General features: G+C 47.4%; 1 protein-coding gene and 2 long non-coding RNA genes across 7 annotated transcripts; 1 reads left to right on the forward strand and 2 right to left on the reverse strand.

Moving 5' to 3' along the window:
• Nucleotides 1-3,937: 3,937 nt before the first annotated feature.
• LOC149360709 (uncharacterized) lies at nt 3,938-11,283 on the forward strand. The gene is made up of 3 exons (XR_016288344.1): nt 3,938-4,195; nt 4,513-5,152; nt 11,176-11,283. It is a non-coding gene; the product is annotated as an uncharacterized LOC149360709 (long non-coding RNA).
• Nucleotides 11,284-19,850: 8,567 nt separating this feature from the next.
• Nucleotides 19,851-21,441, reverse strand: LOC149360710 (uncharacterized). 2 transcript variants are annotated; one of them, XR_016288346.1, is made up of 5 exons: nt 21,137-21,441; nt 20,488-20,549; nt 20,349-20,423; nt 20,231-20,287; nt 19,851-20,118 (listed from the first exon to the last, which is right to left on the reverse strand). It is a non-coding gene; the product is annotated as an uncharacterized LOC149360710 (long non-coding RNA). The 2 variants fall into 2 exon arrangements; XR_016288345.1 differs by lacking the exon at nt 21,137-21,441 and adding an exon at nt 20,692-21,130.
• Nucleotides 21,442-27,462: 6,021 nt separating this feature from the next.
• LOC149360711 (DCC-interacting protein 13-alpha-like) lies at nt 27,463-104,819 on the reverse strand. 4 transcript variants are annotated; one of them, XM_089572461.1, is made up of 21 exons: nt 104,424-104,819; nt 97,057-97,155; nt 90,555-90,614; nt 88,792-88,866; nt 86,805-86,892; nt 81,827-81,868; nt 80,546-80,658; nt 78,475-78,653; nt 72,589-72,747; nt 71,978-72,062; nt 68,491-68,588; nt 67,569-67,610; nt 64,632-64,761; nt 62,902-62,981; nt 61,434-61,571; nt 58,053-58,289; nt 56,051-56,137; nt 48,218-48,305; nt 46,412-46,462; nt 42,607-42,651; nt 27,463-38,432 (listed from the first exon to the last, which is right to left on the reverse strand). In XM_089572461.1, exons 1-21 carry the CDS (start codon nt 104,475-104,477, stop codon nt 38,292-38,294), a joined length of 2,091 nt encoding a protein of 696 aa, XP_089428587.1. In that variant the 5' UTR covers nt 104,478-104,819; the 3' UTR covers nt 27,463-38,291. The 4 variants fall into 4 exon arrangements, with proteins under 4 accessions (XP_089428587.1, XP_089428586.1, XP_089428588.1 ...); XM_089572460.1 differs by having other exon boundaries at nt 27,463-38,435; XM_089572462.1 differs by lacking the exon at nt 67,569-67,610 and having other exon boundaries at nt 27,463-38,435.
• Between the last annotated feature and the right edge of the window lie 39,360 nt (nt 104,820-144,179).

Below are 144,179 nucleotides of genomic sequence, written 5' to 3' on the forward strand. Positions count from 1 at the left end.
GGAAGACAACCGCCCTGGCGACGGAAATTCCTCTGTCCAGTAGCAACAGCTGCTTGCTTTCGACGACACCCTCAAGTTCCCGTATGTGCTTCGAGCCGACGGTTACCATCACACTGGAGCGTGGAGGCACGGTCACGTGTTCGTCCAGAATGTGCAGCGCCGCTGGGAGAACACTATCCACGGATATGGCCTTCTCGGTCGAAAACTTGACGGACTGCGATTGCAGATCAATAACTGCACCATTTTCGGTCAGAAAGTCCATACCGAGTATGACGTCTCGGGAGCACTCGGCTAACACTACGAACGTCGCCAAGAATGTTTGGCCTTCCACGGTTACCCTCGACGTGCACGTTCCCGTAGGCGTAATTAAATGTCCTCCCGCAGTACGCATCTGTGGGCCATCCCAAGCGGTTGTGACCTTTTTTAGTGCCGCGGCGAAATGTCCACTAAGTACTGAATAATCGGCACCTGTATCCACCAGCGCGGTTACATCGGCGCCGTCAACCAAAATCTCCAAGTCGGCAGTTGGTGGTGTCTTACTTTGGGGATGTCGAGGCGTTCGGTTTCGGCTGCGGTGCGTCGAAGGAGTTCGGCATCGAGGAAGGGCGTCGTGGCCATGGAGGGGTGCGTCAGGACATCGGCTAGTTTTGGGGTACGTGGGCTCAAGAATCGTCGGTACGGCTACGGAATTCGGCGTTGGTTGAGAACTGTCTTGTGGCGATGGAGGATCTTGTATACTTTGTCGTTGAGCAGCCGCACCTCCAGAGGCTGCTGCATCTAGTTTCCCCTGCGGGGACTCTGAGACTGGCCTCGCCCTGGGGAACTGTAGCGACGCGGCGATGGAGATCGAGAGAAACGGCGCTGTACGGAGTCCGCTTGCGAGATGTAGTCCGCGATCTCCTGAGGTCGTTCTCCATACATCGGACGATGACAACCGACGGGGAATCCTCGAAGGCCCATCTCCCTGTATGGGCAGCGACGATAAACATGTCCAGCCTCACCGCAGTGGTAGCACAGCGGCTGATTGTTTGGCGCTCTCCAGACATCTGTTCTGCGGCGTCCTAGCCGCTGTGGAGAATTCGGCTGGGGAGGTGGAGTTCGTGCAGCGGCGGAGGCAGGTGTGTCGTAACGTCGGTTCGGCTGCGATGGAATAAAACGGCGTGTGACGGCGACGTAGCTTAGATTCGGGGGCTGGGGCTGCACAGGGCCGGCAACAGGTAGTGCTGTACAAGTGCCTAGAGCTTGCTGCACCTCCTCACGGACAACGTCAGCAAAAGTGCTAGGCGGAGGTTTTTCCTTGTCCGGAAAGAGCTTTGCCAGTTCCTCCCTCACAATACATCGTATCATCTCACGTAAGGAGTCCGCCGACTTCACCGTGGCGTCCTCCACAGTGGCCGTGAGCATCGACGCTGTTGTACGATCGTACTGCCGGGCCCTCATGTCCAAAGACTTTTCGATGGTGCTCGCCTCCTTTACGAAGTCAGCTACCGTGACTGGAGGACTTCGAACCAGGCCGGCGAACAGCTGCTCCTTAACACCTTTCATAAGGAAGCTCACCTTCTTCTCCTCCGACATGTTTGGGTCGGCACGCCGGAACAGCCTCTTCATTTCCTCGGTATACACCGTCACACTCTCGCTGGGGAGTTGATGTCTGGCTTTTAAAAGCAGGTCGGCCTTCTCCCTGCGCGACGTGCTGTCCTTGAAGGTTTGGAGGAACTCTGTCTTGAACGTATCCCACGTTCCAAGGCCAGATTCATTGTTCAGAAACCAGGTCCTCGCGTAGTCTTCAAGGGCGAAATAAACATGCCGCATATTGCAGTCAGCGCCCCAACCATTGTAGATGGCCACCCGGTCATACTGGTCCAGCCAGTCTTCGGCGTCCTCGTGTGGTTGACCGCGAAAATGGGGTGGCTCTCGCTGGTGGTGGCGCAGGACCGGCGACACTGTAGCTGGAGGACTCATCGTTGTAGGACCTGCCCTCCGTGAACAATGCGAAACAGGGAGCAGTCCAAATTCGGGAGGTAAGCCCTGTAATCGGCGACTGCCCTGGTGGACTGGCGTGTCTACCTTCGTATCTGTACGGGGCTCGAATTGCGGCTTGAAGGGGCGTACGGTGCATTAACGACGTACCCAGCACCTGCACCAGATGTCACGTTGGTAATCAGCGGCTGAGGGTCCACAGCGATGCGAGCAACGTTGGTTTGGGTGCTGTCCTTGTTCAAGTTCAGCGGGACCAAGAACGTGTCATCGCCTATGCCAGCCGTGCCCTCTCCAAGACAGAGGCCAACTATTCTGCCTCTGAAAAGGAGTGCCTCGCCATCGTGTGGGCAGTTTCCAAGTTCAGACCATACCTTTATGGCCGATCCTTCAAAGTAGTGACCGATCATCACGCACTATGCTGGCTGACCAATCTCAAGGATCCTTCCGGCCGCCTAGCTAGATGGAGCCTCCGACTTCAAGAATTCGATATCACCGTCATCTACAAATCCGGTCACGCACATGCAGACGCAGACTGTTTATCTCGTGCTCCCGTGGAACCAGCTCCGGATGATGCTGCTGACGACGAAGAAATATTCCTGAGTGCCGTCCATACCAACGATTTCGCCGAGCATCAACGTGCCGACCCCGATCTTCGCGACGTCATTCGTTATCTTGAAGGAGCCAGCAGCCCAGTTCCTAAAGCCTTCAGGCGCTCTTTGTCGTCTCTCTGCATACGTAACGGTGTTCTCTTTAAGAAGAACTTCGCTGCCAACACTAGGCCGTACTTGCTGGTCGTCCCCGTGTCCCTACACAATGAAATTCTTCACGCCTGCCATGACGAACCAGCTTCCGGCCACCTTGGGATTACTAGAACACAAGCCAGAATTCAAGAGAAGTACTACTGGCCGCGCCTGGGTCATGACGTTGCACACTACGTCCGCACTTGCCGGGATTGCCAGCGCCGTAAGGTCCCGCCCGTGAAGCCAGCCGGATTCCTCAAGCCCGTTGAGCCGCCTTCGCAAGCATTTCAACAAGTCGGCATGGACTTGCTGGGACCTTTCCCTACATCAGGCTCCGGGAAAAGGTGGATAATAGTAGCCACTGATTATCTCACGCGTTATGCAGAGACAGCATCCCTTCCGAGTAGCACCGCCCTCGAAGTAGCCCAGTTCTTTGTGCATCAAATCGTCTTACGTCATGGAGCCCCACAAGTTTTGATTACGGACAGAGGGGCTGCCTTCTCCTCTGAGCTCTTGCACCATATTCTAGTTTTTAGTCACACCAGTCACCGTAGGACGACTTCTTATCATCCCCAAACTAACGGACTGACGGAACGTCTAAGCAAGACGCTTACGGACATGCTTTCCATCCCAGTCAACCACGGACATCCCTGGTAGGTCCGAGTAAGGTCCGAATCTCCAGTGCCAGGCTGGGATGTCCGTAGGGCATGCCTACGTATGTCCATATTCGGATATACGCATCGGAGATTCTGTGTATGTCTGAGGGACGTTCGTTATCGGATGGCTGGCGGACATCCGCCGGCGGATGTCCGAGGACTATCCGTAAACATCCCTCTTGGGATGTGAGCTTACATGGCATATATATTTTGTTTTCCCTCAAACATTTTAAAACAAATTCTATTTTGCAAATGACAAAATTCACACAATTACATTTCTACCACCAACTAGTTTAATATTCAGATTGATTAAGATCACTAAACTATGGTGTTGATGTCAAAGAACGACAATTAAACTAATTGCTTGGCTTTCTGGCACCAGTGCTCTAATTAACGCCCTTTTATCCTTCAGTACTCCTTCGAGGTAACCCAAACATGTAGCCATGCATGCTGCCTTCCATGAAAATAAACACGAATAAACTCCTACCAGGGGCCGTGGCAGAGCGGTAAGCCTAAAAGTCAATCCAATCCAATCTATCAGCCAATATTTGCGGCGCGATGGTCTCGCTGGTTTTTGTCGCGTGGTGCTCCTGTCGACCTTTACTTTTGCTGCAATGTGCGGTTTGTTCGCTCTGTGGTTGCTTGGCTGTGCTACGAATGTTATGTGTCACCTACGCGCTCGCAAAAACCTTCGTTTGCTTCTGAAGCTCTTGTGAAAAAGCTCCGGCGTCGTATTGCACCTGGCCCCTTGCCAAGACGGCCGAGACATGCTTTGTTGCTTTGGATGAAAGAAGCGGCCATGGTGTTACCACTTGCGAGGTAAGTAACTGTGCTTGAAAATTACTTTAAGGATGTTGCTGTGGGATGAGTAAAGCGCATTAACGCAGTTGTACTCTGTTGTGCAACTTGTTTGCCACAGAGTGGAAGTTACATGCACTATGCTGCCGCAAACGTTCCTCGTGTTTGTGAAAAAAAGTTGAGACGGTGTGCAGTTGCATGGTGTGAATCTTAAGGCAATTGAGCGTAGGCTCATAATTGCGATAAAGCAGAATGCAGGAAAAGCATAGTGCCAGGACGGTGTTAGTTTTTCAGTGCTTCGCGACTGAGTTTTTCTTACTTTTCTGTTGCCTTGGCAGTGTGGATGTGGCCCGGCTACCGAGTGTATTGGTGCCTACATTAATTATGCCAAGACATGGAAAGCACAGGTAGGTTGAAAATGTCTTATAAAAGTTGTTCATACTTCCACAGCTTATCAATTTGTTCATTAGGCTGGCCAAATTGAAGTCTCCAACCATCCACTACAAAGTACTTTGCACTGTCCAGTAGCATTGTTTAGGACAGCTTAACTGTTGTGTTAAGTTCGAGAGCTTCAGTCACACATTTTTCACTTCCCAATCACTGAGTGCAATGAGCTCTTGCAGTGCTTTGGTATAACTTTGCCAAATATGTTATGCCCACAGGGCTCAATGCTGAGCCAGATAGCAGGACCATATATGGCACTCCTAGAGCCACATGTTCCTGGATTGTGACCAGACCTCTGTTCCTTACTCCTGTGCAGCTGTGGATCATCAAATATGCTGTCACTGCCCTGGTGCGTGATTCATCAGTGAACCCCGTGGGCATTGTAGTTTCAACAGATTGTGTTTTGCTGCATCGTTGACAATGTGCTGTATAAGTTGCTCTCTCATACTTTATTTTCTTGTCTATACAGTGTGGATGTCACTGACCTAAGCTAGCAGCTATATAGTACGTGCAGCATACAGCAGCAACCTTCAGGTAAGTTTGAACTACAGTGCAAGTTTGACCCTGTCACATAATGGATACTTTCCTTCTGTTTGCTCTGTGCAGCGGAGGGTATCTAGCTATACTGCAGTGTTCTTGTATAGTAATGGATAAAAATTTGTGGGATGAGAGTTCTTTGTAACATATTTTCTCTGTGCTGTTAGCCAGAGCAATTTAATCAAAAGCCTAGAATCATAAAGGGACATAGATAATCGATCTTATTGAACAAATTTCAGCTGACTGCCTGGCGAGGCAATGCAAAAATAAATATTTTCGGAAAATCGACATCCAGCAAACTTTCTCTGTGAGTGTACCTTGTGCCCAACCTAAGTCATTAGCTAGCTTGCAACGGTGTGGTAAGGATCCCTACTCTTACACTTGAAATTTTTTGACCATCACTATGGAAGTGACTGCCTGTGGGAGCAGCTGTGGTGTCTTGCAATGTATGTTGTGAAGGAGTAGATTGCACAGCCACGGGACGAACCACGAAGAAAAGACAGACACACACAAGCGCACTAACAACTGCTTACTTCTTCTTGGGAACGCATACTTATACACCTGGTCATGCATGCTCAACTGCAACCTTTAACAACAGTCATGCCAAGGGCTGTTAACGCAGACGCGAGCGCAAAAAATTGATTTCGGCTACGTACAGAGCCACGGACGTGTCACTGATACAGTCTACAGCGTTTTCCTTTATGTGTGAAGCTTCCAAAGCCAGCCGCGCGTGTTCATTTTTGCTTTTTCCTTGTATCGCAGTCTCGTCAAGTCACGGTGCGCAATTGCGGCAAGATCTAAGATGGGACACAAGGTGTGACCCTTTGTCTGTGCTGTTCTTAACTTTATTCGCATGCTCCCTGAGTCGCTCGTTTATGCACTGCCCTGTCTGCCCGATGTAGGTCTTACCACATGAAAGAGGGAAGGAATATACCACCCCGGTGGCGCAAGGGATGTAGGAAGTCCCGTGCGTGATTAGGCGTCCACTCCTTCAATCACCGCACGTGCGGGCGCACAGCTTCGCCAGGTTATTCGGCGCAGAACACGCCAAAGGGACACCATGCCTGCCTGCAACTCTCTTGAGGTGATGAGACACCTTATGCAGATATGGCACCACCACAGGCCTGAACGCTTCGCGTTCACTCGTCCCCCTCATACTTGGCGTACCGGTCTTCATCTTTTGTATCAGGGCCTCGGCAACCGCCGTCAAGAGCGACATGGGGAAACCTGCTGCCGAAAGCCGGTGGACCTGGCTGTCAAAACTTGCCTGCAATTGATGCACACATGACTTTTTGAGAGCCGATTCCATGCAGAGGGAAGCAATGCCTCTTTTCACTCTCAAAAAGTCGTGTGTGCATCAATTGCAGGCAAGTTTTGACAACCAGGTCTGCCGGCTTTCGGCAGCAGGTTTCCCTATGTCGCTCTTGACGGCGGTTGCCGAGGCCCTGATACGAAAGATGACCGGTACGTCAAGTATGAGGGGGACGAGTGAATGCGAAGCGTTCAGGCCTGTGGTGTTGCCATATCTGCATAAGGTGTCTCATCACCTCAAGAGAGTTGCAGGCAGGCATGGTGTCCCTCTGGCATTTTCTGCGCCGAATAAACTGGCGAAGCTGTGCGCCCGCACGTGCGGTGATAGGAGTGGATGCCTAATCAGGCACGGGACTTCCTACATCCCTTGCGCCACCGGGGTGGTATATTCCTTCCCTCTTTCATGTGGTAAGACCTACATCGGGCAGATGGGGCGGTGCATAAACGAGCGACTCAGGGAGCATGCGAATAAAGTTAAGAACAGCACAGACAAAGGGGCACACTTTGTGTCCCGTCTTAGATCTTGCCGCAATTGCGCACCGCGGCTTGACGAGACTGTGATACTAGGAAAAAGCAAAAATAAACACGCGCGGCTGGCTTTGGAAGCTTTCCACATAAAGGAAAACGCTGTAGACTGTATCAGTGCAATGTCCGTGGCTCTGTACGTAGCCGAAATCAATTTTTTGCATTCGCGTCTGCGTTAAGAGCCCTTGGCATGACTTTGTTGTTAAAGGTTGCATGTGAGCATGCGTGGCCAGGTGTATAAGTATGTGTTGTGTCCCCTTATTGCTTTTGTGTGTGTGCGCCCCCTCCTAACGACCACTCGCATTCCCCTCCTAACGACAGTGGCGAGGATAAGTGTTGTGTCCCCCCCTTATTGCTTTTGTGTGTGTGCGCCCCCTCCTAACGACCACTCGCATTCCCCTCCTAACGACAGTTCGCATCCTCCTCCTAACGACCACTCAATCCTCCTCCTAACGACACTTGCCCCTCGTCGCACGCTGTCACCAGATGCCCCCCCACGGTGCGCCCCCGCACCCTCCTCCTGTTCTGGGAAGCCACTCCCTCCCGTGGACGCTTCTCAGCTCCCTCCTTTCTTCGGGCGGCCAGTTCGGCTCCTGCCTCGGTCGACGCTGGTCGCACCCTCATCAGCTTTAAATAAACAAGTCTTAAAAGTACCGTGTGCGTCTTTCGCTGCATTCAACACAGCGACCGGACACGACAGTGGCGACGAGAAAGTGGATTCGACCCGCGCTACGCAACGCTATTGACAAGCCATGGCTACGCGAGGGTTTCCCAATCAGATACCAGAATTCAACGGCTCATCGTGGTCATCGTGGGTTGGACGCCTTCAGTTCTACTTTGAAGCTAACAACATCACAGACCCAGCCTTGAAGAGGGCCAACCTGCTGACGCTGTGCGGGGAGCAGACCTACGATACTGTCTGCGCCCTTATTCAGCCAAGCACACCAGCGGCAGTGTCTTACGACGACATCGTAAAAGCGCTGCAAAAGCACTACGACCCAAGGCCATCCGAGGTCTACAGCCGGGCTCGCTTCCAACGACGAGATCAACTGGGAGGAGAAACTGTGAGCGCCTACGTAGCCGCGCTCAAGAAGCTCGCTGCCGACTGCAATTTTGGAACGCTGTCGACAACAGCTACCAGGCAGGAGGGAGACGCAGCTTCTTCTGCTAACACCACCATGCTTCCCTTGGACGTGATGTTACGCGACAGATTTGTGTGCGGACTGAGTGACGAGTCACTGCAGCAGCGCCTGTTCGCTGAGAAGGACCTCACATTCAGCAAAGCTTACGACATCGCCGTTCGAGCGGAGAGCGCCGGTCACCAGCAGAGAGGGATTCGCCGGAACACCGAGCCGGTACACCAGACAAGCAACCAGGTGCGCAAGCCTTCTGTTGTTGTAAAATCGGTCAAAAAGGCACAACGCTGCTGGCGGTGTGACGACCAACACAACCCCCAGGGATGTCGCTTCCAGTCAGCCACGTGTAATTTTTGCCACAAGCGAGGGCATATCGAAAGAGCATGCATTACGAAACGGAGACTTGCCAAGATAAAGTCACCTTCCCAGCCTAATCACAGCGTCAACGCCTCAGAGAATACGCCGCTATCTGATCTCCATGGAGCAACATCAGCAACACCATCTGTGTTGTACGACCTGAACACCATGAATCTCGGCACGCGACCGAAGATTTTTACAGAAGTAAGCGTACATCACCAGCTGATTAAGTTCGAGGTGGACTCCGGCGCAGCCTGTACTCTGATCAGTGAGGACACGTTCCGAACTTCATGGCCATCTGACGCACCCGCCCTGCAACAAGACGACACGCACCTGCGAACGTGGTCAGGACAGAATCTGCCACTATTGGGCTCTGCCAACGTGCAGGTTAACTACAACGGCCAGACCCATACGCTACCTCTGCTTGTTGTGAAGGGCACAGGATCAAGCCTTCTAGGGAGAAACTGGTTTTCTCCACTAGGCGTGATGATATGCAGTAAACATCAAAACGCCGATGCGCTAAGCCGTCTGCCACTAGACGCAACTGTTGACGAACCATTTCCACCAGGAGACGTTCTGATGTTCGAAGCACTGCCAGAACCTCCGCTTACAGCAGGCACAGTTGCAGCATCTACGCAGAAGTGCGCAGCTCTCCGGCTAGTTTACACAGCTGTTCAACAAGGCAACGTGCATAAACTCAAAGGGGACAACTTCGACGCTTACCGCAGGCGAGCTACAGAGTTGAGCACCCATCGCGGCTGCATCATATTTGGGTCCCGAGTTGTGATGCCGAGAGAACTACGCGCACAAGCTATGTCTCTCATCCACGCCGGACATCGGGGCATCGTTGCAATGAAAAAGTGTGCCAGAAGCTACATGTGGTGGCCTGGCATTGACAACGACATCGAAACAGTGGTGAGAGAATGCAAGCCTTGCCAGAGCAGCCGGAGCGCCCCGCCGAAAGCTCCTGTCCCAGAATGGGAAAAGCCAGACACACCATGGCACACACTGCACATTGATTTTGCAGGACCAATTGAGGGCTGCACTTTCCTTGTGGTCGTAGATGCCTACACAAAGTGGCTTGAGATAAGGCAAATGGGACAGACGACTTCGGCAGCAGTCATTGACAACCTCCGATCACTATTTGCAACGTTCGGCCTGCCGCGCAAGGTAGTGTCGGACAACGGAACACCGTTTGTGTCTGCGGAGATCCTCAAGTTTTATCGCGACAACGGGATCTCATCAGTTACATCGGCCCCCTACCACCCAGCGACAAACGGACAAGCCGAGCGCTACGTAGCCGAGCTAAAACGCGCCCTTGAAAGAGATCAGACAGGCTCGCTGCAGCGCCGCCTTGCGCGCTTTCTCTTCAAGCAGCACACGACGGTTCAGAGCACAACAGGCGAGACCCCCTCGAAAATGATGTTCGAGCGTGAAATGCGAACCCAGCTCACAGCCATCCTCCCCGAGCCAAAGGCAGAGACGTTCCGGGAAGAAAAAGCAATTCCGCGCTGCGGCACGCTTAATGAGGGGCAGCGCGTCCTCGCCCGACAGTTTCTGAAAAAGCCACGCTGGGAGGAAGCTACAATTCTCAGACGCATAGGCCTGCGCTCTTGGCTCGTCAACATACATGGCACAGTAGCACGCCGACATCTCAACCAGCTGCGTAGATTTACGACGCCGTCTGAGAGCTGTCCGCCAGCGGAGAGAACACGTGCACCATTTTCCCACATAGCCTGGCACCTCTTCCCGGAAGAAGAGACTTCGCCCAGGACAGACCTAGGAGACACAGCGAACAACAGCCAGCCTACAAGTGTTTCTCCCCCGAGCGCACAAAGCCAGCGCGCCTCCACGCGTGAGCGCCGACCCCCTGCACGATACCAGGCAACTTTCTAAGGGGGAAGGAAGTGTTGTGTCCCCCCCTTATTGCTTTTGTGTGTGTGCGCCCCCTCCTAACGACCACTCGCATTCCCCTCCTAACGACAGTTCGCATCCTCCTCCTAACGACCACTCAATCCTCCTCCTAACGACACTTGCCCCTCGTCGCACGCTGTCACCAGATGCCCCCCCACGGTGCGCCCCCGCACCCTCCTCCTGTTCTGGGAAGCCACTCCCTCCCGTGGACGCTTCTCAGCTCCCTCCTTTCTTCGGGCGGCCAGTTCGGCTCCTGCCTCGGTCGACGCTGGTCGCACCCTCATCAGCTTTAAATAAACAAGTCTTAAAAGTACCGTGTGCGTCTTTCGCTGCATTCAACACAGCGACCGGACACGACAGTATGCGTTCCCAAGAAGTAAACAGTTGTTAGTACGCTTGTGTGTCTGTGTCTTTTCTTCATGGTTCGTCCCGTGGTTGCGCAACCTACTCCTTCACAACATCATGTACCAACTAGGCCCAACCCAAGTTTTACTTGCAATGTAAACACATTTTTCATGAACTGGTACAAAGCTCTGCAGTGGGGCATTTGTTTTTGCAGTTTTTTTTTGGAAAAGCAAAATATTTTGTATTGCAAGAAATATTCTCACCTCTGTTGCTTACAACTTACTAGTTCTTCAAGATGTAAACATGCTGTCGGAGCTACAGATGACTAATTTACTTAGCACGGTGGAGTTACTGCATAGAACTGAATGGTGTCTGTCAAATTCGCTTGCTTTAATGTCATATTCTGAACTTAGTGTTTCCTGTTTTCTGCAGAAGACGTCCCTGGCTTGGCTACAAATTCGTCATTGTCTGTACAGTATCCTTCCTGCTGCGTTAACTATATGGATGGCCAGCTTGATGAATTCCTCGTGAAGACTGAAGACGGCATTTATGTCATAATAAAATCATCCAGACTTTGATATGCTTTGTCATTTTGGTCGATTGCTTTACAGATTCATGCATATTACATACAGCAAGGTGTATGTCCGATTTCAGACACTCTGTGGGCTTTTAATAAGCCCAGTGGCCCTGCAAGGTGCACTGATTGGTGGTTGTAGTTCTGGCTTGCCTCATAATGGTGAAGAATGCATTACCTGCAAATATCCTCAAAAGATCCGCGGGCGGATATCCGAGATGGATATCTGTCGGCAGTCTAAATAATTATATTTGTACCTCCGTCGGAGGTCCGTGCGAGAGCCGTTGGACGTCGGCGGATCTCCCACGGATATCCGTACATCCAGTAAAGGACATACTTCGGACGTCCGATGAATGTACACTGGTTGATTGGGATGTACGTGGACGTGGAACATAAAACCTGGGACAACGTCCTGCCCTATGTCACGTTCGCGTATAATACAGCCGTACAAGAAACCACCAACATGACACCCTTTAGCCTCGTTTATGGCCGTCAGGTGACGACAACACTCGATGCCATGCTGCCCCATGACGAAGACCACCCAAATGACGACGTTGCATCCTTCTTACAACGCGCCGAAGCTGCCCGCCAACTCGCACGGCTTCGCATTCAAGATCAACAGGGCCAGGACGCGCAACGCTACAACCTACGGAGACGGCTTGTTGAATACCTCCCGGGTGACCTCGTCTGGGTTTGGTCCCCAATCCGACGACGTGGCCTAAGTGAAAAGCTCTTGCGCCGCTATTTCGGTCCTTACCGAATTGTGCGACGCCTTGGAGCCCTGAATTATGAAGTCGTCCCTCACGAGCCCCAACAATCTCGCCGCCACCCCCACCCCTGGTGGTCCACGTCGTTCGCCTGAAGCCCTACTACGAAAGGGCGCACTAACTCTTCTCGAGACCACCCCTGCGTTCGTGGCGGCATCGGGTCGATGCCTTCGCAGGAGGGGGGCTAATGACGCCAGCGCTCGTGCAGACGGAAGCGCCTCTCAAGAAGAAGAGGAAGTATGTGTGTGTGTGAAAGTAAAAGTGTTCTCGAAGCGCACGTCTGTTGACCCGCTGTGGACCCTCAGCCGCCGATTACCAACGTGACAATATATCTATATATATTGCGGGGTGGGCTGCGGGGTGGGCTGCGCACGAGGCCCGCGAACAGCTCCTGCTTAACCCCACGCATGAGATGGCGCAGCTTCTTCTCCTCTGTCATGTTGGGGTCGGCGCGCTTGAAAAGACGGGCCATGTCTTCGGTGTACATGCGCACGCTTTCGTTCGTGCGCTGATTTCGGGAGTGCAGCGCAGCTTCAGCCTTCTCCCGGCGGTCAGCGTTGGGGAACGTAGCCAGGAGACTCCGGCAAAACGTCTCCCAGGTGGGAAGTGTAGCCTCGTGGTTTTCAAACCACGTCCGAGCAGACTCTTCCAGGGCAAAGTAGACGTTATTCAGCTTGCGCTCGTCGCACCAGCCGTTGTAGCGTGCGACCCGCTCGAACGTCTCCAGCCAGTCCTCAGCGTCTTCGAACATGTCACCGTGAAAAGATGGCGGTGTTCGCGGTGGGTGGCAAAGGATCGGCGCCAGGGGCCTGGTGTCAGCGGCCATGGCAGTTGGACTCGACGGTAGAGGCTGGATCGGCGGCTGGGTCCTGGTGTCAGTGGCCATGTCAGTTGGACTCGGCGGTCGAGGCTGCGTCGTCCTTGTTGGCGGGGGAAGGGGCCCAAATTCAGGCGACTCTCCGCGGAGACGGCGGCTGGGTCGCTGGTGAACCGGTGTGAGGTCCGTAGTGACGCTGTACGGAGTTTGCAGGTCGGGAAGCGTACCCCGCACCTCCACCAAACTGTAGCGTGCAACGCCAAAAAGAACACCCGCGCAGAGACGAAAAAACCTGCGGCGGTCACCCAGTGGTTCGAGCGCGCGCGAGAGAGCCAACTAACTTCTTCCTCTTCTAGCGCATGCACTACTTCTGTCTCTTCTTCGAATGCATGTATCAATATATATATATATATTATACACCCTTAAATATGGGTGTTTTACCGGGTGTTTTAGGAAGCCCGCCACAAATTAAAAAAATGGCCTGGCTTAGCTTATGGTTAAGCCTAGGATGCGAAGCATAGTTTTGCGGTCTGGCGAGCCGCCCTCTCCCTGGCCGACATCTCGCTGCTCAACTTACTCAACAAGTGCGTCGCCTTTTGCGTGACGTCAGTATCTCCTAGCGGTAGGAGCGGGAGTTAGGCCGCCAGCGGAGGCTGCGCGTTCGCAAGCGAGCGCTCGAGGCCCCAGCTTTCACAGCTGTTGTGACGTCATACCACGTGGTGCGGGGACGAAGGTCAAGTGGTAGCTACGCGGCCGTGCGCGGCGCAGCAAGGAAGAGCTCGGTTGTGCGAGTAATATGCTTCGCATAAAAAAAAACTGGACTTTTCAAGCAGAAAAAAAAAGCTTTAGTGGACGTCAGAAAACAGGTGTCATGTTAACTAAGCCGGTTAACTAAATAAAAATAGTTCACATTTAGCTTATACATATAGGTTCGATTAGATTTGTAGCGGACCACTCGTCGTCATCAGCCTGACTATGCGCCTCTGCAGGGCAAGGGCCTCTCCCATGTCTCTCCAATCAACCCTGTCCTGTGCCAACTGTGGCCACCCTATTCCAGCAAACTTCTTAATCTCATCCGCCCACCATTCTATCTGCCGCCTCCCGGTTCGCATGTCTATGTCTTATCTTGGAATCCAGTCCTTTACCATTTAACGACCATGGGTTATCTTGGCTTCACATTGCATGCCCTGCCCAAGCTCATTTCTTCCTAGATTTCGACTAGGATGTCATTAACCCGTCAAGTACACACTGTTAATCTAAAAAAAAATGTGCGATGCAGGATTTATAGTGAACATGTTTCACAACTAGTATAAGTAAGCTAGTATAAGTAAGCTAGCTATAAGCAGCTAGTAAGCTGGTACTTAAGGGTAACGGAGTGGATTCCAGGAGGAGGCAAGCGTAGCAGGGGGCGGCAGAAAATTATTAGGTGGGCGGATGAGATTAAGAAGTTTGCTGGATTACGGTGGCTGCAGCTGGCAAAGGGCACAGTTAATTGGTGATACATTAGGAGAGGCCTTTGCCCTGCAATGGTCGTAGTCAGGCTGATGATGATGACTTGACGGGGACAAAAGGGAAGACACAAGGACGGGCGCTGTCCTTCAACTAAAATTTTATTGCTTGGAAAAAAAAACATGACACAAAATGGCATACCAACTTGCCCAAGCATCTCTTCTAACGTGCATCTTCTCCTTTGGACGAGCTACACCACGTGGGGCTTTTTAAAGAGGTGTTGGTTAAGAACCTCATGGTCTAAGTTCATTCGCAGTCCTACAATAGAGCCTTTGTCATAACTCGCAGAATCGCCTTGATGCATGCAAGCCCATTACTGAATCAATACACCCTCCAGCATGTGCTTCCTCATATCGACTAAGCAGTGCTATAAAATACAAGCCTGAATGCTATACATAGCTTGCACCGACGTCACATCCGGTGGCCGTCGGTAGCGAGTCGGCCATGCTGCCGAACCACTGCCAGACCGCCTCTAGCTTTCCGCTGCCTATGTTAGCTCGCAACGTGTAGGTTCTCGTCCATCCGTAGATTCGGTATGGCTTTGTGTGCCACCCTTGGCTGCTACGACCGTAGCGGCAGCTCCAGGCGAAAGAAGAAGCCGTTTAACACGAACTTCATCTGCATTCGTATGATAATCGTAGGCATGCAAGTGCGAGCGCTCCATGACACAGTACGAATCTGTGTGAGCTGTGGCTGGCTCGCATTAAGCGCGATGATTTGGACCCCGACAACCCAAATTTAATTGTGTGCGGAGTGCACTTTGTGACAGGTAAGAGGCTTGTGTCGTCAACTTAATGTTTACGATGTAGCGAACCACGACGGCCGCGCCTGATGCCGCCTAGGCCGATCGCTGCCGGAGCGCCGACGACGACGAAGCGTCGCTGAAAGACGAAGTGCCGCCGCTCTGCACGAAATCGCTTGGGTTGGACTGGCCGTCTTCTGCGCTGCCCGCCGTTCTGCTCGCCGTTTTGTGTCGCCCGCTGTCAACACCACGCCTTGTACCATTTGTGCAGAAACCCCCTTTCAACGAAAACGTGGGAAGCAATGGCTACACTCTTGAATGTTGCTGTTTTGATTAACGCCATTCAATTTGTCTGAAAACACTAAACCCAGACTGGGTCCCGTGTCGCTGCATCCTAGCTACAGCACCAGGCAAGCCTTTTCGGATCGCCACGACCGCAGCGAGCAATGACTGCAGAGAAAGCGGCGTGCCGAGGCCGAGCTTTTCGTCTCGTTGCTTGCGCATCGCAGACAGGCTTCACACCCACCTGCTGTAGAAATCATTATGTGGCCCCATTGATTCGAAGGCTTTCATTTCTTCCAACTTCACAAAGCTGGAAGGAGTACACGATATCCCCCGTGGCCCACTTCGAGGAACACATCAACGCCCATCGTCGCGTCGACTGCCGGTCGCAGCGTGTACGAATCTGTATCGTCGCAAATTTTCACTTTGTCTGCGTAGCGTACACGCGCCGATCGAATAAATTCAGACCAGTAGCCTGCACTGAATGATTCATTCGTCTCTGGAGTAGGCATCGCACTCTAAAGATAAGAAAATAATGTCCGAGGAGTGGTCCGGCATCGCAGGGGCAGACGGGCGGGGACGGCCGAATGGTTCGGCAGCATGGCCGCAAGAGTTTGATGGAGGCGGAAGTGACGACACGTGCAACCTATGTATTCCAATGTTATGTTGTTAGTCTAGTGTTTTCTCATTGTCACTTTGAGCGAATGACAGTTCCCATTTAAAGGTGCACTGAAGAAGAATCTGAACTCATCTTTGTGCCGCGGGAACTCAATCTACATGTTCCCAGCATTCTTAGAAACTTCGATTTATTGCCCTGTGCGCCCGATTTCCCTAATTAAATCGGATTAACGTCTGGCTCCCGCCTTTTTTTTTAATTCCCCGCATACGGTGGGAGGAGTCAACCACTGCATGGAGCGCCTTTCAGGCAGTTGCGTGGCGACTTTACTTTCGCTTTTATTTTGTTTCTTTTAGGCTTCCGTGAACAAATAGGTCTAGTCAGAGACTACACATCTCCAAATTAGGCTCACGGAAATAAAAATACGCATGGACTCTTTGCTTTCGCCAATCACTGCGTATCACTCCGCCAATGGCAGAGCGGCAAGCCGTCACGGGACTGGCTGAAAGGTTGGTGAACTCCTCCCATCGTTTGTGGGGAATTGAAAACAAAGGCGGAGCCCTACGTTCATCCGATTTAAATTAGGGAAATCGGCTGCACAGGGCAATAATTCGAAGTTTCCAAGAACGCTCGGAACGTGCAGATCAAGTTCCAGCGGTAAAAATACGAGTTCATATTCCTCTTCAGTGCACCTTTAAGCCACGTACGACCAAACTGTAAAAAGAATAGCACCGAACTACCACTCACAAATTCAAAAAAAATATTCCAAACAAGGAAGGTGCAAGGTAGGCGCCATTCAATCGCCTCTTTCCATTTTAACCGGCGCCGTAATAACGACTGAAAAAGCCGCTCTACGAGCTGCGCGGCGACAGCATCGTGGTCGTTAGCCTGGACGGCGTTCGCTGTTTCACTAGAAGCTCGTTAACGTGTTCTTTTTTCCCAAAATAAACGAGAGGTCTCCCCTATCAGTTGGTCGCGTTTCCGCCCGGTCGCGGCCTGCGGGAAGAAAGCATCCTCCGTGGCCGAGTGCGGATCGCCCACAGGTCTATTGTGGGGAGAGGGAAGGGCAGCATGCGCGCGGAGGGCGCGCCTGCGGTTATCGAAGACATCCCTTCTCTGACAGGGCCGTGCCACATGGCGTGGCGCGGTACGGACAATGCCCGGTGGCTGCGCGCCCATTTGCTAGCCTCATCTGGGTACGGTTAGCGGCATCTTACCTGCCCCGAGGGGGGTGTCGCGGTCCCTGTGGCGGGAGGGCGTTCGTCGCCGCGTTTGCAAGCTGTGTATGGCGCCGAGGCCAGGACTTTTAGGGAGAGAGCAAAAACACATGTAGTGACGAGGCTCCTCCTGCTCGCGGCTTAAGAATAATTCAACTTCTTGCTTTTTTTCTTTTCGCGTGGGGAGAGAGGGCGCGGGGGCGCGCTATGCTCTGCCGCCATCGCGACACAGAGATTTTGGTCTCGACCGGAGCCAAGCACGCAGACCGTGTTCTCGAGTAGCCGTGGAGTGGGTCCACGGGGCGGCTGGTCAGACATCATGCTGCCATGTACATACTCCTTGTAAATAGTCGTCTGTGTACATAAAACCTATATCAGTGCTCGACAAGAGTCCCCCCAACAAGCACAAGACCTCCCCATGTGCGCCCAGAAAGGATCCCAACAAGCACAAGACCTCCCCATGTGCGCCTAGAAAGGATGGAATGTCCCAGTCCCAGTACGACGTTTCTCAAACGTTTAGAGGCAAGACATAGAAACACAAGCAAAAAGGCAGTGCTCCCACTAAAGGTCTAGAAACGTTTTTTCTGCAGTTTTAAGCAGCAACAAAAGCGAGTTAATGGATTTTGGTCCCAGAAAGGTAACTGGGCATAACGTTTTGGGACCAATGATTTTCAACAAGAAACAAAAATCGACTGCTCGCGTTCTTTTCTCTCTCCCTCGCGCCACAAGCTGCGGCGAGAGGAGGTTTTGCTCTTGCACGCGTCGTTTTGAGAGATGAAACGGCAGTTTCATTCGAACAGCCGAAGGAAGCAGTTAGCCCCGCATCTCTCTCGGCGCATGCGTTTCTTGCACGTGGGCCGTCGGCTCCATGCAGCAGGCAGGTGGCGGCGGTCTCCATTTTCATCGCGCCGCCGTAAGCGGCGGTCGCCAACTTTCCCGTCTTCTAGCGTTTCCCCTGCTGCCGTCCAACTGCAACATTGTGTGGTGGCCCCTCCAGGCATCTCCGGCTATCGGCGCCTGCGCCGCTGTCTAGCAGAAGCGCAGTAATGGCCTCCCGTCGCTCGCCCGGCTTCCTCGCTGGACGGAAGCCATTTTGCGCGCTGTTATTCGCGCTGCCTCAGCCGTTCGAGCACAAGCCCCAGCGCGCGGCAGTTCTTGCTCTTATCACTACGGCAACTGGGCTGTCGTGGACTTCGTAGCTTAGATTCACGGCAGTTTTCCCGCGCATCTCGGCGTGCCCATACCATTCCTTTCGGAACGGATGCAGCGGCGGCGCATCGCAAGTCCTTTGCGCAGCTTCACGGCCCTACTGATGCCGCTGTTCGAGGCGGCGGAGTTCGTGGCAATAGGCGACTCCTCATACGCACCTGCATTCCTCAGCGCCTCCGACGACTGCAGCGCGTTGGTGGTGGAAGCGTGGCTCTCAACTACGGTCATAGGCGGGAAGGACCTTCGGAGACCCACCACTCTCTTTCTGCGAGTGCCCATGGATTAGCCTGCTCTACCTACTTCGCCACCGCCCAGCCATCCTGTCGCAGCGGTGTAGTTTGTGCAGTGTTCGCGTGGCTATACTGACTCTCCCGCACCGGATTAATCGTGCCTTGATCTCGACTCTCACGCCGGACTGTGCCGCATGCGCGGTCTGCCGCACCATGGATGCAGCGCGCCACTGCACCAGCCTCGAGACGTCCCCCCTCCCGCCTAGCTTCAAGCAGTCTTATCCCCACACTTAGTCACAAGAAAATAAAACTCCCAGGATCGTTACTAGAGTGTAACGCGTATGTTTGAGCGTTCGCTGTGCTATGAGAAGGCGCAGGATAGAAGGCTGCGTTTAATTTATGGTTTTAGCTGTTGCATTTCATCCCTGGGTTTCCGTAGGCAAAGTTGTCAAGGTATGTTGGTTTATTTTATTTATATTTAAACATACTGGAGGGTCTTTTCGCACTTTTTTTTATTTTCGCCTGGTAGAACTATTTTGTTTCTGTTTTGATAACATGTCGCTGAAGCTTGTTCCGAGAGAGGGGGGTTTCAATTTGAAGAAAATCCATGACCTGAAACTGCGTGTCTGCAGCGTACGCTCATCTCGCCTTTTGTTTTTTCATCCAAGTTGCTCTTTACGTACGTTTGCTTTTGCGTGTGCATATCTGCTTTTGTAGCCCTTAGAATACTTGTTTAAGGTGCATCAACTTCCAGTCCATGTTCTGTTTTACTTTCTTCAGTTTGCAGATTTCTCAGAGCTAGAGAAAAAGTGGCCATCATAGCACTACGGCATGGCGCGCCGTAGTGCTATGTACAAATTGTGTATTGAAAGGTGCCTACGTTTGCGTCTGCTGTTTCCAATCAACCACTGTACGTCCAGCGGACGTACGATGTACGTCCCTTAACGGATGTACGGATATCCGTGGGAGATCCGCCGACCTCCGACGGATCTCCGAGGGACGTCCGACGGAGGTACATTTGTAACTGGAAAGATCTCCCACGGACATCCGATACGGATATCCGCGGATATCCGCCGCGGACCTAAAGAGGACATGGGCATGTTGCAGGCCTTTGTGACTGCAGCCACTAATATAACTGTCATATACTAAATGAGTTTATATACAAGCCCACAAAGTGTTTTATATCAGGCACAGGCCTCATCGTACATCAAATGCATATGCCTATAGGAAGCAACCAAACACAACGCAAGTTGTCTTAAAATCAAACAATTTTATAAAAGGCATTAATGCATGCTTTCAACCTTCAAGAGGTATTCTTCACGCTTGACGCTGGAAGAGGTCCCATGCAATAGGACGGGTTACTGTATGCAGGTTGTATTCTCATGTTGAATCTGTTGTAAAAAAGTTTTTCCCTAGAAAACAAACAAAAATGCAAAAATACTGTCACTGAAAGGGTACATGATTTTTGCAATTCAAGATACTGCCACTGAAGATCATAATAAAAAATACCATAGCAAAACATACCTGCTGACTATGTCACGCATTCGCAGCCATCAATTGCACGAAATGTCCACACACGTGCTGCAAAGGAAAAGATGAGTGCATGAGGGGAGCTGATAATTTCAACACACTTCGAACTTACATGTAGACCAATGCTCTGCAGCGCAAGCTACAACACGGTTGCTCTGAATGGGCTGGCGACGTCCGTGCAGCAACCCTGAGGGAACAAGTGGACAGGTTGTGAGTGGGCAACATGAACTTACACTGCAACTAATACATACCTGTTGACACTACGATGTGGCACATTTGCAACAATCAATTGCACGAGCTGTCCACATACACGCTGCAAGGAAAAAGATGAAAAATTAATTTCAGCGCAAATTACTGTGCTGTAGATGGCTGGAAACATCCATTTGACAAGCCTAATGTTGAAACAAGTCGATAAGCTGTGAAGGTAGACGAATTTTACATTATTTTAAACCTACCTGCACTTTCCATGGCATGACATAATTTAGGCACCAATACACTCCGCAGGCGGGCCACATACACACCGCAAAGACAGTAAGAAAATAAGAAATCAGTCGCGAATCACTGCAAAACACACACAGCCCCGACATTATCCTTTTCGTGCGTTCTGTTTTATCGCTATTAAGAACTTACGTACAACTGCCTTAAGATTCACACCATGCATGTGTACACCTCGTCTCAATTTTTTTCGTAGTGTAGAACGAGAGAGGCGCGATGCACTGGCTTACGGAGCTTCGCGACAGGCTCGCGTACGCGGGCAAACACGTTTGCGGCAGCTACCGCATCGTACTTGTAACTTCCACTCCAGTGCAAACAATTAAGTTGTGCAAGTGAGTATAATATGCTACAGCATTTTGCTCATCCCACGGCAACATCATCAAGGTAATCTTCAAGCACAGTTACTTGCAAGTTATAACACGCCGCTTCTTTCATCCGAGGCAACAAAGAGTCGGGTGCAGTACGACGTCCGGGCTATTTCACGAAAGCTTCTGGTGCAGAAGAAGGTCTTGTCGAGCGCATAGGTGATTGATCACATTTATAGCACAGCCAAGCAACCGCAGAACAAACAAACCGCATACTGTAGCAAAAATAAAGGTCGAAAGAAACATGATGCCACGAAAAACTACGCAAAGATCGCGCTGTTGTGCACCGTGCCGCCCACGCCGGAACTGGTGGCTGACGGATTGGATTGGATCGACTTTAAGGCCTGTTGTCCTGCCGCGGCTTCTGGTAGGAGTTTAGTTTTCATGGAAGGCAGCATGCCTCGGTCACGACCCCCTCTATAAACTTCCGACCTGCTCACTGACGCCACCCCTACGGCGGCGCGCGGACCTAAAAACTGTTGTGTAGGGACCGAAGTTACCGCCAGGTGTCGCCTGGACTAACCCCCACAGCAGACGATGCGATGTCGTGCGCGACGGTCCTGGCTGGTCCTGACGCACTACAGTGTGCGCTCTTCTGTTTGTTTTTCGTGTTCCTAGCGCGTGGATTGACTGATTCTTGGGGTTCAACGTCTCAAAGCAGCACTCGGGCCATGAGAAGCACCGTAGCGGAGGGTTCCGAAATACGATTGACTACCTGAACGCACGAGCGATTTTGCCGTCGGAACGCATAGGTATGAAAAACAAACAACAGTATTATACAGCGCATGGCCTGGAAAATGCAAGTCTTATATTACTTTTCTTGCTTCATTCTGTGGAGCAACGCTTCGCTGTCTGGTGCAAAAGTAATTCGTGCATGGGTAGTCAATACTTGAAAACCATGCAAGTTCCTGCAGCGCGAAAAAAAATACAATTAGCGTACACTGTCACCCGTATAAGTCGGTTACCTTTACGACCTGCTCATTCCAGGTTCCGTAAACTTTACCTTTATCATCCTGTCCAGAAGGGAGGATAATAGAGAACGGTAGGGGCGCCCGCGTTTTATGCGTTGGGGTCTAGTAATAGCGACCTTCTAACAACGAAAGCAACACAAGTCGGCGTGCCGCTACGTGCTACAGCGACTATTCGCGCCTACAGTATCTTGAAAATGACCCCTAACAGCGTTAATTCTCGCGGTTATGGCCACTGTTTGAGCGTCGGTGGAGCTTCGCTGGCATTACTGCCGCGTATCTCGATCGCATCGGAGGTGCCCCGAGCTTTCATTACTGCGGCTACATAAAGCGTTAGGAGGCAAACTGGACTTCATTCAGCAACTCTTGTGAGCGCTTCTCATCCATAGGAATGTTCCAAGCTTTATGTAGTATAACCAACTTTAATAATCTATGAAAATCTTGTTCTGAAAAACTTTATTTCCGTAGGATTTTCAACTTGAAAAAGGACATGTGTTCTGGTTGAACACTTTTAGACATCCTGTTGTTTGCAATACTAGATGAACCTGGGTGGTTAATCTTGATAACCACCTATTAACATTAGATCCACCTTAAAAGCCTCTGCAGAATGAAACTCAGGAACGATATTCTGCTGCAGCGAATGCATTACTTCTCAAAGTGAAATGCTTAGCGGTTAAATCTCGTTATGACTGCGACAAATTTTCACGATTTTCATGCTCAGTACTAATAGACAAAAATTTGGAATTCCATGCAAGTTCCATGCTGCAAACCTTTTGCACGCGGCTGTATGTAGTAGTTTTGCACTGCACGAAATAGAGGTAAAAAGCAAGCTCACAGTTCAAGCAAAGTTTTATTCCCTGAACATATGGTACATTCTAGCACCAGTACTTGTAGTGACCATTTCTGTTCACATTTGCAGACATTGCTTTTGAAGCATCACAAATGCAGGAAAATCAGTAATCCGAAATTGAAATGTTCCGACCAGCAGAACATATTTTATTAATGTACCATCATTAACACTGCCAAGTACAACCAGTATGCTACCAGTTAAAATTAGGCTGTATGACTAAGGACCTAATCGAATATATACAAGCTCCAACTACCTAGCCCCCAGCAATTTACCGACAGCCCACCAACATAACATCGGAAGCAAGTATACAGGCATCAGTTCCCCACTTCCTCTGGCAGAATAAAATCAACCCTGCTCTAGCGGCTACAACATACTGACCTAGGACGACAAATTCGCAAAAGAGACCACACAGAATAATAATAGCTCCTTTAATTTTCATCATGAAGGTGAGGGAGACACGGAGAAAAAGCTGAGAAGCATCCTGACCAGCTCCGGCTTCCCAGAAATACACACGATCATCTCCGAATGTCACAAAAGCAAACACCTGCGGCACGCAACAACAAGCGGAGCACGCGGAGACAACCGTGCGGAGAGCGGAGAGCAAAGCCGGCAAGGGGGTAAGTTGCAGCGCCACTGCTTGCGGCGGCAGTTTGGCGAACTAAAAAAAACTAGACAAGCAAAAGCAAATCTGGCGACAGGGGGAGCGTCAGCATGAACAGGTCGGAAGTTTATAGAGGAGGTCGTGGCCTCGGTTCCTCGGCGGAATGCTCGAAGAATTCAGGTTCTTTCATATCAGCACCATATTCGAGCGATTTAATTGATTAATCCGAATATGCAACTAATTGTCGGTATAAAAATTTGATCGGCTGAATTTGTCGTTTGCAAAATAGAATTTCTTTTCATTTTTTTTTTTATGTGAGGAAAAACAAAATATGTATGTGACGTCGTAAGTTCACATCCCTACAGGCATATTCACGGATACCCGTCGGACATCCGTCCGCGGATATCCGCCAGCCATCCGATAGCGAACGTCCTTCGGACATACTCCGAATCTACGATGCGTATGTCCGGATATGGACGTCCGTAGGCATGCCCTACGGACATCCCCACCTGGCACTGGAGATTCGGATCTTAATCGTACGTACTACGGATATCCGTGGTTGACTGGTATTCATTCAAATTTGCGCCGTTGACCGGAAGATTTGTTCAGCACGGACTTTCAATTCGTCTGTATTGTTTTTCTTTGACTTGCATTTTGATTGTGGTGGTGTATAGTGCTGTCGCCGGTATGGACAATAGGCTACAAGTCCGTGCTAAGAGTACGGCTAGTAAACTGAAATGACTTCTGTGTGGTGCTGCTATTTGTTCTTATATATGGGCAAGATGGGGTGACTTTTTGAATTCATATTTCCTTTGTGTGTAAAATGCTAGGACATTTCACAGTGCGAAACGGCCGAGCCAGCACGCATTCACACAAGTGGACAGGTGAATTACATCACCTGTAAAGTAAGTATGCACCTGAAATTTGGCAGATATGTGCGCTTGGATGCCTGCAGGCTGCATGAAAAAGGAGGAATAATTTTATTGAACCAGAGCCGAGAAATCGAGCATTAACCTTTTGGGGCTTTCCATGGGACGCACAACTTTTTGGACATCGCTAGTTGTGGGGACGTTTTTTGGATGTGTTCGGGAAAAATAAGCACCTCCTGGGGAGATTCCAAATGTCCCGATGGGTTATTTTTGGGAGATTTTGAGGAGGTTTTGTGTTTGTTGGGATGGAATGTCCCAGTACCAGTACGACGTTTCTCAAACGTTTCGAGACCATAGAGGCAAGACAGAAACACAAGCAAAAAGGCAGTGCTCCCACTAAAGGTCTAGAAACGTTTTTTCTGGAGTTTTAAGCAGCAACAAAAGCGAGTTAATGGATTTTGGTCCCAGAAAGGTAACTGGGCATAACGTTTTCGGGACCAATGATTTTCAACAAGAAACAAAAATCGACTGCTCACGTTCTTTTCTCTCTCCCTCGCGCCACAAGCTGCGGCGAGAGGTTTTGCTCTTGCACGCGTCGTTTTGAGAGATGAAACGGCAGTTTCATTCACACAGCCGAAGGAAGCGGTTAGCCCCGCATCTCTCTCGGCGCATGCGTTTCTTGCACGTGGGCCGTTGGCTCCATGCTGCAGGCAGTAGGTGACGGCGGTCTCCATTTTCATCGCGCCGCCGTAAGCGGCGGTCACCAACTTTCCCGTCTTCTAGCGTTTCCCCTGCTGCCGTCCAACTGCAACATTGTGTGGTGGCCCCTCCAGGCATCTCCGGCTATCGGCGCTCCTAGCTGCGCCGCTGTCTAGCAGAAGTGCAGTAATGGCCTCCCGTCGCTCGCCCGGCTTCCTCGCTGGACAGAAGCCATTTTGCGCGCTGTTATTCGCGCTGCCTCAGCCGTTCGAGCACAAGCCCCAGCGCGCGGCAGTTCTTGCTCTTATCACTACGGCAACTGGGCTGTCGTGGACTTCGTAGCTACGGATTCACGGCAGTTTTCCCGCGCATCTCGGCGTGCCCATACCATTCCTTTTGGAACTGATGCAGCGGCGGCGCATCGCAAGTCCTTTGCGCAGCTTCACGGCCCTACTGATGCCGCGCATTCGAGGCGGCGGAGTTCGTGGCTATAGGCGACTCCTCATACGCACCTGCATTCCTCAGCGCCTCCAACGACTGCAGCGCGTCGGTGGTGGAAGCGTGGCCCTCAACTACGGTCATAGGCGGGAAGGACCTTCGGAGACCCACCACTCTCTTTCTGCGAGTGCCCATGTATTAGCCTGCTGTACCTACTTCGCCCGCCCAGCCATCCTGTCGCAGCGGTGTAGTTTGTGCAGTGTTCGCGTGGCTATACTGACTCTCCCGCACCGGATTAATCGTGCCTTGATCTCGACTCCCACGCCGGACTGTGCCGCATGCGTGGTCTGCCGCACCATGGACGCAGCGCGCCACCGCACCTGCCTCAAGACGTCCCCCCTCCCGCCTAGCTTCAAGCAGTCTTATTCCCACACTTAGTCACAAGAAAATAAAACTCCCAGGATCGTTACGAGGGTGTAACGCGTATGTTTGACCGTTCGCTGTGCTGTGAGAAGGCGCAGGATGGAAGGCTGCGTTTAATTCATGGTTTCAGCTGTTGCAGCCTCCTATTTCATCCCTGGGTTTCCGTAGGCAAAGTTGTCAAGGTATGTTGGTTTATCTTATTTATTTATTTAAACATACTGCAGGGCCCTTTCGCACTTTTTTTTTATTTTCGCCTGGTAGAACTATTTTTTTTTCTGTTTTGATAACATGTCATTGAAGCTTGTTCCGAGAGAGGGGGGTTTCAACTTAAAGAAAATCCATGACCTGAAACTGCGTGTCTGCAGCGTACGCTCATCTCGCCTTTTGTTTTGTCATCCAAGTTGCTCTTTACGTACATTTGCTTTTGCGTGTGCATATCTGCTTTTGTAGCCCTTAAAATACTTGTTTAAGGGGATCAACTTCCAGCCCATGTTCTGTTTTACTTTCTTCATTTTGCAGATTTCTCACAGCTAAAGAAAAAAGTGGCCATCATAGCACTACGGCATGGCGCCGTAGTGCTATGTACAAATTGTGTATTAAAAGGTGCCTACGTTTGCGTCTGCTGTTTGTATTCATTCAAATTTGCGCCGTTGACCGGAAGTTTTGTTCAGCACGGACTTTCAATTCGTCTGTATTGTTTTTCTTTGACTTGCATTTCGATTGTGGTGGTGTATATAATGCTGTCGCCGGTATGAACAATAGGCATGGGCGTCCGGAAGGGGGGGCAAGGGGGGGCGGTCGCCCCCCCCCCCCCTCCCTGGAATTACGGATATTATTTATGCACTAGTTTCTTTTTGGTGCTAACCTACCGCCGCCCCCATCTCCGGACTTCAGGTGCCCCCCCCCCCTGGAAAAAGTTCTGCGGACGCCCTTGACAAGTCGTGCTAAGAGTACGGCTAGTAAACTGAAAATGACTTCTGTGCGGTGCTGCTATTTGTTCTTATATGGGCAAGATGGGGTGACTTTTTGAATTAATATTTCCTTTGTGTGTAAAATGCTAGGACATTTCACAGTGCGGAACGGCCGAGCCAGCACGCATTCACACAAGTGGACAGGTGAATTACATCACCTGTAAAGTAAGTATGCGCCTGAAATTTGGCAAATATGTGCGCTTGGATGCCTGCAGGCTGCATGAAAAAGGAGGAATAATTTTATTGAACCAGAGCCGAGAAATCGAGCATTAACCTTTTGGGGCTTTCCATGGGACGCACAACTTTTTGGGCATCGCTAGTTGTGGGGACGTTTTTTGGATGTGTTCGGGAAAAATGAGCACCTCCTGGGGAGATTCCAAATGTCCCGGTGGGTTATTTTTGGGAGATTTTGTGTTTGTTGGGCCCTGTCTTCCTACTGGCTCAGTACTTCGTTAAAAAAAAGAACGGAGGAACAACCTCTCCGTACATCAAGAGAAGAGTAAAAAGAACCACCCTTTACTGAAGGAAACACAACAGAACCCACAGACACAATCACTCAATTTTATTCCAAATAATGGTTCTCGTAAAACGCCCCTACCCATGCATACAAGGCTATAATAAGAGATCTGTATAAAGACGAGAACACACATATCTGAACGCTACGAGCACCGCGGAATGTGCACTTTCCGTCTTAATTGAAAGACGCTCCATGCGGCGCTACAACCAGGTTGAGCGCGTACACAAGGTATACACATCACGTACAGTTTACGACGGTGACGCGCAGACTGCACATCAGCCGAATGTGAGCAGCAGAGTGTTTGACCGAAACACAGACAATGCTGCTTGTGCTGCTGGGAAAGTTTTTTCTTTATGCTGTTGCATAGGTGCGCAACACCAACCATACGCATGCGTACCCAATGCTCATGCGGAGCGAAGCAGACACTGTACAAGTCCTGCAACAATAAGCTAAGCACCAGAAAAAAAGAGTGAGAAGGAGAAACATCACACACGGAACACGATGCTCTGCCGACCAATGACCATCGCCAAGTACTCCAGCGTCTCCATCTACTTTAGTGGTGGATGCGCAACCATCCTTTACTACTCAATGGCCATAAAAGATTAACCCTTTCAGGCGCCATTTTTTGTTTTGATTGAAATCAATTATTTTTTCACCTAAGTAGTATACTCAGGCCTCAAGAAAGGGAATTTGTTAGTTTTTGAACGTGAAAGACCAGCAGGTAAGCTTGTACAACGATGTGGAGAATTCCGTACAAAGCATCAGATTTGTTATAAATAGCAACATCGAAATGTTCTTGTGTGTCAGGTAAACAACCCACGGATCGTGGAATCACTTTGTGTTTCAAAGAAGCACATTACACTCGAAACTGAGCAAAAACAATCGATATTTTCACTCGCGGCAAAATCTGTCTGCACAAAAACGCCGGACAAAGTGCTACTCGCTCTTATGTGAAATATTATTTACTGCATTTGCTACATGGTACAAAAAAGCAACTTATTTGCAACAAGAAGCGTGCTCAATTTGACTGAAATAATGAAATTACTGTTTAGTGCTCTGGTTTCTCAAAAAAAGACCTAAGTTTGCTGCTTACGCAATTGTGTACAAAGTGCCTGAAAGCGTTAAGAGTGCATAGTGACAATGAAGTAAAAAAAAAAAAAGCTCATGGTATTGTGTTGGTCAAGAAGCCTGCAGCCGAGTGCTGCCAGAAATTGCATGTTTTTATCGTTTGCTGTCTCTCCTACCTCCCTTTTACCCACATCCTGTAGTGGTACGTCCTAAGCATTTAGTGTAATTCATCAAGAAAGCCTCGGAAATCACACACCAATAAAAAAGAAAAAAGAAAAAGCTGGTTGAAGCTAGAATTTCATCTTAACAACAAAATGTATGATGCATCTACCACAGCGGAAAATTTCAAAGTACAAAAAAAAATGGTCGCAGAAAGGCGCACTGTCCCATTGCTAGTGACATCTCTACATCAGCATCCACAGGAGATCGAAGCCTCTGAACACTAACACTAGAGCTGTGCATGATGCTGTCGTTTATTTATGAAGAGAGAGACCCCCCCCATCAGCTTTGCATAATAAGGGGCACAGACTTGCTTTCAGGCAGCAAAAAAGGAGGTGGACATAGTGATAAGCACTGCTGAAAATCTACCTTCTTTTCCCTCTCGCCTGTCTAGACTACTGAACACAACTGACCCATCATCATCATCAACCTGACTACGCCCACTGCAGGGCAAAGGCCTCTCCCATGTCTCTCCAATTTACCCTGTCCTTCGCCAGCTGCGACCACCGTATCCCCGAAAATTTTCCAATCTCATCCATCCACATAACTTTCTGCCGCCCCCTGCTACGTTTTCCTTAATTCTCTTGGAATCCACTCCGTTACCCTTAAGGACCAGCGGTTATCTTGCCTTCGCATTACATGCCCTGCCCAAGCCCACTTCTTCCTCTCGTTTTCGACTAGGACGTCATTAATCCGTGTTCCCTCACCCACTCCGCCCGCTTCCGATCTCGTCCTTAACTTAAGCTGAACGTTTCTGCCCCATAGGTGAGTGTCAGTACGATACAGCTGTTGTATACTGACCCAAATGAACAATATTAAAGCTAACATTGTCCATTGTTTAATTAGACACTGACACTATTAACATCGTCACTGACGAGCCCTGCCAAGCGGAGTCCAGTGGAGCCATCAGCTCAGAGTATAAATCCTTTCTTTTTCGAGTAACGCGCACTACGAGAGTCAAGCGTAGATTCACAGATACCTTGTCAGTCTCGCACACTACTTTCTCACCGCATGATCGTGTTACGTAATAATACAAGTGCCGCAACATGAATTTTTCTTTTCCATCCGTATTAGTGCCCTGGTGTTCTAAAAAGCAGTGGCCGAGAAAAGCTGTCAGTGAGGCATGAAAAATGAGAAAAAAAAGGGAGCACTTTGGGATGGAACTTGCACAGACACCTTTCACGATGAGATGTTCGAGTGTACAAACATAAACAGTTCTTAAACAAGTTTGAAAATGTACACTTATGGCAAGCAGACACAAGGTCTGTATGCATAACCATTTGCAACCCGGCTCATAAAATTGGTCACACTAAACAACAGAAACCTGGCAGGTGATTCAATAGGAAACTTCACGGTTTTGCAATGATGTAGTATTTTGCTGGTAAATGCTATATTCAATACGCACATCCCGAAAAAAGAAACAAAAAAATGTCTTCATGTGCAGCCTTCTATCATCTTTCCAGCCTCGCAATTTTCTACTCGTAGGCTTGCTTTGAAAAGTACAGCACCTCCTGTGGAGCACATAATGTAGGAGAAATTTTGGTAATGATTTTTTTCAATCAGCTCCAAACACTGCCACATGATGAAGTCATAACCATTCAAAGAAAGCTGATATTGCTGATGCTACAATTACAAACACAATTATTGACAGCACTTTTAGGGCTGCAGAGATTTCTCAGATGCACCTACTATGCATCTCAGCACACGCAGGCCACATGGAGACAAAAAAGCTATGCAGTTTTCACTGAACTAGTGTTCACTCAAGAACATAACAAACTTGTTTCTGAAGGGATGCTATTTGCAATGTAGTTGTTACCCACTCAAAAGCGATGAAAACCAGCTGAATCAGCAACATTTCTCCACAAGAGGCGCCCTGGAGAGATAGGAAAGAATGCTCTAGATTTGTACGAGAGTTCTGACTATTTATGTAAAAATTCAAAGAAATGTACTCAGGCAGTAGCACAAGGTACTGCTTTAGTCATTTTGAATGGGTTCTACACCAAAAACTTCCTCTGCATCACGGCTATCTGCCAACGTTATTAGGAGATATCCAGGGAAGCCATCCTAGTACGCTGTTACATTAGACACTAGTTAAAACTAAGGATAGTAAAGGCAACTGAAAAGTTCAAAGTCAAAAGCCTGGTGCTCAAAATTTATTGCGCCAAGTTAACTCACAATTAAATTTAGCCACCTGGAACTTTTAGAAGTAAAATACGTGCGCTTCTTTAGCTGCGAGTACGTGTAAGCACCAGCCTTCTAGCTACAACAAAAGGCACTTCTAGCATGATGGAACCTTGTTAGTTTGCATCTAACTTCCACTTTACAGGAACCGATGCTAAGGCCCAATAACAATGATGTGTAATTAAACAGAAATCAGGCAGTAATTCGAACACGTGAGCGTACACAGTGCTTAATTAGTACAGTCCATGGTGAAGTACACTAGCATAGCAACCCAGAAGAAAGCTGCCGCTTGCAAGCAACAATGGCAACCGGCCCAGTGACTGCCTTGAGCGCATGATTATTTTAGTACAGGTGGTACGTGGGTGAGAGTTGGTGTGACATATTTTGGTGCATACCCTATGACCCATGGAAATGCAAGCATCACAATCCAGACCTCGGTGTTAACAACGAAAGCAGGCATAATGCGCGCTCACTCATTCCCAGCGCAGTTATGCCACATAAAGCAGTGTGTGTGACCCTCATTCCAATTGAGCTCCCTTTACTTCGAACTCCATGCAATTCAAACACATTTTGGGTCGGCTTCATATTTTGATTATCAATATTTGACTGCATATCACATAAGTGCTGGAACCCCCCCACATGATGTGCAGACCAAAAACCAACAGGCACACATACTGTGAGTTGGCTAACAATGTCATTAACGAAGTTTAGCGTATTACCCAGAAACTTTATTGATAACTGATTAGCTCCCCAGATAGAGGGCACTCCAAACTTTAATCTGAATGCAATGCTTTTCAATTCTGTCTTTTAATCTATGAATTTCAGGCCACGAGGGAAAACACGAACACCCTTTGCAATAAAGGGATGGCACACAAGTGACCAAAAATGGAACTACAGAATCTGTCCTCCTATTCCCAATACTACTGTTGTGTGAAAAACAAAAACAAAATAGAGATAGTTGAAGAACTTTGCAAAAATTGTTGCAAGGTTTTCCATACATTATTCGCTTCTTCATCATCATCATCAGCCTGGCTACGCCCACTGCAGGGCAAAGGCCTCTCCCATGTCTCTCCAATTAACCCCGTCTTTCGACAGTTGCAGCCACCGTATCCCCACAAACTTCTTAATCTCATCCGCCCACCTAACTTTCTGCCGTCCCCTAGCTGCTACGTTTGCCTTCTCTTGGAATTCACTCCGTTACCCTTAACGAAGGACCAGCAAAAGTTGAACTTTTGCGAGATCTGTGCACTGAGCACAGCCAAAGCCAGCAAAAAGAAGTAGAGTAGAAGTTCAACGAAATGTGTAAGTTCAGAAAGGTGGCAGTCACAAACTGCGACTACACTCAAAATGTAATAAAGGTACCAAGCGTTCCCAAGCTGTGCAGTCCCCAAGCACAAGTCATGTGAAGAAAAGAAACTGTTGAATGCGTTAAACATTTTTCAATTTTACGAAAATGAGAAGTCAATGAAACACAGCTGACATGAAAGTACAACTACTGCCTCTGAACCATCTTGTTGCACGGAAAGCTTGCACATGACAAGGTGCGCCACTGAGACCAAAATGCAGTCAGAAGCAAGGACTGCAGCTGAGATGCGTGCAACGCTCAATAAAATGCTCATTTCAACAAAGTGGAATGTGACTACAAGCATTGTACGTTGGTTAACTGCGACTCCCAAGGCTGACAACAGTACACGTACAGGAGCCAAAACCCGAGAGAATGTTTTCAATCCCTGTACGGGGTAAATGTACAAAACACTGGACACCTGCAGAGTAACAAGCAAGCAAACGCCTTCTTTTCCACAGCACTGAATACAACTACTACAACATGAAGAAGCTGTGCGAACATACAAAACAGCGGAAACACTCTAGAGAGACATCAGGGAAGCTGAAGAAAGCAGACAAAAAACAAAGGAAAAAAAATGAAGTTGATGTAATACCATGCAGTGGTGTAAGGCCGAAGCATTACTGACAAGTGCGGCCTTGAATGCAAGCACTAGTGCTACTTCAACCCTGCATGATTCAATAACAGCAAGGCAACTTCACAAACGCAGCTGCATTGAACAATGTTGTCCAAACAAAACTTTTTACTTAGGTGTTTCATACTCTTTAGAGAGTTCCAGAAGCTCCATTTTTTCTGCCTGGTCTTGCGCAGTTCACTTAGCCTGGGAACACCAAAGAGCCGTTTGTAACCCTTTTTTCCTCGTTCACAACTGGAACGACATTTCACAGTTTTGTTTTACCTCATGGCCGCGAGTGAATCTGTCACAAATCGACGTGACGGTATATCAGCAATCAATCCCCACTGCCACTGACAATCGCAAAATGGCACTATATGTAGGCTCTTCCTGTACTTAAGATGACTAGACTGCCTAGCCCGTCCCAGGTGACTCAAATTTCATTAAATTTTTTTACCAGAGAGCATCCCACACTGTCGAGCCAAGAACTGTAGGGAATATTTGCGCTGCGACTGGCTCTGCTTTTGGTTGCCATCACTTAGAAATGACGTTGAGTGTTTCATTTTTCTTTTCTTTTTTTTTGCATTAGTTTCTCCAGCATCGCACGGTGCTAACCGTTGGGCATCCAGCAAGACTAAAAACACTGTCCGTACAGTACGCACTCATCGATTCATGCGAATAAGACTGTCGACAAGGTTACGGAAAAAATTTCTAAACATTAAAAATAGTAAGCAGAGCGATAAACAATATTTACAGCACTTCACCACTAACATCTACCTCAAGACGTTTTTGAGACTGAAAGCTTGTACCTCGAAAGCGCTTGTGGCACAGGTTATCCTGTGCTGTCCTCCTTTCCATTGCCATGCACCAATCTTCTTACCACCGTTACAAATTTTAGTACACTTGTAGGCACACGTGCTTGTATGCTGTGCCTTGCAAAGGACAACAATATGCTACCAATGCTCCGGCGAGACACAATCGCTAATTTCTAGTAAGTAGAAAAATGAGCTTGTAAAACCTCGTACTATACGAACTCATAAAAAATTAGATAGCCTCCATTTGGGGCGTCCACCCTTGTCCGTATATCGTTTTGTGACATTAGACCCCGTAGGCCACATACTAACACCTCTATTTGACCATGCTTGCTAGCTACTAAAAGCTTCTTTAAAAACAGCACAGTGCAGGTCGCTTCAGAAAAACGAAGACAAGAACTGAACATTAATTCGCCCGGTTATTGCGTGAAGCTTAACCCTTTGACACACCGCCTTTTATTTCCATCTAAATGAAATATTTTCAAGTCTAAATAGTATATTCAGGCCTTAAGAAAAAGGATTTGTTAGTTTAGCGGCACAAAATACTAAAGGCTGATTTTTTTGCAGGGATGAGCAAAATTTCATACAAAGTGTCAAAATTGATGAAACTAGCAATATCAAAAATTGCCAGGACACTTTGGCAACTAAAGTGCTGAGAGGCGAAACCTGAGGACACTATGCTGTGACGACTTCCGGTGGAAGTCACACCATTCCCGTGGCTATATTGATACCCAAATTATAATCTTTCGGGGAGCTAAAGTGTTAATTACCCTTAATTACACATTTTTACATCAAATTTGACACAAATCCAACGTTTTTCCGACCATTCCGTGACAATTTTCACTATGCCGTGATGACGTCCGGTGGATATGACTTCACACCGTTCTCGTGGCTATATCGACGTCCACGCTATTTCGTGCAATTTCGACAATTTTGCATATATTTAGTTAACTAATTAATCTAGAGTCATCAAACTTGGCTTCTAGGTTCATTTTTTCCTCCTCCACCTGAACCAACAATTGGTTTTCTCCTTTCTCTTAACTTTTTTAGTTCCTGAGTTAAACGTGTGTGACACACTTTGTTAACGGACGACAGCATGAGCCATTAAAGGCTTTCGCCTTAAAATGCCATGGCTTACTAAGTAAACACCCTAAAGATGATGGAAATAATTTCTACTTGAAAGGTGCACATTATACTTAAAATTGCAAAAAAAAATGCCACTACTGGTGGCAAAATGTATTTGTGCAAAAATGTTATTTACTGCGTTCGATATAAGGCGGCATAAAATACCGGCTTACTTGTCAGTTGAAGGATACGAAGTTCACCTGAAACAGAGAAACCCCTGCGAGGTGCAGCCCACTCCCAGAGAAAGCTGCGAGTTCGCTTTGTACAGAATTGTTTATACAGTGTGTCAAAGGGTTAAAGGCATAACCCAATGGGCATTGAAACGTCCACAGGGCGTCCCAAAAATGTCCTAAACATCCACAGGACGTCCCAAAGATGTCCTAAACGTACAGGACGTCCCAAAGATGTACTAAACGTCCAAAGGACGTCCTAAAGATGTCCTAAACATCCACAGGACGTCCAAAAGATGTCCTAAACGTCCACAAGACATCTCAAAGATGTCCTAAACGTCCACAGGATGTCCCAAAGATGTCCTAAACGTCCACAAGACGTCCAAGGGAGTTTCAGTGCCCACTGGGAAAAGAAAAGTTTGCGACATTTTTTTTCCCATGTGGAAGAAAAAAAGCATTCCAGAGTCCAAGATCGTGACATGCCGAGCAGGTTCTGCAGACTAGACACAGGTGGCGTCGGCTTGGTGGGTTATGCATGCCAGGCTGACCATTTCTGTGTGTGGGATAGACTTTTAATGCTGACACACAGTAGCTACCAGTTTGTAAGTCATCATACACATGCACCTTTGTACAATGCGAGCCAATTTAGAGATGCTGCCACTTGGATGCCACACAGAGCTTGAGTACGTCTACACATCATTCTTAGAATTGACGCTGGACACGCTAGAGGTGTGCAACAACACGCAAGAAAGAAAAAACAAATAAAACCACATGAAAAGCCTTTTTCACATCGTGCTACAGCTAGTTTCTTTAATGAACGTGGCAACCTTCTTCATAACTGGTTCAGTAGGCTGCACTTCGAGTTTATGACAAGAGTTGCTAAGGTCAGTGAAAAAGCACTCGACAGAGCTCAATTTACTTGATGGGCTTAGGAAATAAAGAGCTTGTTGGCATTGGAAAGCAATTCACATTTCTAATTCCCAGAACAAAAAGACTCAGACTGACCAAATTTACTTACGAGTGTTTTTTGATGACACTGCTGCCTAAGCAGTCCAGTGTTTGCCAAGGCTTCGTAAAAGGGACCCTGAAATGGTTTCGATGGGCATATTCTAGTGCAATAGATCTGTAGAGGTGATCTTTGTGGGTATCAAAGCCTTCCAGCTCGCCCCATTTGCCCACTGACATCATCGGAGCACAGGATGCGCGAAGTGCGTCACCCTAATCTGTTGCGAGCTACTGTGAGAACCGATTTCTAAAAATTATTTCTAAACTATAGGTTCTACACAGAGCTTTGAAATTCGACTTGCATGCCCACAAGGACCACCTCTACAGATCTGTTGTACAAAAATATGCCCATTCAAAATCATTTCAGGGTCCCTTTAAGTGGGAACAGGTAATGACCCCCAAGAAATTATCACTCTACAGCTTCGATTTTGACAAAGCAGGTATTTCAAGAAAGGCTAGGTGTCAGTGCAGTGCTCACCTGCTTTTTTATAGAACACAATGCAGGTAAAGAGACCCCGTCTCTATATTTTTCAGCTCATCAAAACTATGGCACTACTTGAGGGATTACAAACTAACTAATGACTCGGCAAATGACTACATCAAATCTCGAACTGCTCCAAGTACTATATACACCAAACAAAAGTAACATATGGCAGAAATTAAAACTCTTGCGGCAAGTGAACACAAGCAGAACGGAGCCACATAGTTGCACTTGTCTATGTTCAGACACTAAAAGTGAATATCTAATATATACGTAACATAAGGCAGCTAAATACGCAATGCTCCCGATGCAACTTTTACCGAGTTAGCTCAGCTGCATAAATTTCAATGTCACAAAAATTTCTCACTGCCTCCGGCTTGCTGTAACTAAAATGTCCATCATGTCTTGATCTGTACAGCCGAGAACTCTAGGCCAATTACTCTTTACTATGCTAGGCCAAGCACTCATTACTATAAAAAAGGATGCCGAGTATGAATAAAATCTAACATACAGGTGGCAAGGCAACATTGTTCTCATGCTTGAAACTACTATAACGTACAAATCTGATCACATCAATAAAATTCATGAGCTCCAACTTAAAGCGAAGAAAGAACTGTGCAAATGGGACACGGACGGTGAAGAAGGAAAGACGCATACCAACACGCCTTTGCTCTTCGCCGTTCAGACACGCAGTTCTTTCTTCGCATCTATAATGAACCCACTGGCCTGAGAAGTTGTACTCAAGCACCTTTCCGACCTAAAGCATGGAACTGCTGGTGACTACAGAACATTTGTCATTCGATCATCAAAGATGTTTAAGCAAATATAAAGAAGGCTGGCCTTATAGGTGGCCTAGATCACCGGACAAATCTGCATACAGAGCACAATTTTCGTGTATTCTCATTACCTTATCAAGGTGACTGGTGAGCTCCGAGACATGTGGACGAAAGCCTTTTTGATAGAGTTTCCAGAACCACAAGCAAAAATCACAGACCTATACCATGTAGTCAAACAAGGAATAAAAGGTGGCATGTCAATTTCCTGACTGTACAGGCCCTGTTCTGCCGGCTTTATCGGTAAGAGAATGTCATTATTCAATGAAAAACATTGCAATGGCCAAGATCACTAAGCGACACGCTGATTTTGTTCAGCTCTTGTGTTCTCAAGCGCCAAAGTTGTCAATCTCTACAACACGTTTGCCACCAGCAGCAGAAAGCTGCATCAGCCATTCCAAATGCCAGAAAGTTTCTCAGGGCTCTCCCACAGTTCCCTTTCTCAACATGTATCAACACGCAGGCATAGCAGCTGACAACGGATCAAGCACGAACAGAGTCAGCAATTATTATGACACATCATGGGACATGGCATCCCGACCACTTCAATTTCTTGGTGTTCGGAGCACAGACAACACCTGCAAAGCCTTACCCCAAGCCCACAGCAAATGACTTTGGCCTGGGTAGCCTCTCAGTCTACACGCTGCTTAGTTGCGTGCGACACGAAAAAAACTGTTTCACGGCAGATTCAGTTCTTGCAGTCACAATGCAACCTAATAAGAACAACGACAGCTAAGGTCACTGACCAAAGGGTCAACCCAGCTGTCACCTACTGTCAGAGACCACCTCTGCCATGTCAGCTTGTTGAACAGCACCCGCCGTCGACAATTACCACAAAACCAACACCAGAGGTTGCACTCTTCGCGACCAACACAAAGGCTGCTCGCACCCAGCCCACAGCCATGCATACCAGGTGCCAGTCGGAACGCCCTGACACAAGCTTAATAGCCACGAGCTTATGGAGATTTACAGTACAAATAAAAATTACTCGCTCAGGAGAGCGCGAGCGGTCAGGCCGTCTTGACGCCGCCCGCTTCCTGAGGTGTGCTCCCACCCTCTCCAGCGGCGGCCGACTCGACTTTCTTGGCCGCTGACGGAAAGAGGGCGTTTTCGTCAGCCGAAAGCTTCAGCTTCTGCAGAAGCTCCTCACTCTGCTGAGAGAAAAAAAAAAAAAAGAGGTACTCACGTTTATTTCTCTCCGTAGAACAGAAGTAAAATTTGCGAGTGAAACAGTAGAGCTGAAGACCCGCAAGACTGCAGACACTCCGCGCGAGTTTTACCGCACAAATTCCAAATACGAAGCCACGCTTAAAGCGGGGGAAAGAAATAGTAATGCACCTGGAATCCTAAAGTAATAACACTCTCCAGGAGAGAATAAGGCAGCGGCAGTCAGAATTTTCGTAAGCAAGCCCAATGTCTTCAGAGGTATTGCCCAGAGTGTAGTCATTCCATTCATTAATTCAAAGAAAAGAATAATTACCGATAATATCCTTCTCAGTACAGTGAAATGGCAAGAAAGAAAAGATATGCAGTCATCTCAAATCTTTGCAACTGTGAGGTAATGCAAGAGGTGATAAAGGGATGAAAATAAACACTCTCTCAAAATAAACAAATCAGATTGCTTTAATCAAAACCAATGAAACATCAAGGCATTACCATATTAAGTTCATCCCATTACCGACCACAATAAAATGATTGTTTTAAGTTTAGTTACTTTCCGCGAAGCTGTAATGATCGGAACTCTTCTCCGGACTCTGCTGTTTTGCCTACATCATTAACCCAATACCTGCAGCATTTAGATAAGCTTGGGTATTGTAGTAACCCAGAGAAGTAGGGCTATTTTTGAAGCGAGCTGCTGTCCTGGTTTTTGGAGTGATGCATTTCGTTTGTTTCGTGTGTGTGTTTAGAGGCGATTTTCTATTAGCTGTTGTATATCTGTGTTTTTCAATAAGTCTGTTTTTGCCCTCCCAATTTTAATGTTGATCTCTGACTGTTTTCTGTTCCAATCCTGTTATAGCCCCTTTTGGGGCCGACAGTATTAATAAATGAAATGAATGAATGAAAAGAATTGAGGTATGGAATTGAGGAATGGAATGAATAAATGAAACACGCACAGTACTCCAACAACGAAGGTATAACAAGACCTCGGGTTGGCCACCGACGATGTGCTTAACAGATGTTATTTCCCCTAGCAGCACTGTGTTGGGAATTGAAATGACAGCAGAGTTGGCAGAGTGTCCCGAGTTTTGTTAAACCCTCGGTACAGCTGCGGGTGGTGATGAGCAGTAATCTAAACACTGCACTGAAGCATGTGGAGTTTATTTTAGGACCGCTGGACTGAACCGCACTAAATGGAACTGGTTCTCGCGGTGCTGCAATTCAGCACGGAACTGGTGCAGTGAGAGCAGCCAAGTCGAATGCACTTCTAGACAGTTTCACTTTCGGTCAGCGAATGAAAGTGACTCGAAGAACTTGGGCTGTAAAACAAACTGCGTGGCTCCGGGACATAGCTCCATCATGAATTGAAAATGATTGAGATCAAGCAAGTCCTCCAGATCTAGGTGGAACTTCTACACTGGCTGTAACCTGATGCATCAGGCAGAAAAACTGTCGTCTTAAAGGTGCACTGAAGAGGAATCTGAACTCGTCTTTTTGCCGCTAGAACTCGATCTACACGTTCCGAGCGTTCTTGGAAACTTCGAATTACTGCCCTGTGCGGCCGATTTCCCTAACTTAAATCGGATTAATGATGGACTCCCGCCTTTTTTTTTTTCTAATTCCCCTTAAACGGTGGAAAGAGTTGACCAACCTTTCACCCAGTCCCGTGGCGGCTTGCCGCTCAGCCATCGGTGGAGTGATACGATAGTGCTCGGCAAAAGCAAGGAGTCCACGCATATTTTTAATTCCGTGGGCCTAATGTGCAGCTATGCTGTCTCTGACTAGACCTATTTATTCATGGAAACCTAAAAAAACAAAATGAAAGCGAAAGCAAAGCTGCCACACGACTGCCCGAAAGGCACTCCATGCGTTGGTTGACTCCTCCCACCGTCTGCGGGCAATTAACAAAAAAAAAAGGCGGAAGCCGGACGTTAATCCGATTTAAATTAGGGAAATTGGCCATACAGGGCAATAATTCGAATTTTCTAAGACTGCTGGGAATGTGTAGATCAAGTTTCCGCGGCAAAAAGACGAGTTGAGGTTCTTCTTCAGTGCACCTTTAAGTTTAGGCAAACATCAAAAAGCTGCTTTCGTTTACTGCAGTGATTGGCCAGCGGAGTAATACAGGACGCTGTGGTCCATTGCCCAGTGTTTCCAACTGCTGTTAATTTAAGTTGTATCGCACTGTGTATATACAGAGCACAGGTGAGAACCGTGCTCCCAACAACAGCCAGGGCCATTTGCTTTAGCATCACCACCAGCTTTCCTTTTCTGCCACCAGAGAGCAGCACAGGTTCACCTAAATGAACAGTTCGTCTTCAAAGTCTACATCTTCTCACTAGCCTGTCACGATTGTCAGACAAAGAAAAGAGGACAGCAGGTCCTTCGTCTTAGCGCTGTTTTTTCCCAGAAGCATGTACCAACTAGCTCAACTCTCCGTTATATTGAAGTTTATTTCTTGTACATTGAGCCCTGTTCCTTGTGTTAACCCCACTAAAAAAAAAAAGAAAGAAAAGAAGAAAAAAAACAGCGCCGGTCCTGTTGTTCTCTTTTCTTTGTCCTTAGTCTTAGCGCTGTTTTTTTCCCAGCAATGGTCCACTCACGTTGCTTAATCCACTGAGTTCAGTTTGTGGGGCATAAAATGGGAGCGGCACTTAGAGTATGCAGGAAAGATGCTTTAAAACCAAGGCGAAAAAAAAAAAGAAAGGGAAGCAGAGGACTCTAAGGACGGGGCCTACTCAACAATTTGCAAGATGAAATGTTTTAGGGTTGATGATAACCGAGTTGTTCCAAATTGATGCATCAGTTACATGTCCCTCCTTCCATCACATCCCATGTGCCCCATACGATTTCATTTGCCACTAGTGGGCTATGCTGCCTCATTGTCATCGTCATGATCATCAGCCTGACTACGCCCACTGCAGGGCAAAGGCCTTCTCCATGTCTCTCCAATTAACACTGTCCTTCATCAGTTGCAGCAGGTAAAATAACATTTGGTTTATGGTGTTTAACGTCCCAAAGCGACTCAGACTATGAGGGACGCCGCAGTAAAGGGCTCCCGAAATTTCGGCACCCTGGAGTTCTTTAACGTGCACCGACATCGCACAGTACATGGGCCTCTGGAATTTTGCCTCCATCGAAATTCGACCGCCGCGGCCGGCATCGAACCCGCGCCTTTCGGTTCAGCAGCCGAGCGCCGTAACCACTGAGCCACTGTGGCAGGTAAAATAAGGGGGAAATAAGATAAAAGCTCAAGTAAAATAAAGCCCCAAAGATTTCTAGCCACTACCTTGTGCTTTACCGTGGCTGCTAAAGCAGCAACCACGATACTGAATAGTGCAATGTACCCCGTCCAAACAAATTCCAAACCATTTTCAAATCTTCAGTAGTACGCGAGTATACGAGTGACCGTGTCAAGTGCTTTCCTATCTAAGCCGCACTCTCAATTTCCAGGAATTCAACAATGCTCCACAAATACTGCCGCCAATTACACGATGCATCATCAACATGAGGTTTTTCAAGCCTGCCCACAACTAGAAACAAGTCCTCGACTGTACGTTTTCACTCAACAAAATAATGTACAACAAGAAATGTGATTTTAATTGTTAATAGGTGAATCCTTCTGAGACTGACTGGACACACACCTGGTACAATCTTTGGATAAAAGGACCTTGGTCTGAGGTGTCTCTACATGAGCACTGCCTAATTAGTAAATGTGAATGAACAGCATAAGGCACACATTTAAAATTTTACCCCGCTGCGGTGGCTCAGTGGTTACGGCACTTGGCTGCTGACCCGAAAGACAAGGCTTCAATCCCAGCCTTGGTAGCTGAATTTCGATGGAGGTGAAATTCTAAAGGTGTTTCCTCTCTTTTTTTGTCCGTGTCTTTGTTTGCGCTATAATATTTCTAATTCAATATGAACTACCAACTCGCCCAACAGGAAGTTTTAATGAAATTCTAGAGGCCCGTGTACTGTGTGATGTCAGTGCACGTTAAGGAACCTCAGGTGGTCGAAATTTCCGGAGCCCTCCACTACGGCGCCCCTCATAGCCTGAGTCGCTTTGGAATTTCAAACCCCATAAAATCAAAAACCGCATGAGAGCTCTGCTATACATTAGCAAAAGAAAGAAAAAAAAAACCGTTCTGTCTTTAATGAACTGCTTACCTTTTCATCTTCCTTCTGTGCATGCTTTTCTTGGTGCTGCTGACCCTAGGAAAATCATAAACGACCCAGAAAGGGAATGTACGACCACTACTTGGTCATCAAACTGTGATGCTCCTGAAAGTTAAGTTCAAGGCTACACAGGCAAGGAGTGAGCCTGGAAGAGAAACTTTAAGGGTGCTGCCTACAACCACTATACAGTGAAATCCACTTATAAAAATACTGAAGTGCCATGGAAATACCATTGTTATAACCAATAATTGTTATAACAGGGTTGTGCTGAAAATACCATAGAACACATGCAAAAGTTGACGGTGCCACTACCGACCATTGTTATATCCGATATATTGTTATAACCGGTATTGTTATAAGTGGGTTTGACTGTATTTGAAGAAGCACGCAAGCTCATATATGAGCAGTGCTTCCTGAAATGAGCCATGTTAATAGAAACTAAGAAAAGGTTTGTTATTTGTAGCTACAACAGTACTATCAAAGCTGTCATTCGATATGTTTTACGTGATAGTTACCTAGCCCATTTTGTTTTGATAGTTTTTGCCAAGAAAAGATCTGTGCATTTTCTTGCCATTATAGCCACGAGGGACGTTCCAACAGTAAGTTTCGTCATTGTTTTTTTTAGAGAGAAGACAGTACACCGAGTGAAACAAACCACCGCCACAAGGATTCACACCCGTTGCTGGTTTAACGACAGGAGGAGCGCCAAACATAGGGGAAATGACGCACGCACGTAGCAGCAGACCGGCATGCCCGAGGTTATTCGAGTACAAATCATGATGGCAGACAGACGTGTGCTGCTGCTGCTGCTGATGATGATGAATGGGTACGCAGGACTAGTGTGCCCATCATCCATAATCGCTTACTGATCTTGTACGGTGAATGGGTCATGCCTTGTGAAATGGTTGGTAGCTGCCGTTGCGTGTTCAACGAAGGAAGGCAAAGTGCGGAGGATCAAGGTCGAAGTGGGCGTCCCTCCACATCCACGAATGAAAACAGCACTGCTAGCTAACATTTCTAGCCAACATTGTTGTCCGCTAACACTGTTGTTAGCGGACAGGCGCATAACGGTGTCAGACGTGGTGTCCACACTGCACATTGGTCGTGCTCGGGCCCGTCACAAGCTCCGTGATGCGTTGGGTTCCCGAAAAAGAGTCTGCAAGACGGGTGCCGAGAAACCTGACCCCCGGATCACAAGGGTGCAAAAATGGGAATCTGCCTCGATCATTCGATGCGTTCCACATGAGAGGGAAACGAGTTTCTGTTCAGAATCACCACGGGCGATGAGGCAGGGCGTACCACTTTACCCCCGAAACCAAGGCCGTCTCAATGACACAGAAGCATCCCAGTTCACCAGTGAGAAAAAAAATTGAAAGTGTCATCGCCCTCCACAGGAAAGGTTATGGCCACAGTGTTCTGGGACGTGAAACGTGTGATTCTTCCTTCCTCCATGAAAGGGCCATCAATGTGGAACTGATGGTCCGCCATTCAATGAAAGAGTTGGTTTAGTTTTATGGGGTTTAACGTCCCAAAGCGACTGAGGCTATGAGGGGCGCCGTAGTGGAGGGCTCCGGACATTTCGACCACCTGGGCTTCTTTAACGTGCACTGACATCACACAGTACACGGGCCTCTAGAATTTATCCTCCAAAGAAATTCTAGCCGCCGCGGCCGGGATCGAACCCGCGTCTTTTTGGGTCAGCAGCCGAGCACCATAACCACTGAGCCACCGCGGCGGCTTCAATGAAAGAGACAAATGTCTCAAAATCAATGGCGGCGATGTCGAGCATTAGTGCAAGGTGTATAGCTTATGATGCCATGGTGCATTTTCTTTAGCAATAGAGTTTCCATGTGAAAATAAATGACGAAAATTACTTCCGGAACAGCCTCGTACATTTCGCTTAGTTTCTGTTTCTAGACCTGACTCATAAAAGAAAACCAAAAAAAAAAAACTCCTCGGATGTGCTAGTGGGAAGCCTCTCGAATGCTTACACTGACTTAAGGGAAGATGTGGGGATCAGATTGCAAAAATCACGAAAAAAGTTGATTTTTGAAAAGTACACTTTTTGGCATCCCTAATACTGTTTCTATGTTGTACTGAAATATTTCACCAAAAAATAAACTTTTAAGCGCTCCAAATAAATATATTTGTCGGCATCTACACATAGACAGTGTGTGCTGGCTTAGAGCTTTCAGGCTTGTTTTCTCTAAAGTTTGTTTTGAGCTTGATACCTTGTTTGTGGAAAGCGTAGCACCGCAATGGGTGCATGGATTTTTACCCCGTTTGTTTTGTTGCGATCCCTGAAATGTGGTCTGCGTCAAGACTGTCTCAGATTTACCATTTAGGCTCACATGTTTTTATTACACGATAATTAGAGCATGATACATTTTATACATAAAAGAAGGTGCATATTGTGTCCTTCAAAAAAAAAGCAGAGAAATCTTTTTAAAATTTAAGAGAGTCTTGATTTACACCACACTTATTAGTACTAAATATTAAAAGCATTTACAGACCTGTAGCCTGTTTTTTTGTCATGCTAGGCTTTCCAGAAGCAAGCAACATGGGGACAACATATAAACAATGATAAACGGGAACCTACTGAAGCTGTCATTGTGAAACTTCATATTTGATTGTGTGATGCTGTTTCATGCCAGTCTGCCAAATTTCATCACTCTAAGCCGAAAAATAGAAAAATTGCCATCGATCCCCTCATTCCCCCCTTAATAAACCATGCTGTGGGGCCTGTTGGTGAAGAATTGTTTCTAGAAAAGTAATTCAGTGCTACTTATTTCGATGAGCACACAGCGAAACAAGGCACGATGGGCGCTGACTTCAACTCACTACATTTGTAACATGCGCGCATTTCAATAAACTTAGTTGAAATCAGTGCCCGTCCTGCGATGTTTACGTGTGCGCTCCTCTGAAATAAGTAGTGCTGAACTACTTTTCTAGAAACGATACTTCTCAGATTAACTCTTTTACTCCCACGTCTCACATTACTGCAGGAACTGCATTGACCAACCTGACTTAAAGGTGCACTAAAGAGGAATCTGAACTCGTCTTTTTGCCACGGGAACTTGATCTACACGTTCCTAGCACTCTTGGAAACTTCAACTTATTGCCCTGTGTGGCCGATTTCCCTAATTAAATCGAATTAACGTCCGGCTCCCGCCTTTATTTTTTGAATTCTCCCCGCAGACTGTGGGAAGAGTTGACCAATGTGTGGAGTGCCTTTCAGCCAGCTCCGTGGAGGCTTTGCTTTCACTTTATTTTGTTTTTTAGGTTTCCGCGAATAAATAGTTTCATTCGCAGATAATATAGCCGCGAAATAAGCCCGCAGAAATAAAACTACGCGCGGACTATTTGCTTCTACGGATTACTACGTATTACTCCGCCGATGGCAGAGCGGCAAGCCGCCACGGGACTGGGTGAAAGGCACTCCACACATTGGTCGACTATGCCCACCGTGCGGGGAGAATTAAAAAAAAAAGGCGGGAGCCGGACGCTAATTTGATTTAATTAGGAAAATCGGCCACACAGGGCAATAAATCGAAGTTTCTAAGAATGCTCGGAACGTGTAGATTGAGTTGCCGTGGCAAAAAGACGAGTTCAGATTCCTCTTCACTGCACCTTTAATCTCACCTTGTGTTCTAATGTATGCCCACGCCCCTAAAACAAGCTGACTGCAGGGGAGCTCGAGGGCTCGATACAGTAATTTATAGTAATTGTAGTCATTTGTTCAATTACCTAAATGCAAGAGCGGAACAACGGCCGGGATACTCAAATGCGAGCTTACCATGAGAGCTGTGAGGGCAATGTTGGCAGCCACTGACAAGGCATTGCACACCTGGCAAGTAAGACAAGGAAAGAAGCAAGGTCAGGTTGACTAGGCACTCCACTTAATCAGCATGCCAAATGACAAGTCACAAGCAATGAACAGGTCGTTACCAATGCAAGAGCGGGGGCTAGTTGGTGCTTCATACTGATCAAGTCGCGCTAAAAGGCACAGAAAGATGAAAACACAGATGGACGAAGCGCATACAGACGGACGGAACGTGCTTCGTCCATCTGTGTTTTCGTCTTTCTGTGCCTTTTAGCGCGACTTGATCAGTAGGTGGTTACCACCACACCAGAAAAGAAGTATTGATTTCTGCATTCACTCCAAAGGAAGGTAATCTTGTTTGTTCATTTATTCACATAGAGTTCCATGCAAAGAGCCAGGGTAGGCACGATTCAGATACGTTATGGAACAACAACAAGGTAACCATGTAGGTTAGTCAGTGTGAATCAAACACAATGAAACCAGCAACAAAAACGAATCTTTCAATAAAGCATCAATTGCTAGTCCAGCACTCTCCTGTGTACCTCCCCCTCTTGTGTTCTCATTTTTTTTTTGCTGGCTTCATTATGTTGGCTTTTAAACAAGAATCACAAAAAAGAACAAACCCAAAGAGGTCAACAAGTCGTGATGAGTTTCACTCCTTGATTGTGTTCAGGAAAAAAATGTGTATTCATGTTCAATAGCGAAACACTGCTAGTGTTAATTTTTCTTTTTTTTTTTTAAATATTGCCTCCATTCTCAAATGACGAAAACAGAAAGGACATTTCTTCAGTTGATCTCTCTCAGAGACACAAAATTTCAGTTTATGAAAACCTTCTAGATTGGCTCACCAAGTTCCCACCACTAACACCGCTATTTCTGATACTCTGATAGCATACTAACTCCTGATTTCAAGCTTAGCTGCCTCAAAGTTAAGCCCTTCCATCTTCGGTTTCACTACCTGCCACAGGATTCCTTGAATTACACTACATATGCCTTAGATTAAGAAATTTGACTGACCGACTGATTGATTGATTGATTCCTTTATTCCCTCGCATTTATGGCCACTTAACAAAAATAAAAAAAGAACAACTATGGGGATGCTCAGGTCACCTTAAGAGTGGATTGCAATAGCATTAGATTGCACATTCATATGTCCCAGTTTCTACCTCCACTATGCTGTGACGGCACCAAGATTTGCACATATCACATTTGTTTTCTGATTTTTGATAAAACTGCTCTCAATTTTTATGGAAAAAAAGTGGGTTCATTACACGAGTACATACAGGATATTAGACCTGTGACCATCACGTCACACACAGAAGAAAATTACCTTTCTCTAGTGATAACCAAGAGCAGGCAAGCATAGCAGGGGACGGCAGAAAGTTAGGTGGGCGGATGAGATTAAGAAGCACGCGGGGATACGGTGGCCGCAACTGGCGAAGGGCAGGGTTAACTGGAGAGACATGGGAGAGAGGCCTTTGCCCCGCAGTGGGCGTAGTCAGGCTGATGATGATGATGATGCCAGCAAACTAACCAGTGCCACACTTCTGCAGCTGAGATAGATGACAGCCATGAGCCATAGCCTCCAATGTCGGGCACGAGGGCAGAGTTTGCATAACCTGGCTGAAGCGTGTTGTGTCACCCAATCTCGGAGGCCATATATATCAGCATCACGAACGCTGCCACAGGAATAGACCGCGTCACGATGCTAACAGTCGTTCTCGCACAAACCAAAAGTGGCAGCATTCTGTGCGGTGTTGGAGTGGAACAGTCACTCACCTCCTCTGCACTTGTGTTCACTTCGAATACGTAGCACCTGTAGGTGGGTGGGCCTTCACCTGGCGTTATCGTGATGAATCCCAGCAGCCTGCACAACACAGAAAGACGCCGCTTTCCAACAACATTCATCCTCTGCAGTGTTAGAGTTTCTTACTATTACCTAGAGGGAAAGCTGGCGGCCCGTCTATGGGAGTTTGCATGGCGACCCCTCGAGACCACTTCAGCCACCATGGGCGCTCAAAGCATCATGGGGCGGTGAGCTACTTGTTGCGGAACTGCAACTTTTGGCCAAAAAATAATAGAAAAATAAGGCTGTTTGATAACTACAAACGCCCTAACATTCAATATCTTGTCTAATGATTGCAACAAACGAGCAGAAAAGCCTATAAGTGCAAAGTTTGCCCAAAATAAGAGACGACTCGCTCTCCTATTGGCCAAGTAGTGAACACTATAAAAACTAATATTTCGTAATTTAGAGGCGCACTTTTAAAAGTAAATATGTTTTCAAAAAAGATGTTGTTGCTTAATTACTATAAGAGGTTTTTTAATGGCATTTCGGAAAAGTGAAACCTTTTATTGGCGTCGTGTGTCGTCGCGTTTTCACTACTATGGGTTTTGCCCACTGCGTTCGCGGGAAAGTCGTCTGTGCACACACAAACAGCGTTTTCGGAATGAAACATCTTAGTAGTGCCACTCCATGTTCCCAAAAAATTGCGACTGTGCCGCAACAAGTAGCTCACCGCCCCATGATGCTTTGGGCGTCCATGGTGGCTGAAGTGCAGTGCCGCCAGCTTTCCCTCTAGGTAATAGTAAGAAACTCTATGCTCTCCAGTGTTAGAGTGGAACACCTTTGCTACGGGCCGCATCAAGCCACCTTGACACTTGCTTACGCCATGTCGTGGTCCTCAAATAAATGCTTACCAACTGACTAATAACAACACAAACTGTTAGCTCCAACTATCGAGACAGAAGTGACTTGTTTGCAGAACTGTTCGGTTTACTGCTTGGAAACATACCACAAATAAATCTTGTGTATGTATGTAGTTACAAGCGCAGTTATTACAAGCAATGCCTTCAGCTGTGCATACAATTTGTTTCAGGAACGAATGAATGCTTGCACATTTAAGGGTGCTACAAAACCTGTTCATGTGAAGCAGTGCGTGGGTAGCGAAATGACCAATGAAAATCGGAAAACCTCACGCTAGTTCAATAAAATGAAGTAAACAGTGGTAAATATTTAACTGGAAATATTAAATTACATCATAGCATTAATAACACTCTGAGAGTTTCCAACATGTACCGTATTTACTCGCGTAATAGGCGCACTCGCATAATAGGCGCACCCCTAGTTAGGGCGCGAAAAATCAAAAAATCAGATTTTTTTATTTCCGCGCATAATAGGCGCACCCCGAACTTGGCACTGTGATCAATACTGTATTTACACGATTGCAAGCCGACGCCTCGCCACCCCCCGTTTCCCAATCTTTATTTTAACGAAGTTTTTGCTGAACTGACTACTAGTCCCTACTAGTGCTGCTGCCGTTGCAGCTGCTGCGGACCCACAGCACGTACAACGACATCGCGTAGAACAGCCGCACACAGTTTTCAGGGATGCTCACTTTAAACGTCTGTTTGGAAAGCTTCATCTCCAGCCGGAAACGTTCCCGACTTAGGCCCGCGAAAACCTCGGCGCTTGGAGTCGCGTACGAAAATTTAGGACGCCGTAGTCGCAACTGCCGCACTTCTCGGCCACGTCGTATTTTCCGACCTGCCGCACGCTTGCCGCGTTCGAGAGCAAACTCCCAGCCGTGTAGCTGTTAAGGTGCTTGCCCGTCGAGCTAAAACATCAACGCTCCGCGGCAAAGCCATAAACCATGATAACTATCGCGCTACCGCAAATCCCGGCACTTGACAGCAACAACAAAAAAAAAAAGAGCTGGAGATGCTGATGGCGATATAGATAGCGAAAGCTCGCGGCGGAGGAAAACGATGATGATGATGATGAGCTTGGCCTTGGGCGGCGTCTGGAAGCTCCTGTGCGCGTGTGTGGCCTCCGCGATCAAGCGCCCGTTGCGCGCAGCCGGAGCCGATCGCGGAGACCTCGGCGCGTGCATTCCGAAAGTTTCGGTGCGGCCCTTACACGGAACTTTTTTTTTTTTAACATTTCTTCGCGAAAACGGGGTGCGGCGCGTACACGAGTGCGTTTACGTGGTGTGTTCAATTTTGCGAGTCCAAAAATTTCCGGAAATTTTACCCCGCGTAATAGGCGCACCCCGAACTTTGAGCCGGATTTTCTGGAAAAAAAGTGCGCCTATTATGCGAGTAAATACGGTATACAAGAATGTACACACATTCAAAGCATGTGTTGCATCCAAAATCCAATTTACAGAATAACAATGTTTTATTAGCTTACTGCCTTTGATGTTGCTTTTTAATCGAAATTGTAGCTATGTGGAATTTGCTACAAATGTGCTCAGAAAAGCAATGAAATCCACTTTACAGAGCTGAACTTCTGCACTGCTGGGACACAGAATTTCCCGCAATGTCAAAAAAATTTGCCTCAGAAAGGGTAGTCTTTAAACTTCTACGTAACCTGCATACTTGGATTTTATATTACAAACACAATTCAAATTCAGCTCACTAAATCCATTACACAAAGCTCCAAAACTTCAGCTCTGTATCGCGCAATTACTGAACAGAACCAAATGAACAAAGAGCAATGCCTTGTAGTTGAAGAATCTGGCAAGAATATAAAAAAAAGATCAGTTAAACAGACAGCAAATCAAGACAGCCTTTAACATGATGCTCAGTCAGTGTCACTGGCTTATGGGTTCTAACTTACAGCACCCCACACTCCATCAATTGGCCATTGTCATCCACAATGTCTTGAAACTGGATCACATGCTTCTAATGAAAATACGCATTGAAACACCAAGAAATTTTTCACAACAACCACTAGACAAGCTCAACAGAGTACATATTGTTACGCCAAGGGTTTATTGAGACCGGGACGGAGGACTGAAAGCAGCTGGGTCCGCTTGCCGAGCACGAGACACCACCAACCTCGTTCTCCTCATCTTCGGCTTAGTCAGCAGCGCCGACCATGTAGAATAATAATAGGTAGAATTGGCCTTTTCATGGGCGTCACACTTCCCCCTAAGCAGCCGAAGCCCGCTGGGCGAGTTAAGAAGCGCCGCGCGAATGGTAGGGCTTCAGCCGGGCAACGTGAGTGACTTCAGTTCGCGCTGAACGACGTCCGCTTGCCGTGAGACGAGCTACGCGGTAATTGAGCTCGCCAAATTGCTCAATAATGACATAGGGTCCATCGTAACGGCACAGCAGCTTCTGAGACAATCCTCGCTTTCTGATAGGCCGCCACAACAAGACCAAATCACCAGGCCTGTAAGTGACATGACGGCGGCGGGCATCGTAGCGCGCTTTAGACCGATCTTGGGAAGCAAGAACATGAAGACGAGCAAGGCGTCGGGCTTCTTCGGCGAGACAGAGTGTCTCAGCGATGAAGGGATCTTCAGGAAGCTGGTCAGAAAATGGTAGGATGGTGTCCAGGGTGTAGCGTGGGGGTCGAGCATAGAGTAAAAAGAAGGGGCTGTAGCCAGTAGTCTCATGGCGCGCGGTATGGAACGCGTACGTGATGAACGGCAGGACGCTGTCCCAATTCTTGTGCCTTGAATCAACATACATTGACAGCATGTTGGTGATCGTGCGGTTCGTGCGCTCAGTGAGTCCATTCGTCTGGGGATGGTAAGGTGAGGAATGGCGAAAATGCGATGCGCAGGAACGGAGAAGTTGCTCCACGACGTCAGCGGTGAACTGCCGACCACGGTCACTGATGATAACTTTTGGAGGTCCATGACGTAGAACTATGAATCGTAGCAGAAAAGAGGACACATGATGCGCTGTAGCTGCGGGTAGGGCTGCCGTTTCACAATAACGAGTAAGGTAATCGACACAAACCACTATCCAGCGGTTCCCATGATAGGATTTCGGAAACGGGCCAAGGAGATCTATGCCCACTTGCTCAAACGGTGCTGCAGACGGTGTCACAGGGTGAAGCTGACCAGATGCAAGGCTAGTAGGTCGCTTGTATCGTTGACACTGAGTGCAGCTGGCGACGTACCGCTCAGTCGTGGCCCGCATTTTCGGCCAATAGAAGCGTGCCTCAGTACGGTGCAGCGTCCGTGCTGAACCAAGATGTCCAGATGTAGGGTCATCGTGCATGGCTTGCAAAACAGAGTTGTACAGGCTCTTCGGGACTACCAGCACGAAGCGGTGGCCCGTAGAAGAATAGTTTTTCTTCCACAGAAGACCATCCCGCACACAAAAGTGGCTGACATTGGAAGGATCTTCAGCTGCCGCAAGGAGAGATCGTAGGGTTAAATCTTTCTGCTGTTCCGCTTTGAACGTGGCGACATCAGGAAAAGCAGATGACACTGACACGACGCAGTGGTCCAAAGTAGCGATGGTAGGCTCAGACTCAGGAAGGGGCAGCCTCGAAAGACAGTCCGCGTCAGCGTGACGGCGACCACTCTTGTAGACGACTGTGTAATCGAACTCTTGTAGCCGGAGAGCCCACCGTGCAAGGCGCCCGCACGGGTCACGAAGGTTAACGAGCCAGCAGAGGGCATGATGGTCGGTGACGATGGTGAACGGTCGTCCGTAGAGATAGGAACGGAAACGCTGCGTGGCGAAGACGACAGCCAAGCATTCTTGCTCGGTGACTGTATAATTGTGCTCCGGCTTGCTGAGCGAGCGACTCGCATACGCAACAACGTGCTCTTTGTTGTCGCATCGCTGGACGAGAACAGCGCCGAGGCCAACACCGCTGGCGTCAGTATGAATCTCTGTGGGAGCGGAGGGATCGAAGTGGCGAAGTACAGGGTGGCATGTCAGGAGGAATTTTAGTTGGCGAAAGGCGGAGTCGCACTCAGGTGTCCACTCGAAAGCCACATCTTTGTGAAGTAGACCAGTCAAGGGGTAAGCTACGTCCGCAAAACGATGAATAAAGCGGCGGAAGTAAGAGCATAAGCCCAAGAAGCTCCGCAGCTCTTTGACAGACCGCGGTGGCTTGAACGACACGACAGCTGCAGTCTTGGCTGGATCAGGTCTGACGCCGTCTTTGTCAACGAGGTGTCCAAGCACTAACGCTTGACGCGCACCAAAGTGGCACTTTTTAGAGTTAAGCACAAGGCCAGCTTGGCGCAAACAGTCCAGGACGAGAGCTAAATGGTCGTTGTGCTCACTGAACGTCTTTCCGAAAATTACAACGTCGTCGAGGTAGCACATGCATATTTCCCATTTCAAACCGCGGAGTATAGTGTCCATGAATCTCTCGAAGGTGGCGGGCGCATTACAAAGGCCAAATGGCATCACATTAAATTCATAAAGGCCATCAGGCGTTATAAACGCTGTTTTTTCTTTGTCCGCGGGATGCATAGGGATTTGCCAATACCCCGACCGAAGATCAATAGAAGAGAAGTAGGAGGCTGAAAATAGGCAGTCGATGGCATCGTCGATTCGAGGTAGGGGGTATACGTCTTTTCTCGTGACGGCATTCAGACGACGGTAATCCACGCAAAAACGCCACGACCCGTCCTTCTTCCGAACAAGAATTACTGGAGCAGCCCAGGGACTCGACGACTCTTGTATAACACCTTTAGTTAACATCTCCTTCACTTGCTCATTGATCAGCTTACGTTCAGACGGGGCCACTCGGTAGGGCTTTTGCCGGATCGGATGTGAGGCGCCAGTGTCAATCCTGTGAAGGGTCCGAGACGAGGGGATGGAAGGTGGGCCACCGGGCTGTGAAAAGTCAAACATGGTGGAGTGTCGCAGAAGAATGGCCAAGAGATCATGGCGCTCATGCGTCGAGAGCGAGTTGTCAATCATGCTGAGTAGCTTGGGCTCGTCACAAAACTCTGGCGCTTCCGCGTGCAAGGCGTCGGTAACCAAGGCAACAGACACTTGTGAGGCGTGGCTGCACGACGCAAGCTTCTGGCCTTCAGGCAAAACTACCGCTTCTGTAGAACAATTCACTGCCCATAATTCAGTGCGACCGTTGGTGACGGAAACCATGGCATGAGGAACCAAAATATTCTTCTTCATGCAGGTAAGATGGTTCGGTTCCACAGTCGCATCAAACACGTCAACAGTGGTATCGGGGCAGGAAACCGGTACGAAGGAGGCACGACAGTATCTCGGGTAACAACGAGCACACCCTCTCCACTGCAAGAGCCTTCCACAAGGCCAGTGGTAAAACATTTGCCGACGCTGAGCTCACCGGTGCGACAATCAACGTTGGCGCCACACATCTGCAAAAAGTTGAGCCCAAGAATGACGTCGTGCGTCGATCGGGCGAGCACCGCCATTTCCGTGCTGAACACTTCACCACTCAAAGAAACCTTAACAGTACACACTCCGATTGCAGGCAACGGTTCGCCACTCACACCACAAAACTGGACATTTTTGTCCCACCGAAACAAAACTTTGCGTCCAAGGAGAGACTTAAATCCAGCGCTCATAACGGAAACAGTAGCACCGGTATCCACTAAAGCCATTACAGGTACACCATCCACTAGCACATTCACTTTGTTCCGCAACATAACTACAGGCAGGGGTATCACTTCCGGCGGCAGACTTCCAGCGACCTCACCCCCATCGGTCGCGCCGACTAGTTTTCCGGCGGAGGCGAAGAGGAGCGGCGTCGGGGTGATGGAGATCGACGAATGCGGGAAGCTGGAGGTGGAGTCACGCTTCTATCCGATGCCGGGGAACTATTCCGCATTTTGCAGGCCATCGGTTGTCGACATCAGGCGGGTAAGACGGGCGCCGAGAAGGTACAGGTTGGTAATCTTGCCGCGGAGGATAGCCTGAGGAGCCGTAACGCGATGGTTGGCAGCGGGGACAAAATCGTGAGATGTGACCGGGCTGACCGCAGCGGTAACACACAAGAGAGGGACCAGGAGCACGTTGAGCCGGCAAGTAGTCTTCGTGCCTAGTATTGGGCCAAATGTTCTCGTCGTATGTGGCCGGCGGATGTTGGTAAAAGCGGGGCCGGTGTTCTGGAGGCGATCGCGGTCGCAGCTGTCGGGGCACCCGGTGGTCCTCAAAGTCCGCTGCGTTAACTGCGGCTGGCGGAGGAGGGCGCGTGGGATACTCAGGGCGAAGCTCTGAAGAATTCCGAGTGAGTTCCAGCGACCTGGCCAACTCTTCGCGCACGATCTGGCGGATCGTGGAAGCCAGATCACACGATGATGTTGTGTCTACGGCTGCCATCGTTGTCACTCCGGCTAAACGTCCGAATTTTGGTATGATGCGACGCATCTTCAATGTCTCAAATGTGCGGCAGTGCTGGATGACGTCAGACACAGAATCTAGACTTGCTTTGCCGATAAGAAAATTGTAAATGTCTTCTGCAAACCCTTTAAGTAGGTGACCAACTTTATCTTCTTCTGTCATGCCAGGAGAGACGACCTTGCATAACTTTATAATTTCTTCAATGTACTTTGTACAGGTCTCTCCGGGAAGCTGAGCCCTTTGCGCAAGCGCTTGTTCAGCCCGCTTCTTCTTCGTGACAGAGTCGCCGAAACCAAGATGTTACGCCCAGGGTTTATTGAGACCGGGACGGAGGACTGAAAGCAGCTGGGTCCGCTTGCCGAGCACGAGACACCACCAACCTCGTTCTCCTCATCTTCGGCTTAGTCAGCAGCGCCGACCATGTAGAATAATAATAGGTAGAATTGGCCTTTTCATGGGCGTCACAATATATAGTACTGAGACACACCTGATCTCTCCCTTAACTGCCCCATGACTCACCTGTTGTTCTCCTTGTGCACAGTCCAAAAGGAGACATCGGCCAATGGGAAGCAGGCACGCACAGCCTGATGGGAAGGGTCCAGAATCCTGAACAGTGCAAATGAGATCAGATACTTAAATACTTTAATATCCTCGCACACTTTGCAGGAGATAGCACAGTGCACCTGCAAATTACCATGGGCTTATAAAAAACTTTTTTTTTTGCTAAAGTTGAAAAGGAGTGGTGACATACATTACTGGTGTTGACCTTAGGGAAGCAAACGCTTGTGCATGAACACGAGTGATACTTCTAGCAAGAATGGTTTAGGTTAATGCAGGTTTAACGTCCCAAAGCGACTAAGGCTATGAGAGACGCCGTAGTGGAGGGCTCCGGAAATTTCTACCACCTGGGGTTCTTTAACGTGCACTGACATCGCACAGTGCACGGGCCTCTAGAATTTCGCCTCCATCGAAATTCAGCCCCCACAGCCGGAATCGAACTCGAACTCGAACTCGAGTCTTTCAGGTCAGCAGCCGAGGACCATAACCACTGAGCCACCGCGGTGTTTGTTCTTCGTTAGATTCTTCTTGGAGCCACCGCGGTGGTTCCAAGAAGGATCCAATGAAGAACAAACATTGTTGGGCACTCTGTCCTCCAAGTCTGGTTCAATGTCTCAGAACACCGCACATTGGTACAGTTGGACTCTCATACTAGCCAGGCTGTGGTGACAAGTGAACAGCCTCTGCCACAACAGCACCCCAAGTTCTAAGCATCTATACAAAACAGGCTGTGCTAGAAACAAGTGCTCACTTTTCTACCTGCAGTGCTGGCTCAGGGAACAAATTCTGCAAATAATTTTGCAGTACCACCAATATTCTAGCTCACTAGCAATTTTAAATACAGTGAAACCTCGTTAAGTGAACAAGTAAAAAATTGAAAAATAGTTCACTACAGTGAAATTCGTAATATAAAATTCCGTCACAAATGCGCGCAACAGCGGTGCAGTTTAGTCACTGAAGGGACAGCAATTCTGGCGAGCATTACTAGAGAAACGGAGAGACGTTGCCCCAGGTTCTGGCGGCGTTTCAAAGGCACTCGCTGCTATTCCGAAGACCACAAATATCCGAGTGCAAGTTAGGCTGGCTTCCCCGCACAGCACCACAAGCGCAGGTTAAGCTCCGGCTACGGTGGCTTCTCCGCATTACAGCCATGTCGTATGGAAAGCGGTACTGTTACTGCAAACTTACAACCACCTGCGCTGCTGCTTCCAAGGCACTGTCAACGGATGCCTGAGGCGTGAACGCGTGCTGCCAGCCAGACTGCAACCCAACACGCCACTCTTGGCGAGATAAAAGTGCAAACCTCGGCGCGAGCGCTTACCGCATCACCACCAGTCACCTGTGCAGTGTGGCGAAGCCTGCCATCCGAACGGGCAGTTTGGCGCTGGCGAGTTCGATATATCCGCTTCGTGGCCAACCGCGTTCGATATAAGGAGAATAAATTGTAAAAAGGGAGTAACTACTCATTGACATCCACGCAAGCGCAGCCATACGGCTGCAAAGGAAAGCTATACAGCTTTCTCAGAAACTTCGCAGAGTTAAAGAAAAATTCGTGCTGGTCCGGGGTTCGCACCCGGGACCACCGCCCAATTGGTAGAGTGACTGCTCCGGTGTAACGGTGGTCCCGAGTTCGAACCCCGGACCAGCACGAATTTTTCTTTAACTGCATGAAGTTTCTGAGAAAGCTGTACAGCGTTCCTTTGTAGCCATACGGCTGCGCTTGAGTGAATGTCAACGAGTAATTACTCCCCTTAGTAAAGATATACTCCACCCTGGGGGATTCCCCTCAACATTTGACCAACGAAGTATAAATTGCATGCTTTTGTCAAAGATATTTACGAGGAGTTCGATATAGGCACTAATTCGTAATATCCATGTTCGTTATATCTTCGTTTGACTGCACAATAACAGTGATCCACCAATGCCCATCTGTAATATGTGGCTACGACAAGCGACACAGTACCTGAGCTCCTTCTGGCTGACCAGCATGTGGGACTCGGCCATCTTGAACACGTTGTGTGCCATGCGGGCCGCCAGGATGAGGCGCATGGTCTCGCAGACCAGCTGGTCGCCCCTGTCACAGGGCACTTGCATGGAGCCGAGGAACCGCACGGTGAAGGCCTCCCAGAAGGAGCACGACGCGTCCTTGGCCGACTCCATGGCGATAGAGGAACCACACTGGTCGAAGGGGTTGATGCGCCTGTACAATGCAGGACAGAATGTAGGACCACGAAGTCATCGTCATCAGCCTGACTGCGCCCACTGCAGGGCAAAGGCCTCTCCCGTGTCTCTCCAATTAACTAACCCTGTCCTTCGCCAGCTGCGGCAAACTTCTTAATCTTATCCGCCCACCTAATTTTCTGCCACCCCTGCTACGCTTGCCTTCTCTTGGAATCCACTCCGTTACCCTTAAGGACCAGCGGTTATCTTGCCTTCGCATTACATGCCCTGCCCTAACCCACTTCTTCCTCTTGATTTCAACTAGGATATCATTAACCTGCGTTTGTTCCCTCATCCACTCCGCCCTCTTCCGATCTCTCAATGTTACACCTATCATTTTGCTTTCCAAAGCTTGCAGCGTTGTCATTAACTTAAGCTGAAACCTCTTCGTTACCCTCCACGTCTCTGCCCCATAGGTGAGTACCGGTAGGATACAGCTGTTGTATACTTTTCTCTTGAGGGATCTTGGCAAACTACCATCCATGATCTGGGATAACCTGCCATATGCGCTCCACCCCATTCTTATTCTTCTAGTTATTTCCATCTCATGGTCCGGATCTGCGGTCACTACCTGCCCTAAGTAGACATATTCTCTCACTACTTCCAGCACCGCGCCATCAATTGTGAACTGCTGTTCTCTTGCTAGACTAGACACTGCTAGATAAAGCGGCATGCTTCGTCTGGCCACATCAGAAAGACCACAGAGTGTGCACTACGGTGAAAATTTCAGAACGAGTCGTTCAAATAGATGGCACAGTCTTGATTCAGCAACAAACAACATCGCCCGTGTTTCACTAGAGCACACTCGTGGCATCTTAGACTTCCTTTTGCATAGCCAAGTCAGTTACCACACCTCAGATCACCAAAATGCATCATGCTGTGCCACTAGCATTCCTTTCTTGGTGTTTCGTTGGTGTCATGAATCACGTAATGTGGCATCGTGGTTACACCAGCCACGAATACGCTACCTCTATGAAAACTCTTAAAGGTGCACTGAAGAGGAATCTGAACTCGTCTTTTTGCCGCAGAAACTCAATCTACACGTTCCGAGCATTGTTAGAAACTTCGATTTGTTGCCCTGTGTGGCTGATTTCCCTAATTAAATCGAATTAACGTCCGGCTCCCGCCTCTTTTTTTTAATTCTCCCTCGTACGGTGGGCTGAGTCGACCAACGCGGCGAGTGCCTTTCACCCAGTCCCGTGGCGGCTTGCCGCTCTGCCATCAGCGGAGTAATACGTAGTAGTCCTTAAAAGCAAATAGTCCGCACGTATTTTTATTTCTGCGGGCTTATTTTGCGGTTATATATTATCTGCAAATGAAACAATTTATTCACGGAAACCTAAAAAACAAAATGAAGCGAAAGCAAAGCCTCCACGGAGCTGGCTGAAAGGCACTCCACGTGTTGGTCGACTCCGCCCACCGTATGGGGAGAATTAAAGAAGAAAGGCGGGAACCGGATGTTAATTCGATTTAATTTGGGAAATCGGCCACACAGGGCAATAAGTCGCAGTTTTTGAGGATTCTCGGAACGTGTAGATGGAGTTCCCGCGGCAAAAAGACGAGTTCAGATTCCTCTTCAGTGCACCTTTAACAATGATGAATGCACAGCTTGAGCCCAAGACACTTTTCCTAAAGACCAAAGATGCCATACTGACACTATGCAACCACACACTTTCTCATCTGTACCCATCATGACCTTCACCTGTGTGGATGAAATTGGGCTTTATGCATCAGAATCCCACCTGTTAAGCCTGTTAAGGGGGGAAGCTGGTCGTAGAAAAAAAATTTTTGTTAATAAAGTCACAATAATGGAACCTTCAAGAAGCATGTATTTTTGCGTGCTCATTTCAAATATGTAATTTAATTTTGTGTAAAGCAAGCCCTTGTGCACTTATATAATATGTTAGGTAACTTTTTGCCGAGAGCTTTTGATAAGTTTTGCTGCAGGAAACTTGCTAGGACGCATGCCATTGGCTTGTCTTGACGTCAAACTATGCAATAAGGGCAAAATTATTATCCTACCTATCATAGAAGTTGAGTTAGAAGGTTTTGGATTTGCCACTTCACAAACGGGAAAAAACTGATGATTTCAAAATCCTATAACTCACCTTCTATGACAGGCAGGATGATAATTTCACCCTTATTGCATAGCTTGATGTCAAGAGAAACCAATGGCAAGCAACCTAACAAGTTCCCTGTTGTAGAATTTCTTTCACTCTCTCGGCAAAAGTTGCCTAACATATTGCATAAGTGCACAAGGACTTGTTGTACATAAAATCAAATTAGATATTTGGAATCAGCACGTAAAAATGCATGTTCCCTGAAGATTTCACAGTTGTGACTTCATTAATAAAAATTTATTTCTAAGACCCCTTCCCCCCTTAAAGGGGCCCAGAAACACAATCTTAGTTAACTGTTTTGCCTGTTGATTGCATACAGTGAGTTAAAATGGTGCTATTAGCGTCGGTAACACCACGTATATTCCGTTTTTTAATATTTTAATGTCCTCCCAAAAACAACTTCATGGCTCTGATGGTGTCGCCACACAGTGGCGGGTTTTTAGCAGCGGATATGACATCACCTGGCGCGAGCTTGATGATCGGACAAACAGTAAATATGCTGCAAATTGTGTGAATAAATTTTGTCACCTGTCTGCGTTTTATATTAGATCAACAAAAACAACTTGTTTGTCTTAGATAAAAGCCCTGCAAAGCAAGTAAAATAAAAATACACCACCAGGGGCGCTCCGGCATGGAAACAACGCTGCCAGTCTCACAGAGAGCAGGCAACAATGGAGTACAAACTTCCGCAACGTGCTCTGGCTGGCTGTTTTGAATGGTTGCGCCAGGTGCCATCATTGGGAGAGCGAAATAGGAGTGGGAAGCCCCGCCAAAATCGAGTTGAGGGCAGCGTTTTATTTGCTTGTATTTTGAAATTTCTTCACTGAATAACTCCCGTTCCTGTGCATCGATTCCTGTAATTCTTTTTAGGTCATCATCTGTGTGACATAAAGAACCCACCTGAAGTATAGCCGGTATCCCCCCAAGCAGTGTTTCGCAGCCCCTTTAATGCTGTGAAATGTGAGGAAAAGCAAAAAGCAAGCCGCCTTGCCAGTGGTACGCACACAGCCGGGGCATCCTTTGGTGACTGCCCGGACGAACTCTTCTCCTCGGAGGGGGAAAACATGTCGAACTGAATCGGGGTGTTGGCCAGCTCCTTCAGGTCCTGCTGGGTCACTGGCTTTGGACGCGCTGCAGACACACTGCAGAAAAAGACAATGGCGAAGGTGTGCATCCCTGTGTGAGCACTCAGGACAGCTGGCCAGAAAGTGAAGTGTGGTGTACCGGTGATTCTATATCGAATTATTCAATATTATGCGAAATTTTTACTTTTGCGATTGCAACTTTTTCCTCGTAACAAAGCATGGTCACTTGTTAGACCTCTTCAACCCAGTCAGAAAGACAATGCCTCACCGGCCAACGGTTCCGATCAAAGATGGGTACCAAAATGTCCTTGCCTTAAACGATAAACTCCGCTTCTCAAAGCTTAGAAAACATGGCAGGGACTGTTTCACAGTAGTCAAACGAGGCTTATTTGTTCAGGCTTCTTTTTTTCAGTGCGACATTGCTGGAAAGTCTCATAATAATGGGAAGAATGCAGAAGAGTTTCTGAAACTTCCAGGGAAATGTCGCAAGCTGCTGACTTACTGCAGGATGATAAAGACCAAAACATGTGCTCATCACTTCAACTTTTAACGCGACACGATTAAGACTCCTGTTCTGTGGAAATTCTTGCATCGTTGGCGGCGTTCTGAGCCTCATTCTTGCACACACAGTTCTTCGGGAGGCTGCACATTTTACATGTAGGCCTGCTGTTGTCCGAGTCATTTTTCATAGTCATTACCATTTTTCCTGAGTCAGAGTCATTCTGCATCCCTCGTCTCCCTTCTCTCCCCTTTAAGTGGAGAGGGGGACGGCTGAGAGAGAGTGGAGAGGCGAATTCCCTTAAACATCACCTAGCAAGTAGAAGCGTCATGCAGACACCGCCGATGCTGACGGAAAGTTTGCACCTTCGCGACCCTCCTAATGCTAGACACCTTTAGCATACCATGTACCGTGTTACCGTTACCGGTACCAGAGTACCGGGAGCCCGCGCGCAGCCAATGCGCATGCGTAAATCGCCCTTGACGGCACCAGATGGCGCCACTTGCCCAGGAGCAGCGTGCGCTCCTGCAGCATCAAGACCAATCAGCGCATGCTCACCGGCGGTGGGCGGGCTTGCGGTACTCCGGTACCGGTAACACGGTACACGGTAAGCAAAAGGTGTCTGCTGTCGCATCAAAAGTAGCCACATGTGAGGGGTTATTATGCCTGCACCTATGTTGTTGAGTCTGCCAGTCAAAAAGTAAGTCAGACACAAGCGCAAATGCGAGAGCGCCGACTCCAGCACTTGCCAATGCATTTCCTCAGAGCTCTCTGCGGTGCAGTGAATCGGCACACCTCCACTGGATTCGCGATACACTAATGGTAGTGTTTTTCTAATGAAGGTCAAAACTTGAAACCCTGCCCAGTCTGCGAAACGCCCGCACTCACCGGTCTTGACTCTGAGCTGCAGCAGCTGCAGGCGTGGCACCCACTGGAGCTGCATTAGGTAGGGATGGGGTCCGTTCCGTCTGCATTGCGCACAAGAGACAAGCAGTACATAAGCAAATGCTGGCAGCGATGTACATGACAACGCCATCTCCTCTTTCCTAGAGGGCACAGTAGCTGTTCCTCTTTGCTTGCATTAACTCTCCGCTGCATCTATCTTTACTTTGAAACGTGCCTTTTGCATTTGACTTCAGATTCCTGCCCGGAGACGTGCTCCTGTAACTTCCCAGCACCAATCCCTAGCACAGCTAACTTGCTACGAGGCCCCACGGACACCAGGCCAGATAGGCCCTGCATAAGAAGAGCTCAGTTGCTGACCCTAACCTGATCAATTATTATGACCAACATAAAAATATAACAGAAATGGTCCTGGCACCCTTTGCAACCTAAAGCTGTGTGGTATGATAATCTACGGCATGGCGTGGTATGGCATGGAATGACATGGCATGGCACGGTATGGTAGGGTGGGGTACGAATATGACCGGGTATGCAAGTTAAATATCCCAAAGGTGCACACACGCTATGACGGACACTAGTTCAGGGCTCAGCATTAATTTCAACCTTTAAAGTTCATAAATAACCGCGATGTTGCACAATACACGGGCAATTTAGGCCTTTCCACTCCGTTGGAAAGCGACCACTGTTGCCAGGGTTCAATACGACAACCTCCGGCCCAGCAGGTGAAGGTTATAGCCAGTGACAAACCACGATGGCCAGAAGTTGCCATACAGAAAATTTGAGTCAGCCACATCTCATTTCACTTAATTTCATTCTTACTTATCATTAGGCTTGGAACCATCAGAAAGGAAAGCCATGGAGAGCGAAGGAACGAAATAACAGGGTAACAAACTGCATGACAAGGATCAAATCTGTTATCAGTTAGTGACTGCTTATGCTTGAAATGATGAGTAGGTTTTTAGTTCTCACTGGCACAACAACATATGAAAGGTAATCAGACCGCACAGAAATTGGGTAATATAGAAGAATGAAAAAGAAAGAAGCACCTTATTTCAAACACCAGCGTAAACTTATCATAAGACAATGCACATGAGATCAGTGACAGAATATCTTCATTAAAATGTTCGCTTAAAATGCGGCATTCGCAGCTCTGCTTTAAATTTCAAACAACAGAAAGCAACTGGTTTGGTTTGGTTTACTGGGGTTTAACGTCCCAAAGCGACTCAGGCTATGAGGGACGCCGTAGTGGAGGGCTCCGGAAATTTCGACCACCTGGGGTTCTTTAACGTGCACTGACATCGCACAGTACACGGACCTCTAGAATCTCGCCTTCGTCGAAATTCAGCCGCCGCAGCCGGGATCGAACCTGCGTCTTTCAGGTCAGCAGCCGAGCGCCATAACCACTGAGCCACTGCGGCGGGGAGAAAGCAACTGGGTTTCCAGAGATGTACCACTACTGCCGAAAACAGTTTTCATTAACACAAGCCACCACAACTTTTGCGTTCTCTATCTAGAATATTTTTCTGTTGAACAGGCACTGAACCCCGAGTTGCTTTCACAGCCAGCTGATGTGCCAGCATGTGATAATCAACAGCGTAAAGTCACCATAGCTTTCTGCCGAACAAATGTGCTCTCCGATCCTTAAAACAGATAACCACACTGCTGGAGGGGTACACGAGGTTTCTTGAACTGCTCTGGAGCCGGGTCCTGCGTACCTTGGCCGCGGGTGCCTCCTTGGGCACAGAGTGCGACCGTCCACCCGGGTGACACTCGGCGGCAATGTTCATCACCGTGGTGATCCATTCGTCCCGCTCCGGCTCGCTCAGAGCTTGGAGAACTACCGACCTGCACAGCGGAGAAGGTCGACAGCGATTCAAGACATGCCTGAAGGTTAGCAACATCCATTCAGCCCTTAGTATCTTTCATCCCAAATGCTTTTCAGGAAACATTTCTCACATGAGCTGGCCTCGATAAGCATGTGATAAGCATGTGCATTCCATGTGAGATAAGCAAGCTGCACAGACAATGCAGTGTGCACTTTCAGTGTGCAACACACAAAGAAAGAAAAAAGCGGGGGGGGTAGGGGGGGGGAAACTTCACCAATGAAAGTTGGCAAAGTTCTGTTTACGGCCTATCCGTGAAGAACTGAACACAATTCCGTGCCCGTCAGAGCTCAACCTAAGGCCTGTCACTGATACTACACGACTGCCATGAAGCAAACGGGCAGCAAATGGGTTTTAAAATTCAGTCATGGAGTTAATACCTTGGTGAGGTTATGCTCAATCTGTTGAGCTGCCCGAGTCCTCAGCCTACATAACCTGCATACCCATCGATACTCTGTGCACACTCTGCCGATTCCAATTACCCCTCGCTTAACTGGCAACAAAACTTAGTCACTAACAACTGTATTAACGAAAGGTTTGGTTTATGGTTTATGGGGTTTAACGTCCCAAAGCGACTAAGGCTATGAGAGACACCGTAGTGGAGGGCTCCGGAAATTTCGACCACCTGGGGCTCTTTAATGTGCACTGACATCGCACAGTACATGGGCCTCTAGAATTTCGCCTCCAAAGAAATTCGGCCGCCGTGGCCGGGGATTGAACCCGCATCTTTCGGGTCAGCAGCCGAGCGCCATAACCACTGAGCCACCACGGCAGCTTATTAACAAAAGGCCACTTTGCATTCTGAGTGTTGATTAATGGACGTCTCGAATTATTAATGCGAAAAGCATTCCTAGGCTACTGAGCCACCACGGCAGCTTATTAACGAAAGGCCACACCACTTTGCATTCTGAGTGTTGATTAATGCACATCTCGAATTATTAATGCGAAAAGCATTACTACTAGGCTATGTTGGCGGGGTCGTGACCTCAAAATGTGTTGGCAGCATTTGTGGGCAACTCAGATGAGTGGTTGTAATCAAAAGAGAATGATGTGAGGATGCTGCGAAAAAAAATAATAAAAATTCGAAATCGGATGAATAGTTAATTAATGAGAGCCAAAAATGTTTAAAAAGTGGGCGGGGCCACAGCAAAAGCGGCGCTGAATTTGAAAATGCCGTAAGTGTGGCACCACGTGACCGGAAGAGTGGGCGGAGCTAATGCGGGCCGCCAAATTTGAAAGTCCGGAATGAACACTGAGACAAAACCAGGAAAAATGTGCAGCTTGTAATCGAAATCCAATCAATAATTGATGATTACAGAAAGTGTCAAGAGTGAATTAAGGTGCATTAATTGTGAATAAAGGTGATTTAATTGTGAATTAATGTGATTGAAATGTGAATTAATTGTACATTACGGTGAATTAAGGACAAATTAAACGAATTACTGCACATTAATTGAAAATAATTGTCAACTAAGGGTAATTAAAACGAATTAATTGTGAATAAAGTGGGTAATTAAGGAACCAATTAAAAACAAGAAAGCAACTTGAAATGAGGACGCGTCGTTGCTTTAGCATTATTCCAATGGGATTTACCGCAGTGATTTTTTCAATGCTAAGAGTTGTACTCTTAAATCTCAAACTCTTCTGGCCTGTTTTCAAGCGACCTTCGCTCCTTTGTATAATGCACTTCTCAGAAGACTGCAGCATAAACATAAAAGGAGCAGCATATATAGTTTGTACCTGTGAACAGATGTATGTGCTCAAACTTTAAGATGGGTTTGATCAACAGCAAAAAAATTCAGGGGGACACTTTGTTGATCTAAAGTGAGGTGAGGCGAAAGCTTAAGCGTGGTGTTGCTCCTGGTGCCACTGATGCGTTGATAAGATGTTAAGCTTCGACCCTAAGAATGGAACGCGACAGTGTCTTGCAACGCTGCCAGGGAGTCCACAGAACACCATCACCCTTCGGCTCTACGGTAAATTGGTTTTTGAGGAAAGCAAATGCATCTGTCTGGCATATCTCTGTGGACACCTGAACCTCGCTGTAATGGGAGGAAGATGAGAGTGAACGAAGAAGACATATTCACTAGACGCGCCTTTGTTCATTCTGAACGAACGAGCTGGCATGGCGGAGTGGTTAGCATGCTCGTCTTGCACTCCGGAGACCCTGGTTCGATTCCCCAACTCGACCAATTTCCTACTCGGTTTTACTTATTTATGTGGTCTAACAAGGAAGGTAAATTAGGCTAAATGCTTAGCTATTATTACTCAATTATTCATTAACTATCATGAAATTATTATTTCGATATCATTTGAATGCCATCGATTAAGTATTGATTGGCATATGCCCATAGAAGGCACGTAACCGAAATGGGGACATATCTGCCGACACGGCTGCTAACGACAGTATGAGGCATTTAAGGCTTTCGTCTTAATACATGAGCAAAAAAAAAGCTGAACACAGTGTACAAACACCTCGTCTCCTTACCCACCTTACTTTACAGCATTCAGTGCTTTCACATGATGTATGATAAAGTAGTGTAATGTTTGCATTACGGATTCATTGTGCATATACTGATTACCGAATCCCTTTTCTGGGATAATTATTAATACTTTGAAAGCCCAATATGCGACCACCGACGTACAATGGCACTGCTGAACATCAGCGTTTTTGTGTGCAGTGCTCACATCCTGAGATTTGGTACCAGTCTTCACTATAACAACTATACCTGGAACTGTATCAGAGGAAAAAATAAATCTCAAGCACACCCTGGACTTGTCATTCTTATGTTGCTCCCTCTCCGTGCCACACTGGAAAGAAAACAAGATGTAAAAAAAAAAATCATCCTGCCAAATACCAGCTGGGACCAAATCTGTGCACATGCACACATATAACATGCAGACAGTACTCCTAAAAAAAATTTTTGAAGGAGTCGTCATTACTGTCTACCTCTTTTTAAGTGCGCATCTATGCCATGTGAACACCAGAATGCAACAAACCCGAGTCCATGCAGACACTCTTACGCTGTCCACTCCACATAGAAATCACCCTCCTCCAAGCAAGAAAAAAAACGAAAATTGGTTTTCAGGAAACAAAATGGCCCACTAACTATCTCAAGTAAATGCTATGACAGCAAGCCTTCAGTCTCGCACATGGGTAGCCAACCGATAGTGAAGCTCACCTGAGAATTGTTAGCACAATGTTTCCACTGTTTTGTTCAGACTTGGCACCGATTTTTTTTTAAACATTTTATATATTTATTTGCACACCATGAAGGCCTCGCAAGTGAGGTGTTTTGTCAAGATCAAGATGTTCTTCAAACAAATGCACAAACTAATTAGTGACAAAACATACGAAAAGGCACTTGTAGTGGCTAATTACAGAGCATGGCACTAAGTGCAAACTGAAATAACTATATACGCAATATATAATACTAAGCAGAAAGATTTCGAGAAACCTGCCAGCTACCCCGGTATGCCCTGTTCACCTGAAGTGTCCCCAGCAATGTACCCTTCCTCGTTTATTTTGTCAGCTCCTAAAACCTTTCCCACCTCCTCAAGAAAGCCATTCGCTAGCACTATAGCAGGATGAAGGAACTGCGGACATGTTCACATAAAGTACAACCTTATCGTACTTCCCATGTCCATGAAAAACTCAACGCCCAGCATCATGTGAAATGATGCAACTCACTTTTTGCCGTTGCTGATCTGGAAGACGTTGCGGCGATCCTCGTCTAGCGCATGTGCCACTGTGCCCCGGTCAATTTCCATCACAGCACTCCCGACGCTCTGAGCGAGACATGGAAGAACAAAAAAAAAACTAGAAAGGCACTTTCTTCACGCATTTGAAGCAAAGCTAGACCGGCTTTAGATTAAGAGGCTTACAGTGTAAGCACCACAGTGCAAAATACAACCATCAAGGGAGATAGAAGAAAATTGCTGGCCCGTTAATTTACCCCCTTGCTTTCCTTAAGAGCCCTTTATAATTGCTTAAGGGGGGACACTGGTCTTTTGAGACCAAAAAATGACCAAAAAATCGATTTTCGAAAAGTGACATTTGTGGAATCTACAGCTATTAATTTCCAACTGTACCAATTTTTTCTTTCAAGCAATCAACATTTTGACCATAATATTAAATTCAGATCATCGTGTGGGCTGAATTTATGCAGGAGTAGGCAATTTAATGGCATGAAAATTTTGGACATCTGGCTGTCTTAGTGTGTCGATATCACAACATCTAGGACAGACAGAGATGTCATAATGTTTGCTAAGGGACGCTGAAGACACAGTGTGTGCGATAATCGAAGCAGATTTGTTCAATCGCACTTCAAAAATTTATAATTTTGCAAAGTTTATCGATTGCATTACATTCATACCTTGAACATTGATATTACAATTACTGTAAAATTACTAACGAGGGTGAAATGGAAAAATGGTGTTGATTATTGCACTATTTACTCAGCACACTATATAGCCATGGATTAAAAATGATTTTTTATTGAGCAGTTTTTTTGCATTGAGGTACTAATGAATGACTAATTAAAATTACTTATCTTGGGAACCGACCAATTTATGAGAAAAATAATTTCAATGTTGAAATAAGTACAAAACAGCTGAGCAAGGTGGTACAGTTTCATTAGGATTGGACTAAAAATAAGAAAAATAGGTCTAAGACCAGTGTCCCCCTTAAAAGAAAGTTATCCAACAATTCTTTACGTCGCACTCCTAACTTCAAAAAATGCAGACATTGCACTGTTAAGAGAGTTGTGTCAATCAAAAAGAATCAATTCCTGGGGCAATCAATCACAAATATTTAATTTAATCAAAGAATTAAATGTGAAATCTTTATGGCACCTAATGTGATGATGCCTTTATTGGCAGACACCACAGCAGGAGAAGTACTGTCAGAAATGCAACAGTCTGCATTCAACACTTTTGTGACTCATTCGCACCAGATACAAAGAAAGCACAGATCAGTGCCAGTCTGTCCAACTACTACCACTTCTCTCTTCCCTGCCTATGAAAGCTACAAGGTTTTACTGAGCCGAGTTCTAGGCCTGACAGCATCATCATTACGACTTTGTTTTGGCATCCATAAATACAACCAGAATTCACGTGCGCATGACAGGAGACATCTGTAGTGAAAACTGTAGACAGTTTTCACTTTGGGACTTCCTATTGTACTAAGTTTTTTATGAAATAACACATTTGTATTTCGTTTTAATAAACCTTCAAACCTTCAAACTTCTTTAGCAAGTTCCAAAATTGAGACTACAGCAGTTACCGTATTCACTAACGGGTGTGCCAATATTCGACAATTTCAAATATTTGGTAGAACAGTAAAGTGCTCACTATTTGACTCAATCTGAATGTTCAGTATTCTAAATCTGAAAGTATTTGCCTCGCATGAACGACATTTCTCTAATGCTTGCTTCATGCACTTTCAGTTCAGCGCACCTCCTCCGAGATGGCACTATGGGCCGCATGCAGCCAAAGACCCAGCTCCACGATTGCCTGCCAGGCGTATGCAAAGCTTCAATGAGTTTAACAAAGCTTTAACGCACTCTCCTTTTTTCATGTAATGACCTCGTGTGTTACAAACACAATTTTGAAAATGCTTATTGTGCCGTTTTTTGTGCCAGAAGCATTCGAAACAGTCGCTTCAAAATTATACGAAGAAGTTTACTATTTACTCATTTCGAATTTGCTTTGAACCAGAAAAGCACTACACGCATGCCCCTAGTATTCACATGAACATCATGAGTTTTTTTTCCTCAGTCAGATAGTAACAGGGTCTTTGAAATTCTAAAAAGTGATATAGCTATTACTAATGGCCAGCTATGAATCTCCTATAGCAATAAGGCTGCTACCTGTAACAGTTAGAAAGTTAAGTATAAAAACTATTAACCAGTTAACTTCTTAAACATGATTCACTTGTCCTCTGGTGTTTGCCAGCACTGGAACTAGAATGTTGCAGAAGCCATCTCTATACCTCAAAAAGCCTATTTTAAAGAATTCGGAATCACCATTGCTGAAACAAATAGTAATTTTATTTAATTTCCTGATGTCTCAAATTCCCTCCCCCTCACATTTATATTTGTGTAAATATGGTACACTCGATCCTACACACGATGTCCTTCGGATTAACCTTTCACATTCCTGACGCTAACTGTCACAGAAAATGCAATGGTTTTCTGCACTGTTTATCACTCAGCTTCAGCCAAAGCTGTACTTATTACACAGCATGCAACATGCGCACACAAATGAGCTCAGTGCAAACAGGCAGAAACTGCTTGTAACTGTTAACCCCACCTGTACGATGAAGATCCCTGATTTTAACCGATTCTTAATACGTTAAAAATATACGCTGGAGGCAATCTGTCCCCATGCTTCGCTTCTTGACTTAACCAAGAGTTGTTATTCTTAAAGCAAGCACAAAACTTTGGCTGCTCCCTCACTGGGTAAATCTGCTTTTACGATTCATCAGCAAGGAGTTATGCACTTGCATGCTAAGCAGGAAAGGACAGACCAACACACTCACTCAAACTTTCCTGCAAAGCATAACACGTCTGCATCAGATTGGTTACGGAAAAAAAACAATGTGGTATATAGTATGTGTGACATGAGACAACTCTGAGTAAAAAAAATTAGGCGTGGTTTAGCTCTGGCTAAGCCTGGTCAGTTGCGTTAGCTGCGATGCTTTTCGAGTCGTGCAGCGCGTTCTCCTGTCTCTCGGGCGCTTTGCCTTTTTCACCTCCTCACCCTCTACCTCGGTGGAGAGCACGCATCTGGCGGGAGCGAGCGACCACGCGCGCGGCGCCGACGACGGCGACGCCACCTGGTGGAGTAAGCAACGGCCGTTCAAGGCCATTCGTGCCTACCGGCCACCGGCTACGCGACGAGGCGAAAACCTGGTGCAGTCTCACTAACGCAACAAAACTGCCCGACACCGAACCGCAGACTCTGACCATCGGAAAATTACAACAGAAATTCCCGATTCGCTCGTCACTGGAGCCTACCTTACGGTGTCTCGTAACAGCGCTGTAGTTATGGAATACCGTAGCCAACTTGGCCAGCAAGTTGCCTCATCTGTGCGTGATTGGACAAAGAGTATGTGCAAGCACGTGAAAGTGACCACATGTGCTCAAAAGACAGGACAGGCCACAGAGCAAACCCACCTCGCCCCTTGGGATGTGCATGAGGTGGCAGCCGAGGGTGTAGAAGTACGCCCGGTCCCAACGGCTCACCATGCCTGCTATCTTCCTGGGCACAGACAAGGGGGGGGGGGGGGGGGGGGGGAAGGGGGGGGCTTCTTTAGCTTTAGATTCACATTCGAATTGATGGGCTGTGCTTTACATAGACTCCAACGGAGCTTGGAAAGAACAAGCCATACAGTTCAAATTAACATTCTTTAGAAGGAAAACCAGGTCGATACAACCACACATTTTATCCCAAGTGTACAAACACAAAACAGTCCCAAAATGAGAGTCAAGTTCATTCTGCTCACAAATCTAATTGTTACACTGTGTGTAATACAAATTCCATACAAAACTAGAGTAGCGCCATGACAGGTGTCTATGAATTGCATTTTAACTTCCTTTAAAACAATTAATCTAGCTTTTTCAAAACTTCTGCGGCCAGCAATGATCAAGACTGCATCATGTAACTGATCCACAAGCAATGCAATAGAGAAAAAACAATGAAGTCCGAGACAACTATCCAAAACACTTAGCATCAGTTGCTCGTGTGCTGGACATGCCTAGCACCTGCTGCCATGCTGGCTACTCACGTGCGCTGAAAGAGGTAGCCCGACTTGTGGGAGAGGCCCGTCTGGGCCGGAGGGGAGGAGCCCTCGGCAAGGTAGGCGGCGCTTTCCTCCCCTTGCCGTGCCAATGCCCCCGCCTGAAGCGACGCCCGCTCCGTCTGCAGCTGAAGCTCCCTCTGCACCCTGCAAGGCCGATGGCGGTCACCAGTGGCTCTATAGCGCACGCCAATCCCATACCATCATCATCATCATCAGCCTGACTACGCCCACTGCAGGGCAAAGGCCTCTCCCATGTCTCCTGTCCTTCGCCAGTTGCAGCCACCGTATCCCCGCAAACTTCTTAATCTCATCCGCCCACCTGACTTTCTGCCGCCCCCGCTACGCTTGCCTTCCCTTGGAATCCACTCCGTTACCCTTAAGGACCAGCGGTTATCTTGCCTTCGCATTACGTGCCCTGCCCAAGCCCACTTCTTCCTCTTGATCTCAACTAAAATGTCATTAACCCGCGTTTGTTTCCTCACCCACTCTGCCCGCTACCGATCTCTCAACGTTACACCTATCGTTTTTCTTTCCATAGCTCGCTGTGTTGTCCTCAACTTAAGGTGAATCCTCTTTGCTAGCCTCCACGTTTCTGCCCCATAGGTGAGTACCGGTAGGATACAGCTGTTGTATACTTTTCCCTTGAGGGATATTGGCAAACTGCCATTCATGATCTGACAGAACCTCATGAATGGCCTCCTCAACTCTCTGGAGTACCCTGTGTAGCCCCACTCATCACACCACGCACTAGGACACCCTAATTAATTTTTACCTTGAGTTGTCTCAGCTGCTACAGGCTCTTTTGGTCACCAGTATAAAATCTGCTGAACGTTGTCAGCTAAGAGCAGTGTTATGAGCACGTGCAATGAGTGGTGCAGCTCATAAGTTCTCTTGTAAGTATAGTTACTTCTTAAATTAAAATAAAGAAAAAAATAACAAACAAGCAGGACTGAGCTTGAACTGCTTCTTACAAGACAGCTTACTTGAAGCTAACAAAACCCAATCGTAAAGCACTGATGTCGTTTTTGGCTGTGCTTAGAATCACAGCTAGCCTGGTTCAACAGGCATGCCAAAAGCACTTTCTTTTTTCCCCCGTTTTCAGTGCTTTACTGTAAGCATGACTATTTTACCAAGCATGCAAAGGCCTTAACTTCCTTCCAATTTCAAAAATTAGCACGGCGGCTCTCCATGCGAGCTGACCAGGTAACATGTTTCAATACGCCAGTTACTGCAAATCGAGCCATGCATAACTGTGCAGACTGTTAAGAAATACGACCTACTTCGTTTGGCTACACCAGATCCTTAAGCCCTTCTGACGATGAAAAATAAAAAACACCGCTCAACAAACCCAGCTGCAAAACTACAACAAAGGTTGCCCAGTTTCAATAACACTGCCTTGCAGGGAGGAGGTGGGGCACCTCCAAACCTTTTTCCAGTCACCAAGAAAGTGGACTTTCTTTCTTCATCTACCCCCGCCTTGTGATGGTCTAGTGCTCCAGGCCAGGGGTGATGACATCATTCGCAGGTCACGTTTCTGCCATGCATGCCTGCCACGGCTTTCTGGCAACAGCAAAATTTTCGCTCAACAAGCCAAGTAATCCTCTCGCACTTTGAACGAATGGTTCAGTTGGCAATGCATTGATTGGCTGGTCGAATGACGCTACTCTAACTAATCTGTCCAATCTTGAACGAAGCACTCCCCCTTACCGCACCAGAAGATCAGGTTTTTGGAATGTACCTCGCTGCCGAACCAACCATGGTTTACAGGTGTTAAAAAGCACATTGCCACGAATACTTAAAGGCCTACTTGACCGAAATTTTTCAAACCGTAAAAAGGTTGCTTTTTCATAGTACACTCCCGTATTATGCTACCCACAAAACATTACGCTCCAGTTTCAAGCCGTTACAGTGAAAAAGGCACGCAAAAATTGGTGCTTTCAATACCGAAACTGGAAAAACGGGCGCCATTGCCGCCCGCCGGAAGTGACACATGTTTAAGACTAGTCCGGACGAGTTCGGAGCGTCTGCTCGTTGCGGCTCGAGCAAAGCGCTGGTAGCGGTGGCGCATGCAGCACTTTGCGCGATAAATACTGGTTATATGTGAAAACACACATCTTGAAAACGGATGAAACGCCCTAGAAAAAGTTTTAAACGTGTTTTATTTGCTGTAGTAGACTAGAAAAGTCCTGGCTCAACCTCAGCGGATATGATCGCGCCGCAATGCTAGTGAACGCTGTTTGCCTGGCAGTATTCGATTACAGCTTGTGCAAAGTTTGGATATAGCGGAGGAAGGAAGCATATTCAAATGGAGGCCAAGTAGAAGTGCTTGTATTATAAAGTCGGCTTTTTTGAGCGGGCACGCGCGTGCCAACAGCACATGTGCGCTCTGCTGTGCGTGCAATATGGTTGTTGTCTTGATAAAAAAAAATGACCTGCCTTCCCTTTTTTCTTCTCATTTTTCTCCCCCGTTGAAAGGTATTCCTGCCTGTGCACAGAAATTTGGAACAGGTGCTGTGAACACGAGTTAAATCAATAAAAACAGCTGGATGTCTAAAAAGAAAGCTCAAGAGAATTAAGTGCTGCGTTAAGCAAAAGAATATGCCAGAAGCAAAATTTGTGGTGCAAAATAAATATATATTTTTCTCTTTGAGGACCGTGGCATCAGTGCGGTGCCGATGGTGGACTGGTTCATCTTTGCGCGCCTCGGTCGGGCAAGCCACTGCGCGTTGCAAAATACATGCCTGTTCAAATGAACAAAAACTTATGCGTTGCGTTCATTACAGTACTTACCTAGAACCACTTAGAGCCTGTGTATTGCGGGGACAGAAAGGTTTTTCTAATTCTTTCAAACCACACACCTGGGCAGAACGGCATGGTTGCCGAACCCCAGTCGACCGTATACGCCCACCGCGCAAATTACCGCAGGCAGTGTGTCTCTATCGACTGAGTAATGATGAAGAACATATAATCAAAATTCTTTGAAAATATTATCATTCAAATAACATGCGTTCAATTCTCTGGTGTCTTGGAGACGCGCCTCGAATGGTAACGCTGAAGCTTCCTGCAATCGACCTCGAGTATGAATGGCGTGAGGCAGTAAGAAAGTCGACGTTTTCAGTAACGCTCGTGTGGCCTTCCAGGATTCTCAGCCCGACCTGCAAATCTTCGAGGCAGCAGATACACTGGGTGCACGGCGGCATATTGCGCATTGGGCAGAGCTGTACCTGCAATAAACGGGTGTGCATATGTTGATTTCTTTTCAGACGAAGCAGACCTCTCCTTAGACTTCTGCCTGGTGTAAACAACAGCGTTGCTCGATGAGCAACGCTGTCCACTTTAACTTCTGAACCGGCTTAGCTAGCTTGTGACAAGCGGTCCCCCCTCCTCTTTATTCTCCTGAATAGAGACGCCTCGAAGCCTTTCTTCTCCGAATTATAACCCAGTTCATGGCATGCTTTGCCGATCGGGCCAGAAACATGTACGTGCTCTGATGCATGATGTAGACCGGGACAAGTCTATTGACAAAGCCCAACCCACAAAAGGGGTTAGCGCGAGGCAGAAGCGTCAGTCACCCACCATTATCGTTTTTGAAGAAGAGAGGGAAATTCACGATAAAACCTGAGCTCCAGACAGCTGACACCAGCTTTCAAGATCGGGGGTGAAAGGCTGTGGTCGAGGGGTACACATGGTGCTTTCCGCATTCCTCATATTCCCTTCCGTGGCCATGCACTTCGTCGACATGATGCCAGCAGTTTATTTTTTCTCGGAGACCTTCGAGCTTCGCGGTGAAAACAGCCAGAAACACGCCAGCTTACAAGGGGCGTGCACTCACTTCAGAGCGCCTGAAACTGGCAAGCCGGTGATGCCGGTCTCTCAATTGTGCGTCATTTCCGGTCAGGTTTGTTAGTTGTCGAGCACACCCCTAGGGGACTGCGTCGTCTGCTACAGAGGTTTTTGAACGCTTCTAACCAAAATTCTAGACGCTTCACATCCCTAATATTAAATATAAATATTGTTAATAACATCCACACTATATCGAGCGCAAAATTAGCCGAGGTAAAGTTTCGGTCAAGTAGGCCTTTAACACCCTCCGTAATGACGGCATAGACACACTCTTAATCCTGCACCCTCACAAATTGCTAAAAATAATAGTGAAAATCCGTGCAATAATCGTGGATATTGTGTAAAATGCATTAAGTGATAAATGCTCTATGTTATCTTCCGTGCACATTCAGAATTGTCTGCTTATGCAAGGGCGTCCGCACAACTTTTTCCAGGGGGGTGGCACCCTATGTCCGGGGGTGGGGGCGGCGGTAGGTTAGCACCAAAAACGAGCTAGTGCATAAATAATATCCATAATTCCAGGGGGGGGGGGGGGGGGGGACACCCGCCTCCTCTTCTGGACGCCCATGTGCTTAAGTATTCTAATAGTAATTTATACATTTGTGCTTTCATGTGTATGCTTTACGTTATTTCCATTACCGTTTCACGAAGTAGGCACAGATAGTCTCTGTGTTCTGAGTGTATTGAGTGTTTTATTTGTAATTGTGTGACTGTGCTCCGCTCGTCTAAACTGTCGCTATGCCTAGGGGGCTTGAGGGCTGACAAGCTGCTTGCTTGCGGCTTTTACCTCAACCTCTTCCTTTCTTGAAAATGGAAACAATAGAGGAAGGAAGAAAGGAAGGAAGGAAGGAAGGCATGATGTTGGGCTAGTCGGTTCATGGTTAGAGCGAAACAAAACTGCGCGAAGACGACGGGACAAAAGAAAGGCACGAATACAGGAAAGGAAGGAAGGAAGGAAGGAAGGAAGGAAGGAAGGAAGGAAGGAAGGAAGGAAAAATAACAGTGCCCACCACGTGGGGTTCCAAAACTTGCTAGTGCCATCTTAAAGGGACACTGAGGAGAGCTCTATTAATATTTTTTTTACAGCAAAATTCGATAGTTCGCCATTTCATGGCTTTGCTGCCACTTAGCCGGCAGCGAAAGATGCATTTATTTCTAAGAAATTTGGATTCGAAGTTCAAAAAGTTTTTCCCGCCGCTCTGATTCAAACTTGGGATTCTCCTATGACGACACAGGACAAAGTGACGTGAATCATGACGTGCACATGACGTAACGCAGACTCCGTGATTTCTGCCGGCCAGCAGTGCGGCCTGGCAGCAGCCGAAAAGAAAGCTACCGCCGGCCGCACGTTGATGGCATCTATTGGCTATTGCGGCCGTCGCTACCACCGCTTCGTTTACGTTTGCACCGGCGTCTTGCCAGCGTTACGATGGATCCCGTTCTCGAAGTCATCAACGAAGTTCTAGCAAATAGACACCTTTAGCATACCGTGTACCTCGTTACCGTTAGCCGAATACCGGGAGCCCGCCTACCACCAGTAAAAAGACACTGATTGGTCCTGGTCCTGCAGGCGCTCCCCGTAGCCGCCGGGTACGTGGCGCCATCTGGCGGCGTCAAGGAGATTTGCACATACATTGGCTGCGCCTCAGTGATTCGTAGCTTTTCGTATCGTAGTGTTGTTAGAACTATTGGTTCTAGCAACACTGTTTTGTCCTATGACGTCATCACGCTTGTACTTGCGAGTTTGGCCTGTGGCGGCGATACCTGTATTTCGGTTCTTGCTCTTTTCTGCGTTACAAGAGCTTTGTTGTCAGTATGAGTGGCGTTTTTGTAATCAGGAGCTGGTATTCTGTCGATACAAGCCAACTTCAATTTCTCCTCAGTGTCCCTTTAAGAACATATGTACAGCAAGAGATTTCAAAATTCAGTAAGAAAAAATCCGAAAGCCACTCCTGAACGTGGTGGAGGACCAGCAAGCCAGAGGCAAGAGCCCTGACCTAGCAGAGAAAGAAAGAGTCGTGCACTCACTCCCCCAGGCTGGTGGCAATGTTGGCAAGGAACTCATCCTGCTCAGCCGTGTGCATCGTCTCGTGGGCGATGCCAAACAGGGACTTCATGGAGTGCACGTAGCCAAGCAGGGGCTCAATCAGCGCCATCTTGCGCCGGTACTGCAGGGCATTCAGCTGGGCGTAGAACTGCAGCGCCACCTGCACGGTCCCATCAATACGGCAAAACCAATGTACACACACTATTCACTGTTTTTTTCACCAGCTGAGATGCACAGTTCCAGTACCAAGCACGTGCCCATGCGACTGAAGTAGAGTTGACTGCTTCTGCAAAATGCTGCAACAACATTCCAGGAGCAACACATGTCAAGTCGATAAACAGTAGCCAGATAATAAGGGAGTAATTACTCATTGACATCCACCCGAGTGCAGCCATACGGCTACAAAGGAAAGCTATACAGCTTGCTCAGAAACTTCATAGTTAAAGAAAAATTTGTCCTGGTCCGGTGTTCGAACCCGGGATCACCGCTTCACCGGAGCAGTCGCTCTACCAATTGAGCTAACCGGAACGGCAAGCTTATGGTAGGGCGAGAACGAATTGATCAATAACTCCAAGTGGGAACTGTAGTTAATAAGAACGGTAAACTGGGCTAGTTGGTAGGAATTCATACTGAAAACTGCGCAAAAACCACGCTGCGTGATATCAGCGTGACCGTTAAGGTTGTCGTGGTCTTGTTTGTGCGCAGTTTTTTGGAAGAGTAATTGACGGTTGCATCACGGTGCACGTTTTTTGGGTTGATTTTCGCGGTTGTATTTTTGTGCTTGTCTCACTGAGGGCAGAAGATACTTATATAGGCCTCTTCATGTGAGTAAAAATTCAGTTGATAGTCTGCGCCCGTGTCGTGCCTTCTCGTTCTGTGTCTTCGTTTTTTGCGCAGTTTTCAGTATGAATGGGAACTGTGTTGGTCAAATATTTAGGGGAATCCCCCAAGGTGGAGTTAATGATCAATTCGCTCTCGCCCTACCACAAGCTTGCCGTCCCAGTTAGCTCAATTGGTAGAGCGACTGCTCCGGTGAAGCGGTGGTCCCGGGTTCGAACCCCGGACCGGGACGAATTTTTCTTTAACTACGAAGTTTCTGAGAAAGCTGTATAGCTTTCCTTTGTAGCCGTATGGCTGTGCTGGGGTGCATGTCAATGAGCAATTACCCCCTTATTACAAATCTACTCCACCTTGGGGGATTCCCCTAAATATTTGACCAGTAGCCAGATACTTCATCCTAACATCAAAAAGAAGAACAAATAAAAAAAATAAAAGTGCATCATATGTGCAGTCTCCCTGCTGGTTGTACTCAAAAGACACAGCTGTAGGAAGCATTAAGTGAGTAAGGTGATGCCCTGAAGGACTTGTGACAAAAATGGCCGAAAGAAACGTCCGTGATGAACATTTCATTAAAAAACAAGACAGAAACTTATGAACTTGCCCCCAGAACCATTTCACTTACAACTCAGCACAGGAAAACACACACACACACATATAAAAAAGTCCTGAGACTGTTTGCCATGCACTGCGGGTGATTTGGAAAGGCTACGGCAGCCATGCGCCTCATTATTACATAATCTAGTTCCGTGGCAAGCTTCCAGGAAGGCAGTGTACCTTCAACTTGCCAAGCCACCTTCCTCAACTAGCTGAGAGTTGAAGTCAGCCTTTTTTTCAACTCTAGCCCATCAAAATGCAATTATAGTAGACACAATTGTTAACCTTGTTAACTACAAAACAAATGCTGCTTCTACTTGGACCAAGCAACCACCAGCAGATGCTCCAGTGTCACTCTATTTGCATGAACCAGTTTGATCAATGCTCGGCTCTAGGCATATGATGAACCTATGCCTATCAAGATAAAATACCCAGGTCTCTGTAAACCCATTTCTTCCACAAGAAATAAGCTAAAACTACAAAAGAAGAACAAGTTGTCCAGACATAAGCCAACTTCCCCTAAACCCTGGCAACAAGCCCAGCCTGCCTATCTCCCTTCTGTCAACGAAGCCTTGATTCAAGAAAAGAGTCATCGAATGACCGCACGCAACCACTGACCGTGTGGAAGCGGCGGTTGGCCAGGTACAGCTCCTCGCTCAGGTCCAGCCGCTGCCGGTCCGTGTCCTTGCGTCTCGACTGCTTGCAGTAGCGCCCCAGGGCCTGCTCTCGCTCTGCGTCCGAAACGACATCATTAATGAAGAAGATTCGGTGTCATGTCTACCATATCACATTTATGTAGTGCTCCTCTCTGCACTTCTATCAAATTCCATTTACAGGTGCCAACACATAAAGCTCTTTAAGGGGGGAAGAAGAATGGCTTAGAAATAAATTTTTATTAATGAAGTCACAACTATGAAATCTTCAGGGAACACGCATTTCTGCGTGCCGATTACCAATATGTAATTTAATTTTATGTGCAACAAGTCCTTGTCCACTTATGCAAAATGTTAGGTAACTTTTGCCCAGAGTTTGAAAGAAATTCTACTGCGGAGAACTTGTTAGACTGCATGCCATCAGTTTCTCTTGACACCAAGCTATGCAATGAGGGTGAAATTATCATCCTGCCTCTCACAGAAGGCGAGTTATTGTATTTTGAAATCATCAGTTCCTTCCCGTTTGTGAAGTGTCAACTTCAAAACCTGCAACTCAACTTCTACGATAGGCAGCATAATAATTTTGCCCTTATTCCATAGTTTGATGTCGAGACAAGCCAATGGCATGCATCCTAGAAAGTTTCCTGCAGCGAAATTTATTGAAAGGCCCCGGCAAAAAGTTACATATCATATTATATAAGTGCACAAGTACTTGTTGTGCATAAGATTAAATTACACATTTGGAATCAGCATGCAAAAATACATGTTTCTTGAAGATTCCATTATTGCAACTTCATTAACAAAAATTTTTTTTCTAAGACCAGCTTCCCTGCTTAAGCACAAGACCCAGATCTATCCCAGAAAATTTATATCGAAGTCCTATTACAAAAGGTCAGTACAACTGTTCAAAGAGACAAATTACTCTCCTTCAGTAATTTCATTCCAAGAGCAAACACACCTGAACCTTCCAGCTTCCTATATCATAGCTCGTGGGCTAAGCTTGTTGCCTGACCTTTCTGACTGAGTATATTTTGATGAGGCAGAAAATGCAAGGCACTGAGCACTGCAAGTATGACTTCAGCTACATGAACATGTTAACACTATGTACGAAGGCAGCCGAAACTTACAAAAGTTTGGGACTTCACATTCCAAGAACAGATGTCCGTTAAAGAGAGAATAAAGAGCTGCTAAATAAGTTCAGATAAAATCAGCCATGCCTGGGCAAGCTGCAGTCACATCAACTCACCAGCAGTGGCCTTGTTGTACTGTTCCTCCAGGTTGAAGATGTCTGAAAGCGGAAGAAATACAAAAACAAGATAAACACAAAGTACATATCGTATTTACTCGCATAATAGGCGCACTTTTTTTCCAGAAAATCCGGCTCAAAGTTCGGGGTGCGCCTATTACGCGGGGTAAAATTTCCGGAAATTTTTCGACTCGCAAAATTGAACACACCATGTAAACGCACTCATGTAAGGGCCGCACCTCGTTTTCGCGAAGAAAATGTTAAAAAAAAAAAAGATCCGTGTAAGGGCCGCACCGAAACCTTCCACCACACACGCGGGAATAGCCATCGGAATGCACGCGCCGAGGCCTCCGCGATCGCCTCCGGCTGCGCGCAACGGGCGCTTGGTCCCGGAGGCCACACACGCGCGCAGGAGCTTCCAGACGCAGCCCACAGAGGGCGCCCAAGGCCAAGGCCAAGGCCAAGACAGGTTAAAAACGCGGAAGTTAAAAATTGGATGAATTCAATGGAAAAGAAACATAGTGTAGAACTATATCGATTCTGGAAAAGGCAGATCAGGAAAGAATTTTTCTATGATAACTCAAGAGGCAGTGCCCTACTTTTTGAAGCTAGATCAGGGTGTCTTAGAACGCACAGCTACAAAAAGAAATTTAACGAAGAAGATGACACATGTGCAGTGTGTGGTAGATCTGTGGAAACAATTGAACACCTCATAATCAAATGTGATGGTATCCATCCGGATGTCGATGCAGGCGCAGTCACTCTTCCTGAGGCCCTAGGGTTTAAAGATAACAATGGTCATATAAATAAATCTGCAGTGGAAGTCAGCAAAAAGCGATTGGAGGATTGGTGGCTGAAAAGCAGAGATGGGGCATAAGGTTAGAATTGTAGGAAACCGTAGGCAAAGGTGATGGAGAATCTTAATGAGAATTGCCAACACAGTAAACAAAAAAATAATAAATAAAGAAAAGCTGAGCAGCATGGTGGCAATTGCCACCACCCCGTTTCAAAGGGGGCGCTCCCGCCCGCCCGCCCGCCCGCCCGTCCGTCCGTCCGTCCGTCCGTCCGTCCATCATCATCATCATCATCATCATCATCGTTTTCCTCGCATCTCCAGCTCGTTTTTTTTTGTTTCGTTGTTGCTTTCAAGTGCCGGGATTTGCGGTAGCGCGATAGTTATCGTGGTTTATGGCTTTGCCACGGAGCGTTGATGTTTTAGCTCGACGGCCAAGCACCTTAACAGCTAGACGGCTGGGAATTTGCTCTCGAACACGGCAAGCGTGCGGCACGTCGGAAAATACGACGTGGCCGAGAAGTGCGGCAGTTGCGACTGCGGCGTCCCTAAATTTTCGTACGCGACTCCAAGCGCCGAGGTTTTCGTGGGCCTAAGTCGGGAACGCTTCCGGCTGGAGATGAAGCTTTCCAAACAGACGTTTAAAGTGAGCATCCCTGAAAACTGTGTGCGGCTGTTCTACGCGATGTCGTTGTACGTGCTGTGGGTCCGCAGCAGCACTAGTAGGGACTAGTAGTCAGTTCAGCAAAAACTTTGTTAAAATAAAGATTGGGGAGCGGGGGGTGGCGAGGCGTCGGCTTGCAATCGTGTAAATACAGTATTGATCACCGTGCCGAGTTCGGGGTGCGCCTATTATGCGCGGAAATAAAAAAATCTGATTTTTCGCGCCATAACTAGGGGTGCGCCTATTATGCGAGTGCGCCTATTACGCGAGTAAATACGGTATTAGTATAACATCGTGACCTAACCAGAAGGGCATCAGTATGTGGCTACGCACCTGTGAAGAGTGGTTTCTTCATTCAAAGTGAATTCAAAACAAGTAGTAATTTTCTTCGAATAATTTCGAACACTTCTGGCACACAAAAACTGTTGAACAGCACAGTAAGCATTCTGGAAATCACGTATTTTTCGAACATGCAAGGCTGTTACATGAAAAAAGAGAGAAAGCACTGAAGTCACTGAAGTTTTGTCACAAGCGTTGGATCTGTGTAGACTGTGCAAAAATGGTGATTGGAAACTGGGGGAGTCGACCTGCATGCTGTCCCGATGTATCTGCAGGGTGTGAGACCTGTCTGTGGGCACCTCCAACTACTGCTCTTAAAGGTGCACTGAAGAAGAATCTGAACTTGTCTTTTTGCCGTGGGGACTCAATCTGCACATTCCGAGCATTCTTAGAAACTTCGATTTGTTGCCCTGTGTGGCTGATTTTCCTAATTAAATCGAATTAACGTCCGGCTCCCGCCCTTTTTTTTTAATTCTCCCTCGTACGGTGGGCGGAGTCGACCAACGCGTGGAGTGCCTTTCAGCCAGTCCCCCGGGGGCTTGCCGCTCTGCCAGCGGCGGAGTAATACGTAGTAGTCCGTAGAAGCAAATAGTCCGCGCGTATTTTTATTTCTGCGGGCTTATTTTGCGACTATATTATCTGCGAATGAAACTATTTATTCATGGAAACCTAAAAAACAAAATAAAGTGAAAGCAAAGCCTCCACGTAGGTGGCTGCAAGGCACTCCACGCGTTGGTCGACTCCGCCCACTGTACGAGGGAGAATTAAAAAAATAAAGGCGGGAGCCGGACGTTCATTCGATTTAATTAGGAAAATCAGCTACACAGGGCAATAAATCGAAGTTTCTGAGAATGCTGAGAATGTGTAGATCGAGTTCCGGTGGCAAAAAGATGAGTTCAGATTCCTCTTCAGTGCACCTTTAAATGTGATTGTGTCGTTGAACAGCTGCTGCTTTTAAGCACTGACTCCATAAAACGCACCAAAACGCACTGCGCGAAACACACCATGCGCCTAGCGCCACCCCGTGCCAGGCATTGGAAACGGGCCCCCATCTTCACGTGTCCTGGGCTAGCTTCCCTTTGTGCTCACGCCGTCATGCTTGTTTAGTGAATTTCACATGGAAAAGCGCGCCTGCAGCAGCTGCAGTCAGAACGGAAGCTTGGGCGAGTTGGTGACGGCTCACTTGCCACATAGCGCTAAACAGACAGGGACACAGGGAGACATACAGGACGATAACGCTGTTCGAGTGCTTGCTATTTTTTCAATGGTTTTGAATTTTTTCTTCTTCTCTGTTAAGAAAGTGCTTATACTGCCTGGTTTCATGCAACAAAACATCAGTTGTAAGTTAGCACCCGTCCTGTTCGTCTCCCCGTGTCTGTGTCTGTTCAGTGCTGCCTGGAAAGTGAGCTGCAGTCAGCTAAGACTCATTCTGTGGAAGTCAGGGGTACCTTGCGTCCTTTTATTTATTTTTTTATTTATACAAATACCTGCAGCGCCCAGGGGCATTATAGCAGGGGGGGACAATAACAGTAAACATATACATAAAATGAGCATGTCACAAATATTAAAAATAAACAATAAGGCACAATTGTCTAAAATAAAATAGTAACGCATCACTGAAATGGCGGTCTGAGAAAACAAGTTCTGAAAAGGTGGAAAGCTTCTACGACAGATTGGCCGCCAGGAAAGAGTGAAAATGTTTATCCGTTTTACATTGTTCTATGCTCTTGGGAAGCCTATTCCAATGTGAAGAAGTATGAGGAGAAAAAGAATTACGAAACACATCAGTTCAACATCGCGGTACAAGAATTTTCAAGTTATGATCGCGGCGCTCAGAGATGAAATGTGGGGGTAGAATGTATGAGCTCTTGTTTATTCCCGTGAGATCAGAGTATATCTGGAAAAAAAGTTCTAATTTTGCGGTTAGTCTCCGGTGAGCCAGTGTTTTCCACCTCAGGTTTTCTTTAACTAATGTGATGCTACTACGGAAATTATAGTTGCCAGAAACAAACCTGGCAGCGCGGTTTTGGATGCGTTCAAGTTTTTCCATGAGATAAGAGCTTTGAGGGTCCCATGCCGCACAAGCATACTCGAGTATTGGACGAACATTAGTGACGTATAGCTGTTCTTTTACTTAGTGTTGGCTTGATGAAAATTTCGTCGAATGAGGTTTATTTAGCGTGATCCACTCCCGCGGGTAGCCATTGAGCATGTGCAAATTGCCCTGAGGCCACCAGTAGGCACCAGTCAGCTGTTTGCGCACCTGCCCCGTTGGAACCAGTCAGTGCGTACACACTCGCGGCACACGGAAAAGGATCGCGCTATGCTAAATCTGTCTTCTGGTGCACGCCGCCGCACCAGTTACAGTGCATGCGCACCACAGGTAGCACGGCCGCAGACATCTGACAGGTATCTGGGCGCCACGCTTCCACCTAATTGCATCTGTTGCTGTGAGCATGCACAGACGGGCTCTGGCATACACGCGGCGTGGAGTCAGGGCTTTGGCTGAGAGTGCAACACAGTGTCATCCTGAAGGAGGTACACTGAACCGAAACCACAGGCAGCAAGATTTGGAGAAGCGCTATTCGCTCGAGATGAATACTTGGCGATTTTGAAAACCAAACATCTGGATTGAATCAAAGACCGAATACTTCACTGTTTGACAGAATATTTGAAATTATAGAATATTCGCACATGCCTACATTTGGCCCCATAGACCAGCTTATCTCCAAGTTTGGTTTGGTTTGGTTTATGGGGTTTAACGTCCCAAAGCGACTCAGGCTATGAGGGACGCCGTAGTGAAGGGCGCCGGAAATCTCCAAGTGTTATTGCACTTGAGAAACAACAAAAAAAAAAGGTTATCAAAGTCTGTCATCTCAAACAAAAAATTTCAAGATGGCCAACTGTACACCTGTGTCTAATGTTCCAAGCAAACCAGAGGGACAAAAAAAAGCTGACAAGTGGGAATTTTGCTTGCATTTGAGCACGAACTTTCTGCGAGATGGTTCGGCCAAAACACAACACAAGTTTATACTAACAGCCAGAGAGAAGACAACCAAACACCGGCCACTATAAGTGGACCGCAATGTGGCCACGAATTCTGAGAATTTACACTCTCTCCGCCGCCAACCACAACGGGAGATCTGAGGAACAGCGATAGAAGGAATCCCACACAGACCCACCTCTGAGGTCAGACTCCAGGAACCTGGACAGTGGGTAGACCATGCCGTCCCCTATCTGTGCACTGCACATTTGGTGCCAGGAGCTGATCTGCAAGGAACAAACAATGATGCTTGTCATGGCTTGTTACAGCTTATCAAGGACTGTCCCAACATTGGTTACCAGCTTGCAAACAACTTGAAAGGGATACTGAACCAAACTTTTGGAGCTGCTCTTTTACATGTAAACGAGAGCTTGACTGCTAAAATTGACAAATGCAACAAGGATTTTAGTAAAAAAAAGGTGGATAGCACATTTTTCCCCCGATTTATTGCTATATCGTTGCACCTGGTGGCCACCTGTGGAAGCTGTGACGAGACGTCATAAAACCCGCACGCCCACTGTTCCCGCAGGAGCACGACTGCCATCGCTACTCGCGGGTTTTGCCAGTTTTGCGTCGGCAGCTTCCGAGGTTGGGAGCCTTATCGCTTGATCTACCCAAACTGCAGTGCGACATCGCACTTCAAGTGACGTGACCTGTTACCTCTCGGACGAAGGTGTAATGACGTCGCGCTCTTCATCTCGCGCTGGCCGGGAGGGCTTGGCGCTTGCTCATAAAACATCGAAAATAAAACCATCCCCTGAAAAATATGCGAAGTGACAGCTAGATTTCGGTGTAATCACATTCCGAGAATCTATTTTCAGCGTTTTTGTTCAATTTGAAGATTTTGCTTAAGTACCCCTTGAAGCCATACACTCACTACTCACCCAAAGTAGTAGTATGCCCAAAGTGCAAGCACCTATTTCTGGAACATTTTGTTCATGCAGAATGTGTTGGCAGTTCACAGGAATCAACTCATACTTTGTTTTTTCTATGCGCAGACAGCACACAAAAACTGTCAAGGCCAGCAGTAGTGCTAGATGTTGAAGACAATCTCAAAATAAGCAGCACAGTTGCTAATACTTTTCCACGAATAATACAGCTAGAAAATAATTTTGTGACAACAATTAGAACTCATATGAAATGAAAAGCGATCCTGATTAGCTACTATGATTAGCAGGGCAGGGATCCCAAGAATTCCATCTATTTTTGCTTGCAAGGATGGGAAGTTTGCACAAACTATTCATATTCAAGCTACCTAGCCTAAAAGAGATAAAAAGAGGATACAGGAGAGGGACGTTTTCAGAAAGATTTTATACACTACCAGAGGACTCCTCCAAGCTCAAGAGCACACCCCCCACTCAAGGCTACAATCACATGCATGGTAAGTGCCGTTGTATTTTGTAACAATTGGCATGAACCAGCCATGCACAGAAATGTGATAATCAAGTTTATCTTGAAATGCCTTCAATGGATAGCTTTGCACTGGGTACAGTATCCCGACGGACCCACAACACAGCAAAAACCAGGTACAGGAACTGTTTTGCTAAACTTTAGCTCGAAAATTGGCCTGCGTTTGAGTGAAGCATGAGTGATCATGAATGAGTGATCATGAATGGCAGTTTGAAATATCCCTCAAGAGAAAAGTCTACAAAAGCTGTATCTTCCGGTACTCATCTATGGGGCAGAAGCGTGGAGGCTAATGAGAGGGGTTCAGCTTGAGTTAAGGACAACGCAGCGAGCTATGGAAAGAAAAATTACTGGTGCAATGTTAAGAGATCGGAAGCAGGCAGAGTGTGTGAGGGAACAAACATGGGTTAATGACATCCTAGTCGAAATCAAGAGGAAGAAATGGGCTTGGACAGGGCATGTAATGCGAAGGCAAGATAGCCGCTGGTCCTTAAGGGTAACGGAGTGGATTCCAAGAGAAGGCAAGCATAGCAGGGGGCGGCAGAAAATTAGGTAGGCGGATGAGATCAAGAAGTTTGCCGCAACTGGCAAAGGATAGAGTTAATTGGAGAGGCATGGGAGAGGCCTTTGCCCTGCAGTGAGTGTAGTCAGGCTGATGATGATGGTGATGATGATGAGTAAAGCAACAACAAACAAGGCTGAAGCACCATGCCACCCACCTCTTCGAGGCTGCTGGAAAGCTGCCTGAGTGTGCACCGGAGGATACTGTCAGGGTCAGTGTCCAGGGGGAAATCCTGCACGCAAGATTTTAACAAGTCCCAACAATGTCACATTCTCCCACACATCACCTCCTGCACTGTCCCGGGGCATTTCACGGCAAGTTGCACTGCCAGTGTTGACAGATGGGCACCAACTTAACACATGCCAAGCAGCAACAGCACTGATTCAAACAAAGAGATTATGCAACAGACGGGATAAAGGGGTGAAGAAGAGAGACACACATACGCAATTAATGACTTCGCCCTTTTATGCAATTTGTTGTGCTCTTTTTTGTTCAGCATGCTCAATCACCAACTCACCCAACAATATACGCATGTACTACTGAGTTTGTATTAGTGTGCTGCTTTCACAATAATTTCTCGTACGACTGCCATCGCCAGCTGATGATCACAAAGGCTATGTTTGCTTAAGCACAAAAAGGTGCCATATTAGAGGAAGCGCTGCAGCCTCACATGAATGCCATTTTTCTAAGTTCTGTTCAAACATCTCTGAAAATTCCTGCAGTGGCAGTTCAGTGACTGAGAACCCATGGGACACTCGCGAGTCTCAGAAAGAAGAGCGAGCGTCGATACATGCCACACTGAACTGTATGCTGTGCGCTTATTCTTTTCACATGCCACAATATTCCCTAGGCAAAATGAGCCAAGGTGGCACAACAACAACACACAAGATGCAAGGTCAGGCGACTGGGTTCAAGGATCCAGGCACTCATCGTTGCTATGAGTTACCGCTTGTAATCCCAGTATCCAGAGCGGTTCAACGACATGCTGCGCTTGGGCGCAAAGATTATTTTGTGGGAGTCAAATGTTCCAATTAGTCGAGGCGCAGCCAACTTCACAGGTGCAGCCCTGCTTCTTCGCATGTGCAGATAACCCTGAGGTGCCATGTGCAGGCACCTAGCGCCATCTGTCCACGCACTCTGGTACTGGTGCTGCCACCGGCGACATAGGTAGTATGTAATAGAGAGGTGGCGGTACACGCTGTGCTAAATGTTTCTGCTTAGCATGGCATGTACTGTGTTCCGCTTAATTAACCTTTTCAGGAGCCATTTTTTCTTTTGACTGAAATCAATTATTTTTTCACCTACATAGTATATTCAGGCCTCAAGAAAGGGAATTTGTTAGTTTTCGAACGTGAAAGACCAGCAGTTAAGTTTTTACAACGATGTGCGGAATTTGTTAGAAATACTAACATCGAAATGTCCTCGTGTGTCAGGTAAACACCCTAAGAATCGTGGAATCACTTTGTGTTTCGAAGATTCACATTACGCTCGAAATTGAGCAAAAGCAATCGATGTTTTCACTCACAGCAAAATCTGTCCGCACAAAACCAGCAGACATAGCGCTATTTAGCTCACTCTTATGTGAAATATTATTTACTGCATCCGCTACATGGTACAAAAAAACCAAATTATTTGCGACAAGAAGGGTGCTCAATTTGACTGAAATAATGAAATCACTGTTAAGTGCTCCAGTTTCTCAGAAAAAGCTGTAAGTTTGACGCTTACACAATTGTGTACAAAGTGCCTGAAAGGGTTAACTGCATGACGATCCCTGCATGCCACGATGCAGCAAGACGCTGATGCAGCTACCTTCATCTTCCTCCGTGGTTCCTTCAATAGGAGGTAAGGTGATCCTTCCTACGCCAGTACCCTATCTGCACCACCGCCAAACCCAGTGCACCAGCACAGTGGCGAGCTCACCTGCAGGTCATACTGCCTCATGTGGAACGCCAAGCTTGCAGTGGCATCTGCCAGTTCCTTCTGCAGGCCCAAGAATGGAGTGGTGGAAGTGGACGGGGAAAGGGAAAAAAAATGCAGAGAGAGAACAGGGTCTGCCAAATCAGAAGAGTGAGCGCGATTATTAAACCAACTAGCACAGCAAGGTGAATGCAGCATAAGCAAGGAGCATGACAGTTGCTAAAGTACAGCAGACAGAAGAGAAAAATATGCAACGCAAGCAAATGGTGCAGTGGTGTACCTGGTCTGTGTATACACGACAACAGCGCTTTAGCTAGTATCATCAAGACTCACGTCTTCCAGAAAATGCTACATACAGCTTTAGCAGTGAATCGAGTTCCTGATACTTATCTGTCACACCATTTTCTTTCTGATGAGGTCTCCGCCAAGAAAGCAATGAACAATCTACAGCAGATTTCAGCAGCTCCCCTTCCAAATACGACACCCATTACCACTCGCACATGACGTGTTTCTCACAAAAATGGTGCAATAAGGATTTGTTTATGACCCTGTTCATGACTTGCTTATCATGTAAAACACCTGTACTTGCACAACACAGCCCACAAATAGCATAGCTGAGACAATGAGCTATAAGTAAACAGCCAAAGAAGGTAACAATCATCAATGACAAACAAAGCAGAACTAACGCATGGTTTATATCAACTCCATTCAGATGAATCAAGTGAACAATGCTGACGAGTTTCTATTGTCACGTTGTAGTGACGGCAGTCCAGCGGTCACGAAAACAGCAACAAGACTTGGAAACGAAGCTCTTTATTTGGGCTGACTTGCGCCCGGAAAAGAACTGAATCACTCGGCGGCGGCGTAAGCAACAAACGTGCTCGTCGGTCGTCGAACTACGAATGCCCACCGCTCACGGCATCGCTCAATTTAAAGCCGGCAAAGAAACTTCCAGATAGCAGGACAAGATCATCTACAGTAATCTGGAAAAACCTAGATGCAGCCTTTCATGGCTGCGATCAATCGAGATTAGACTGGTCGCTTCTCGCGTCACGAACAAAAAATGATAACAGCCCTTTCCTGCAGCCTTGCGCGAACGAACGGACGCTACAATGATACGTGGCATTACCCCCCTCGCAAAGAAGCATCGTCTCGATGCTTTAAAATGAAAATAAACGCGGAGAATGCGAACTTCGAGTCCTTTAGCGTTCGTAATAAGGTTTAAGGGCAGCGGTAAAAGCTTCAAGTCTGGCTGTGTCATCGTCGTCGTAGTTGTCGTCGGCGTCGTAGGGGTCGTCGGCGTCATAGGGGGTCGTCGGCGTCGTAGGGGCCGTCGTCGTAGGGGCCGTTGTTGTCGTAGGGGTCGTCGTCGTAGTTGAGGCATAGTCTTGTATTTTCGTCGATGGACGGTCTTAGTTCTCGTGCTCAGAAGCAACCTCACCTCCAGAAGCTGCTTTATTCAGTTTAACCTTCGGGGGCCGGGGGAGCGTCCGTGCACTGCGTAGCCTCGGCTAGGAGATACATAGCGCGGTGACGATGGCGACGGAGAACGAGATGGGCGGCTCGGCGATGAGTATTCTTCCCGACGCAAGAACTCTTCGATTGCGGCTGGTCGCAGGCCAGGTCGGGGTCATGGGGCGTCGTAAGAAAATCCTCGGATGCCCATTCTCCTGTATGGGCAATACCGGAGAATGTCACCGGCTTCTCCGCAGTGGAAGCATAGTTGGCGGCGCTGGTCGGGTGTTCTCCACTCGTCGCAATTCCTAGGCCGTGTGCGACGCTCGTAGGATGGGCGAGTTGGGGCGAGAGGGCGGCGCTCCAGCGCAGCTGGCTAATGGCGATAGGGGCTTAGGTGCCGTCGTCGAGGTGCAGGACGGCGCACTGCTGCGGCGTAAGTCATGGCTGGAGGCTCCAAGAGGCTGCGTGGTAGACTGGAGTCAAGTCCTCCGGTGAATGATTCGAAGGGCTGGCGTCACGACTTGCTGGGGGTGTCCGGTACATGGAAGGCTACCCAGCACCTCCACCAGATGTCACGTTGTAGTGACGGCAGTCCAGCGGTCACGAAAACACCAACAAGACTTGGAAACGAAGCTCTTTATTTGGGCTGACTTGTGCCCGGAAAAGAACTGAATCACTCGGCGGCGGCGTAAGCAACAAACGTGCTCGTCGGTCGTCGAACTACGAATGCCCACCGCTCACGGCATCGCTCAATTTAAAGCCGGCAAAGAAACTTCCAGATAGCAGGACAAGATCATCTACAGTAATCTGGAAAAACCTAGATGCAGCCTTTCATGGCTGCGATCAATCGAGATTAGACTGGTCGCTTCTCGCGTCACGAACAAAAAATGATAACAGCCCTTTCCTGCAGCCTTGCGCGAACGAACGGACGCTACAATGATACGTGGCATTACCCCCCTCGCAAAGAAGCATCGTCTCGATGCTTTAAAATGAAAATAAACGCGGAGAATGCGAACTTCGAGTCCTTTAGCGTTCGTAATAAGGTTTAAGGGCAGCGGTAAAAGCTTCAAGTCTGGCTGTGTCATCGTCGTCGTAGTTGTCGTCGGCGTCGTAGGGGTCGTCGGCGTCATAGGGGGTCGTCGGCGTCGTAGGGGCCGTCGTCGTAGGGGCCGTTGTTGTCGTAGGGGTCGTCGTCGTAGTTGAGGCATAGTCTTGTATTTTCGTCGATGGACGGTCTTAGTTCTCGTGCTCAGAAGCAACCTCACCTCCAGAAGCTGCTTTATTCAGTTTAACCTTCGGGGGCCGGGGGAGCGTCCGTGCACTGCGTAGCCTCGGCTAGGAGATACATAGCGCGGTGACGATGGCGACGGAGAACGAGATGGGCGGCTCGGCGATGAGTATTCTTCCCGACGCAAGAACTCTTCGATTGCGGCTGGTCGCAGGCCAGGTCGGGGTCATGGGGCGTCGTAAGAAAATCCTCGGATGCCCATTCTCCTGTATGGGCAATACCGGAGAATGTCACCGGCTTCTCCGCAGTGGAAGCATAGTTGGCGGCGCTGGTCGGGTGTTCTCCACTCGTCGCAATTCCTAGGCCGTGTGCGACGCTCGTAGGATGGGCGAGTTGGGGCGAGAGGGCGGCGCTCCAGCGCAGCTGGCTAATGGCGATAGGGGCTTAGGTGCCGTCGTCGAGGTGCAGGACGGCGCACTGCTGCGGCGTAAGTCATGGCTGGAGGCTCCAAGAGGCTGCGTGGTAGACTGGAGTCAAGTCCTCCGGTGAATGATTCGAAGGGCTGGCGTCACGACTTGCTGGGGGTGTCCGGTACATGGAAGGCTACCCAGCACCTCCACCAGATGTCACGTTGTAGTGACGGCAGTCCAGCGGTCACGAAAACACCAACAAGACTTGGAAACGAAGCTCTTTATTTGGGCTGACTTGCGCCCGGAAAAGAACTGAATCACTCGGCGGCGGCGTAAGCAACAAACGTGCTCGTCGGTCGTCGAACTACGAATGCCCACCGCTCGCGGCATCGCTCAATTTAAAGCCGGCAAAGAAACTTCCAGATAGCAGGACAAGATCATCTACAGTAATCTGGAAAAACCTAGATGCAGCCTTTCATGGCTGCGATCAATCGAGATTAGACTGGTCGCTTCTCGCGTCACGAACAAAAAATGATAACAGCCCTTTCCTGCAGCCTTGCGCGAACGAACGGACGCTACAATGATACGTGGCATTACCCCCCTCGCAAAGAAGCATCGTCTCGATGCTTTAAAATGAAAATAAACGCGGAGAATGCGAACTTCGAGTCCTTTAGCGTTCGTAATAAGGTTTAAGGGCAGCGGTAAAAGCTTCAAGTCTGGCTGTGTCATCGTCGTCGTAGTTGTCGTCGGCGTCGTAGGGGTCGTCGGCGTCATAGGGGGTCGTCGGCGTCGTAGGGGCCGTCGTCGTAGGGGCCGTTGTTGTCGTAGGGGTCGTCGTCGTAGTTGAGGCATAGTCTTGTATTTTCGTCGATGGACGGTCTTAGTTCTCGTGCTCAGAAGCAACCTCACCTCCAGAAGCTGCTTTATTCAGTTTAACCTTCGGGGGCCGGGGGAGCGTCCGTGCACTGCGTAGCCTCGGCTAGGAGATACATAGCGCGGTGACGATGGCGACGGAGAACGAGATGGGCGGCTCGGCGATGAGTATTCTTCCCGACGCAAGAACTCTTCGATTGCGGCTGGTCGCAGGCCAGGTCGGGGTCATGGGGCGTCGTAAGAAAATCCTCGGATGCCCATTCTCCTGTATGGGCAATACCGGAGAATGTCACCGGCTTCTCCGCAGTGGAAGCATAGTTGGCGGCGCTGGTCGGGTGTTCTCCACTCGTCGCAATTCCTAGGCCGTGTGCGACGCTCGTAGGATGGGCGAGTTGGGGCGAGAGGGCGGCGCTCCAGCGCAGCTGGCTAATGGCGATAGGGGCTTAGGTGCCGTCGTCGAGGTGCAGGACGGCGCACTGCTGCGGCGTAAGTCATGGCTGGAGGCTCCAAGAGGCTGCGTGGTAGACTGGAGTCAAGTCCTCCGGTGAATGATTCGAAGGGCTGGCGTCACGACTTGCTGGGGGTGTCCGGTACATGGAAGGCTACCCAGCACCTCCACCAGATGTCACGTTGTAGTGACGGCAGTCCAGCGGTCACGAAAACACCAACAAGACTTGGAAACGAAGCTCTTTATTTGGGCTGACTTGCGCCCGGAAAAGAACTGAATCACTCGGCGGCGGCGTAAGCAACAAACGTGCTCGTCGGTCGTCGAACTACGAATGCCCACCGCTCGCGGCATCGCTCAATTTAAAGCCGGCAAAGAAACTTCCAGATAGCAGGACAAGATCATCTACAGTAATCTGGAAAAACCTAGATGCAGCCTTTCATGGCTGCGATCAATCGAGATTAGACTGGTCACTTCTCGCGTCACGAACAAAAAATGATAACAGCCCTTTCCTGCAGCCTTGCGCGAACGAACGGACGCTACAATGATACGTGGCATAAATGATAACAACCCTTTCCTGCAGCCTTGCGCGAACGAACGGACGCTACAATGATACGTGGCACTATTGAACAACAGTTTTAACGCTGTATGTCATGTGCTTCACTACTGAAGCTCAGAGGTGCATCTTCTATCCATATCCACTTGAAAAAATAAAGCTTTTTTTAGATGCTACGTAGTGCTCTAGTCAAACAAACTGCGAGCAGTGCAGGAAATCAAAAACGCAGGCAGAAAGACAAATAAAAATGAATTTTGGGAAGCAAGATGTAAAACTGAGGTTAACACTATTAAGTAAATGTAACGTGCATAAAGCAAAGATATCTTTTTGCAAAAGGAGCTCGCACAACATTTCCACACCAAGTTTGACTTTCTTGGCATAAACCACCCAGCTGTGTCTGGTAACAGCAACTATGCCTCAGAAAAGGATTGAGAGATGCCTCCTCTCGTTTCCAACTCTTTTGTGATTCAGCTGAATGACAGCATTGTTAATGTTTGTTCTTTAGTGAGCAAGTTATTTGTTAAAAAGAAAAAAGAGAGTTTTTGCGATACTCTAACATCACAAAATGTTTCAATAATAAGGTGTGTTCAGTGGTTTCCAACTTTCAATTAAATAACGAAATGAAAGCATTTCACATTCAAATTAGAGTTCATATATTTTTCTCTTTGCTTTGAGCTAAGAAATGGTTGATAATTGGAAAGAGCGTGAAAAAACTTTTATTTATGAAGTCACAATTACGAAATGTTCCGAGAACATGTATTTAATTCAATTTTATGTGAAACAAGTCCTTGTGCACTTGTGCAATATGTTAGATAAGCTATTTGCCAGAAGCTTTCAAGAAATTTTACTGCAGGGAACTTGCTTTCAAAAAGCATGCAAATAGTTTCTCTTGACGTCAAAGAATGCAAATAAGGGTAAAACTGTAATCCTGTCCATCATAGAAGTTGAGCATAGGGTTTTGAAGTCACCACTTCAAAAATGGGATGAAAAATTTGCATTTGTACAACTGCTTCTAAAGCAGCAACTGCAAAACCCTAACTCAGCTTCTATGATAGTAATAATAGTATGATATATGATAGTACCGTAATTTCTGGCGTATAAGACGCACCCGCCATATATGCAGACTGTCATTGAAAAAGTTGGTATATAAGACACACCCGTGTATAAGATGCACCCCAATTTACCCAGTTAGACTAGTGAGGTTTAACTAAACACGCTTGCTCAACCATCGCGAAATACACTGTACCTGTGAAAAGTTCTTAAGCAACGCCAAGTGATCAAAAAAGGCAACACTCGCGCCATGCCTGCCCCTGTTCTAGCAAAAAAGAAAGAAAAACGAAAGAACTCTGCGGAATTTGACGTTGGTCAAAAGCAACTATGGCATAGGCTTGTCATGACGTAAACAGAAAAACCCAGCAGCGGCATTTGAACTGCCTCACTTCCTGAACCATGGCACCGTCTTGGGGTCCTTTTAGATTCTCAGCTGGTACATAAAAAAATATAAGATAAAATCGCCAGACATTGCTACCACTCACCTCAGCGTTCCATATGCGGTTGGCATGTTCGTACATCACCCTGACATACTTGTCCAGGTGGTGTGCATCATGCTCGAACAGGCTGACCAGAGACCGCGTCTGCACAAACCATCAGTGGGAAAAGTGCGTCAACAGCATGAAAAAACATGGTTGTGCAACAACACACTCCTGTTTCGAAGGTGCCTGTCAAATTTCTTACTTCATTTTATACAGTGTCGAAGTGCATCTACGTTCTTTCCCTTCCACTAAGTGGTGCCCCACTTAGATTATACAACTCAATCTTGAAAATTTGGACAATTTTATGAAGAGCACATCCCGTTACACCCTTGCTTACTCCTAGGGGAAAATTCACTATTAAAAACCTCCTCTCTTGTTTCGTTCCTAAAAGATGCACACGTCCTAAACCTCCTGTAGGGTTACAAAATAATCTTTAAACTTCCTCACACCAAACAGACATATTATACCTTGTGCTTGGCACATGATGGCCTTAGCTGCCTATGTGCCATAAAACCCAACACAACACAACACAATTTTAAACTAGGAGGGGCTAAAAATTTGTTCTGATTATGCAACAGAAAATGAACAAGGAGGCGGAAGCTTCAGGGTGCTTAGACAAGAAGACCTGCTTCGGTCTGGGCAAAGACATGCAGAACTGAAATTACACAGGGCCAAGGCCATTATGGTTAAAGAGAGCTAAGGCTGTACACTGTCATTCTTTTCTTATACTTCCACCTGAAATGAATTCTCCTTTAATTGTGAGGGCTTAATTGTTGATTAGAGGCTCAATCAGCCTTGTTCAAATGAGATTTGGAAACAACACTGGGCCATGATTCTCATCAAATAAGGTGGCGATCCATCAGTAATCAAACACAATGTTCAGGAAGAGTTTCAAATGGTCTGGCACAGTGATCTTCCTGCGATGCGAAATCGCTTTTGCCCGAAAAAGCAAATTACGGCCCACAGCGGCTTCCGTAAGGTAGCTCCTTTTAAAGAGTGGTACTTAAAACCAGGTTGGAGGTGCTGTTTGAGAAAGCATCCTCTAACCTGACTGCACGGTGTGTGCTGAAGCTATGCAAAACACACTGTGCTACTGAGCATCCAGCATATAGCACTTAAAGTTCTTATTTGCATGAATGTGAGCAGAGGATGTAAATACTTATTTTTTCCTTCTTTTCCAATCTCTCTACTGCCCTTCTTTACCTAACCTTCAGTTTTCCTTCAACTCCCCAATCCCCATATCCCTCTAATCGCCGCTAGCTGTATTTCAGGTGTTTGATTAATGCATGGCACCCTTCACAGTCGGCACCCTTCTTTTTCCTGCCTTTTCATTGTTTTCAGTGAACCACCACCACCTCCTGGTGTATGTGTATGTATGTACGTCTTTCTCATGGTGGTATTTTCTAGTTGGCTGTGCCTCTATTCACTATGCACCAACTAGCCCACACAGATCCAGTGCTGTTTGTATGCATAATTTCGAAGACCAAAAGTTTGTCTTCAAAGCCTCAATCTCACTGGTGAATGCTCGAGTTACAAAGGACGACGGAACACAACAGAATGCTGTACAGTGTATGCTTTGAGCATGTGACCTGTGCCTCAAGACAGAGCTTCCTTGTGCAAGCATCGCAGTGACATCTGCCCGACAAGAAGGTTCGTGTGCTTCATGCGGTGGGCACCACGGTCCGTCAACTAGATATGCCCCAACCGACAACAAATGCGGGCAGAAGGGATGAGACATGCAGCCAAATGATAACTTTTCTTGGTCAAACATTTTGCGACAGCCAGATTTTGTAGTGTAGAGTTCAGTTTACGGTCACATTGAAAACAAACTGTGACAAGTAGATGTTTGGTTATTTGCGTCTATATCAGTTTCCATGGACGTTCACCGAGCATTTTGTTGTCCTTCAAGGCATGCTCCTGCATCAGAACTTGTTTGGCATACTGCCAAGGTCAAGAAGAAAAACATGCACGGCACACAGTCACTGTGTGAACACAGGGCAGCTTGTAGGATAAGTTTGGCCGTGATAAGAGACAACAATGCAGAGATGAGTGACTGTGGTAAAAAAAAAAAAGTGACAGGGTTTCAGTGTCGTTACAACGAGTAGACGTGGGAAAGCATGTTTTCATTCTTCTCTTTTTCTGGCATCTGCATGTGCACGAAACCGCGTTTCTCGCTCTTTGTCTTCGCAGCCTCTCTCCATTCGGCAGCAGCTGCCGCAATGCTCCTCCGAACTTACCCGAGCTTACCCAAGTTACTCCAAGGCCTCACACAAGATTCTTGGTTGGGTTTGAAAACCACTATGCAGTGGTTTTGCACTAAAAAACAAACCGCCGCGGTGGCTCAGTGGCTATGGTGCTCGGCTGCTGACCCAAAAGACGCGGGTTCGATCCCGGTCGCGGCAGCTAGAATTTCTTTGGAGGAGAAATTCTGGAGGCCCGTGTACTGTGCGATGTCAGTGCACGTTAAAGAACCCCAGGTGGTCGAAATTTCCGGAGCCCTTCACTACGGCGTCTCTCATAGCCTTAGTCGCTTTGGGACGTTAAACCCCACGAAACCAAACTAAAAAACAACACTGGAAGACAATCACTGGTCTGCCTGGTTGCTGGCTACAGTAGAAGTGGTCACATTTCAGTGGTAACAAGGCATGCAAAGAGGCTATGAGCAAGACTTGACCAAAACTGACCCACCCTAGGGGCACAGCTATACCGAAACACCTGGCTATACAGTGCACTGTGACACACATTCATTTCTGTACGTTAAACTGATCAACACAATGCAGCAACAGACAGAAGTTACATTTATGCACCTATAAAATGTGAGCCAAACAATGTTCCTGACAAGTGGAGTCATGTTCTGACACCATAGGAGCAAGCACAAGTTCACATTCCCAGGACATCCCCCTGCACCATACTGAAAACCTGCCTTCCTGAAACAATTGCCAACAAGCAAGATAAAAGCATGTTTTGTAACATTTCAGCAACCACTGTTTTTTAAGACCCAAACTGCAATAGTGTCTCATTTTCTTGCTGCTCTTTCGCGGTTTTAATGTTAAAGCATTTAAATCACTTCGCTTGGTTATTCCCTAAACCTAAAGAATATCACAAGTAAATAAACAAACCAGAAATTGGCAAACACTCGGCATTTCAATATAATTCACTTGACTACGAAAACCTGCTTAGAGTTCCAAGTAATAAGACAACACAGAATGCAGTGATATCTTCAACACTGAGCTGTTGGTATTTTTATTTACAAGGCCAGAGTTATTTAATATCACTTCAAGAATATGCTAGCAATGTACATGTAAAGGCTATTTTAGTAACAGCCACACCACACTAAAAGCTTGTGTACATACCGTGTACTACTTTGAGAGAAGCCAACAGCCACTGAAACCAAGGGGCACAGGGGATTTTTTTTTTTAATTAATTTTATATTTTGTGGTGTTGATCAATTTATGATATTACTGAATATGTTATCGCTTAAAGCTAATTGATTAGAAAAGCAGAAGAAAAAACAACCACATGCCGCCGGTGGGATCCGAACCCACAACCTCCGAATTACGCGTCCGGTGCTCTACCGCTGAGCTACGACGACGGCTGTCAAACCTTCTGCTTTCGGGGGTATTTATGTTTACAAATAACCAAACCTTGGGAGTGTTCACCAGCGCCACCCACGCTCTTAAGCGGCGGACGTAGCACGTCCTGAGTTACCGCTGATGTGACGTAGAACGTCATCAGAACGGCGAGGGTGGAAGCTGTGTGAGAACCCTCTTATGCTTCCTAAGGCATCAAAGGCTGCCAGAACCGAGGCCCTCGTAAAGCAATTAATAAGTTAATAATTTAATAATAAGTCCTTCCCACAGCTGCAATACACGGAAGGTGCTATGCGACAGCACAAACTTAGCCTCTTACCCCTGTACTTTGCCTTAACCTCAACAATGCAGCACAAACGTGCAGAGTGAAAACATGCGTGGCTTGCTCTGCACAAAACATCTGCAATGAGCTCTGGCGCTTGCCATATCAACCAGGACAAAATGCTGCTGGCAGATGCAACAGGGGGTCAGAGCATTGTCTCGTTTATAGCTGTGTGTGGAGATTGGCGATGTGCTATAAAACCCAGAACAGGAAACTGACATAAATTTTAGAGTTTTCCCTTTGCGCTCTAGGCGCAAAGCAAAAATTTGTAGCACTGCACTGTTTACTAAGAAGGGCCACGTCCTCTTTCTGTCTGCACGCAAAGTGCTTGCAACCTCGATTCACCTCATTTCATCTGACTCAAAGGTCCTAGGCACGAGTATTACATACAGAACATGGCTACACTGTGATCGCTGTAGGGTCACTGTAGTCAAGGGAAAGGTTCCGATAACTCACAAGGTTAAAGTTACAGGAAAAAGAAGAAAATAATGGACAAACCTGCAGAGCAAAGAAAATGGTAACATTTTTCCCAAATCTGATAAATGTTACATGTATTGCGTAGCATCACTGAACTATGTGATACTGCGTGCAAAGTCTTCCACTTTTTAGCTGTCTGAATGTAGAACAACTGAGGGAACATGATAGTCAAGGTGCAATTGTGAGATGTCAAGAGACAGTTGTCCCTCCTGCAAATACAGAGCTCACAGTGGGGCACTACATAGACTGGTTTGGTTTATTGGGGTTTAACGTCCCAAAGCGACTCAGGCTGTGAGGGACGCCGTAGTGAAGGGCTCCGGAAATTTCGACCACCTGGGGTTCTTCAACGTGGACTGATACTGTACAGTACACGGGCCTCTAGAATTTCACCTTCATCGAAATTCGGCCGCCGCGGCCGGGATCGAACCCGTGTCTTTCGGGTCAGCAGCCGAGCGCCATAACCACTGAGCCACCGCGGCGGCCCTAGGGCACTATATAGATACAAGGTGAGAGGGTGTGAAAGCCAGACAATCCTCTTGTGGTGATTATAAGGCATTAGGGTGATGCCAAGAGTGAGCAAAATTCATTACTGCTGAAATGCCAAGGCACTTGATGCCCCAGTCCCGCCAGCACAACCACGAGGTTGTACAAGATGTCTATGGACCACAAGCACAGCAAGAACCTGCGCATTTCTCTGACCACTGATTGCTACCTGCTCCAGCTTGCCATCATGGTGCCCATGATGTCGCATGCAAACCACCTAGTGGCTAGTGGCAAGTGAGCGGTTTTTCCACCAAGAGAAATCCATTCCCAAGTGACAGTACTTTCCACCTTGTTTTCCATTGACATTTGAGCTCCAGAGATGGATTTTGCTCGCTCTTGATGTTGAACGCCGAAGTGTGACTGAACCATTAGTGTGGGTTTCACGTGGCTGCAAGATAGAGAAAATCTGGATGTCTGAGCATTATGTATGCTGGTAGCTTTATTTGTGTAGGTATGAGTTTTAATGTATGTTGAAGGACCAGGCATCTGCTTGCTGCAGAAACAGTGTGGTTAAGGTGTTTTCGCTCATAAAAGGTCCTTCAAAGGTTCACAAGAAGACGTGCGAAGAGTAAGAACTTTGGAGTTGGTTATGTTTAAAGATGTCTGCCTATTTTTACAACACTGTCCAACAGTTAAAAGGCCCTCTTGTAGTGCTGTCTGGTTGTCAAAGTTACGTAAGAAGATATAATGCAGCTGTCTGCAAACATGCAAATCACACTGCGGTATAATAAGACACGCTGCTGACACACATTAAAAACAGAGGGGGCTAAAGTACTGCACCGTAAGGAAGTCCAGGAATGATGGCACCACTGTCAAAGTTATAGCAATTCACAGTAAAACACCGCTCACTGTGAGAAACAAGGCTAATGATTCAGTTTAAGACAGATCAAAATGAGTCAAGATTAAGCTTTGTCATTAGATGCAGCTGTCATTGACTGGTTTTTAGATACCCAAAAATATTGTGACTGCTTTTGTGTTGTAAGAAGAATGCAGCGCAAACCGTGAAATTAATGCAGTAACTTCTGTTTCCCAACAGAGTCCCAGTTGGAGCCCGTGTTGGGAACGGTGGATGATGGTGCTGTCGAAATACGCTATATGTTCCATGATTTTTGACTAGACGCTTGAAAAAGTTATGGCCGATAAATAAATGCTAGAGATTTGTAGCCAAATTTAATAAATGTGATGCTAGTGAGTCAACATGGCATGATTTGAGCAATTATAATCAAAGTAATTCATGTATGCCACTAACAAATTGATCCGATTGTTTCAGGATTATGACAAATTATAAACAACCTGCCAAGAAATATTTAGCTCAGATCAGTCTCCACAGAACTATATGCAGAGCTACAGAGTGTTTGACATGTGAACACGCAGAGTGCAAGTATTGGAGCTTGCATGTCTTGTGGCCAGGTGTAATAACATAATCATTCTTGATTTTACACGTTTGTCGAAATGAAATAATATGGTTTTGTAGAAACAGTAAGGATGCGGGATATATATATATATATATATATATATATATATATATATATATAAGGAAAAGGTGGCAAAAATGCTTGTCCTCTGCAGAGAAAATTGACCTAATTGACCTAATTGGCCTAAACTGATCCTGGATTTGAATCACAAAGTCAACGACTGGCTGTTCTAGAAGCTGAGCAAACAATGTGCTCACTAAATTGCTGCTCGTGGGAACTACTTTGCTTGAATGAATAACCAGTAGGGCACTTTTTTCAGAGTCCTCCTAAAGTACAGGGCACAGATGCTTTTGACCCAAATGCTCTTGCGAGTGGGAGCATGCAAGCGAGCCCTTGATAATGCTCACAGAACAGCATTCCTGGACAATTACGCCGGTCTGTCGCTAGCAGTCAACATAACCGAAGCTAGCTATCTTTCCGTGGCATTAATGACGCCCGAACGGAAATTGCTCCAGCTGTTGTACTAAAGTCCCTTGATCAGCATAAGCTGATCTAGGGACTTTAATTGCCACCAAACAGATTACAGAGCACGGCATTTCCTATTCTGCACTAACTAGCTCTGAGGCGTCGATTTAACAGACTTCGTTAACGAAGACTGCGCACTACCTCGGTCCCATTTAAGGCGTGGTGACACCGTCGAATTACGGGCGTCAAATTTTCTGCAAACAACTTATCATCGCGTCTGATGCGACACCAAAGACAATACCAAACAATCGTATCACCACCTTCGTCTGAAGGCCATATCGTGTGAACACGAGTAGGCAGACAATACGAGAGGACGAGAAAACACACATCGATGCAGCGAGCTAGAAAGTTGGTATACGTGCGCTACATCGGCGCAAAAACAACGGATGAAGAAACGCAGAACAATACTGCTGAGAGCAGCGGTGGGAACGCCCACGAGATATCGAAATCGCCGGAGCGTGCAGGGCCGTCGAGAATTGTTGACTGGCTATCACCAACCTGCGGGTTGTCCTCCAGTGCGTCTTCCAGGTGGAGCGCTTCGGGACCCTGCATCTCGCCGGTGGATGGGAAGCTTCAGGAGCGAGCACCAACGACGACCTCGAACCTTTCACGGGGCACCGTGTGTGTCGGCGGCCACTAGCAAATTCGCTCACACACGCACACCTGCTCGTTTCTCGACGAGCGTCTGGAACGATCACCGCTCTCGGTCGCCACCCATCGGGGATAGAAATGCTCCCCGCTCGTACGCCTGCTGCCGGCCCCCAAGCGAAGCGCGGCTGTGAGATGCGAAACGCGCGGAGTCTCGCCCCGACGTTGCAGGGTGAAACTTTGTTTACTTTCGATCACGCACGCAGCAATCGCAGCTTCGCCTACGGACGAGCACCTACAGCAACCAACAGCTGTCTCCTTCATTGGATTGGATTGGACGAGTACGTCTGCAGTTAACCTAAAGGTTTCGGTTTCGTTTCAGCAGTTGTTAGTTTTTGTGTACGAGCAGGTGTTGTTTTCATGCCATAGCTATTATTTACTACTTGAAAAGGCTGCGTTGATCTTGGAAGGGCTGCTTTTTTTTTCTGTTATTGCTGTATGGGTAACTGTCAGAATGAGTTAACTGTCACATGCAGAGAGTCCTGTAACTTCATCGTAGAAAAGTGGAAAATTCATTTTGGAGGAAAGGAAAATGGCGCAATATGTCTCACATCACGGGGGACACCTGAACCGCGCCGTAAAGGGATAAAGGAGGGATTGAGAGAAAAAAGGAGTAAAGAGGTGCCGTAGTGGAGGGCTCTGCAATAATTTCTACCACCTGGGGATCTTCAACGTGCACTGACATCGCACGTGCACACGGGCGTACTGTCAGCAGCAAAAGTTTGCGGTATCTCCAGCGCGTGATGGAGAGACACAGGAGGAGGAGGAAAAACTTTTATTAAGCAACCCTTAAAAGGAAGCCAGTGAGGGTGGGGATAAGGATAAGGGGGTTGCAGGAACAGGTGGGCCCTCGTGGTCGCGCTAGGTGGCCAGGAGCCCATGGGCCCTGGCGACCTCTGTGGCCCAGCTAGGTCACCATCCGGAGCTGAACCTCCGGCTGTGAGCTGTGCAGCACGGCCTCCCATCTCTCCTGGTCGTCGAGTCTCAGAAAAGGGGGAGTTGGAGTATTAGGGCAAGCCCTGTATGTGATAAATTTCCGCCTTAGGGTGCTGGCATAATTTGCAGGACAGATGATCCCCTGGGCGCATGAGGGAATACAGGTAAGGGTTCCGAAAAGTGTCTGTCTGAATCCGTCGCCGAATGACTTGCTCAGCCTTATTTAGCGATTTATGGGGAGGGGAGTAAACTAGTCCGGAACCCCGGTAGTGAAGCGTGACGTACATCATCATGCGTTCCCTAGCACTGCGGAACGAGGGGAGGCCGTCCACCGCCCGGTCGCCGAGTCCTCGGGCGTGATTTTGTGCAGCCGTATTCCCCGAGTGTCCGCAATGCGCAGGAACCCAGATGAGTGTGATGAGCCGACTTTATGGTACAACACTGTTCAGAACACGATGTGCTGGCGTGTGAACCCGTTGTTTGGCGAAATCGTATGGCAGATTTAGAATCCGAGAACATGTATTTTGCATTTGTTTCAGTAATGGCCAGGGCTATAGCTGCTTCTTCAGCCTCGACGGGATGTTAAACGCGATTGAGAGTTAGAGCTGAGCAAGGATTATGATCGCGGTTAAGTACCGTGATGGCATAGCAAATTATATTTAAAAGTGCATTCCAGTGCCATCTGCCGCCCCAAGCATGTAGTCGAGGCTCACGGAAATTGCTTTTGAAGCACGCTTTGCGCGTGCCTATCCTTTCTTCGCTATCAAGTCGAAACAGGCGCAACGATGGTGACACAGCGATTCATTGCCAGCAGCGAGTAACCGCCTACGCCGAGGTTGAGGAACCGACAGCCGCCGACGCTGGGGTTCCGAGAAGGGCGGTTGCCGCCATCAAGGACCCGAGCACCTAACAACACTCGCTACCACGGTAAAATTGGTTTTGTAGCGAAAGCTACATTGGCCACGAACTTGCGATTTCGCTGTGGCGGAGGCACAGAGACCGACCTTGAGCCGTTGCCTAGGAACCGCCGCAGATGGCGGACGCCGCTAGGGTGCCTCGATGCGCGCGCGCTCCGTTGAGGGTGAAGACAACTGCGTCGTCTGCTACGGCGGCCGCCATTGCCATGCCCACTTCAAAGGCGCGGGGCGTGCTCCAACAGGCTTTGTGCACTTCCTGCTGCAAAAGCGCGCTTGTCTTCGCGACCAAAAGAAAACACAACTGCGTTTCGCGCCTTTTCTAATGAAGTGGCAACAGAATAGGCTTGTAAGGGACAACTGTCCAAATATTTTAAGATTTGGACGGTCGTTTCTCCTCGCACACGACGACTCGGGTGCTGGATTGGAAAGAGTTCATAGAGCGCACTAGGAACCTAACTGCAGGATTAAAATAAATAATAACAGCAATATCGTAAGCAGGTAGATTGCATTCAATCACTCAATTGTTCAAATAATTAAGAACGCTCCAATAAGTGATAGTAGGTACCAAGAAAAGCCTATGCAGAATGCACTGAAAAAGTGAAGCTTTATTTTCGCATGGATGACTAATCGACCAAATTCACTTTTTCTCAGCTGTTATAAAATTTTTAGGAGAGTACAACTAATTTTATTTGTAACAAGCTCAGGGGCACAATTATGCCATGTGTACTATAAGCGGCTTTCCGCGCATCTCATATCGAGCAATGAATTCAGGAAGGTGGCATCACCGATGTGAGCTGCAGTCGGCAGACTGTTACGGCTGTCGCTAAACGTAAGCCCGTTGTGCTCTAAGCGGTGCGGGCCGGGCTCTATTATTTTACTTTCCTTTTAGATAAGCCCTTAACCTAACATCTGTCGCTAAACGTTTTAATGCGAGTGCAGCTCTCGCATTCCTTGGCTCGTTGTGCGAAAAGCCCGCCGTCGCCGTGGCAAGAATGCGTGCCAGGAATGCGCGGCAGGGCTCCCTCCCTGCAATTAACCCACGGGAGGGGGGGGGTTATCACGAGTGTATTGTCACCGCGGGGGTGACAATGCACAAGTTTAAACCTGTCGGCATGGTGAAGGAAGGAGCGAGCAGACACGGGAATATTCCTGCAGCTACCGAGTGCATTAAAAGGAAAATCCCCGCGGCCAACATCAGCTGGCCTTCAGTTTTCGGAGAGTGAGGTTGCGGTAATATGCCGTCTTCACCATCTGAAGTTCAATCACTCGCGTCCACATCATTACGCGAGACAGCAAAGTGTGGCCGTAGGCGGCAGAGCATGGTCGTCTCGCTTTGTCGCGACCTCATAATCAGCAACTTTCAGAACCTCGCAAAAATTACGTAGCCGCACTAAACATTGCAGTAGCATTTCGCCGCAACCCTACATTCAGCGACAAGTAACGCTCTCGCATTTATACATCACAAGGATTGCTTAAGTGCCCCCATAATCGAAATGGACTACACTTTTCCTTTACTTTACTATGAAGGAGAATTGTTTGCGCCATTGTGAAGAGATTTCATGTTCATTGTTTCAAGTTAAAATGCAGTCAGTGAGTCAGAACAGCAGGCGCACCAAAAACAGGCCTCAAACTTTTTTCAGCGAGAAAGTCTCATTCAAAGGAAAATACTCGAACAACGCCTTTTTTTTTTTTGCAGTCCATCTCGTCGAGTGAATGCGGGCATTTTTGTTTTCTTAGAAGGTGCGGAACTTTCCGGGCAGTGATACTTGTTCTGCGAGCAATCTAATTTGCTCCCAAATTCGCCACACAATCCCTGTGCACCAAGTTGCTAATCCCCAGCGGCACTTAATTTCAGAGCGATAATATTTACATTTCCCTGTTCAGACCTTCCACACGTTCTCTCAATAAAAATAAATTGCGTACCTCAACGGCACGCACATGCGAATCCTATGGCGTACGAAGGAAAGTTTTACTCATGCTGCAAATGCACGATGTGTTTGTCTGCTGCCACTTGTCGCGCTTGGTATTTACTGTCCAAAGCAGCCTTCTCTTGGGGTCCCTCGGGAACTGAAATATTCTCCATCCATTTCTGGAGTGGTTGGTGCACTGCGGCACACAACAACCCGGCATTTTTCGATGTGCGCCCGGTCAGCACCAAGAGAAAAGGCGACAAAGCGAACGCACGTGTTACGGCCGCCGCGCCGCCGTGAGAAAGGGCATGAAAATGGCCGCCGATGGACTGTCACGGCCGGCGAGGCGGCACTCGCCCTCCCAAAGGGTGACTCCACCCTAGAGGGGGCGCGCGCGCATCGGGGCGCCCTGTCCCCGATGCGATGGGGGCACCCTGTCCCCATGTCCCCGAATATATCTAGTTGACAGCCGTGCTGTGCGGACGTGCGTTTTTGGTGCTCTTCGGATCACGCGTGGAGACCGGGACCGGACAGACTGCGAGAGCGTCTGCGTAAAATAGATGAGTACTTTCCTTTAATAGTTTTAAAAGTGCGTTTAGTTTTTTAGGCTGTTAGGGGAAGTGCAGGTTAAGGAATAGAATTTAGGTCAGTGACCTAATTTCGGCCGGGACTATTTGGCCGACAGTTGTCTCAGTGTTTTTTTTTTTTGTGCGTTAACTTTTAGAGAGATAGCTATTTTTTTCCAAGTGATTGATCGGCATTTGCGGTAGCCAGACTTTTATTTGATTTTGCACGTGTTTTCAAGTGTTTTCGTCTTGAGCGTGTAGATATCTGGGCATTTGGTGCAAGCAATAATCGAGTGTTGCTACGATGGTTAAGTTACTGAAGGTTAGATGTATGGTGTGTGAGGAATCGGTGAATTTAAAAGAAACGCGGTTCGATTCAGTGGAGGAGGCCGAAGGCGCAGATTTTATGTGCAAATTCTGCGTATTAGGTGCACGCCTGGACAGGGCTGAACAGGCGAACAGCGAACTAGTGCTAAGGATGGATGCTCTAGAAACAGAGTTACAGATAGAGAGGGCAGAGAAGCGTAAGCTTCAAGTACAGCTATCTCAGATCGAGTCAAAAACGGCTGACACCGCCATTGGAAGCCACAATGGCGGGCATTCCAGCGCCAGCCACGTGGATGGGGCTTGCACTGGCATGGACAGCGAGGGGCCAGTAGGTCAGACATGTTCAGGCAGGAACAGCTATGCACAGGTGGCAGCTGGGAATTCGAGAGGCGGTACTGAGAAGGGGTCCGGGCTACTTCCAGGAAATGAGGGCACAGTCGCTGATAAGAGGCAGCGAGATCCGGAAGTTAGGAGGGAGTGGCAGAGTACCCTAGTGCTTATCGCTGGTGACTCAAACATGGGGCGCTGCAAAAGAGCTATTCTGGACCGGGTGAAGGGTGATAGGCGGGTAGCAGTCGGGGTGTTTCCAGGAAAGACAATGGACGATGTCCTGACAGCGACTAAAAGTGAATTTTCCGAGAAGGCTGCAAGGCGTAACTTGGTAGTGGTAGCGGCGGGGCTAAATGATGTCCTGAATGGTAACGCCGCACAAGTAGGGAAAACATTAGCTGAGGGAGTTGACGGTATAAGGGCGATAGCACAGCAAGCGCAGATCGTGGTGTGTACAGTGCCTGAGGTACAAGGAAGGAATGCAGAGGTTGCTAAAGACGTTGTGAATCTTAATCGCGAGATAAGACAGTTAGGCCTCGAGAAAGGCTTTGAGGTGGTAGAAATAAACAAGGAAGTGCACAGGGCAGGTTCGGGCAGAGACTTTGGACGAGATGGCATCCATTTCAGTGGAAGGGTAGGAGAAGAGATAGGCAGGCGCCTGGGAGGCCGAGCGGTAGCTTTTTTAGGGGGTCCACGGTGGCTCAGGGCGTAGGTGTAGGTAGAAGCGATGTAAATGTAACAATGGCGGCTGATCCCAACAAAATGGCCACTAGGAGGCCCAGAAAGAAAACTACGAAAAAGAAATTTAACGCCAGGATCAGTTACATAAACATGCAAGGGGGTAGAAAGAGAGCGAAATGGCTAGAAATAGAACAGCAGTTAAAGGACGAAGCAGTAGGTGTGTACGCTCTATGCGAGACACATCTGAGGGATCTAGAAGATCCACCTTTCATCGATGGCTATGTCTGGGAAGGGTGCAACAGAACAACAACGGAGAAGAAGGGAGGAGGAGTAGGTATGCTGATACATCAAGGAACAAATTGGCAAAGAATAAAATCAACTTGCAAAGAACATGTCTGGGTATCAGGTACAATTGCTGGCAAAAGGACATGGCTAGGGGTAGTTTATTTAGGGACCGGGGACAAATGCAGGCAAGAAAACAAGGATCTAGTTAAGTGCCTCAATGACGATATAAAGCAGATTGGAGACGGTGTCGATATTATTTTGCTTGGAGACATGAACGGCCACATCGAGGATCTGGATGGATACACAGATTGTAACGGGAAGTTAATGCTAGACTTGTGTGAGCGGCACAACTTAGTTATTGTCAATAGAGAAACTAAATGTGAGGGTCAAATCACGTGGGAATCCCGTAACAGGCAAACAACCATTGACTACTGTCTAATGTCGCAGGGCATCTATAGCAAGCTCGCAATAATGGAAATAGACGAAGAGGCATGGGCGTCCGGAAGGGGGGGCAAGGGGGGGCGGTTGCCCCCCCTTGGAATTACGGATATTATTTATGCCCTAGTAGAAAACAACTACAAACCTACCGCTTCCCCCATCCCCAGACATCGGGTGCACCCCCCTGGAAAAAGTTCTGCGGACGCCCTTGCGAAGAGGGGAAGGACAGCCTAGGAAGTGATCATAAACGTATTAGTCTACAGTTGGGAGCCCTAGTCAAAAGAGAAATGCAACGAAGTCCAAAAGACAACGCAAAATTGAATGATGAACAAATAGCGCTAATATCAGCCGATATAGAAGAAATAATTGAGAAACGCCACATGGAAAATTGGGATTATAATCAGTTGGAACTGCTCATCGCTACAAAAATGAAACAAGTGAAAGAAGTTAACCGCTGGAGAGGAAAGAGGAAGCCACGAAGCTGGTGGAATATGGAAATTAAGGAGGCCATCGAACAACGACGGGTGGCTTCAAGGGAACACAGAGAAGCAAAGAGGGCGCAGTTATCTGTAGAGGAAATAGGAAAAAAAATGGGAATCTTATCGACAAAAGAAACAGCAAGTTCAGGTCCTAGTCCAGGCTAAAATAAAGCAGTCCTCTGATAAATGGCTGGCTGAAGTTCGCGAGGCAAATAAAGGGGGGCCAAGAAAATTCTGGAACCATATAAGCTGGTTGGGAAAAACAAATCAAAGAAAGCAGTAACAGATTATAGATGCTGAGGGAAAATGTTTGGAGGGAGACGATGCTGTGGACTACATTACGTCATTTATAGCTGCGTCTTTTAGCGACGCCAATGGGGTAATCTCCCCAAGTGAGGCGGCAACACAGGACAGCACAAAAGAGAACAGCTTAGAACTGACTAGTCTTAACTGGGAAAAGGCGGAAGCGAATATCCCTAAAACCACTTCCGCAGGGATAGACGAAATTCCAATTAAGCTGATTAATGAACTTGGCCCAAGAAGCAAGGACGCGCTGATAAAAGCATTGGAGGCAGTCATAACAAATCAGCAAATTCCGCACAGCTGGAGACAGAGTAAAATGAATTTGATTTATAAAGGGAAAGGAGATAAGATGAACATAAAATCCTTCCGTCCGATTACGATAACATCTGTTATGTACAGGCTGGCAATGCAGGCGGTGAAATTAAAAATGCAGTCATGGGTAGAAGGGAATAGGATACTCGGAGAACTTCAGAATGGGTTCAGAAGGGGTAGGCGGTTAGATGATAGCCTGTTCGTGCTTACCCAATGCATAGAAATAGCTAAGGCGGAAAATAGACCTCTGTTTATAGCCTTTCTAGACATAAGCGGTGCATACGATAACGTGAACAGGGAACTCCTGTGGAGCATATTGAAAGATTTAGGTATTGGTGATGAGGTAATTGATTTTCTGCAGGAAATCTACCGAGATAATGAAGTTGAAATTACATGGGAAGGGAAAAAAAGTACCACAACTGTAGGGGTGCACAAAGGATTAAGGCAAGGTTGCCCTCTATCACCGCTGCTGTTCATGCTTTACGTGATAAATATGGAAAGAAGGCTAGAAGAAAGTAATCTGGGTTATAATCTATCGTACAGATTAGGCGGAAATGTAGTTGAGCAGCGACTCCCGGGTTTAATGTATGCGGACGATATTGTACTGTTAGCAGATAGCCAGGAAGATTTACAAACTTTGGTTAATTGCTGTGGAGACGAAGGAGACGCTCTAGGATTCAGTTTTAGCGCAACTAAATCAGGTGTGATGATTTTTAACGATACAACTGATCAGGTGCTTACAATACAAGGCCACGAAATACCCAAAGTGGCCGAATACAAATACCTCGGGATATGGCTAAACGAAGGGCAGATATACACGGAAAAGCATGAACAGGCTCTTAGGGCAAAAGGACGAAGAGACGCCGGGATAATGAAACATAGGGCATTATGGGGGTACAACAAATATGAAGTACTAAGAGGTATTTGGAAAGGAATAATGGTGCCGGGACTTACTTTCGGCAATGCGGTTCTGTGCTTAAGGGCAGAAGTTCAGTCGAGATTAGACGTAAATCAGAGAGCTGTTGGAAGATTAGCACTAGGTGCCCACGGCAAAACCACAAACGAGGCAGTACAAGGGGATATGGGCTGGGCATCATTCGAGGCACGGGAAGCTAAGAGTAAAATACTATATGAAGAACGCCTGAGGAAATTGGACGATAACAGATGGGCAGCTAAGGTATTTAAATATTTATACAGAAAGAACGTTGACTCACAGTGGCGGAAAAGAACTAGAAAACTAACCAGTAAGTATGCCGGTCATGAGGACGGAGAAAGAAAGAGCATTAAACGACAGGTTAAAAACGCGGAAGTTAAAAATTGGATGAATTCAATGGAAAAGAAACATAGTGTAGAACTATATCGATTCTGGAAAAGGCAGATCAGGAAAGAATTTTTCTATGATAACTCAAGAGGCAGTGCCCTACTTTTTGAAGCTAGATCAGGGTGTCTTAGAACGCGCAGCTACAAAAAGAAATTTAACGAAGAAGATGACACATGTGCAGTGTGTGGTAGATGTGTGGAAACAATTGAACACCTCATAATCAAATGTGATGGTATCCATCCGGATGTCGATGCAGGCACAGTCACTCTTTCTGAGGCCCTAGGGTTTAAAGATAACAATGGTCATGTTAATAAATCTGCAGTGGAAGTCAGCAAAAAGCGATTGGAGGATTGGTGGCTGAAAAGCAGAGATGTGGCATAAGGTTAGAATAGTAGGAAACCGTAAGTTGATGGAGAATCTTAATGAGAATTGCCAACACAGTAAACAAAAAAAATAATAAATAAAGAAAAGCTGAGCATGGTGGCAATTGCCACCACCCCGTTTCAAAGGGGGCGCTCCTATCCATCCATCCATCCATCCACCCTAGACGCCGCTAAAGCCCCTAAATAAACTAAAAGTAGCGACATCTCCTCCCTCCTCCTCCTATGCCGGCGCTCCTTCTCTCGGCTTCTCCCGGGCGCCGACGGTGGCGGCACCTAGGCCGGGAGCAGCTAGCAGACGCTCCCAACCGTCGCCTTTTGGCGCCCGGCAGACCGCGCGCCCAAATGAACTTTGTGTTGCGTTTTCTGCCTTGGCTTCGGTCAAAATGACATCATGAAATGAGAGATTGAAAAATCAGTTACTGTAATAACTGCCCAGACCAACGTTGCACTGCTTTATAGAAACTTTTTGTTCTTCGATCGCGTTGACTGCGGAGCACACGTTGGAAGTGGCGCGCGCGAGAGGGTTCGCGGCACTGGAGTGACTACCATCGCTCGACGAGTGGCTTTCTCATCGCTCGCGCTTTGGCGCGCAGCGGACCGCGCGCCCGCATTATTTTTATTGCATTTTCAGCCTCAGATTCGGCCGCACTGAGATTGTGGCGTGGGAGATACAAGGCACGAAAAAAAAAAGCGTGACCTTTCATAACTGAAAAAAGAATACACAAGTGTTAACACGTCACCACTCCGCATTAAAGGCCATGAGGAGCTTTTCCAATGTTGAACTTTGGAAATGGTCTGGATCATTGTGCGCGCCCCTGCGTTAGTGATTCATTTGAGACCACCTATCCACGTTACATAGCTCCACGCATCGTGATTTACGCAGGAATTCGCGGCAGCGACGACGGCCTAAACCCAAAATGTCTGAAACTATGTTTTACAGAGGTCCTTTCTTGCATTCTCAAGTATTATCCATGCAGATATCGAGTATTCAAGCGACAGTTGCGTTAATGTGCCTAGGCACAGTAACGCCCGATTTCGGTTTAGAACCCTGCTTGAAAAATACGTTCAGCACTGCGTGCAACATGAAAGCTAGACCTTAATCGCAAGCAGCATGAGCAGCAGGAGCTTCAACAGCAAGTATCACACCTTTGGTGTCGAGTTCGTGAGGGAAGGAGTGCAACTGTAACAAAACAAATACGTCTAGCGATGCGTTCAACATGAAAGCTAAACCTGCACCGCGAGCAGCATGAGTAGCGTAGGCTTAAACAGCGAGTACCGCCACTTTAGTATCGAGTTCGTGAGCCCAGGAGTCCAGCTGCAGCAACACAAATACGTCAAGCAATGCGCGCAACATCAAGCCTAGACCTGCATAGCGAGCAACGTAAACGGCGGGGCTCAGACAACATGCGAACGAGCCTGCGAACGGGCCCGACTGTAATCAAGCCAACACGCCGCGCAATGCGAGCAACATTAAACCTGCACTTCAGCACGGCTTTCGTACCCGCTAGCGAACGAGCCTGTTTAAAATCATGCCAAACGGCATTTAGTGCGAAGAAAGACTGCAGCCGCTGGCGCTTTACATCAAATAATCTGAAAAAAAAAAACACGACTGACAACTGAAAAACGACCCCAGAGAACGAAGCGCGACTCCAAGCCCCGGCAATGGCGCCGGCGTCTGCTGCGGAGCCAAAAAGCGCGCGCTAGCACGTGACTACGGCGCCTCAGCCAATGGGGGGCTCGATTCTCCTGCGGCGCGCCAGGAGAGGAGGAGTGTCGGAAAGTTCAAAGCTTTTCGCTACTTTTGTTTCATTGAGGGGCTTTAGACGCCGCGCGCTCGACGCGCCATCTGGCCTCGCCGCGGAGCCGCCGCAGCAGCTGTTTGATATGACGCCACACCGCTTGCCTCGTCGTTGCGCTCGCTTCCACTCGCTTCTTTCTCCTTAGCTTTCGCTGCATATATCCTGGCATAGTCGAGCTAAGCCACTGCCAATTTTTTGAGTAAAGGAAATGGCGCAGTGTCTGCCTCGCATATCTCGGTGAACACCTGGACCGCGCCGTAAGGGAAGGAAGGAAGGTGAGAGTGAAAGAATAGACAGGTGCCGTAGTGGAGGAGGTCGGAATAATTTCGACCACCTGGGGTTCTTTAACGTGCACTGACATCGCACAGCACACGGGCGCCTTTTGCATTCCGCCTCCACCGAAACGCGGCCGCCGCGGAACATGCCCCATTCGCGTTCTATGCTCGTGTGCTATGTTCTCCGCCAAGTAGTTACGTGCAGTGACCGAACGCTCCGCGTGTGCTACCTTGGACGATGAACAGCTGGACGCCCCCACTCCAGCTGTTTTGTGCTGTGTCTTGAGCGTGTGTGTTTGTACTGTGTCCTACCAGACCTTCACGCGCGTGCGAACTGTATATATTTATCATGTTTATATGTAAATAGATTTATTGTCAGTGTACCTCTCCCCCTGTCCTTTCTACTATCCCCTCACCTCTTTCTTTTAACTTCTACACACTGCCTGCTATCCTTTATTTCGGCTGCCCCAGCTCAGGTGCTTCCAGCCGCGATAGCAGATGCCGGGGGAGCAAAAATTCTTTTACCTTCAGTGAAGTTCGCGGTGCTGTACAAATTGTTTGCACATCCAGTTAGCGTTAGTGGAACGCCCATGACGTTCTTTCTCTTGGGCCCTCCGCACAATTAACTGCAGAGAAGGGGGTGAGTCATACTCAACTCAGCGGGATAAGGGGGGGGGGGGGGGGCGCCGGATAGCGGGGGATTACGGGAAAGGTCAAATTCCTTTCAGGGACGGATTCATTAGGTCGCATCCTGTGTGCACGTGCTTGCAGCGAGGCGGACCCGCGTAACAGTGCGTGGCTTTTGTCCCATGTCTGCAGCGGCGTGCGTTGACAGCTTGAAGCGCGGTCAACAGGATATTGCCACGCTAGCTGCAGGCACGAAGGGGAACGATGCTGAACAGATAGGTTGAAGTGACTTTCCTTGAACTTGGGTCAACCGGACGTTGGGAAAGGGAGTGTTCGCCAGGCTGGCAGCAGGAAATCATAATTCTCCAAAATCATGATGGTGGAAAGTGTACATATGTGTGCAGTGTTTCGCGATGAGCTACATTCTTTCCCCAATCATTGATTGGTTGTATGGTCCTTTCCGAATTGTTGATTGGGGATGTTTTCCTTTCCCCAATAATTTATTGGGTGGATGTTTGTGCAGTTACCTGATTGGTTATTCTCCACACCGAGGGTGGGGACGTAGGGTTTAAAACCAGCTGTTTCGTCAGGACCGAAGGCTGGTTTCGTCACGTAGAACTGCGAGCCAGTCAAGTGTAAATATGTTTTCTCCTTGCTTGTATCCTCCTTTGTGCTTTTAATTGTTATAAAAAATTATCCTCTCCAGAAGTGTCCTCTAGCAATGTGATTGAACAATTCGAATCTGCAAGACGTCAAGCATCCCTCAAAATTCATCTTCAACCCAATTCCCCTCCCTCTATAAGATCTTAAGAGAGGACTCTCAACTGGCGCAGTCAAGACAGGATCGCAACTGGCGCAGCCGTAAAGGGGAATCTCAACTCCTTCCATATTCAATGCAAATATAAGCCACAACTACTACTAAGCGCCTTTTCCTGCAAGCAACAGATGTCACCACCAGCGCCCTTTAGCGGAAACTTGACGGTTTTTGCTTCCTTGATCTCATCTCAGGTGATTATGGATCATGTATGTACCGTTGTCAAACTTGGTGTGAGATCAAGTTTACCTCAATGCTCAAGCTTTGTGTGCGGTTTCAGCGCAAATGAGCCTCTAGCTGAGGCGGGAGAATTTTTCAAAGCTGCACTCTTAAAAAAAAGTCAGTAAAAAGGTAGTAAGTGCAGCAGGTACTAACTCTGACTTCGTTTTACTACTTTTTATCAGCTATTTGCTACCCTCTTCAAGGTATAGTTAGTAAAAGTAGCCCTTGCTACCTTTTTACTATGGTCGCTAGTTACTACCTAGTTACTAACCGTTCCTTTAATCCTAAAATTAAGTTGAAGAATATGAACTGGCACAGATTGTCGTGCTAATAAATTAGTTTTGCAATTAAATATTTCTACAGGGGCATATGGTTAGGTAAGCTGTTTCTACAATCTCAACTTCATAATTAACGCTGGTACCTTAGCTCAACCGGTAAGAGCCACTAGCCCGTAAATGAGAATCTGATTTACGGAGTATATAAGACTGAAAAAGATTTTTTTTACGTGTGCACGAGACGAAATTCTGGAGGCCCGTGTACTGTGCGATGTCAGTGCACGTTAAAGGACCCCAGGTGGTCGAAATTTCCGGAGCCCTTCACTACGGCGTCCCTCATAGCCTGAGTCGCTTTGGGACGTTAAACCCCAATAAACCAATCTTTCTGGTTTGTGCTTTTCCTGCATTCTGAACCTTTGTGTGCGCACGGTAAGGTTGTTGATGACATCACCTCGCATAAGCTTAAACCTATAGGTGTGTGATTTACGGCCAGCACGCTGTGATAACTCTCTGAATTCCGGAATTAGTAAAATTGACCGTGAAGCTTTTTATTTTTCGAGTACGCATAAATCTGACAAACCACGCCAGCACACCGTATGATGAATCTAGAAACATATGCGAGTTTCTATTGATTTTCTTAGTAAATACTACTAGCTTCCCGTTACTAACTGCAGGTAGCAGCCGTTACTAACTCAATGGGTTACTAACTGTTACTAACCTTCCCGTTACTAACTGCAGTTACTAACAGGGTAGTAACATATGTGACAACCAGTTACTACCCTGAAGGTGAGCAAGTACTACTACCTTTTTTTCTAAGAGTGTACACACTAAACATTCTAGAGAAAACTTTGCAGGAAGTTAAGGTATTGATTCGTGTGGGTGTGTGTGTGTGTGTGTGTGTGGGGGGGGGGGGGGGGTACACCTGTTCAACTGCAGATACGGATATGTGAGAAAGAAATTCTTTGGGCGGCACTCTAAACAACATCATTTCCGCGAGCTCAATATTTCGCGAACCGTTAAAGTCGGATTTCTTAACTATTTTGCGAGCACTAAATTTCTCTGCGCAGAGGTGGCCCGCCCTTTAGTTCTCTCTTCCGCGAGGTCTGCAAGCTCTCGGACATTGCATACGCATGTGTAGTACGTGGTCCATGTAGTAGTGCACTGCACGGGCTCGAGCTGGCCCGAAAGCCCGGGCCCGGCCCGCGGGCCGGGCCGGGACATGATCTGTTTTGCCGGGCCTGGGCCGGGCCCGGGCCTGAAGTTGCAGGCCAGGGCCGGGCTCGGACGTAAAGCTGAGGCCCTAGTCGGGCTTGGGTCCGTACAGAAACGGCTAGTGCCCGACTATTCCTTTACTATTGCTGAGTGAAGTACACAACTGCGGCATTGGAGCAGCGACACGGATGAGCTATGGGTTTTAGTATGCGCTGAAAAAAAAAAAACTAAGCTTTATTCATTAACTTATTTATTTCCTTATTTCCACGCCGCGGTGGCTTAGTGGTCAAGGCGCTTGATTACTGAGCCAGGGAATCAGGGTTAAAGCCCGACCCTGACAAAGTTCGTGCCGTTCGTGAGTTCCCCACTCCCCGTTCCTCGAGCGATGTGCGCAGTTTCCTCGGGCTCTGCTCGTATTTTCGCCATTTTATCCCGAACTTCGCCGACACGGCCCGTCCCCTTACCACCCTCCTGAAGAAGGATGTCTCTTTCTCCTGGGGCCTTGACCAAGCTCGCTCCTTCACGGCACTTGTTGCGGCCCTCACTGCTCCACCTGCTGGCCCATTTCGACCCATCTGTGCCTACGGAACTTCTCACAGACGCCAGTGGCCATGGTATTGGCGCCATTCTTGCGCAGCGCCAACACGAGCACTTTCGTGTGATTGCTTAAGCCAGCCGCCTGCTCTCTCCTTCCGAACGTTACTCCATTACGGAGCGGGAGTGCCTTGCTCTTGTTTGGGCGTTAACGAAATTCCGGCCTTATTTGTTTGGAAGGCCCTTCTGCGTAGTTACGGATCACCATGCTTTGTGTTGGCTGTCCTCCCTTAAAGACCCTACAGGCCGTCTGGGTCGCTGGGCCCTGCGTTTGCAAGAATACACATTTAGTGTTGTCTACAAGTCCGGCCAGCTGCCCGCCATCCTGTCGATCCCCCTGATTCCCACACCCGTGATATGGACGACTGTGTACTGTCCGTATCAGACTTTCTAAACATTGGTGACGAGCAGCGCCGTGATCCATCTCTGCGCCTCAAAGTCGACCGCCTCCGCAGCGACCCTTCCGATCCTGCTCTACGAATGTTCGTGCTGCATCACGATACTTTGTACCGACGCAATATGCACCCAGATGGCGCCGACCTCTTGCTCGTCGTCCCGACCCATCTTCGCTCCACAGTACTTGCCCAACTTCATGACGCTCCTACTGCAGGGCTCCTAGGCGTGTCACGCACGTACGACAGCGTGCGCAGGCGGTTCTTCTGGCCTGGCCTTTACCGCTCAGTCCGCGGTTATGTTGCTGCTTGTGATCAATGCCAGCGCCGGAAAACGCCCCTCTTCCACCCAGTGGCCAGCTTCAGCCCATCGACATCCCGACTGACCCATTTTTCCGTGTTGGTCTCGACCTGCCTGGTCCTTTCCCCCCATCAACATGCGGGAACAAGTGGATTGCCGTTGCGACCGATTACACTACCCGGTACGCTATCACGCGCGCTATCCCTACCAGCTGTGCCTCCGATGTCGCTGACTTTCTTCTCCATGACGTCGTCCTACTTCATGGCGCTCCTCGTCAACTGCTTACGGATCGCGGCCCCTGCTTTCTTTCTAAAGTGGTCCACGACCTTCTGCGCTCCTGCTCTACCCGCCACAAGTTCACGACTGCCTACCATCCTCAGACCAACGGCCTGACTGAGCGTCTTAACCGCACCCTGACGGACATGATGTCTATATATGTCTCAGACCACCATCGAGACTGGGACGTCAGTTTACCTTTCGTGACGTTCGCCTACAATTCCACACGCCACGATACCACCGGCTACTCCCCCTTCTACCTGCTCTTTGGCCGCGACCCGTTGCTACCCTTCGACAGCCTCCTGCCTCACGACCCTTGTACCAGCAGTTACGCTTGTGACGCCATTGCCCGAGCTGACGCCGCCCGCCAAATCGCTCGAGATCACCTCGACGCTTCACAACTCGCTCAAAAACGACGGTATGACCTTCATCACCGTGACGCCCATTACACTCCAGACTCCCTCGTACTCCTCTGGCTCCCTGTGCGCCGTGTGGGCCTGTGTGAGAAGTTGCTGCCTCGTTACGTGGGTCCTTACCGCGTCTTGCGGCAACTGAGCAATGTGACTTACGAGATCGCGCCCCTGCAACCCCACACTCCTCGTGCGGCCCCCTCCACACAGCCCGTACACGTCGCCCGTCTTAAGCCCTACCATCCAAACCCACCATCTTAGGACGCCCAGGGACTGTGCTTCCTTCCGCCCGGCGGAGGAGGAGGGGGGGGGGGGGGGGTAGTGTTACGGTGCATAGTTGCTAGGCGAAGACGACGTTGTTTTGGGACGTTCGGCTGTGGACGACGACGAGGACGTGGCAGTTTGTGCTGGAGTGATTTAGCTCGGTGTGCCTTCTGACCGTGGCCTGTCCCGCCTGCCGCTGGGCCAACCCCCCGTAATATTCCCCTTGGGCCCTTAAGCCCCAAAAACATATTTTTTATTTTATAGCTATATTTTTCTCATGTGAGAAAATTCACAAACTAAAGCGCGTTTGGTTTTATTTTTGATCAACTGACCGGAACGTCTCGTAAATGAAACAGCCACAAAAGCTCGCGAGAGTTTGTAAATATCATCTCATAACCCCATCTATCCCTCCTCGCTTCTTCAGCCTGGTTGTCATGATAAGTGTTTTGCCCTGTAAGTTATCACGTGGTTCGCGCGTTATCTTCTGCTCCACCAGTAAGAGTAAAATTCAACCGGTCTTAATTGGCCATTGAAATCTAACGTTCGACGCAAACTCGTCTGGTCGGGAAGAAGATTCATGAAGTCAATAGATGGAACTCCGACCAAAAGGTTGTTGTTTAATATGGAGACGAAGATGTTTCGGCTTCCATACGGAAGCCTTGATCACTGGGCGGAAAGCCCAAAGCACATCGCTTAAGTGCGCCGCAGTAATCGCCCCAGGCATCTTGCGTACGTAGGCGGGAGATTGCCTGCGTTGTGGTTGAGGTTTTTTTCTGTTGATTGAATTATTAGGGATTCCGCAAGAGAGAAGAATCGCAGTCATCGCAAGAGAGAAGAATTGGCTGTCACGTCGATATCTGGAATCCCTAATAATTCAATCAACAGAAAAAACCCTCAACCACAACGCAGGCAATCTCCCGCCTACGTACGCAAGATGCCTGGGGCGATTACTGCGGCGCACTTAAGCGATGTGCTTTGGGCTTTCCGCCCAGTGATCAAGGCTTCCGTATGGAAGCCGAAACGTCTTCGTCTTCATATTAAACAACAACCTTTTGGTCGGCGTTCCATCTATTGACTTCATTAATTGGCCATTGATCGTTCGTCATCCCAAAACATACTTATACACTATTAGAAATGCATTCGGGAAGAACACATTAGTTTAGGACGCTTCATCATCATCGTCATCATCATCAGCCTGACTACGCCCACTGCAGGGCAAATGCCTCTCCCATGTCTCTCCAATTAACCCTGTCCTTCGCCAGCCGCGGCCACCATATTCCCGCAAATTCCTTAATCTCATCCGCCCACCTAATTTTCTGCCGCCCCCTTCTACGTTTGCCTTCTCTTGGAATCCACTCCGTTACCCTTAAGGACCAGCGGTTATCTTGCCTTCGCATTGCATGCCCTGCCCAAGCCCATTTCTTCCTCTTGATTTCAACTAAGATGTCATTAACCCGCGTTTGTTCTTTCACCCACTCCGCCCGCTTCCGATCTCTTAACGTTACACCTATCATTTTTCTTTCCATAGCTCGCCGCGTTGTCCTTAACTTAAGCTGAACCCTCTTTGTTAGCCTCCACGTTTCTGCCCCATAGGTGAGTACCGGTAAGATACACCTCATGATCTGAGATAACCTGCCATATGCGCTCCACCCCATTCTTATTCTTCTAGTTATTTCCCTCTCATGATCTGGATCAGCTGTCATTATTACTACTTCCAGCACCTGGCTACCAACTGCGAACTGCTGTTCCCTTGCTAGGATGTTGAACATTACTTTGGTTTTCTGCATGTTAATTTTTAGCCCCACCGTTCTGCTCTGCCTGTCTGATTCATTGATCATGCTTTGCAGTTCATGTCCTGAGTGACTTAGCAAGGCAATGTCATCAGTGAATCGCAAATTACTTAGGTATTCGCGATTAGCTCTTATCCCCAACTGTTCCCATTTCAGGCCCCGGAATACCTCCTGTAAACAGGCAGTGAATAGCATAGCGAGATCGTGTCTCCCTGCCTGACACCAAAAGGTGTCAGGCAGGGAGACACCAGGCAGGACGCTTATAGTCTTCAAAACACACACCGTGAAATACTCAAGCCTTTTAGCTTTTCGTTTCTGCTGAAAGGCGACCAGTTCGGCTATTAGTTCAACCTGTGAGATCGCGTTCACTAAAAAAATGTCATCCCACTGCTTGCTAGGCAGCTTTAATGTTTATACTCCCGGGCGGCAAAATATAACTGATTAAAATCATTGGAGAATGCAAAGTAGTCTATTATGCGCATATGCAGCCCTTTTTATTTGGCTCTCGGAACTTCCGAGTTTATCTTTGCGCGCCTACACGAGATCACTGTCCAAAAGACGGGCCTGGCGAGCACTACTCTTAATCACTTCCTTCTGGGTTAAAAAGTACCAACTTTCTGCAAGCCAAACTGCGGTTTCAGAAATTTTGTCGGCCAGTTTCTTATCGGTCTAGTAGCAGTCTACTTGCTCAGAGTGAGCAATATATCTGATGCGTTACTGTGAAACGGGACGGGCCGGGCCCGGGCTGGGCTTCACTTTGGGATTCACGGGCCGGGCCGGGCTCGCTAGAGCGATAATTTAGCGGGCCTTGGCCGGGCTCGGGCTTCAGGTCTCGGGCCCGGGTCGGGCTTGGGCCTCAGATTGAGGCCCGTGCAGTGCTCTACCATGTAGAGGTTGGGCTTATCGGTTTAAACCGTAAAAACAAAACGCGACAAAAGTGCTCCAAAATTCGATTTTGAAAATTTGGTTTTAGCCGAAAATCAAGCTTAACATACCCGCCACGGCAGCCAGTAAAAGGAGAAAATCAACAAACTGCGGAAGCCAGAGGCGAGGTGAGAACGTACCTGGCACCGCTGGTATAAGTAGCGCAGTTGTACCTTTTGAGACACTGCCTCGTTACCTTAAAGAGGACCCTGAAATGGTTTCGACGCTCATATTTTAGTGCAACAAGAAGACCCCTCGAAATGTTTTCGTACTGTCATGCACGGCCGACCAAAACAACCACTGGCTCCCGAAATAATTCTGGATTTTGTCTACAATATGTCTTCTTCACGCTCGAAAAAACAATTCGGCGCGAACATTGCGAACTCGGGCTGAATTTCGTGGCAACGACCATGCACCGGGAGTCACAAAGTTCCCAGGGCGTTTCAATGGTGAGCGGGCTTATCGTGGCTTTGCGCGGCGGCCGCGGAATCTACAGAGCGCGTGGATTTCAATTCCGGAACTTTATCGGTATAAAGTTCTCATTTTTGACGCGAAAAGTGCAGGACCAAAGTGGCCATATTCAAGAACAAAGTGGCAGGACACTCTCTGACGCCACTGTAAAATTTCTTCTAGACCTTGGTATTAATATGCATCATCTTCATGGCCAAGGCTATTATGGTGCCAGCTCGGTAGCTGGCAAAATGAACGGTACACAAGCTGCTGTTCGCGAGAAATATCCATCCGTATACTATACACACATTGCACCAGCCACTTCCCAATGGGCACTTAAACGCTCTTGGACGTCCTGGGGACGTTCAATACGTCCTGCGGACGTCCAGTGATGTTTCAGTGCCCACTGGGTTCCTCAACGTAGTTTGTGCAGCATGCTCCATCACAGATATCCGAAACTGGTTTGGAACACTAAAGGCAAAGTCGAACTTTTCCGTAAATCTCCTAACCGCTCAGACATTTTACGAGAAACAATGAGCTTGATGTGTCCTGAGTCCACATCATCGTCATCATCATCATCAGCCTGACTACGCCCACTGAAGGGCAAAGGCCTCTCCCATGTCTCTCCAATTAACCCTGTCCTTTGCCAGTTGCGGTCACCGTATCCCCGCAAACTTCTTAATCTCATCCACCCACCTAACTTTCTGGCGCCCCCTCCTACGCTTGCCTTCCTGAGTCCACAAGGCAGCGGCTTTTGGGATTATGTGCAACGTGCTGGGTGCAAAAGCATGATGCAGTTCTTTTGATATGTGAATCTATTTGAACTGGTGATCGCGGCACTAGAGGAGATAAAATTAAACGGTAAAATTAATGCATCAATTGTCTGGTCCCCGTACTGCACATGTGATATCGACAAACTGGAATCCATTCAGGATAAAGCAGTGAGATTTATCTGTCACCGGTACGACCGTAACTTCTCACCTTCTACACGTGCTAAGGAATTATCGCTCCCGCCATTGAAACAGAGGCGTGTGTGTGACTGCATCGTCATGTTGCACAGGATCGTCCATTGTCTATCATTCGTTGCAGCCCCTGTCACATTCACAGCCCAACCCTCGCACAGAACATGACGCACTGACCCCCTGAACATTGCGCCTTTTCGTGCTTTTTTAGACTGTTTCAAGTTTTCTTCTTTTCCCATGTCAACTGAAATCTGGAACAACCTTCACGGTTCCTTGCGTAGTTTGGCCCCTGAAAAGTTTGCCATTGCATTGCCTTTTCATATTACGACATAATACCCTGTTCTTCTTTGTATTTGTAACCACTCCTGCAATGCCTCTCCCCAGAGACAGCAGTATCTTTAAATAAATAAATAAATAAATAAATAAATAAATAAATAAATAAATAAATAAATAAATAGATAAATAAATAAATAAATAAATAAATAAATGGTGAATGCCTAGTTCAGGCAACTAGTCCAGCGATGGCACTTTTGTCACCGGCATTTCTTGTGAGCCTGCATGTGGCGGAACATGTGTTAGCGGTGACTCTGCCTCAGTCAAAGAAGTTGCAGGCCAAGAAGCGGCGGCATTGATGACATAGAGCAGGCGATCGAAAATGACCGCAAGAATGCGACTGCGTCATTCTCAAAAATCAGTCCACAAGTACTGATCAGGGCACAAAAACTGGATGAGCAAATTACCAGCCGACGAGCTGGTGTCCGACGCCAAGATCGTGGGAGCGTTGCGTCAGAAAATGCTATAGAGTATTTCCACAGAACTGCGTTCATTCCACTCATGGACCACGTTACAACAACGGTTCGAAAAGCACACGACAATCTTAAAGGACTTTCCTTTCTAAAGTTTGTGTGATATAATTTTCTTTACTTATTAAGCAGACAAAAACATCAAAGCATTGTTATCAGTTATTTCTGCCACAATTTTTGGGACATAGGAATATATTCTTTTATGAAAAAATACATACTTGACTTGTTCTGGCAGTGCGTAACGCTCAAGAATTCGTTTGCAGTATCTAATACATAATGGCATTGGCAATGGTAGTACAGTTATTATTCATTTATTTCATCTCTCGACAAATTCTATAAGGAGAAAGCCGCGCACCAACGTGAGCACATTCCCCCCCACCCCAAGACAAACAAACCAACCAACAAACAAACAAACAAACAAACAAACAAACAAACAAACAAACAAACAAACAAACAAACAAACAAACAAACAAACAAACAAACAAAATTTCTGGCTAGGCCACTGGCTGTCAACCAGCTGTGAGACATCGCGGAAATGAAAAATCGCATTTTTTGCTCCCGGAAAACCTTCGTTAAATCGGGTTTAGTGGTCGTTCATTTCTTTATTTCGGGTTATTGAGAACATTGAGCCCTGTATATGTGCACTTGCCGGGCAATCGAAATTTTTTTGTTACACCAGGAACTTCGTAAAATTGGGTTTCGTTAGATGGAGTTTGAACTGTAATTGACGAACAATTTTGAAAACTGCAGCTCGCAACAGATCGCAATTAAATGACTAAGGGGACGTCTCGCCGCGCGTTCTTAGCTGCTTCTCCGCCGCAGACGTAAAGACTGGGTGAGCCATCTCACTGGGCATGCCTGAGTCACGTGGCGCAATGAGGCACGGCTGGGTGCAGTCCTGATCTTTTTTGTTTATTAATGCGTGAGCACTAGAGGTGGCATGTCGCGGAGAAAGTGGCGTGAAGAGTGAACGGAGTGAAGCCCTTAGGGGAATAAATCCACGAAAATTCCCAGAGAAGCAACCTAGGTGAGCCATCTAGGTCACGTGACCTTGTGGCGTCATCGCAACCTGTTTACCAGGTTGAGAGCCAACTGACCACTGTGGCAGGTTCCAGTTAAATAATGATTGGTCGCGGGGGGTTTCCCGGGAAGAGCAGCCTGGGCGTTACAAACCCTACCGATGGTTCCTCCCCTTATAAAAATGGTCTATAGACAGTCTATAGACTTCATTTTGTCTCTATAGACTTCCTATAGATATTGCTTTTTGTCTATTTATATTCTATAGACTGTCTTTAGACAAAAGTTGCTAAAAGTGTATGACCATAAATCTATAGATTGTCTATAGACTGTATATGGAATTTGTATTTCTTATGAAATGTTCTCTAGGATTTGTCTGTACACAGTCTATAGACTTTATAGACAGAAGTCTATAGACACTCTACAGACTGTCTAAAACTTTCTTATAAGGGATCGCAGAGCAGTGGTGCATCGCTTACCTCGTACCACTGCGCCAGGATATGAGGACTCCCAGAGATCCACGAATGTAAAGTAGAGGATTACCGATGTCGCGGCGTTAAACGAACATGGCGAGAACGAAGACGCCAAGAACGAAAAAAAGATTAAAGAGAAATCAGTGTGTGGTCAATGAGCGCAGTTCGTAACGGCAACCTCTCCCGCATTCCTGCCGTGTGGCCCAAGCGAGTGCCATTGAGTTTTTTTTTGTCTTCTTTCCTGGTGCGTCCGCGTGTATGACTTGATGGACGGAGAAGAGGAGCATCATTTTTAATCGCCGATATCTTCAGCGTTAAAGACGCTAGCTTACACCTGCTTGCGGTGCCGTGATGAGTGATTGAATGTTAATCACTCGTGGGCTTGTCCCAACTTCAGTAAACATCATTTCATGGTGCCTTTATGCACCCCTGCAGGCCGGGAGGCTTCACCTTTTTGCAAATGTTGTCTGCGAGCGCTTAGTGCTTTCTTCACTCTCATCACACAGCTTACGGTCGTTTACTAACTTAAGTAGGTTTTTCCATAGATGTAAGGACACTAACGTGAAAGCCCACACAAGCTCCTAAGAAAATGACATGTTCTGACTACCGCGACGGTGCAGCGCCAGTTCCTTGGTTGCCGTCAACATGCAGACCCCGTGATGGCCTACCCTCTTGCTCAACACATCGCATCAAGCCACTCATAACATGACAGTTCAGTTTTTGGAATAAACTTCCACTTGCGTTTTAGTCTCAGAGCTTGCATCATTTAACTTTCGTTCCTTTCTTTTAAAGAGCGATAGGGTCTCATTCTACAAGCACAGTGCACGATCACTTGAGGGTTATGTGCCGGTATACTGACTGCTCCTGCTAACAGAGGACAAGCTAAGCGAGGTGTGCCCATCGCGCAGAATTCCACCGTGAGAGAAAGTAGTCCGCTGTTAAAGCGTTCATTTTGTTCTTGTCTTTTGCCCAAATAAAGGGTTTGTTAAGGAACTTGTCCATGCCTCATGCCTCCGGTCAGCGGCTAATTAGGCGTGGCCCCTATCGCCGGTCAGCAGTCGAACCTCATCTTTTGCACTCGGAGTGGAGAAGTTTGTCGCTCCTCCCCCTCCAAACTTACGCAGAGTGCAGCGGTGGGCAGGTTGGCCTGATTAATTATAATTTCGGCGACAACCAACCGCCAATATAATGACACCTTGAAGAAGCAGAGTCGAAAGTTTCCATTGCGTACGGGGACCTCTAGGAGCAGCGCGGAGTAATGCCAACATGTGGATGGTGTAAAGGGGGCGCTTTCGCGTTTCACTCTTAAGGCGGAACTTAAAGGGATACTGAACCAAACTTTCGGAGCTGCTCTTCTGCATGTAAACAAGAGCTTGACTGCTGAAATGTATAAATGTGACAACAATTTTAGGGGAAAAAGGCGGGTAGCACGTTTCTTTTTGCGATTTATTGCCGTATCGTTGCCCCTTGCGGCCGCCTTTGGAAGCTACGACTAGACGTCATAACAACCGCGCGCCCACTGTTCCCGCAAGAGCACGATTGCCATCTCTATTCGCGGCTTTTGCCACTTTTGCGTCGGCAGCTTAGGAGGTTGGGAGCCTTATCGCTTTGTCTACCCAAACTGCAGTGCGTCATCGCGCTTCGAGTGACGCGTGTCGGACGAGGTTGTCATGACGTCACGCTCTTCACCTCGCGCCGGCCTGGAGGGCTTGGCGCGCACTCATAAAACATCGAAAATAAAACCATCCGCTGGAAAATATGCGAAGTGACGACTGGATTTCGTTGTAACCACATTCCGAGAATCAATTTCAGCGTTTTTGTTCAATTTTAAGATATTGCTTAAGTATCCCTTTAAGAGTGGGCACACTTAGCGAGTTAACACACTTAGACTAATTGCGCTCCTCCATGCAAAAAGGAAAAAAAAAAGAAACCAAACAAACCGCTTTTAAACCGTCCTTTCTTTCAAAGGGATGTCTAGTGCGAGATGACGCATTTGATCACGCCAAGTTCTCTACCACTCAGTGAAAGACACATCGATATGCCGCATACGTCGCATTCGTATTTGTTCAGAAAACAAATACAACTTATTTGCGATGCACTTAGCGAAAACACTTACGCCATTGAGGCCAAAACTATTTTTCAAAGATAATCGACTGGGCGCCCGCTACCTTACATTTACTGGAGCGCAGTTTGAATTCGTATCCGCCTGTCGCGCCAATATTCGTCATACCGGTAGTTGGCGGTAACTAAGCGCGACTAGGCCAGTTTGGAAGCAGTTATGATTCGGTCTTTCTTCCTCTCATAAGCACTCTTCAGCTCCTTGCAAAGAAAATTCTGTTGTTTCGTGGCTCCTTCTATACCCAACGCAATGAAACACATGAACGAAACAAAACCCTTCACCGCTCTATAGCCTTGCAGTTCACCTGGTCTCTTGGCACTGCTTTGTGTCCGCCATGCAACAAGACTCTGCCAAGGTTACACGGCCGGAGCCTGCCCTAGGCGCCTTCTGGGCACAGAGCCTTTTAGTTTGTTTAGCTTGTGCCTTTAACAGCATCCCTCAGATGACGTGAAGCCAACCTGGCCATAATGACCGACTGGTAGCTATACCCGCCCTCGCTACCTGCTATTCTCGAAATGACCTCTTAGAGTCTAAGCCATAAGGTGGCTCTTCTACTGTTGTGGAAACTTCAAGCGCTAGCAAACAACGACACATAAGGGGACACAGTACTTCCTGCTGTTTAGGCAATGTTTACGTGGGCAAGAAATTTTCGTCGGTTAGTTTTGTGGGGGGCACTTTTTTTATCCATTTAAATCACGATGTGCCCTCTTCCAGTCATTTAGATGCGTGCGGATGCAGTGCAACTACGCATGACTGAACTGTTGTTCGCGAGATGTACCAGGTGATTGCTGCGGCGATGACAAGGGGAGCGAAAGGCGGGCGTTCGGTTGTTGTTGTTGTAGCCTTTGACAGAATGGCACATACCCACTCTGGGGGATCGGCCAAGAATCGGGAGGTAAAGGTTGGTATTCACCTGTACGTAGTAAAGGCAAAAGGAAAGCACACGGGATCCTCTCCGTGCCCTTCTTGTGGGCGTTCGGTAATTCCAGGGGGAGCGCTGCTGGAGGGCAGTTATGCATTTGGCGGCGAGCACGAGCCGTCGGGATGTGCTACACGGACGGCGCAGCGGCACCCAACGACGATGAAGACAGAAGACATTCTACTATTTTACTTAGCTTTTTTTCCCCCGCTTTTTTTTCCCCTTGGAATTCACCACCGTACCTTGGCCAATCCCCCCGCGTGGGCATGTGCCATTTTCATATGGTGAAGAAGAAGAAGAAGTGGCATCTCTGAAGACGGAATAGCCGTGAGCCTGAATCTATCGATCATTTTTGGCTCCATTGTCGTCGTTTCACCTCTTTGAGAAGAAGACTGCTGGAGTTGCCCTTACAGCAACTTGGCCTTAGTTTGAGCAGCCCACACTTGCTATCATTTGGTGCCACCACGCTTGGGTTCAGCCACAGGTCTGTTTGTGACGCTGTTCAAAATTTCTTGCTGGAATCTCATCGTATACCTTGCTAAAGCTTTCAGTATTTTCTTTTCATGCTTCATTATTTTTCGAATTATTCTCTTTTTTCTCTCTTTCACTCTCTCTCCAATCCAAACTCCATTATATATATATATTTTTATGATTACTATTATTATTTTTTGTTTTTTATTTTTATTTTTCATCCTCTCCGTGCCCTTCTTGTGGTAGACTCCCCCGGTGTTCCTCTCCCGTGTGCTTTCCTTTTGCCTTTACTACGTACAGGTGAATACCAACCTTAACCTCCCGATTCTTGGCCGATCCCCCAGAGTGGGTATGTGCCATTCTGTCATAGGCTACAACAACAACAACAACAGCTGTTTGGCGAGAGCGGCTGCTACGCGAGCAGCCAGGTTTTATGTGCCGCTTCGAAGCCCTAACCTATGCCGCTTTGTCCCATTCGCGTCTCGGTGTGTTTTTGTTCTGCCGCGTGCAGGAGTTAGGGCCAGTTTCGCCACAGCCATCCAGATGAACACTGGAAGGCGGGCGTCAACGGAATGAACGCGTATGGGACCAGAAGACCTTCCAAGTAGTGTGTACACTATAGCGACATTGTGAGCTCAGGTGGTAAGAGGCCGTACAGTTAACGACATACGTAGTTGTGGACGGCAACCACAGCCAGGACTGCCGCCCCTGCACAGGTGAGACCGAAAAGAAGGATCCATAACGATAGCCACGAGCCCAGGAAGGACGGTGTTGTCGTAATTGAAGGCCTCGAGGAATATTATAGCGCTGTCTTTTGGACATAAACTGCTGCGACCCTCTTCTTTCAGTACGACGTCAGCCGTTGCATCCTTTCGAGTGCTGCATGAGTAACATTCGTCCAAAGGAAAGGGACGCTATAGTCTCGGATGGGATCACCATAGCCGTATAACGCAAGCACTTAGCAGGGACGCGGCACAGTACCTCTTCGTGTGCGGTTACAGTAAACAACCAACAGGCGTTACGACGAGGAACTCAATACTCATTCAAGAACGACATGATGGGATCTACATTCGTTCTGAAGGATGAAACAATGACGACAGTGTGTCGTCCAGTGTATACTGTAGCTTTCCAGAATCTATCATCATTCAAAGACGTCTACAACGCTATGGGAACTGCTAAAGTAGACAGGTACGGCCCGATTTCGTCGATTTCGTTCGCTATTACGTACAAGGCGGTGAATGGTTTCGTTTCGTTCATCTGTTGCATTGCATCCAGCATATATAGAGCAGCTACAAAGCAACAGCATGTTCTTGTCAAGGAGCTGAACAGAGCAAATGCAAGAAAGAAAAGCCACGACATAACTGCACCTAGTGAAGCTCAGTTACCGCCAGCTAACTGGTAAGATGAGCTGTGCCAGCAAGGGGATATGAATCCTAACTGCGCCACGTTAGGTGCGGGTCTGTGGGCTCGCAGTCGACTTCCTTGAAAAAGAGCTATCGGTGCCTCAGGCAGTGCTAAGAGATCATCACTGTGTGCGTACTTGTTGTGCACCGATGTAACTGCGTCAATAGCTCGCACTGTGCATCGTGACATTTGTTGTCACGGAGCTGGCGGGTTTCTGCGATCGATCGCGCTACAGTATGTACGGACGCGGTGTGGACGCTGCAGCCTGATAAGGGAGCACAGTTCTTTGCAAGTAAATAGTAACACGTCGTGTGGGTGTCTTCCTCAAAGATAGCGCACTTTTCTCGATCAATGAAAGTTGGCACTCCACATCACGTGGAGTTAGGTGCGACTTGCAAGAAATCATTGCGTTCCTAAACGAATAGCGCTGGTCATGTACAGCGTTTGTCAAAAGTTAAGTGCCCGAAAGGGTTGCTTCTAAGCCGTGTCGTGGGGTTCAAACCTTCGCGTGACCCGTGTGACGTTTGACCTTTAGCGGAGTGAATATGGGCGACCAACTCGCTCCTTCAGATAGCCCGGCTGCAGTTACGCCGCGCCGCGCACTTGTGGCGCTACTGCCGCTGTGACGTCGTACCAGCTGTAGATTATGGGCGACGAACCAACGCCCTCTGGACTGGACGAACTCGCTCCTTCAGAGAGCCCGGCTGCAGTTACGGTGTTTGTCTGCCGCGCTGCGCACCTGCGCACCTACGCGCTGCGCACCTACTGCCGCTGTGACGTCATACCAGCTGTAGATTATGTTTTCTTTCTCTCAGTCGCAACAACATCAAAACAAAATATAAAAAAAATTACCGAAGACGATTCGAGTCGTCGCGCAGCGGCGGCCGGTAGCCACACGTGACCTGTAGACGCGGCGCACTGCGTTCCTTCAGTTGGAGGCGCTGCTGCGCTTTTGCTTTCGCAACCTACCAGGCTTAACGAAAGCTAAGCACCCGCCAATTTTTTTACAGATCTGTGGAACATGGCTTCACAGTTCATACTTGAAAGGCTGTGCGCTAAAAAAGACGTTCACAGGAAAAAAGGATAGAGACGACAGGAAAGAAGCGCAACTTTCAACTTTAATGACGACAAAAGAAGCCAGGCGCACTTATAAATCCGCTGATAACCAGAGATGAGCTGCCTGACGGAGCGTGAACCCAACAACCAAACAAAAGAGAGCGCAAAAATGCATATCTAAGTGAGATAAAAAAAAACCAAGAATGTGAACATATCAAACTCCTGCCGAGGTAAGGTAAAAAAGTGGGATTCATATCGGCTGATAACAATGCATAACAACATGGGAAAACAGAGCTGTATGAAAGATGACACTGAAAAAGAGGATAACACCATAAAAAATGCCTGACAACATGACGAAATTTATAACAAAGAAAAGAACAAGTGAAAGATGGAGATAAAAACCGTGTAAAGGGCGGCAAATAAAATACAAGCACATTAAAGGATTTAAAAAAGGACAAGTAAAGGACCTCATTAAAGACAAGTGCGTTAGCACGCCTTCTATTAACCTTTCTAGAAATGAACTTACCTTTTTGGATGGGTACATCTAGACTATTAAGATTTCAGATTTCAGATTTATTTCAACAACACTTGGTTGCCGAGGAGGCGAACAAAAAGGCAATCAAAAGTTGCCTGACGAAGCGTCCGCCCCCTTTACACTCTACAACTGAGCAGTGGGCAGGTTTAACCAAAGAAAACAGACCGTAACACCAAAGAGACATTGCATATAACATTATACACGAAAAACATAAAGAAAAGAAAGAAAAAAAAACAAGAAAAACAGCCCGTTCGCTTCTCCAGAAAATTAACCCGTTCGCTTCTCCATATTTTAGTGTCCTTTTAGGTCTTTTAATACGCTTGTATTTTATTTGCCGCCCTTTACACGGTTTTTATCTCCATCTTTCACTTGTTCTTTTCTTTGTTATAAATTTCGTCATGTTGTCAGGCATTTTTTATGGTGTTATCCTCTTTTTCAGTCTCATCTTTCATACAGCTCTGTTTTCCCATGTTGTTATGCATTGTTATCAGCCGATATGACACCCCCTTTTATACCTTACCTCGGCAGGTGTTTGATATGTTCACATTCTTAGGTTTTTTTTCTTTATCTCACTTAGATATGCATTTTTGCGCTCTCTTTTGTTCGGTTGTTGGGTTCACGCTCCGTCAGGCAGCTCATCTCTGGTTATCAGCGGATTTATAAGTGCTCCTGGATTCTTTTGTCGTCATTAAAGTCTAAAGTTGCGCTTCTTTCCTGTTGTCTCTATCCTTTTTTCCTGTGAACGTCTTTTTTAGCGCACAGCCTTTCAAATATGAATATTTACCAACTAGCCCGTCAAAAAGCCTTACTAATCCACAGTTCATATAGCCGGAATTTCTGCTCTGCATTCGGTGGTCCCAAATGCCATCCCCGACCGGAACTTCTTTCAAAATGCCAGTGCTTGGACCGTGCCTTCTCACCAGAAGGGAAACAGGGTCCTTGAGGTATGCTTAGGTGCATTGTTATCACAGGAGCATCGCACAAGCTAAATATGGTTAGTCTGAAAAGTGAAGGATGAGCTGTCGAAATCGATCATTTAATTGAAGAGCACCACTGCACTGCTGCGACAAAACTAGATTTCCAATTTTGTAGCTGTTTCTTAGCTATTTCACGAATATTTCACATCTCTTCCTCAGAGTTCCCACAATCCTACTATACATAATTATTTGAGACTTCCTTCTCAATCATCATTATTTTTAACTCCGACAGACACTAACGAGGACTTTAATGCATTTATTGCACTTAAGAAAACCACATGTGAAGATATTGATGGTATTAAACTGCAACCAGCCATTTTCGTGCTAGACATTATCGCTTCATGCATAATGCATATTTACAATCTAGTTTTAAGTACCGGAATATTTCCTCAGAAAATGAAAATAGTAAAAGTAACAGTCTTGTTCAAAAGCGGTGACAAAAATAGTTTAGGTAACTATAGGCCTATATCTATTTTGCCGTTGTTTTCGAAACCGTTAGAAGACATTATTCACTCTAGACTCCTCACTTCCCTCGATAGGCATTCCCTTATTACTTCAGCTCAGTACGGTTTCAGACCAGGTTTATCAACGGAGGTAGCTTTCTTACACCAAAAGGAATTAATACTACGCAACATTCAGAATAAACTGCTAACACTAGGTATTTTTATAGATTTCTCGAAAGCCTTCGACCGAATAAATCACACTACTATGCTAGAAAAACTGTTTTGTTATGGAATTCGAGGTATAACAGCCGATTTGTTAAGGAGCTATTTATCAGGAAGGTATCAATCCGTTTGCGTTGACCGAGAATTATCAACTGCCCGCGATATTAAATGTGGCGTTCCCCAAGGCAGTATCCTGGGGCCGCTTTTGTTCATTATATATATAAACGATCTCGTAAACATTGAAAACTCCGCTAATTATATTATGTATGCCGATGACACAAGTATCTTTTTAACAGGAACAGGTGCTAATGACCTAATAAAGCGTGGAAATCTTATTCTGAGTAAACTTAGTGCATGGTCTCTCGGTAATTCATTACGAATAAATTGTTCTAAAACAAAAGCTGTCTTATTCCGTCCAAAATCTGTCCCACGAACCTTTGATGAGATGCTAAAGTTAAATGACTCTGTTATTGAAATCTTTCCTGTTGCTAAATCCTTGGGAGTAATATTTAATGAATTTATGCTTTGGGACCATCACACTGACTGCCTGCGCACTAAACTCTCGAAGGCTTTAGGTATGCTAAGGAAGTGTGTGTTTTTTCTCTCGATCCAACAAAACCGTCTAATATATGTAGCCCTGTTCGAATCACATTTGCGCTACTGCCATTTAGTCTGGGGAAATGGCACCATGAAGGCAATGTATATCCTTATAATAGTTAAAAAAAAAAGCTCTACGAGTGATTTCAAAGCAGCCTTATGATGCCCACACATCTCCATTATTCACTAAACTCAAAATCGTGAAATTACAAAGCCTGTATGACTTTAAGCTTAAATCTGAAATACGTAAAGGCACACATACTCTCACAACATTGGGAAATTTGAAAAGAAACACATCTTTACGCTTTATGAGGCACACAGAACTGTGGCATGTTCCAAGATCTCGCACGAATTATGGATTTCAGATGGTTCAGTCTAGCATTCCACAGATTTTAAATAAATACCACCTCACAACAGAGAAATTGCGCGCACTTTCTAAACTTCACTCGTATTCACTTTTCGAATAATGCTTGCTAATACTTCACTGTTCATTCCAATTCTTTATGTAATAGAGTTTGAATTTGATGTCTATTGTTTGCAAACTAGCTTCGTAGTCGTGATATTTGTTGCGTGAATCTGTGCTACTCACCTTTGTCAAAGCGTCCGCTGTCAGTTATTGGGAGGTGGGGCTAGTCAAGCTACTAATGTGTAGCTTTTTTCCCACCTTCCCTATCACATCTCATGTATCAATCTTTGCTTTGTGGTAGAAAAAAACTTCAAACTTCAAAGTTCAAACTTCATATGCTATTTCATCCCGATATCAGCTAGGGTATCAAACTTACCCTCACTGCCAAATTCTGTCTTCCCATCTCTCAAAGTACTATTGTGTTTCTATGCGTGCCTTGCTAGTACCTCATTTTTCTCGATATTGAATCACAAATTCAGAAAAGCCATTTGCAAGGCTCTTGTCATGTAGAGATGAATGACCGGGTGTTCAAAATAAAAATTCTTTCTACAAGGAGCCACGAAGGAGGCACCGTGTAGGCGACACCCTGGATATCAAAGAGAGGGGAATGGTGCTGCGCGGCCGCATGACGACGGTTGGCGTGCCCGACCAACATGTCCCCCGTCCTGCACGCCGGCCGTCGTCATGCGGCCGCGCAGCACCATTACCCTCTCTTTGATACCCAGGGTGTAGCCGACACGGATGCCTCCTTCGTGGCTCCTCGAGGTTCCTGCGGCTGCGCCCTGTACCATCCCCACCTCCCCGCTCCTGAAACTCACACCAGCGGGCCGTATCTACACCCTCCGGATGCATTGTCCCTCAAGGTCCTCGCCATTGCGCATGCCCTCCAGTCATTTGCCCTCCTTCCCTCTCCCCAAGAGTACACAGTCTTTTCAGACTCACAAGCCGCTATACACCACATACAGAAACGCACCCTGACCCCTTCTCTCCAACAGGAGGTCGAACGAGCGGTCTCCGCACTGCAGCTTTCCATCGTTTTCCTCCGCTGGGTCCCTGGGCATTCAGGGATTGACGGCAATGAGCTGGCCCATCAGCTCGCCCGCGACACACTTTTCCGGGCACCGTTGATCCCCTGGCCCAAGCCCTCGGAGGACGGTGTGAGGCTCACCCTTCGCCGCACCATAAAAGAGGTCTACCTTGAGCTCCGCCTCGACAAACGCCGTTACCCTCCCCGTCATCCATCACTCACCTTGCAGCAGTCTCTCCTTCTTCGGCACATCCAAATGAATGCAGTTATCACCCCGTCCCGCCTCTTTCTCTATCGCTATCGGTCGGACCCTTCCTGTCCCAACTGCCCCTGTATCTATGCGGACCTGGCCAATTGCCTCTTCTATTGCCCGGCTGCGCAGCAGTTGGGTTCCTTCCCCCCACCCTCTCTATCCATCACCACCTGGCTCGACTGGCTTGGCGCTGAAGGGGAAGAAGAACAGCGACTTCTGGTCGCCCAGGCGGTCGACATGCTCGGCCTATAAATTATGGTCGAATAAAGGTTTTTTACTACTACTACTTTATCATGTACATTTAACAGGTTATAGATATGCAATAGGCTGTGGCTAGAGTTCCGTCCAGACGGAACTACAACTTGCGCTAGAGTTCCGTCCGGACGGAACTACAATTTGCGCTAGAGTTCCGTTTAGACGGAACTACAATTTGAACTAAAGTTCCGTCCAGACGGAACTGTAATGACACCATACAGTTCCGTCCAGCATTATGTGCCACAAGAGTTCGGAATTAAAGCTGGCATTAGGGATTGGGAAACCAGTTGGATTGCAGACTTTTGCATGTCCGTTTAAAAAAGTGGCAATCCTGTTCCGCCTAATGTGTGACAGGATATTGTGCTGCATCATTTTTTTTTCCAAGCAGTCAAGCAGGCAATAGAACGAGTTTTGGCTTGGATTTGTAGGTGCGTTTGTATAATGCTTGTTGACCGTTTGTGTACGTCTTAGTCTTTTTCGCGCTAAGTCCTCTTGGAGCACAAACAGCGACAGGGCTTCACATCACTTCGCGAAGAGTTTCTGCACTCTGCTTCTAAAAGTGTCATTTTCCCGATCCAGCATGCATGCACGGAAGTTATAGCTTCGAGGATGTAACTAAACGCAGTACGCGGACAGATATTTTGGTGTCGTATACGTGCGTAGAGTGAACATCTGGATACAGCTTAGTCAACTGGTTATTCCAGAGGCAACTAAATGCTTTATGTGGGTAGAAATCACCCATTTTGTATAGTATGGACAGTGCGGACAGTAGACAGTTTTAGTTCTACATGCGTCGAACCTTCGCGCACGTAAACGTGAGCAGTCTACGTAGCGTGCGCTCGTGTCGCTTCGTACAGTTTTAGCCACACTACAGTGCTCTAGAACCTTGTAGATCTCCCATAGAACCTAAAAAATGCGCTAGCATGTTGTGCCGCGCTATCTAGTACAGATAAAAAAAAACTAATTTTGTTCAGTCGAGCTGCTTGGAGCCGAGCCAGGCCAAGCCACCATAGAGCTATCATACCCTCCTTGTATTATACCAACAGTGCAGGCGGTAAATACTTTGCCCCTTTCTTGTCGCAAACGTTGACCGATTTCATTCCACCGAACTGTATGTTCGTGTTATCTTCAAAGGAATTGCATTCCTTCACGTCCCGTAGCATATTCGAATCATCGCTTTTAGAGAAGCGAAGGCGCGCTGGTGTCCCACTCATGTTGACGACGTGTGCGTATGGAGCCCAAACGTGCACACTTTTGATTTTCTCGCTGACTGTGACGAGGGTCTCGCGATATCCCGCGAGGTTTTGAGCTTCGCGTGGTCTAGCGAGACCTTCGGCACACTCGTTGCTATGACGACCACAAACGCTTCTCCGTCAGGCTTAGGAGCTGCTGAAACGGATTTCTATCTCGAAAACAAAAGCTAGTTCTCATCTAAAACTTCCCGCGAGAGCAAGAATGGACCAACTGAAGGCAAATACAGCAGTTTACAGCACGATACCACGTCCAGGGATTAGCGACGAAGCTGTTATCGTTGTGAAGCGGGCGGGCAGTGCGCCGCCATCTTGCCAACGACACGTACGCAAGCAACATGAAGACCGCAACGCAAGGATCCGAATCTCACGTATACGTCCGTGCAACCCACGCAGACACTTCACGTTCTGCGCATGCGCACTGGTGACCCGTAAGCGCTCTACTTACGTGAAGCTTCTGCGTACGTGAAACTAAAATTCTCAATTGTATGGACGGAACTCTAGCTGCAGTAAATATTCCGTCTAGACGGAACTGCAGCAGCAGAAATGTTCCGTCTGGACGGAACGCTAGACACTCCGTATGCAATATCGTGGTTGTGCAATGCGCTGTTGTCTTGGTGGCAAGATTTTGATTGCCTCTGTTTCCACAATTTGGCAGATAACCAGCATTTAGAACATTTGTGCTGTCCTCATTTTCTGTCATGCACTTTTCTGATTGAAAATAAGGACAGCACAAATGTTCTAAATGCTGGTTATCTGCCAAATTGTAGAAACAGAGGCAATCAAAATCTTGCCACCAAGACAACAGTCCTCATTTTCTGTCATGCACTTTTCTGATTTCCTGGCCGCGGCGGCTGAATTTCTTTGGAGGAGAAATTCGAGGCCCGTGTACTGTGCGATGCCAGTGCACGTTAAAGAACCCCAGGTGGTCGAAATTTCCGGAGCCCTCAACTACGGCGTCTCTCATAGCCTTAGTCGCTTTGGGACGTTAAACCCCATAAACCAAACCAAACCACTTTTCTGATTAGCCCTTATAGCAGAGGGCTCTAGAGGAACCTACACACGCATAGTAGGGTTGAAGTGCCTCATAAGTAGAATGTGAATGCATGAGGCACACTTGCCGTACAGGTGGGGATGATATTTTATGTCCAAACATCAGAAAACAGTGAAATGAAAGCAGCATTCAATCTTCAGCACACCATACTGTCCCAGAAGTGGTCCTTGAAGGTTGCTGATAATTGCCCAGACAGTACACATTTTATTGGTTAATGGAGCCAGTGAAATTTGCAAGGGTCGATCAAAAATGTGGTAACTTTTGATACGCTGAATCCTCCTCTCGACATTAATACGAAGTGCAGCAATTTCTTGGGGCTTCCTGACTTCTTCTGCAGTGATCTGGTCATTCCGCAAAAAGGGTGGCAAGTTGAGCTTTACGCCGATTTCCTGCAAGAGATCTTCAATTCGTGAACCCTTGTCGGCCATGACTATGTCACCTTTGTCTAATTCAGAGTCCAGGAAGCCACTTTTAATCACACACTCCCTGCCTGACGTGAAGCCAGTGAACAGCTCGGAGACAAAGCTTACAAACCCATTAGGAGACATTGCAATGATCCCTTCAATGTGTGTGTGTGGATTTGTAGTGGGAATACAGCCCGGACTGTGTCAGAGATGATGTCGGCACATTGCAACGCATCTCAGTCGCACCTAGCAACACACGCGTGGCAGTATGCAAATAAAAGGCTCAGTTGAGAATGTGCACTTGTATTTTAATCAACACAAAGTACAACAACTTGCAAGCCACAGCACACTTCAAATTTCTGAAGGCCAAATGAAAGGAGAACCAGTGTCAGCCAAACACCTTTGACACATCACACTATTCTTAAAGGAATGTGCAGCAGGAGATAGTCTGTTGTAAAGCACGTCGGCGTAAGACGCCGTACTGGTGGGCTCGGGGTTATTTTAGATCGCCGGGATTTAACCGACTAGATCATAGCTACTTCGAACGGTCTCGATCTCGGTCGCGGAGGCCGCACGTAAGGAACCCCGGTCGATGTAAAATAATCCGCAGCTCTTCACTACGGCAATAATAACTTAGTTACTTCGGGGCGTTAAAACCCCCCGAATCACGTATGCATCGAGAGACGCGGCTACAGCTAAAATCGAAGTCAAAGGTAGCGACCGTGTATATACTAACATCGCTCGGAAAAGCTCAGTGGCGATAAAGGCGGCCGAGAAACACGCACGTACACTTTGCCAAGCTGTGCGGGCTCTCCTAGTGCGGCAGTTTGACCGCACAGATGCTTACGAACGCTTCGATCTATATTTAAAAACGGAAAAAAGAGTTCCGTTTCGTGCCCTGTGTGCGTGCATGAACAGTGCGTACACATACCTTTATTCCCGCATCTGTCTAGGTGCCCGAACTGGTTGCATTGTGGTACACAACATAAGTAGGCATATCGAGTCTGCCAGAGCAGCATGAAACACGAATCAAGTGATCACAGTGATGTAAAAGCTGGATACAGGGATACCATTCACTACGCGTGACTGCGAGCTCTCCTCCACCAATACTTTACAATGGCTCCGGCGGACAGCTGCGCACAATGTGGCCTAGTGTTTTGCAAAGCCCCTATAGACCGTGGCCAGCCAGGGCGAGCCCACACCACACGCTGGAGATGATCCGGCATCCAAGGGCCATGTAGGGGGCTTCGCATCCACGATTTACATTATTGGCAATAAACGTTTCCACCACCACCACCACACCTGATGCAGCGATGGCAATGCCGTTGCAGAACAGAATTTCCAGCTCCGTCTTTACAATTTCCCCCGAAGAGAAAAGAAGCCACCTTGGCGGCTTAGGGCACAGGCAGGATGGCAGGGTCGTAGAATGGTTTGAAGTGCTGGACGTGAACAGTCTCGCGTCCATGTCGACGGAGATCAGAAGACGGGATGAGAGGTTCTACTATGTATTTAACAGGAGATGTGAGCTCCAGGACATAGTAAAGCCATAGTACTTTGCAAGACATTTTGACGACAGGCCCAGAGTATTCGTCAGAATCCAGAGCCACACACGGGTGCCATTGAGGAAATGTGGCGTCGTCTGATTGAGATCGTGGCGGGATTTCTCTCGGCACTGGGTGTCAATAGTGAAAGTGCGGGTGATTCGGCGACAGTCTTCGGCGTGCTTTGCCGCTTCAGAAAGAGGTGTATACTCGGAAACGTCGGGTTGGTACGGCAGAATGGTGTCGATGGTGGCAGAAGGGTGACGACCGTAAAGGAGAAAGAAAGGAGAGAAGTCAGTAGTGGACTGCATTGCGATATTGTACACATAGGCTGCATACGGAAGGACAAGATCCCGGTTAGAGTGGTTTGAAGAGACGTAAATAGGCAACGTGTCCCCGAGGGTAGGGTTAAAGCGCTCGGTGAGACCGTTGGTTTGCGGATGATATGCGGAGGTGGTGCGATGAGTTATATTGCACTCGGTGAGCAGTGCTTTCACAACATCTGATAAGAAGACACGGTCGCTGTCGCTCAGCAATTCGCGAGGGGCGCCATGACGAAGGATGAATCTCTTCGAACTAAACGAGGCAAGTTCTGAGCCTGTGGCAGCCGGAAGGGCGGCGGTTTCTGCACATCTTCTCATGTTGTCAACCGCGGATAGCCCCGCGGCTCTCGGCTGAAGTGTACGGAAGGAACGACGAGGCAGTGGTTTGCGACATTGGCAGGTAAGGCATGAGCGCACGTATTTGAGGATGAAGGTGTCCATGCCACGCCATTAATATCGTAGCCGGATGCGAGCGTATGTCTTGAACACTCCGAAATGACCGCACTCCAAGTTGAAGATTGCTCGGAGTAGCTTTTATGGGCAAACTCTATACACAGCTTTCCCGAAGGAATCTCTTTGGAAATTCTAGTGCTATTAATAAGGTTCCAAACCAGGCGCTACTAACTAAACATGAACGGTACCATGTGCACGAATCTTTCCACAGTTGTTAACAAATTCGACACTACATTTCACCGGCCCTTACAAAGCCATATACTCAAAATATGCGAGCGCAGAACTCTGCTCTACCTCCGTTTAAAACCCAATGCTTGATCTAGCTCCTGACCGTGAATCATAATTTTCCTCTTCTTTTAATTTTTTTTTAACAGAGACAAACACACAACGGCTAAATGCATGGAATGACCACTACAAGTGTTAGACCACTAAAACTAATCAAAAAGCAATAAACTCTACTTGAGACACGTAATTATGGTGGCATAAATAATTGAATGCTGGAACTCGGTTCCCTTTCACATTGCTCACGACTGTATAACATTAAAGATTCCTCTTAGCAAACGTTACTGAACGATAACATATGTATGGAAGTTTACAGAGTGGTACGGCACGCAAATTAATTTCTATAAGACAATTTCTGTGCTGTTAACCGCAAAGAAAAAAACACTACTAAAAAAATGGTACATGCTAATAACGCAATGAGTCAATCACATCTCTGAAATATCTAGGACTCACTACCACAATCAACTTAAATGGAAGCAACATTTCAAGAACAATTCCACAACAACAATATTAATTTGCGAGTATGCTTTTGCAGGCTAGTTGGTGC

The sequence above is a fragment of the Amblyomma mixtum genome, chromosome 2 (assembly GCF_055824585.1).
Source record: "Amblyomma mixtum isolate Tamu chromosome 2, ASM5582458v1, whole genome shotgun sequence".
NCBI lineage: Eukaryota > Metazoa > Arthropoda > Arachnida > Ixodida > Ixodidae > Amblyomma > Amblyomma mixtum.

Excerpts from the sequence above, each read along its gene's own strand:
- LOC149360711 (XM_089572460.1), bottom strand. The coding sequence starts at position 104,477 with ATGCAGGGTCCCGAAGCGCTCCACCTGGAAGACGCACTGGAGGACAAC. Across the intron at positions 62,982-64,631 it reads AGGAGGCACCCGCGGCCAAG|ACGGAACGGACCCCATCCCT; the intron begins GTACGCAGGACC and ends TGCGCAATGCAG. Across the intron at positions 42,652-46,411 it reads TTGCCCTCACAGCTCTCATG|GGTCAGCAGCACCAAGAAAA; the intron begins GTAAGCTCGCAT and ends TGATTTTCCTAG.